The 123,637-nt window shown below is 38.7% G+C and overlaps 2 protein-coding genes and 1 pseudogene across 3 annotated transcripts; 1 reads left to right on the forward strand and 2 right to left on the reverse strand.

Moving 5' to 3' along the window:
* Positions 1-7,766: 7,766 nt before the first annotated feature.
* On the reverse strand, positions 7,767-43,677 carry Svip (small VCP interacting protein). Of its 2 annotated transcripts, none has more exons than XM_067143221.2 (3): positions 43,462-43,677; positions 43,066-43,233; positions 7,767-8,258 (listed from the first exon to the last, which is right to left on the reverse strand). In XM_067143221.2, exons 1-3 carry the CDS (start codon positions 43,516-43,518, stop codon positions 8,244-8,246), a joined length of 240 nt encoding a protein of 79 aa, XP_066999322.1. In that variant the 5' UTR covers positions 43,519-43,677; the 3' UTR covers positions 7,767-8,243. The 2 variants fall into 2 exon arrangements, with proteins under 2 accessions (XP_066999322.1, XP_068082813.1); XM_068226712.1 differs by having other exon boundaries at positions 43,643-43,676.
* Positions 43,678-43,854: 177 nt separating this feature from the next.
* LOC136866350 (ATP synthase subunit b, mitochondrial) lies at positions 43,855-77,417 on the forward strand. Its single transcript, XM_067143220.2, has 5 exons — positions 43,855-44,010; positions 44,323-44,547; positions 62,898-63,061; positions 63,192-63,380; positions 77,067-77,417. The coding sequence occupies exons 1-5, from the start codon at positions 43,983-43,985 to the stop codon at positions 77,238-77,240; spliced, it is 780 nt and encodes a 259-aa protein (XP_066999321.1). The 5' UTR covers positions 43,855-43,982; the 3' UTR covers positions 77,241-77,417.
* Positions 77,418-85,328: 7,911 nt separating this feature from the next.
* LOC136867567 (5S ribosomal RNA) lies at positions 85,329-85,446 on the reverse strand (annotated as a pseudogene).
* Positions 85,447-123,637: the final 38,191 nt, after the last annotated feature.

Here is a 123,637-nt window from a genome sequence, read left to right on the forward strand (position 1 = left end):
AAGGGGAGAAATTTTAAAATGAGAATTTTTACAGTATATCTAAAATAACTTAGCATGTTACAGAAGAGAAAAATGGTATTTTTATCTCTATTAAACATAAGGAAACGTGTATTTTTAGTTTTCGGAAATGCCACTTGGGTGGAGGGGGGGGGTAAATGTGACTGAAAATGGTGTTGAGTTCTTTTAATTACGCTACTGATATCTCAAAAATGAAGGAATTACAGACGTGAAATTTGATATTTGCAATCTGCTTTAAAAGTAAAGAAACACGTATTCTCGGAAAATCCAATGAGGGTGTGTGTGTGTGTGTGAAATAATTGAAACTTTAATTGACTTAATTGTATGAGAATACATACATCTAATAAAAACTAAAGCTGTTACAGACGTGAAAATTCGTATTTGGATCTCCTTTAAAAACAAAGAAAAACGCATTTTTGGGAGGAAACCATCTTGGAGGGCGGGAGTGTAAAGGAGTTGAATTCCTTTCATGAGGACACATAAATTGAAAACTGAAGAAGTTAGAGTCGTGATAATTGGTATTTAGAAGATCCTTTACTATTAAAGAAACACGTATTTTTTGCGGGAATATTCACTTAGTGGGGGTGGGGGGGGGGTGAGTAGTGTGAAATGAAGTGAAAAAATAAATTATTTTTATGGGGATACTTATATCTCAAAACTGAAGGTAATAGACGTGAACATTGGTGTTTGGAATCTCCTTTAAACATAAAGAAACAAGCCTTCTTTTAATTTTTTTTGGGAGGGGAGTGGGTGGCGGTAAATAAACTTAACGGTGGTGGGGTGTAGAAGGAGGTGAAACCTATTGATTTTACTGTTCTTAATGTACTTATAAGGATCCTCCGTTGCTCAGGCGGCAGCGCGCCGGCCTCTCACAGCTGGGTTCCGTGGTTCAAATCCTGGTCACTACATGTGTCATTCGTGCTGGACAAAACGGAGGCGGGTCAGGTTTTTCTCCGGATACTCCGGTTTTCCCTGTCATCAGCCATTACAGCAACACATAATAATAATAATAATAATAATAATAATAATGTTCCGGACCGTCGTCTGTTGTGCGGACTGCGCTGGAAACGGCTCCTGGACTGGTAATGACTAAGAATGCAGTCCGGCCGCGGGTTTAGTGCTGCCAAGGCACCAATATGACACCACGCCGGTTCTCCTGAAGGATTTTATCCATATTAAAAATGATTATAGGAAAATATGGCAAAGATTTAGGGACCCAACTGACCGGGAGGAATACCTGAGCCTAGCCCGGGAAGTACGAAATCGATTGCTGGAAAGGAAGATTGAAAAATGGGAGGAAACATGCCGAAATCTAATAGAAAACGAGTCAGATCGGGTATTTTGGTGGATTCTCGCCGAAAACGAGTCAGATCGCGAATTTCGGCGGATTATATATCTAAAACAATAAGCATTCAATTATAAATTTCAGTATAATACCGTAGCGAAGCACGGGTATCTTGCTAGTATATATATATGTATCTGTTGAGAGGCTAAAAAAATGTAGGATTCAGTTATTTATTCTGCCCATATAATATCATTTTCTACTTTCAAGAACGACTGCAACATGATGAGAGCCGCCTAAACTGACGGGGAGAAGATTGCCCAGGCCACCATAACGAGATCCAGTACTGCCATGCCGTGAGACCAGACGTGTCGTCTCTAGAGGTGGAATCCAGCTAAATGGAGATGGTATAGCAAGCAAGCAGAAACCAGCAGTTGCCAGAGACGAGACAATTTTCCTGTATAAAAATATTAGTATTATTTGTTGAAAATAATCTGTGCCTGTGAAATATTTGCTATAAATGAATCCTATGTGCCAAATTATGAATGTTAGTGGTAGGTCCTGAGCATATAACCGCGAATGATTGCTAATTTAAGTAACAGATATACTCAAATATGTAGTGATAGGGTTATGTTAACATATGTTATGTGTGTATATCGATTTAACGTACCAATCTACATGGAAAGTTTAGTCAGCTATGAACTGGGAGATATTGAGAAGAATACATGTATTGCAGAGCATAGTCGAGTTTAGAGGAAACCAGCTCGACAGACATGACCGTATGTACTTAAATAATAGGAAGAAATGGATCCTACTTGGAATATGTGTTTATTATGAAGAATATATCGTCGAGGGAATCTTGTATCGTAACAAAGATGATATGTAAGGGAAGAGAAGCGAGATTATGTATGAAGAAGGAATAATAAGAAGAGATGGATCTGAATTATGTAGTAATAGGAATGTTGAAATGTAATGTTTGTTGCGTCGTGAGGTTATGTGGAAGAAGTTGTTACGGATTCGTATGATAGATGTTGGTAGAGAATAATAATTGAAATGAAGGTTGCATGGTTAAATCATGTTGAGATAAATGTGAGAGCAAGAGTCCAGCTGATTTAATGTTGATTTGTGACATAATGTAATAGATCATAAGTAGTTATTGAACTTCATATGCTTATTGGTGTAGATGTAGGGAAATATATTAAGAATTGTCATCCTACAGAGAATTAATATCTCCCAAGCAAACAGTAGATTGATGAATTAGATTATATTGAATTATTGGCACAGTGATATATGAAATAAGATTATTTATGACTGATGGTAGGACATATATAAAGAATTGGCACAATTTCTCAGTTAATATATTAATGGATTATTTTATGTAAGGTTTTGATTCACCTGTATTTGATTGCCACTGTCGTGAACGAGTTGATATAGCAATGTTTAATCAATGTTTTTAATTATCATGATATTTTAGGCTGTGGCAACAATTATTAGCCAACATAAGGAAACTCATTGAATATCTCGCATCTCATAAGTCACATATGATGACCCAAATATAAAATATGCCCCATAGCCAAACAAATGAAGATAAAGACCTTGTATAAGGATAACCCCATGATCAATTATGAATTTTACTTGGATATTAATCAATTTAGAACATTAAATTTTCAATGTGCATGTTGATGACATGGTTAAACTTGAACTTTTCATTAGTTGAGCTGAATCACAAGTCATGTGATGGTTTTAATTAATTGAGTGAAGCGATTATTGGCAACTAATGTATGTATAAGCAGGGAAGACCCCATTTCAGCTATGTTCTATACAAAGCAATATAAATATGTGTTAATTGATTATCAAATACCCATTTTCTTTTCTCTACGAACTATAATTCAGTTTTATTCCCTTTTTACCAGGATTAGCATGCTAATAAATTAGTGTAAGAATTATTTTGAAAAGTAGGTTTAGATACGTAGCAGTAAGGTATTATAATCATTGATGTTAGAATTTATTCCCGTCATATGTTGAATGGAGACGTCCACTGGCAGAGTTTGGGAATTGAATGATATTTAGTGGACATGCCTTCACTCTTAATGGAACCTGCGATATTCTAATATTTTAACGACAAGATTATATGTCTTAACCTGAGAAGCTACTGGGGCTTTATCCAAATGTCTACTTGGATGCAGAAGGATGGAGTACCTAACTTAAGGCCATGGCTGCTTCCTTCCCTCTTCCTTGTCTGTACCTTCTAATCTTCCTATCCCCCACAACGCTTCTGCTCAGCATAGCAGGTAAGGCCGCCTGGGTGAGGTACTTGCCTGTATCCCCAGACCCAAAGTCTCACGCTCCAGGACATTGCCCTTGAGGCAATAGAGGTGGGATTCCTCGCTGAGTCCGAGGGAAAACCAACCCTGGAGGGTAAACAGATTAAGAAAGAAAAGAAAGATTATTATTATTATTACTAATGCCCACGAAACCTTTGAGCATAAGTAAAGTCTTCATTTACGATCAAAAAATTAACATACTTCTACAATTTAAATATCCTGGAGAAATCATCATACACAACTTAAATGAGAAATATGGATAAATAGAACTAACAAAATGAAAAAAGCCCAAATTCTAACCTGGTCATCATATAATAGGAAATGTCTGTCAATAGACAAATTAAAACTGAAAGAACAACTGAATCAGCTCCTCAAAACTTAAAGAAGAATCATTAGAACTTGCATAAATAAAAAATACCAGGTCAAAAGAGTCTGGAGAATCCTTCCAAATGAAACTGTCTATCGAGAGACTGGCCCATTCAACAGCACAATGAAGAAGAAAAGTATGTTCTATTTCTTTCACATTTTGCGACTGTCAGGAAACTGGATTTTACAACAACTAGTGATGAAAAATCTTGAAAAGAATACAGGAGTGCAATGGATCCACAAAATTCAGCAATATCTCGAAGCAGTTGGACTTGAGATAGCAGATGTAGATAACAAAAATAAAATTAGTACCCTTTATAAGACTCTGTATAAATGACACATAGCAGTGTTAAAGTGATTTCAGGCAACCTGAGAAAATTATGATTTGAATGAAAGAAAAAGTACTGGGCAAATACATGAACCAAGCAGTGCAACCTTCAAAGAGAAAGTGAATGTGAAATTATAATTATTTGGGGATATTAGGTCGTGTAGTAATAAATAAACACCAGCTGACGCGTTTCAATCCTGCGACCAGGGGCCTACTCCACGAACGAACTTTGCAACTTTGCACTTTTCAGTTCAGATTTTGTTCCACCATCACTTTTCAGATTTCGCTTGCAAAGTGAAAAGTGAAAAGTTAGGAATCTTTTCACTTTACAAGCCTGTTATGTTCCACCATTGGTACAGAAATGCAAAGTGCAAAGAAATAAAGTGAAAAGTTTTCATAAATCTTGCAAAGAGATGATTCCCTTTTCATATGTTAATTAACAAGTATCTACATTAGTTTCTCGGCGGAGAATTCGGTTTAGTGATATAAACACGTTACGACGTGAGCTTTTGTTAGCATCAAGTGAGGAACAGTGATGAAGAATCCAATAATAGAACGTACAAAAAAATGATTAATTTTCATAACCTCACTTCGACGTAATAACGCGAGTGATTTCGTATTACCCCAACACAGGCTAACTATATTATTGAAATGATCGGACATTTATTGAAACATGCAACAAAAATAAGTCAATTCCTTTCCGAAAAAGAACAAATTCGTATATGCTTACATTGGTTAGTAAATGATGCCCAGCTGCACGGTCTCTTCTTAAAGCTAGCTCAATTCCGAATGATGTTTCTCGTGGTTTGCGACAGCAGGCTTCCACAATTCCCCGACTTTATGGTCTTCCTAAGATCCATAAAGACGGAGTTCCCCTTAGACCTATTGTTAACAGTATAGGTTCCCCTACATACAACCTGGCCAAATACCTTGGAGAACTTCTCAAGCCGTACATAGGTAATGAGGCATCCATCAGGAATTCATTGCATTTTATTGGCATTTTATCCAATCTGTATGTTTCTCCTGGTGATATTCTAGTCAGTTTTGATGTTGTGTCTCTGTTCACTAGGGTTCCAATCATCATCGCCTTTGGCACCAGTCATCTCTAATTTCTATATGCAAGATTTTGAAGAGCGTTGCCTTCAATCTTGCACGCTCAAGCCGTCCATCTGGTTGAGATATGTCGATGACACATTTGTTATCTGGCCCCATGGTGAACACGAATTATCCATATTTTTGGATCACTTGAACAGCATACATCCAAACATTAAATTTACCATGGAGACTGAACGTGGAGGTTGTTGGCCGTTCTTGGATGTTTTGGTTTCTAAGAAATCAGATGGAACTTTAGGTCATTCGGTTTACCGTAAACCTACCCATACTAATAGATACCTTCATGGGTCCTCTCATCACCATCCTTGCCAAAAGCGTGCTATGCTTAACACTCTTATCAGCCGAGCAAGGAAGGTTTGTGAGGAGGATAAATTAAACGGTGAACTTGAGTTCCTAACCGGAACATTTCTGAGCAATGGCTATTCAGGGAGACAGATTGACGAAGTGCTACATCCTAAGCCAAAAGACAGATTGTCGCGTGATTTTCGTCCTTTGAGTCTGACCTTCTTGCCATACGTGCAATCTGTCACGGATAGGATTGGCAATATTCTCAGAAAGCACAATATCAAGACCATTTTTAAGCCTAATATCACCATAGGCAATTGTTTGCGATCTGTCAAAGATCCTATTGGTTTAAACTGCGCTGGAATATATATGATTCCTTGCTCCTGTGGATCGGTTTATGTAGGCCAAACATGTAGGAAAGTAGCAACAAGGGTTAAAGAACATCGCAGGCACTTACGTCTTTCCCAGCCAGAGAAGTCTGCTGTGGCAGAACATGCCATACATAATGACCATCAAATACATTTTGATGCAACTTCTGTCATTTGTAAAGAGAAACATTTTATTCCCAGAATCATTCGTGAGGCGATAAATTGCTAAACGCCCGAATAATTTCAACAAAGGAGACGGCTATATACTGAGTAGATCATGGCTACCCTCCATAGTTAACTCGTCAACATCTTTCTCCGTGACTCTGGAGGCCCTGGAATGAACTACATTTCTAACAGGGTTTCTCTATCTTGAGTCTGGTTACTGTGGAGTGACCGTAGCCATTTTGCTTTGTTGTTGCTCTGAAGATGATCCTGGTCGCAGGATTGAAACGCGTCAGCTGGTGTTTATTTATTATTACACGACCTAATATCCCCAAATAATTATCATAATGTCTACGTATGATGTATGTGAAATGATTCAAGTGGTCCACTGTGGCCAATAAAGTTAATAATAATAAGTTAAGAACAAGACCTATAAAAACTAAGACAGTAAATTTAACATAAATGTTTCTACACTTGTTCCATAATATTCATAGATTCTTCAAGAACAGTAACAATACTACAAATGCATAATTTGATAAAACCTATGTTCTTTGAAGAATGAAATATGTCATTCTGTTATTAAATTAAATGTTATCTTTTTTGGTTATATCCTGTTATTGTTTTATTTTTCAGTCATTTTCTAGTTTTATTAATCTTGCATTAGGTTTGACAGAATGGTAAACTTTAAATTTCTACAACATAGAATTAAACATGTTCAACCCCAGTGATAGACTGTCCATCATTTTAGGACATTATCATAGAAAATATTCTACCATGAAACGTGCATCCAGATGGACTGCATTCGATGGGTGGGGGAGAATGAGGCTGCATCTGACAGAGCATGTGGTTCTGGCATTAAGACTCTACATTCCTGCAACATTCTTGCTCATGTAGTTCAACATCCATAGAGGTGGTTTGACACCAAGGCAAGCGATCGTTGGCAAATGTGTCCCAGGTTTGAGGGGTTGAGGGGTGATATTTGTGACCTTCATGGTTTGTTTAAGGAACAAACAAGTAAAAAATCAAGTCAAATAGAGAAAGACAAAAATGAATAGGAATACATAATAGCATACACATGATGCAACAACACAATGAAGATCTCTCAAAATGACTCTTCAATGAGTGTTGAAGTCTGCCCTCCTGATGAAACCGGGAAGCAGAAACAAGCATGTCTGAGACTGAGAAGAAATGGATATAAAAGAATTGGAATCAATTGAAGATGTGGAGATTTTCCTCCTTTTGTGTTTTCATGTTTGTCCTCATCTCCTTTCCTGTTGCTCCCTCATTGTGGTTATCCCATTATTAAGTATTCCAATTTGTTTTCCTATTTTCTATATATGACTTGATTTGTCATTCATTTGTTCATTACTTTTCGGAAGGTTATTCTTACAAAAGTCAGTAATAACTTTCATGCTCAGAATGATGCTAGAAAGTAAATAATAATACGCTTGCCCAGATTATTTTACATCAATAGCTACTGGGATATCCTGCAAGAGAATAAATGTACAATATAAAAGATGTTCGAACAAAACTACATTTTATTGTGAAAACATAATTAACACCATAGATATTAACATAATTACAAATATATATACCAGGCAATATTAAAAGATATTTTAGTGCCTCTTTGATTACAGTTTCTTTGAAATGTACTTTTATAGTTAAGATTCACGTTTTTAATATTTAAACTGCATGGTAGAGGATAAGAAGTACATTATAGAGCCATTTCTTGACATTGTGTACTTTATTCTCTATCAATGGTTTAAGGAACATCTGGAGAAATAATATTAATATGAAAAGTGTGTTTATAACATCCCAATATTCTGTGCTATGTGATTTAAATAGTAAAGGCATTTGACACAAAAATAGACTTTATGACTGATGATCCCATGACAGTCTTCCTTTGAATATGAATGATGATATAAACTGGACAGGATGCTATAGCTGTACCCAAGGCACAGTATTATGTACATATCTTCAAGGCAAATCACCCGCATTTAGTTCACCTGCCACTGAAAGAAATAAAAATACACCATCATATAAACATTATCTTAAGTATATATTTTTGGGGAGTTGTTAGGCTATGCCACCTCTTCAGTAACCTCTGATGTTACCAGTAATCACAGCTAGTATTTTCAGACATTTTCAATCTCTATTCTTTGCATTTTAGTTGAGATGACAGACATCTGAAGCACATAAGTATCTGATCGAAAGTACCTGGACATTTATTTGAAACTGGCCTCCAAGTGGTCCTCGGATACACTGCCCAATATAGGACTTCAATATGGGGTGGGCACCCTTAACCTTTACAACAGCTCGAACACTATAGGAGGGACTCACTGCCAGGTGTCAGAATGTCTCAGGAGGAATGGCAGCACTGTAGCAAGCATAGTTATGTAGTCCCCATTCTAGTCCATCCTAGATGAGTTTGATTTTATTGAGGTAGAGGCTCTGAGCTGGCCAGTCCATATCCAGAACATTATTTAATACAAACCACACACTAATACACCCTGCTTTATGGTGCTGATCATGATCATGCTGAAACACACAATGATCATCGTTGAACTGGTCTTCTGCCATACACAACATGCACCTGGTTAAAATATCCTTATATCCTCCCATCCTTAACATGCTCTGTAGTAATATGAGAGGATCAAATACCTTTCAGCAAAAACACCCTCATGCTGTTCAATGTGGGCAGTGTACAGGCTGGCATGTATCGTTCGCCTGGCATTTTCCACATACCTTCCTGTCTGACTGCCACATGGTACAGCATGATTCATCATTCGAAATCACATATCTCCAGTCATCTTTGGATCAGTGCTTTACACCACAGAACTGTGTGCATACTGCTCACTAGACAAATGTGCAGCTCATGAGCCTTGAAACCCAGTCTCATATTACCTGGTGCACAGACATGGTGATATCTGCACAATTAGGTGTAAAGCCACTGTGGAATTCACAGGTGATGGTATCACAGAATGTCACGTGATTTTTCCTGTACCACCTTCTTCAAACTTCGTTAGTCCCTGCTGATGAAAACGCATGTGCTACGCAGCCAAGGTTGCATCTTCCCATTTCCACTTCAAAATCACATGTCCAAAGTTGATTCGGACAACTTTAGAAGGATGGAAATAGCCCTGACTGACTGCTTACTGAATGGGCACCCAATAAACACTCTGCATTCAAAGTCACTTTAGTTCTATCCATTCTGCAGTAACAATAACAAGCCCTCAGTCGCCTTTTACAGCAAGAGCAGCAGAGATAGGGACATATTATATGTAGGGAGGAATGTCCAGGCACTTTTGATCAGATTGCATATGCTGTAGACAATACTGTACAGTGGCTTAGAAAAGTATAAGGACACCTCCTTATAAATGACAATGGTCATCTGCCCTTATACTTTTCTAATGTCAAATCATGTGATAACATGGGGTTATTTGAATTAAAACTGAATTGTATTGGTGAAAACTAGAACTCTATGGGTCTTAAAGATGAAAAAAATTTGATTATTTTGTGTGTTAGTGCATGCATAACATTAACAAATTTTTTACTATTAAAAGTAAATAACTTGACAACCAATTGGGCTACAATTTTCATTTTTGGTAAAAATGCAACTCTACCTGAAAGATTTCAACATTAGAAGTCAAGTTTATTCTAAAACTAGTTCTGCTTGACCCAGCTGGTTTAGAACGTCTAATTTTTGAAAGGTCGGATTAAGCAAAAATCATTCATTTATCCACGGTCCAAAAATAATTAAAATTTCCCACCTCTTTGATTTGCGATTGCTCAGCCCTATTCATAATGTTCCTTCCCGCCTATCCAACAGTTGGAGACAACAATGAACTTTCAATAGTCCGTCAGTGAGTCACTGTTGCATATTTCAGTTTTATCACTTCTTCTTAGATTGTGTTAGTTTATGTTTTGCATTATGCCCCGTGCCAGTGAAAGTGTGAAGTGGGTGATTATTAGCATGCATAAGGCTGGTCACTCTCTTCGGAGCATGGGAAAGGGGTTAAAAGGGAGCAAAACTTGTGTGGAACAAACCGTAAATGTGTTGTTTTTTTTTGCTATTTGTTTTATATCACAACGACATAGATAGGTCTTATGGTGACGATGGGATAGGAAAGGCCTAGGAATGGGAAGGAAACGGTCATGGCCTTAATTAAGGTACAGCCCCAGCATTTGCCTGGTGTGAAAATGAGAAACCACAAAAAACCATCTTCAGGGCTGCCGACAGTGGGGTTCAAACCCACTATCTCCCGGATGCAAGCTCACAGCTGCGCACCCCTAAACACATGGCCAACTAGCCCGATAAAAAAGGAATTTAAAACGATCGACAGTGTAGCTAATGGTCACAGATCTGGATGACCTAACAAAACTTCACCATGACAGGACAGATCAAGCTGGCTGATGGAACCATGAATTCCACTCAATATTGTGATAGTATGGAAGAGGTTATGTTACCATCAGTTAATGGACTAACAAGATAATGCACCATGTCACAACTCCAAGTCTATGTTGGCATGGTTCCAGAAACATGATGTCGAGGTCCTACCCTTGCCTGCTAGGTCCCGCAAACTCCATAATACTTATGGGCAATTTCTTAAATCTGTAGTACCTGATTCATAAAGTTCCCTTTAGGAATGATGTTTTCCCCCCTTTACAACAACAACCACCACTACCACAAAACATGCCACTCTTTCCTTTGAAGAGGAGGCAGGACAAAGAATTCTAAATCTTTTAATGCCCAGCAGTCTATTTATAGACTACAGCATTATTGTTTATTAAGTTGCATGCATTTTCAATATAACTTTCTCATATAAAGGAATTTCATCAACAATAACTAATTATGTAAAATAATTATCTTTCAAATGGATGACATCACAAAGTGAGAAGTGCTTTAGCCTCATCCCTAAAATTGTTAGGATGGGAAACCCATGAAAAAGTACACTGCGAGTCCTCTACAGGATCTTTTAGATGAGCTGATATTATCACAGTAAACCGGCACATCAGAGAAGCTGTTGTATTCAATCTAACAATTCGCTCTGAAAGGGAACAACATCAGGCATCTGAAGTCAACCATGAGAAGTAGTCTACCTGCAAACCATGCCTACCATACACCTCTGATCACCATTATGTTCTATTGAAAAACTGGTGTGTTATAGGACTACTATTTTGCAGTAGGGGTGTTGTGCCATGGTTGACATGGAAACATATGTAAACCCTCAGATTGTCTTTAACTTGCCTAAGCAACATTGTGTTAAACATTATTAAGGATTCTCTAAAAATTCTCCATCACCATTCGTATTTTACATGATAGGCAAGAAATTGCATTCTTATTTCAGGACCCCCAGGGTCACTATTTGCAAGCTGACATCACTCTTATAAACAAACAAACAAACAAACAAACAAACAAACAAATAAAGTTTATTAATTCACAATATTCTTCTTTTCTGAAGAAAAAAAAAAAAAAAAAAAGCTTACTTAAATAAGTGACCAATCCCTCAAGACAACAAAAGACATCATCACATGACAGAAAACTTTGAAATACACAATGGAAATGTCAAGAGCCTTAACTTCACAATGTTAATTTCTTAATACATGACTTTCACAATGTAAATGTTCTTAATTCATGTTCCTTCTTCTCAAAAGGCATTATATAACAACAATGTGGCCAAAAGTCACTGGACAACCCATCCTGTTCATTCAAAAGACCCCACCCATGCAACCAATAGCATACAGGACCTACTTTTGCTACTGTTACAGCATTTCATCTTTGCAGAAGGCTTTCCACTATTCTGATACTATCAAGGTGGAATCTGTTCTCTCTCTTTCTGAAGCATGGTGAATAATTGTTGCCAGGTTGTTGGGCGAATTGATTGGCACACAGCCGACACTCTAGTTCACCTCAAAGCTGTTTGGCAACCACGGGGCCCTTAGCTGAGTCCGAGCATTGCTCCCACGTGCCTCCTGTTCTGAAGGTGTCAGAAAGTAGAGCACTGGCCTTCTGAGCTCAAGTTGGCAGGTTCCATCCCAGCTCAATCTAGTGATATTTGAAGGTGCTCAAATACGTCAGCCTCATGTCGGTAGGTTTAGTGCCATGTAAATTAATTCCTGCAGGAATAATTCCGGCACCTCAGCATCTCCAAAAACTGTAAAAGTAGTAAGTGGGATGTAAAAAAAACCACTTGCGTTCATTGTACGATCGACCAGAACTAATGGCCTGAGCCCAGACCAGAAAAAACTGCCTCAGACCATCACATTTCCTCCACACTATTGCCACAACACACTCGGGTAACAGTTTGCCAGGCTTCCGCCAAGTCCACACACACGCCCGCGCGTCACAGCATATACCATGACTCGTCACTACCTAAAACCTTTTTCCACTGCTCCACAGATCAATGACAGCATTGTTCGCAGCACCCTAAGCAATATCACGCATTCATTCGTATTAGTCGCTTCCAGGCAGCAGCACAACCTTTATAAGTGAGTCCTACCACTTCTCGACAGATCATTCTGTCACTGACCTGCATCAGAAATCCTCCGCAATAGCTGACAAGGATGTACTGTATGTTAAGAAAGAAGCCACACTTTCCAGTGTCAACTCAGTTTAGTGTAACTTATAAGCTTTTCCAGTATGCTGAACACACAAGTTCAATATAAATATTACAGCTGGGCTGAGTGGCTCATATGGTTGAAGCGCTGGCCTTCTGACCCCACATTGGCAGGTTCGATCCTGGCTCAGTTTGGTGCTACTTGAAAGTGCTCAAATATGTCAGCCTTGTGTCAGTAGGTTTACTGACACTTAAAAGAACTGCTGCGGGACTAAAGTTCGGCAAAAGTAGTTAGTGAAACGTAAAAACATATAACATTATTATTATAAATATTATATTATAACATACCTGTAAAAATCACACTATTGAACTGTAAGCTCATAGCTCTGCTCACTCAATGGCAGTTCTGTCTTAATTTCTAGGAATACTTTTATGAGCATATATGCCTGCTATCTTCAGAAAAGGTGAAGAATTAGAGAGTAGTAACTAACCCAACAACCCATACAAACACCTGCAGCTCACACTCCAGGTAAGTGGAATAACCTCATTTCTTTAATAGTGTGTTTAATTGACAAGGATGTCTGACAATTGATTTGTACAGTACACTTGAGAATTCAGCAGTCCCTATCAGTCCCTACCACAGAAAACCATCTTTAGAACAGCCAGTGATGGAGGTCATACCCACCACCTCATAACTATAAGCACATAGCTACACTACTTGCTCAAAAGCAGCTTTGTGTTAATTTCTAGGAATGCTTTTATGAGCATCTAAAACATAATTAAAATAAATTATACAAATCTGACCTGGCCAATCTCCACAAATTATTAGGTAATATTAATGTGAGTTCACTGCATAAATGAGCATCATTAGACTGTTAAAATATTCATAAATAGCATGCAGAAGAATGAAAGAGATTTTCCATTACCATGTTATCAGGGAGTCTCTCATTTATTGCCCTTAGTAACCTAAACAATGGGGTTAGTGTAGTTAACCCAACAAGATGTACAAATACCTGCAGCTCACACTCCAGGTAAATGGGGTAACCTTCACGGTACATGTATGAGAGAGATTAAAATTATAAAATTATTTTATTTACAACCACCTATTCAATACATTACAATACACTCATAGAATTTTTGGTCCACTCTGAAGGATACCTTCCTTACCTATCAGCAAATTTCATGAGATCTGTCTCTTGGGTCGTTTCGGGTTCTTTGTCACTTGCTGAGGTAAAAGGTAGGGTTCAGTAATCCTAATCTATCTACTCAAATGAAAGATCTATTAAAAAAATATTCCTATTTATTCATGTAATTTCTGAAGGATTAATAATTTATAATCAATATAATTTGGACTCAAATCTTGTCCACTTGATACCACAATCATTTTTAGCAGAACGCTGGTTTGAGCCTTTGACTGCCTGATGGGCATCCTTACTAGAAACCATTGTCTCAATTATTAAATAAAGAAAGGAAAGTCTGGAAATCCTTAAATTCGGCTTCCATGTGAGACTACATATACTATCATGATTCTTGATGGTCCAGCCCTCGTAACATGAACTCTGGACTCTGAGTATAATTAAGGCAGTCCAATCAGTATGTGCCACACAGTGGTTATACGGCATGGACCCTTAATTGAATTGATGTGACCTGCGACTATGTCATGGACTGACCTCTAAACTTCTAAAGTCATTGTGGATGATGACCGCAAAGAAAATGATGCTACAGTGGCATATGACCCTAATCTAAGTCCCTGGGGTTGATGACCCCATGACCATCCAAGTTTCTAAGCTGAAGGCTAAACACAATTAAGTTACATCGGTTGATGACCAAAGTTTCCACTTTACTAACCCCAGCACATTTACTGCTCAATCAATCAAAGTCAAATAATGCAACAACAACAACAATGCTCACAATACTTTGTGGCAGTGAGTTTAATAGATTTAAACTATTTCCTAAAGTATCAAAAACTTTCGTGCTTCAAAATATGGTTTCCACTGAATTTAATAATTAAATCAATTTAAATGATTTAATGAATAACAAATTCTATCTCCACGGTCGAATGGTTTCTTTCACAAGTCCCTACTCAAATTCTGATGGAATCAAATTTTAATTCACTCATGTTTACAGTCTGTTGCTATCGTGCAGCTGGAAAAAATTTACATCATTTACTTCCAGTATTATATCTTGTTTCATAACATCACACTTTAATCTAACCATTATTCATACTTGGATAACCCTAATAATTAAGTACAAAACCCTAAGTAACTTGCCGCACAATGTAAGCCGATTACGATGTCATATCTTGTCATAACATTCCATAAAGCTTTGTGCACCCCTCACAACAAACAATCATCATTACCATCACTATATTTTGGACAACCCTGAAATTGGCTAACCTCGCTCATTATACTCTAACTTTGTGGTTTCAAATATACATTACGATCTCAATTAAACAAATTCACAGTATCTAATAACCTACACGTTGTTCCCGGATGATATTTTCAACTAGTTCTCGCAAATAATGATCTCCCTTGCCAAGAAATGCTATCTCACTTCAATATGTAACACACTACACAACTTCTGTTATTCTAAACTGTCCCCTATCGATCACCTGGCGGCATTGAAACAAACAACCCTCCTGCCGTCAGTTTCAACATGAAACACATGTATTTCGTCATACATGACTGGCCTCTAAGCATGAAACCTTTGACTTTGCAAATAGAACCAAATACGCTATTCTGACCAAACAAATATGCACACTGATTTTACTTTTAAATGCCCTACAATAATTGTATATGTCGCAAATGAATACCAGCCTGGATTCTCTCACTCTACTTTCCATCCCAAACATTATACAAATCTTCCTCGGGCTCACACAAATTCCGGCACCATTAACAGGCTTCCAATCACCTGATTCACAAATCCTATCTCAACTCATACAGCAAATCTAACCTCTTGCCTTCAACTCGACGACTCTCACTGACAAAAGAACTGGAATAAAAATACTTAGAATCCACGACACATAATTACGCACAAATACTTTAATAATGAACAACTTCGCATAAAATGATCTCATTTTAAAACTGGATTTTCACAAAAATGACAGACAAATTTTACTGCTATTTATTGTCACATAGACCCAGTTTAAACAGACATAGAATAACGTTGCACTTCATGACAAAATTCACTGATCTGCATTACTCAACACTACATACAGCACTTCCATCCGATTGAAAATGGGTAACCAAGGATCCTTTTGCACCAATTCCATCAAAATTCCAACCGAAAATTTTACGTCGAATAAACATCTTAATTTGACATCACAAAATATAGGCAATAAATTCATGGAAATGACGATCTACTTTGGACGTGATATCACTTCGAAACCCTCATTAATAACTTTTTACAACATTACACACCACTCGCAATACTTTAAGAATTTATCCAAGCAGAAAATAAAACAAATGACCTTTTGTCATATTTCTAACATTCACAAAAAGATATGGGTGACCAACTGCGTCATAAATACCCATTTCAAACACACATAAGTTTGACATCATAAAACAAGATATAGTAGGCGGTAAGATGGTATGTCACCTACCTTATGTTACGTCAGCGTCCATCTTTGGGCTCACCTCTGACCCTCTGTCATTTATTTAGCCATTTTTACATTTCTGGCTGTACATAGAATTTTCTTCATGTTTCCTGGAAATAAAGCATTAAAAAAAAAGAAATGCTCTTTCACTCGGCGTCTTCGTTGATCACACTCGACTGATTGTATTTATTACCCGCACATGAATTACTTTCTTTACAACTCAAAACAACTTTATAAATACTTCTTCAGTATCTTGACTGTCCTTTTTATAAAATTACTTCTGCTCAAACAAAACTATCTCCACATGGATTCAAGATCCCAGCCACATCGGCCAAAAATCTGTTTGTTGGACTTAGTCTATTTCTTGTCGATCGATTTACAGAACAGTTCAACCCTCTCTCTGAAGCCTCAATGATGCAAATACAGGGGTTTCAACATGGTGTCCCTTCTTATTTATAGACGTTACCCCCTCTCTCCAGGCATTTTCCCTTTGCCGCCAAGAAAATTTGCGTAACTTTTCCGACTTAAATGAACTGTATTTAAAAGAGCTTTTGATGTAACCACATACTTGTTCCCTCGTTGGCGGTAGTGTTCCTGAACATTTAAAATTTATTCTCATTAAATTAACCGGTTAAATGACCTCATTTGACAGGCACTATTTTCTGTCGACTTAGCATGGGTAAACTAGACGTGCGTCCTTCTGAAATAATCCACAGAAATGGCTTAGCAGTCTCAAATCCGTCTTACTAAAGAGCAAATGTCTTATAGATAACTACAGGACCCTCATTATACTGCGTTCACCACTAACTCTTTCATTTAAATATATTTAATCAACCTTAACTTTCTTCTGTATCCATCCACGTTCGACACGTGCGGATGACGTCATGTATCATCGCGTGGGAATGAAGGTAGCCACCTCCTTGCCACGTGTCACTTCCGTGATATCAAGAAATGTTCAAGCTCCTCATCACAATTGACACGGGGCATCATGTAGTAACTTTCATACTTAAATTCTTAGGGCACAAAGGTCATGGGTTCAATATAATGGGACATGTTTCGTTCGGCATAGCGAATATCATCACCCGTTAATGTACAAGGACTAGGTCCAGGCCCTGATCTTAAAAATGATTAAAATAGTATCCGCTTATCAAAAGAGTAACCATGTTGTAATAAAAAAGTGAATAACATTAGACTTAAACTGTAACAAAATATATGCAAGATAAAAACGAGTATGTCGTGGAATGCATTAAAAATGGCAATCTGTGAAATTAAAAACAATTGTGGGGTTGTTAAAGTATGACAATAGATATTGTGGACATTAACATGCGTGAAGCATGGATTAATTATTGTGAGGATGGAGTTCCTTCGAATTACGTAAAAACAAGAATTAAAATAGAGTTCAATGAATTATCGCGAGTCCAAGTTGAACCAGTCAAAAGGCACATAACAACGAACAAACTAAGATTGATGTGTAACATGAACTCCAATAGTTGCAAATTCTACAGGAGAGACAATGTCGATGCCAGAAATGAAGTATTTTTTTTTGCTACGGGCTTTACGTCGCACCGACACAGATAGGTCTTATGGCGACGACGGGATAGGAAAGGCCTAGGAGTTGGAAGGAAGCGGCCGTGGCCTTAATTAAGGTACAGCCCCAGCATTTGCCTGGTGTGAAAATGGGAAACCACGGAAAACCATTTTCAGGGCTGCCGATAGTGGGATTCGAACCTACTATCTCCCGGATAGAAATGAAGTACAAGTTAAACTAGTCAATATTCATGCGCTACCTAGTCTTTGTACATTAACGGCTGATGATGTTCACTATGCCGAACGAAACATGTCCCATTACATAAGACACTTCATGATTATACCATAATTCCATAAGTGTATTGTAATGTATTGAATACGTGGTTGAAAATAAAAGAAATTTATAATTTTAATATATCATCTTCAATACGGTTCCATTATGAGATTAATTACATGTATGGGAGAGAATCATAGCACTATTATAGCCCTCAACAACATCAAGCACCTACCACTCCCGGTACTAGACACAGCCGTGAAACTGTTCAATGAAAAAGTGCTATCTATAACAATACAGGGTTATTCAGCTAAGTTGTCAACCTAAAATACACTAGTGTCCAAAAGTTAAGCATAAGTTACGAGTAAGCAGGGAAACAGGAAATAGACTACAAATCGCACGACATATGCACCTACCAACTTATGTGTTCGCTCTGTATAGGAAAGGAATGTTCCCTGCTTTGACTAGTGGCGTAACCACAAGGTAAACACAGCCAGTGCCAGTACCCCATATTCCCTCAGTCATGTTTGCCCTGTTATAGTGTGCGAAGTGTGTAACCTCGTGGTGAACATGACAACATAATGGCACAACAACGCCATTTGCCCATTTTGCAGGGTAGAATACTCGGCCGCCTGGAAGTAGGCCAGACACAGATCGAAGTCGCCGTATCCTTGAATGTGCCACAAAGTGTCATTTCCAGGCTTTGGAGACGATTTTGAGACACAGGAGATGTTAGTCATAGGCCAGTACCAGTGTCGTGACCTACCTGTCTAGTGAGACGATCTCGTAGGTTGGTCACCAGGCCGTTGGATGTTGAGGTATTACCTGTCCTGCCGAGCGGAATGTAGGGAGGTAATTTGTAGGTATGACTCGTCCCGCAACTCCCGAAATAAAAGATTAAATTATTTCCCTGTCCTTTATTACTGAGGACAACTAAAACTACTATGTACAGTATATTTACAAGTCTGAATGTGATGATCTGTAGAGAGAGCGAGCTTGTTCCACGCGACTACTTTTCTACTACGCGTGTCTCTGAATCTTGCCCTGCGGCACTTGGGCTATGCTCGAAAAGAATCTCGTTCTGACAAGTACGAACTACTCGCTGGGAGAAGGCCCCGCGCCATCTTGGCCAGGGGTTATATCTCCGCTCCTGAACTCAAAGTTCACTCCCCACCCACTACCAAGTGGTTTTGGGTCTTACGGGCATTACCAAACTATTCATCCAGTCCGTGGCGCCCTCAAGTAACTATTCTCAATAGTTGTCACAGTAAGTACTGCCACCTAGGCACTACTGTCTTCTGTCTTACTTTGTCCTCATCTTTCCTTGTTTTCCTAACGTGCATCTGTACTGGCCCTGTACTCTGCTTTGTTCCTTTGTCGGGCACCAGGCGGGCCGCCTGGCCCGCATACCAACTTTGTTTGTTGATACACAGTAAATATCTTGTTGTGATCAACAAGTCTCCGCTCTTGGTCAACAACTTTTGTAAGCGCACTTCGCAAGCTCTCTCCACTACATGTAACTTCTTGAAATATTTCCCTTTTCTTACAGTAACTAAATCTGACTATAATTATTATTCAATTACCTTAATACTACAAGATGTCTCCTGTCATTGATAATCATTCTAACACTAATTAATCTCCTCTGACACCTTGAGCTTGAGACTCGGCTGCGAACCCCGGCTGCCTTCCACCTGGCAGTCCGCCGGTTTGAGCCCCTGGGAGGTAGGTACACGACATCTCCCCCCTTAGGGAAGAAATGGATGCAACCATACGTTGCGTCCATTTCTGTCCTACACTATTTACACTCTGATGTTGCCGGTATGTAAGTATCGGCGACCCTGTGGTGAAGGGGAAGGTTGTTCTCTACTCTGATTAACATTTGTATCTATTTCTACTGCTTCTATCGATCTCACAGGCGTACTAGGGCGTTCCCCAGCAGGCCTGGAGTGTAATTCCATGATCTCTTCAGACATCTCCGGGCGTCCCCGGATCCGCCTGGGACGTTGGAGTATAGTTAAATCCTCATCTGAAGTCTTAACCTTATCTCCCTGATCGTGATTACTGTTTGTTTTATACCGTGCGTCTTCAAACCATCTTTTTGTTGGAAACCCTAGTTTCGGACAACAACAATTACAACAATAACAAATTAAAATTAAACTTATGATACCAACAACTATCCACACAATATATTTGTACACATTAATATGCTGATAGACCATTTGTCTTTGCAGTACTTCTTCTTTTTGTCTCACCATATCTTCCACTTCTTGTGTCTTATGGGTAGCCCATTGTAAATCGTTAATGTGATTTAGCAAATTATTTAATGACAACTTATTCATTTCGGGTATCTGTTCTAACTTGATTTCACTACCTATCTGTTCACAACAGTTATAATCAAGTGTAACTTCTGGTACAAAGTCTTTACTTTGTGTAGTGTTCACTTCACCTACACCTTGTATTTTACTATGTGGCCCATATACTGTGCAACCTGCACTTAAAACAAGAATACCAGTGCCTGTTAACCTGATATCACTGGTGGTATCCTTACACATGCATGTTACCTTAACTTCTTCTGGGGATAGTTCTGATAGGTATCCACATGAGCTGTTGAACGGGAAGTACTCTTTTATCACAATTATCTGGAATTTGACTAACTCCAATAATTAACTGGATCGCGCAACTCTTTTGAGTGTACACTGTATTAATGGGGAATTTAACATGACATAGTTTCCAACTGGGTGTTACTACCTTACATTGATTTACCTGATCTTTGTCTAATTGAACATAAGTTTGTTTCTCTTTGTCCATAAGGATATAGTCCTTGGTCTCTTGAAGATAAACAAAATGGTGTGGATTACTTTTCATATACGTGGGGAATGGAATCATGTGATACATTGTATAAGGGGTGTCTTGATAACGTACACTAGATAATTTTTGTTGGCGAACACTTCCACTGTGGCTACCTTGTAAATCAAGTAGCCGTAAGCTGATTTTAAATCAAATGGCAAGGACAATCCTTTAGGGAAATCTCCCTGAGCTTTCTTATAACCTTTAATAATATCATCTGGTGAAATTATTTGCACCTGAATGACTCCTACCTGAGCATTCATTATACCTGATAATACAACACTGTAATGCTCATACAGTTGTATGAGAAGGCCTTCAATCTCAATTAAGTGTCTATTTACTGAATTTTCTAACTCTACTTGCTTAATTGCTTCTGCAATCTGAAGTGTGCTATTGGCAAGATAAGATCTAATTTCTGCTATATTCTGAGTTAATCTCTGCTCATTTGCTGTGACTTCGTAAATGGTGCTGTTCATAGATTGCAATGTTGATTTTACTACTATCATCTGGTCTTTTGCAATTTTCATAATTGAAAGCTGTTCCTGCTCTAACTCGCTAATTTTTGACTCATATTTTTCGGCATCATCTTCACTTAATGTTCCAAATAACGCCTTTGCGATGGAACCTACTGCATTAATTAGGCCTCGTTTTTGCCTAATGTTTTCCGTTTCCCCTATTGGTTTAGTAATCCTCGCAATTAATTCCTTCGATTCCTTAATTCTCTCTAATTGTGCACTTAGCATTTTAACATCCTGTTGACATGTTAGATTAGTACTTCTTTCTAACTGTGTACATATTAATTGAGTCCAGTGTATGTGTCTCTTGACATTTGAAAATACATCACTTAATTTATTCAGGTTTACATAGGTAACTAGTGTCCATTCTGATGATATAATTGTATCTCACCCTGATTGTCGAAGTATGCCCCTGGAGTACTTTCGTATGGTGTCACCTTGACATACAGTACTTCTCCGGCTATTCTGTAGCGGTGTGACGTCACGACTATTACTGTTACTACGATGGAGAACAATCCTAGCATTCGCGTCATATCTGCTGTCTACCTGCAAGGTAAAGACAGGATATGTGTTACCCTTCTATCTGTGAATACTTTTACTTCCCAGTTCTCACTTCACTCATCTACAAATACAATTTCAAACGGTTCTTATGTGCTTTAACCCGTTTTCCTTTCTTGTTCATCTGTAGGGTGCAGTTCACCCCTGAAACATCTACTATCTCGTACGGACGTTCGAATGGTGGGCTTAGCTTTCTGGATTTTCCTCTTCGCAATGCGTCATTGCACAAGAGAACCTTATCACCTACCTGAAAGGTGACCTCATTTTGCTTTTTGTCGTTGTGTTCTTTTTCTAATTCTTTTTGCTCTATTAAAGTCTTTCTGGCGGCCTCATGATTTCGCCTAAGCTGTGGCGTCAGTTCCTCCACCACGTTCTGGTGTTCGTTGTAATTAATCTCAGGTGGCTTTTGCAGCACACCTGGGATATTTGCCTTCCTTCCAAAAATTAATTCGTAGGGTGTGAACCCTGTACTTGTGCTCTTCGTTGTGTTATACACAAAACTAGCTGTAGGCAAATACTTATCCCAGTCATTTTGCTCTCCTGAGCAGATATAATGCCTTAGGTACTCCGTAAGCACCTTATGGGATCTTTCTATACTACCGTTCGACTGTGGCCTAAAGGCCGTAGTGTGTGTTTTCCGAATGCGCAGCGTTTTACACAGCGCCTTAAACACATCACTCATAAAATTACTGCCCTGGTCAGTGAGAATCTGCTCTGGTATCCCGTAGATACTTATCACATTGTTGATTAGCGTCCGTGCCACAGTTTCTGCCTCCTGATTAGGCATGGCAGTCGCTACTAGGTACTTTGACGGCTGGTCTTGGCATGTCAGAATGTACCTGTTTCCTGCCTCTGTCAACGGAAGAGGTCCAACTACGTCTAGGGTTATTTTCTCAAAGACTGTGTTCGGGGTATCCGTAATTTTCATGGGAGCCCTGACGTCTGGTCTGGTCCCTTTATTCTTTTGGCAAGAGGGACATGTGCGTACATAGCGCTCAATGTCCCCTTTCATGCCTTCCACTGAATTCGTTCACGTACCCTGGCGTACGTGCGCGCTATTCCTTGGTGGCCTCCCACCAAAGAATCATGACATTCTTTCAAAATGGCTAGCTTTTCAGCTTCGCCTAATTCGTTCTCTTCCTCAGATAAGCTACCTTCGGGCGAAATCTCCTCTGCGTTAGCGTCCTCGGAAACTTCACTACCGTCCGCTTCAATTCCCTCTGCCGTAGCGTCCTCGGGTTTTGAAGACAGTACCTCCTCTCCATTCTCGTCTGAGGCCTGAGTTTCTACTGTTATCTCTGAGTGAGACCTGTGCTGAGCCGAGTTAACCACTCGCGCTTGGCACTTGGGTTCGGTGGGATTCCTCTCAGGGCATCTGCATTGCAGTTCTGTTTGGCCTGCTTATATACGACATCGAAGTCGTATTCCGCCAGTTTCAGCCTGAACTTTAGCAGGTGTGAAGACGGAACTTGCACGTTGAAGACCCACTTCAACGGCTTATGGTCTGTCACAACAGTAAATTTTCTACCAAACAAATATGGTCTGAAATACTTTACTGCCCACACTATTGCCAACAATCCTTTCTCAGTTACGCTATAATTCATTTCTGCTTTATTAAGCGTTCTACTTGCATAGGCAATTGGAAGATCTTTCCCGATAGGTCCTTGTGACAATACTGCCCCAACCGCTTCGTTGCTCGCGTTAGTGGGAACAACGAATGGTTTTTTGAAGTCCGGATACTGCAGTATAGGTTCCTCAATTAGTTTTTGCTTTAATGTTTGGAACGCTTGTTCCTGATCATCTCCCCATACAAAGGGAACGTCCTTCTTCACTAACTGATACAGCGGTTTCGCAATTTTGCTGTAGTTAGGTATGAACTTCCTATAGTACCCACTCAGTCCGCAGAACTGCTTGATCTGGCGGCTAGTGGTCGGTCTCGGAAAGTCCTTAACGGCCTGTACTTTACGTGGGTCTGGTAAGACACCTTCGTCAGTAATTACATGTCCTAGGAACGCTACTTCGGTTCTTAGGAATTCACACTTATCTGGCTGGAGTTTCAGCGTGTTCTCTCTCAGCCTTTGAAATACGTCCCTTAGCTTCGCGTTGTGCTCCTGGATTGAACTCCCGTACACAATTACGTCATCCAGGTAACACAGACATTTTATACCTGTTAACCCTGTGAGCACATTGTTCATCAGCCTCGTAAACGTGGCTGGCGCGTCTTTCAACCCCGTGGGCATTTTCCTGAATTCGTACTTGTGCCCTAGCGCAGAGAATGCCGTCTTTGGCCTGTCTTCAGGCTTCAACAACACCTGGTGATAGCCACTCGCGAGATCTAAGGTCGAAAAATATCTCGCTTTGCCAAGGGCATCTAACAGTTCTGAAATTAATGGCAGGGGATAACTGGTTCCTATCGTTATCTCGTTCAATTTTCTAAAATCGATCACGACCCACCATTTTTGTTTCCCTGAGGCATCTAATTTCTTGGGAATTAAAAGTAATGGTGCGTTCCAACTTGATGTGCTAGGTGTGATAATTTCATCACTTAGCATCTTGTCTATCTGAGCTTGTATTTCCCCTTTCTGTGCTTCGGGAAGTCTATTCGGTCGTACATTGTTTGGAGGTTGATCTTGGGGTGTAGGGATCTCATGCTGTAGTACATCAGTGTGAGTTAGTTTATCTCCCTCAAGATGGAAGATATCATTGTACTCAGCGCAGATGGCGTATATCCCTTCCTTATCTACCTGTGTAAGGTGATCAAGTCGCAGTCAGTCTATTACCCGCTGTGATCGGGGCTTCTGGGTGGCTGGTTCTCCGTTCGCCACTCTACTGGTCTGCTCTACCTTTCGCACTTGTGCTGGGCAGGTCTTATCTACCTCCTGTATGTGCACTCGTGGACTGTATAAAGTCACTGCCTTTTCAGTGGTATTCATCATGCTAACCACTGCTTCATGGTGCTCTGATTTGGTTAGGCACCCTGCGAGGTACACTCCTGGTATCACCTCTTACTTCTCAATAATTCCTAAGGGTAGGTTTCGATCTACTTCTATGACAACGACCTTCTGGGTCCTTGGTTCGAGACGGATCACCTTCGTCTATCGCGCACCCATAGGGTATTGTTGCCCTCTTATGGTGACATGACCTTCCTTATAGTCGATCACGCTATCTGTCAGCAGGTCTCGCCCAACTATACCATCCTGTGTTAATTGGAAATCACTCCCTACCACATGAAATGTGCGACTTGTTTTTCCTATGGCAAAACGTACAGTACCCTGGGTGTAAATTATTCCCTTACTTACACCCGCTAATTCAATTGATTTGCTCCCGTCAATCAGGCATTCCTTGGGTACCGATTGCATCTTTACTAGGCTGACATCAGACCCAGTATCTATCAAAAATCTCAACGGTCTTCCTTGGTTCGCAACCTGGATCAGCACCGTGCTTTCTACGTCAGAATTCTTGGGACCTTCTGATCTGCGGGCCTCCGTAACTGTCCCCTTGCTACGGGCTCGTTCTAGTTTGCCGCCTGAGCCACGGAGGCTTTCGTGGCGTGCGTACTGCCGCCCTTCTTTTTGAACCAACAGTCTTGGGTTCGATGTGACCACCTATCACAATGTTCGCATTGGGCTCAGTATCTTACTGCCTTGCCCCCTATGCGATCACCCTGAGTTTGGCCTTTCATGGCCCTGTTGCCCGTGGACTTGCCTTGGGCTTTTCAACAATTTCTTTGAATGTGGCCCTGTTGGCCACACGAATAGCAACTACGGCTATCCGTTCGCATCACCGAAGTGTGTGCACCTTGTCGACAATTCACCTGTATGTGCCCTTTTCGGCCGCAACGATAACAAGTTCTGTTTTCCTTTGTCACTGGGTTTGGTTGTGTACGTACTATGCGCACTGTTTCTCGTACCTCTGTTTCTTTCTACATTCACGTTCAATGTGCCCTGTCTTCCCACAATAGCGACATTTTAATTTACTGAATGTGCTCCCTGTAGCTGTATTGGAACTAGCGGTCTGTGTGGTGTGAGCCCCCTGCGTTCCTGTGTTCTTACAGTTCCTTGCTATGTGGCCTTCCTTGTTACAATTATAGCAGACCACCCTAACACCAGCGTGTGTTGGCTTAGTATACCACTTTGGTGCTGCACTGCGCTCCTGTTCTGGTTTGCGCTTGCTAAACCCTGAGCTACGTTTGTGTTGTAGGCCCTCTCGTGCCTTCTTTGACAATATTACGGTTTCTTCTTGTTGTGCAAGTGCAACTGCCCTCTCAAAAGTAATGCCCTTTTCTGACTGTACCCTAGCTTGTATTCTAGGGTTGGCTAACCCTTGTATGAAACTAGCAACACATATTTTTCTCGTTATTTTCAACTGTGCATCACGATCTTCTTCTAATTCGTCCTCAAGTATTGCCTCTCTAAAAGAAGCTGACAATGTTTCTATCTTGTGCGCCCAAAGTGCGACTGTTTCTCGCGGGTCCTGCGCTGTTTGGAACATTTGACAAATGTACAAATCTAACGTGCCTTGCTGGCCATAATATTCTATCAATGCCCGCTTGGATTTCTCCCAATTATGTATATCACGTCTGTACAATAATTTATCTCGGGCTCTGCCCGTAACCTTTGTTAAAATATACTTGAAAAACAACTCTTGATCTTCATCCTTAATCATACGAACAGCAGCATCTACGTTTGCTATGAACTCATGCAATCTATCTGGTTGACTGCCATCAAACTCTCGTCCAATGAGGCGATGTCCTTCTACTACTGTCACAAAAGGCCCACTCATACTTACTGATTCCACCTCGTCAAGCATCTCAGTGCCTTGGTCTGCTGGTACTGAACTTTCCTGTCGTGCCATTTGAAATAAATATTCAGCTTACCTTAATCTGCAATGCTGCTTCACTGCTGGGCTGGATGAGTAGTCCGCTGTATTGCTGCGTCTCCACCGGATGGCGTTGTCTGCTACTGGACTGCTACCCCTCTGCTGGTCTGCCTTAGTAGGCTGCGGTAGTGATGCTCCTCTTCTGCGGTTCGGACAATCTTCTGCGAAGTCGCGATTTTCTCACACGGAAATCTTCTGCGAAGTCGCGGTTCTCTTACGGACAATCTTCTACGAAGTCGCGGTTCTCTCACGTTATTTCGGTGAGTTGACACTGTTCGAGGATCAAACTCGGGACCCTGCACTACCTGACACCAATTTTTTATACGTGCCTGTCGTGACCTACCTGTCTAGTGAGACGATCTCATAGGTTGGTCACCAGGCCGTTGGATGTCGAGGTATTACCTGTCCTGCCGAGCGGAATGTAGGGAGGTAATTTGTAGGTATGACTCGTCCCGCAACTCCCGAAATAAAAGATTAAATTATTTCCCTGTCCTTTATTACTGAGGACAACTAAAACTACTATGTACAGTATATTTACAAGTCTGAATGTGATGATCTGTAGAGAGAGCGAGCTTGTTCCACGCGCCTACTTTTCTACTACGCGTGTCTCAGAATCTTGCCCTGCGGCACTTGGGCTATGCTCGAAAAGAATCTCGTTCTGACAAGTACGAACTACTCACTGGGAGAAGGCCCTGCGCCATCTTGGTCAGGGATTATATCTCCGCTCCTGAACTCAAAGTTCGCTCCCCACCCACTACCAAGTGGTTGGGTCTTACGGGCATTACCAAACTGTTCATCCAGTCCGTGGCGCCCTCAAGTAACTATTCTCAATAGTTGCCACAGTAAGTGCTGCCACCTAGGCACTACTGTCTTCTGTCTTACTTTGTCCTCATCTTTCCTTGTTTTCCTAAAGTGCATCTGTACTGGCCCTGACTGGCCTTGTACTCTGCTTTGTTCCTTTGTCGTGCACCAGGCGGGCCGCCTGGCCCACATACCAACTTTGTTTGTTGATACACAGTAAATATCCTGTTGTGATCAACAAGTCTCCGCTCTTGGTCAACAACTTTTGTAAGCGCACTTCGCAAGCTCTCTCCACTACATGTAACTTCTTGAAATATTTCCCTTTTCTTACAGTAACTAAATCTGACTATAATTATTATTCAATTACCTTAATACTACAAGGTGTCTCCTGTCATTGATAATAATTCTAACACTAATAAATCTCCTCTGACACCTTGAGCTCGAGACTCGGCTGCGAACCCCGGCTGCCTTCCACCGGGCAGTCCGCCGGTTTGAGCCCCTGGGAGGTCGGTACACGACACCAGGTCGACCAAAGGTAACCACCCCACATCAGGACCGATATCTGGCCTTAACCGCCTGACGAAATCGGAGTGTACCCGCAAGACAATTGTCGGCGGAGCTTGCAGCCGTCTCAGGGGATGCCATTTCTCGGCAAACTGTGTACTGGAGGCTCAGAACAGCAGGGCTGTTTGCCCGACGTCCAGCGGTGTGCGTCTAACTCACTCCAGCACAGAGACGGGCCCGTTTACTGTGGAGCTATCAACATCGAAACTGGACCAAGAATGAATGGAGGCATGTGCTCTTCACAGATGAATCCTGCTTCAGTTTGCAGAACGATTCCCATCGCACATTAACCTGGAGAGAACCAGGTAGCCGATACAACCACAGGAACATCGTGGAACGGGACCAGTATGGTGGTGGTGGTGGCATCATGGTGTGGTGTGGCATCATGTTGAATGTTAGGTTTTGGTCCACCCAATCAATACACATCACTTTACAAGTGAACTATTATTAAAAAATATTTTAAATATATTTGGGGACATGTTTCATCTCCATTTGAGCCTTAATCAGCCACGTGATTACGTGGTAGATTACAAAACTCAAAATTCAGAAAATGAAAAAAATGGAAGAACCCAATGCCTTTTTAAGGACTATTCGAGAAACGCAAAAGATATAAATATATATTGTTCCCATATAGCCACCAAAATCTGGTGATGCGCCAACTAGCCAGCCACTCAGGTGTGTCCGGTCCTAACCCTCTATGAAAAATTTGAACTTTCACCGCTATTTCAGATTTTGGGAACATATATTTCGATAAACAGACATTGTATAATGGGTGAAGCTATCTACTGAATAATGGGCAACAGTTGATTTAAAACAGATCCTAATTTATTCACAATAAGCATACAAATAGTAAGTCAAATTAAACCAAAAACAACTTAAACATCCCTGGATTCAATAACTGTAAAACTCATTGCGTATATGAACGTCCATTATATAATTAACATGAATATTCCCATTTACACTCCTAGATTTAAATTCTTTAATGTTGAAGCAAAACCAAAACTGTGCTTGTATTTTATTTTTCGTTGAATGGCGTGAGTAGCTAAATTTCATGTCCACAAAACATTGTGATGAAATCCTATCCAACCTCTACGTAAATATTTAAGGGATGACTAACACTAACTCTAAAGCTTGGTAAAATGAATCGCAATAATCAATTACTTGTGCACAAACAATATTATCAAATCACTTATATCATCCCTCACGTGGATTTCAATTTACCATGGACGCACATTATTTACAACATAAATTAAACACATGACGCACTCACAACACCTGTAAACATAATGTCAGTCTCACACACAAACCAAAATACATAATATTAACATTCAGCCATGAACACTGTTTGCCTGTCATTCATACCAACAATGACTATCCCTGAAATGAATCTAGCATATGCCCTTTCCAGGTCACTTACCGAAAGCACTGTCTAACACATTACGTAAAACTGTGGGTGATGAAAGCGCATGGACCTTCGTTTATTACAATCCTTGGGATATTAACTATTCCCTTCGCCTGACCACACTAGCCCTGGCGGCATTTACACACTGGGAGATCACACACGCTCCCTAATCTCTCTAACTTGAGGAATTACACTTCTCAATCTTACTATTACCTTCGCAAGGCCTGTCTGTACACTACAATCTGATTCCATATGACTATCGTGGCATTACAATGAAGACTCAATCCACGTTTAGTTAGACCATTCTATTAATACAAAGACCTGTAAATATGAATTCTTCCTATGACAACAGGAATTATTCCCTGAAATTTACATCTGACTACTTGGTTCATTCCTAGATGTTGAATGTTAACTCTTCTCAACACACCTTTGACGGCCGAACATCTCACCGATTTAATTTAACACTTTGAATTCTCTCACTGATTCTCCTCTCGAATAGGATCGAAGAACTTAAAACATGCATGTAACAATCACTTTCATTCTCTAGCATACGTAGAAAATCACACATATCAGTGCATGTCCTCATTCATTTCACAGCATGCGTACTACTAAATTACACTAGGCCTGACATTATATTTGAGGCTTGTCTGCACGTTTATTAAGAAAGGAAAACTATCACTGAGTAAACTGTAATTATCCACATTGATTTGACCCTTATTTACAGTTTATTTCCAAATGACATGCATTCTTACGTTAAGCTCCCACAAAAAACAAGATGAAATGAGATGAAATGGATCGATTCATTTACCAATTCTAGCTTTTACTCTTACATTACTGGTGATTGCTTCTTTAGAAATACAGAATTCCACAAATTAAAACTACTATTTACAAATCCCTCTAAATATCTACGTAAAGTGCTACATAATTTAAATGGTTTGCTACTCAGCCTTCAGGTCACTCCTTGCTCCGGATCGGACGGCCCCATTCTGTTTAAGCCATCATTGTCGTGGGCGTAGGATGTCCGGATATCAGTTCCATCTTCCCTGCGACACCGTTTTCTTTGACAAGTTGTGTGACATATGGTGCATGATTCAGCTTCCGTTTGTTCAGCAAAACCGCCTGACATTTCTCTCAGGCGGTATGGCCTCGTTTAGTGATTATGCTTAACTTTTGGACACTAGTGTATCTTCTGATTCGTTAATGGTATAGACATTTTGTTTTAACGTTCTTCAATTGTATTAAGGGGCTCATAAAACACTCCAATTTCATTTTTTAGATGTTTTTCTTTTTTTTTTTTTACAAGATGTTTTACGTTGCACTGACACAGATAGGTCTTATGGCGACAATTCTTAGACTCAGGAGGTCAAATGGACTGTATTGCTATTGACCTATCCAAGACATTTGATAGGGAACAGTTAAACTAGCAGGCAGTTTGAGTGTGTACATCTGGAGTGAAATCTCTAAAACAGCATAACAGTACAATTCTGCTCACAGATGCAATGTTAGTCTGGAAAGTCATTCATTACTGTTAGCTGCACATTATTAACCTCTTCTTAGTCATAGTTTTCATTATCTCTTGCAGGCCACTCCACGATTTCTTTGTAGAAGTGGTTATGTTCTGCGCCATTATACTCTATAAGTTTCAGTATATTAGCCAGCTTTTTTTAATGTATGGGATTTTTAGCATTTCCAGTAAATGCCTTTTCAGTTGGAAGATTTGGGTCATGCTTTTGATTTGCCACCAGCAATATGAATGATTGTTTCAGAAGACCACGTATGTAAACGTAACGTTCCTGGGTCCTGTCTGGTGTATTCTATCACAGAATACTGAAAAATGGTACCGACTTCATGCATTTACGTTTTAATTCCAATATGTTACGCTCACTGTCACTGGACGACAACATTTTGTTGTAATAAACCTGACCCGTGACTAATCTATTAGTTGCTCAAGAAGATGAGAATATAGTCCACTGCATTTCTTGTGTCTTTGACTGTGCTTCTTCCTTGCAGTTCATCACAGAAACGTCATGTGTCCAGGACTCAAGGCTGGTATCAGTGGCGGCTCGTGCTGAATTATGTTGATGGTTCTGCTCTGTGATGCCCAGTCCATTGTAACAGACAAATCTAAATTCGCATTGCATACAGAAAGTGCCAACTGAGCTCATGTGCATAAAGTCCTCCAACCCTGCAGAAACAGATCAGCCTTGATGTTGCCAAAAATGTACAGAAAAAATACATGTAAACATAAATCAATTTGTAAGACCCCGATTTCGAGGGACATCAACGTAAATAACTGACTTGTACAAAAAACAATAGTTAAAGATTACTAAAAAAAAAAAAGAAGCCTTTCCGCTTATCAAAAAAACTCTGATCTAGCATCGACACACTCATATTTACAGAGGTTGCGAGACCTGCATACATCTTTGAGAACCGGCTTTCTTAATGGAGGGCGAACATCGTCTAATGGTATTAAACGTCCCAATTTTCGTTTTCATTACTACCTAAATCCAAATTCACTACAATTATGGAGAAACATATTCATGATTACTTGTAGGATCTTCATTCAGTTACTGATGCAATTCATTTTATGGCTTGTCTCATCTAGCCAGCTGTATTGTGAACAGCGAAAGACTATGCATTAAATCTTTTGTCGAAAAGAGGTCAGTTTAAATCCTTGAAATAATTCTCGGCCACAGTGTTATCTAATAACAAGGTGCCAACCCGGCGTGGTAGGTAATATTTCAATACAAATCGCCAAGCCAGATCTTTCCTTTCACACCTAGCAACATAAGGTCATCCCGAAGAGGGTGATAATTCAAGAGAGGTGTGATTTACAACCGCGTTTGCGAAGGACGTGTCAATGATTCCAAGAATTGGGACGTCTCAGCCATAGAGTTAGTAATATGTTTAAAAAATATATTGGTAGAGCAACCGACGCGAAATCAGGAGGTTGTGGGTTCGGATCCCACTGGTGTCCGGTTGGCCATTTTCGTTCTGTACTTAACATCTCTTCAACACGTACTAAATGTACGTAACACGACCTAATAGGTTGAAAGTCTGTTTCCATTACAATGCGGTCGTGAAAATTCAATATTCATTCACTTGGCCCTCGACGGGCGCCTTAAACGCACTTTACAGTGTGATAGCAGCAGTGCCAGACCTGTAGCTTAGATCCTTTCCAACAGAACAAAAATGGCCTAGGCCACCATAGCTCAATTGGTAGAGCAACCGACACGAAACCAGGAGGTTGTGGGTTCGGATCCCACTGGTGTCCGGTTGGCCATTTTTGTCCTGTACTTAACATCTCTTCAACACGTACTAAATGTACGTAACACAACCTTTATTGGTTGAAAGTCGGTTTCGATTAAAAAATATGTGTTTGAAAAACAGCGATGACAATAATTTGTCTACTTAGCCCCATAAACTTGTCAAGGCTTTTAGGCCTAAAATCTCGGCTCATTTGCTTTGCACGGGAGAGAATGTATTCGGCCATTGGACAGAATTATGTCTAAAGTCCCGGTCATTTACACAAAAGGTAGAGGAATATACAGTACATACCTCTAATCTTTAAAGTACATTGTTTGAAGACTTAACATGAACAGAAAATAGATTTTGTGTGATTTAATCACAAATGAACACTGTCCTTTTTATCATGCATTTCTCGTATATAAGCTATTTGGGCTTTCTTTCTTTTTTTCTTTCTTTTTTTTTTTTTTTTTGCTTTACGTCGTACCGACACAGATAGGTCTTATGGCGACGATGGGACAGGAAAGGCCTAGGAATGGGAAGGAAGCAGCTGTGGCCTTAATTAAGGTACAGCCCCAGCATTTGCCTGGTGTGAAAATGGGAAACCACAGAAAACCATCTTCAGGGTTGCCGACAGTGGGGTTCGAACCCACTATTTCCTGGATGCGAGCTCACAGCTGCGCGCTCCCAACCGCACGGCAAACTCGCCCGGTGGCTTTCTTTCTACTGGACTGTAGCACAAGTATACTGTAGTATCTGAGAATGTTGACACGTAAGAATTTTAAACCATATCAATATCCACGCACTTCTCTATTTCCATTGATGAATAAAGCGGAGCTAGCTTTTCACCAAACAGCTAAGGTTTCAACATGCTCTGCTCACTGCAGTGATTCTCTCGCAGACGGTGGCGCTGATGCTACCTCTAGTGTATTATTTACTAACTCTGTGGTCTCAGCGAAATGCTCCTCTAATACATGCGAAAAGGCCAATTGTGCTGCAAGGCGTGCAGTTCATACAGAACCTTATGGGCGACTCTTAGCCACATAATACCAACATAAATGGTCCGTCATTGGACATTATAAACTTTCCAGCTAACTCATTCTTGGTTGCCAGCGTTTCGCCCTCGTGTGCTAGGGTGGGCTCATCAGTTGGTACCTAGCACACCTACCAATACGCTGGCTAGTGCATACCGTGGAGGCCACTGCGTAGGCTAACTTGAGCCACTGGCAGTGCCAATGCACTAAGAGACTTTGTCTCATTATCAAAAATTGATGCCTGCTTGGCCATCAGATGACATAGATGTTGATTCCCACAGGGAATCTGAAATATTTGTCCTGAATGAGTAAATTTATAATACCAATATAAATGGTCCATCATGAGTTAGCTGGAAAGTTTATAATGTCCAATGACGGACCATTTATATTGGTATTATAAATTTACTCATTCAGGACAAATATTTCAGATTCCCTGTGGGAATCAACATCTATGTCATCTTAGCCACATGTCGAAAAAAAAAGCTGTAGTTAAGTGTGCTCTCCCAGGGAGCTAGCTAGAGCAATGCATCAAGTCGGCCGTGGCTCTCCTAATGTTCTGTCGTTCACAGATCTAAACAGGGTTGCCAGATCACCAGTATCGGAATGGGTATGAATGGGTACTCAGTATGAATGATGGGATCGCTCGTCACTGTATATTATATCTTTCATTCTGGTGGTTCGGCAGCTCTCCAGATCGTATTATGAAGCCGCGCCTGACTGGTACCAATAACTCATTTTTTTAGAAATGTGGATTCATGACCTTTCTCAAATGACCAATTAAATTTTATAGAAAAGAAAGACCATGTAATATTCTACAGCTGACACATGAAGGAGCACATACTTCAAACTGGTTTTGCTGATAAAAGGAAAAGGAAAAAAAACTCATATTGGATTTTCAATTATAGCCTCCTGTGTACACTATCCAACTGAAGACAAAAGTGATGAGGAGAAAGACTTCTGTCATGATTTGAATAAGCTATATTGCGAGTGTCCAAGAGGTGAGTGCAAAAATAATTTATAGGGATATGAATGCCAAAATAGGACAGGAAGCCTTGTATAGGCCTGTTATTGGAAGACACAGCCTGCATAGCAAGTCAAATTGACCACTTTCTGATAGATGCAAGGCACGTGCCCAACCTGAAGGACATACAAATTTAGAAGGGATCAAATACTGTCTCTTACCATTACCTTGTTATATGAAGGTAATCCCAAAAATAAGGTCTCCTATTTTTTATAAATACATAGACCTGTTTATTTCTACAATGGTTTACATAATTTTACAGCTTGAACATTTAGCTATTTTTCTACATAATCACCATTTCAGTCAATGAATTTTAGTAGACGTGACAGTTTTTGTATGCCCATGTCACACCAGCTTGCCGCCATGCTGTTCAGGAAGTTGTGAACTTTCACCTTGTCGTCGGTGCTGAATCGCTTTTCAGACAAATGTTTTTTCAACTTAAGGAACAAGAGATAGGCACTGGGCGCCAAGTCAGGACTATAGGGTGGGTGGCTGATGATGTTCCACTGAAACTGTTGCAGGAGAGTTTGCCGGGCGACGTGCGGGCGAGCGTTGTCATGGAGAATGTTTACGCCCTTGGTCAACATTCCTCTTCTCTGGTTCTGAATTGCCCGCCTGAGTTTTTTCAGGGTCTCACAGAACTGTCAGCGTTAATTGTCATCCCAGCGAACATTAAGTTGACCAACAATACCCCTTTTCGATCCGAAACACAGTTGTCATGACTTTACCAGCAGACTGTGTTTGCTTCAATTTCCGCAGCTTTGGCGAAGAGGGATGCCACCACTGGCGTGATTGTTGCTTGGTCTCAGGTGTAAAGTGGAACGCCCAGGTTTCATCACCCATGACAATTGAGTCTAAAAAGTTGTCCCGTTTGGCTGAAAAGCATTGAAGAAATACGTGGGAAGAATCAACTTGTTGCTGCATGTGGTCTTCAGTCATCATGCGTGGCACCCATCTTGTGCACACCATCTGGTATTTCAACTTTTCCGTTAAAATTCTGTGAGCGGCGCTTCAGGAAACCTCAGGACCTAAGTGCAGAGGTCATCCAGGGTGATCCGCCGATCTTCACGCATGATTTGCTCAACCGTCACGACTGTCTCGACTGAAATTGACGGTCTCCCGCTCCTTTGTTCGTCATGAATTTCAGTCCGACCGGCTGCAAACTATCTACACCACTTACGAACATTTTTGACATCCATGCACAACTCGCCATACACTTCCATCAATTGGCGATGGATTTCAATCAGTTCAGTACCTTTTGCGTTCAAAAACTAAATAACTGCACGCACTTCACACCTGGCAGTAACATTCAACGGGAGCTGCATTCTCAACGGCTGCCAAGCCAAGACTGAGTGCCTCAGCGCGGCATGCGCATGTTTATATGCGAGCACGGGAAACACTCTTCACAATATTGTGACCAACAGCCACACGAACAGAGTTCTGTATTTATAAAAAAAATAGGAGACCTTATTTTTGGGATTACCCTCATAGCAAAACTTAGAAGCAGAATATCAAATGAAAAGAAAGTACACAGATCCCAGACAAGGAAATTTAACAACTGCTGGATGGAAAGAACCAGAAGTTGCTCTCAGATACACTGATTTAATCAATGAGGCACTGAGAACCCTCCTTGCTAGTGAGAGTATTGATGAGATCAAGAGGAACATCAAGGATATCCTTGTCACAGCTGCAGATAATGCCTCAGAAAGAGCAGATGGGCAAATATACAATGACTAGTGTGATGAGTGTAGATATGGGACAGCTTTAAAAAAATGAGGCAAACAAGAGGATGCAGCAGAACCATACCAGAAAAGCTGTGGGAAAATAAAGAGTGCCTAGAAGTGAAGAGAAGAGGAGAGAATAAATAAAAAATGAGAAAGAGAGAATATGAAAAAAGAGTTCAGGAGTTGGAATACCGAAAAGGCTCAATGAAACAAGAGATTTTTATTATCAGAAGTTAAATGAGAGTCAGAAGGACTTCTAACCGAGAGCAAATGTGTAGACAAAGATGGCACAATCCTGAGCAGTGATGAAGTGATACTTGACAGGTGGGCTCAGAATTTTAATGAACTACTGAATGGCAATATATCTGATAAATAAAGGAAGGATGGTCATCGCAGAAAAAGCAGACAGCCTGGGAACTGACATGCAAGTGCTAGTGAGAACCATTAATGAAATACATCTTATTACAAACTTGAAGAACAACAAAAGCTCAAGGAATGGACCCCATCCAGTTAGAACTTGTAAAACATGCATGACCAGAGAACACTAAACACTTTCATAAACTAATGACAAAGATATGGATTGCTGAAGAAGTTCCTGATGAATGGAACTTGAGCATTGCATTAGAATCACGATTATCTGATTATTTCAATTTTTAGAAATTCCTGGTAAAATTATATGTGCCTGTGAGAATATAATGAAGCATTGAGTTTCTTATAGGAGTAAGGTATAAAGCATTCAAGGAAAGATCCTGTGTGAGGCTACAACATGTGGTATTCCCACGTCAACTTTCGGGTAGCCTTTTCGTCTGATGTGGAGATCAGTCTACTGAACATGACCGATAACCCATGGAAGTGTCAACTATAGTCAGATTAGCTTCAGATCTCACTTTGAGCATAAAAGTTTTGTACGACATGAAGTCTTCAAAACAAATTAGTAGGTATAGGGAACTGTGTATAAAATGTTTTTCACCGATCTGCTTAATTCCTTTTGTTGAAGATGTCATTGGAGACTACCAATGTTGAATTCGACAAGCAAGATCAACTGTCGAACAAAAACCTGAGAAGTTCATCAAATCTGGTACTGACACTCACCATTTGTTAATTGTCTTCCAACTGCCATGTGACAGTGTTGATAGTGATTGTCAGTAGGCTTAAATGACAATGAAGAAGTTGCACATTTCTCAAAAACTAAATTTAATTATTAAACGCTACCATGGAAAATACTTTGTCTCAAATCAATACTTAAAAATATGTTGTTAAAACCTGTAACAACTTTAACTGGAGTTAGACAAGAAAGTTCACTACAGTATGCTGTCTTCTGTTTAATACTGTGTTGGACAAGGTGGTTCAAGAATCTGACATTATTTTGAGGGCACTATAAATCAGTCCAGATATATGGATATTATAGCAAGAAAACCAAGAGCTCAATTACTGAAGAAGAAAACAAAAATAATGATCTAGGCAAAGTCTTAGTGAGATCAAACCAAACCAAAGCCCATGGCACTACAACCCTTGAAGGGCCTTGGCCCACCAAGCGACCACTACTCAGCCCGAAGGCCTGCAGATTACGAGGTGTCGTGTGGTCAGCACGATGAATCATCTTGGCCGTTATTCTTGGCTTTCTAGACCGGGGCCACTATCTCACCATCAGATAGCTTCTCAATTCTAATCACGTAGGCTGAGTGAACCTCGAACCAGCCCTCAGGTCCAGGTAAAAATCCCCGGTGTGGCATCAAACCCGGGGCCTCCGGGTAAGAGGCAGGCACGCTACCCATACACCACGGGTCTTAGCGAGATCAGTACTAACAAATGCTCCCAAAACATGACCTCTGTCAAAAACCGATGAAAAACATCTTGGTATCTTTGAGAGAAGAATTCTAACATGTATTTTTGAACCAGTAGAAAAAGAAATGCAGTACCGGTATGTAGAAGATAAAACCATGAGCTTAACAAGCAATTTAATGAACCCAGCACTGTCAAAGTCATTAAGATCAAGAGGCTAAAGTGGGCTGGACATGTGCTACATGCTAACAATAACAGTATGATTAAAATATTTAATATATTGCCAGAAGGATCCCAAGAAGTTGGCTGACCAAAGCTGATGTGGAAAGATATTATTAATACTGTCTTGGAGAAAGGACTTAAGAATCTGACATTAATATGAGGGCACTATCGTCTATAAATCAGTCCAGATATATGGATATTACATGTCACAAGTGAAGATATTAAGATCCTAGGAATTAACAACTGGAGTAGCATGGCGCTGGACAGGAAAGACTGGTAGAAACTTCTGACGGCTATAATGCCAATGATGATGATTATTATTATTATTACTATTATTACTATTGTAGAGTATACAATAATATTTTTCTTTATTCCAGTAAATTAATAATACTCCTACCTACAAAACAGGGGTGGGCAGGTCCGAAGTGATCTTAGCAAGATCAATGCTAACAAGATCAAGTGTGAATGCGAGGAAGACCATACTCTAAAGCATGTGCTTCAATGTTTGCTGTACCCATTCTCCCATACAGATGATCTCTTTCAAGTCACACAGAATTCACTCGATGCAGAAAAGTTTGGTCGAAATATGACAGAGGTTCATTTTAACTGTATATTCTAGATGTTTCTCACATGAGAATAATGTTTCTCTTTACTTATTTATCCATGCACTTTTTGCGCTGTTTGCTCTTCATACTTTATTACTAATTACTAAATTTGGCCTCAGGGGTAAACTGGGAAAATTTACTACTATATGCATATTAATACTAACATGATGTTATAAATAATGGATACCTATCTCAGTATTTAAAAACCACATATTGATGGTTAACAAATATAGGCCTTATTTTCATGCAGTTATATTTTCCCCTTAAATTCATCTTTCACTTTAAGAAACACTTTAACCCCAGAACTCCTAACAGGAGTCTCTCAGACTCACCTCGACATATTTTGTACTGATAGAAATATAGTTGGTCCATTATTGGACATTATAAACTTTCCACCTAACTCATTCCTGGTTGCCAGCGTTATGCCCCAGTGTGCTAAGTTGGGTTCATCAGTTGGTAAATAGCACACTTACCAAGACACATGGCTAGTGCATACCGTGGAGGCTGCCGCTTGTGGTTATTTCATTCTCCCAATTGGGGAGCGGGCCACCAGTCCAACTAGGGACACTCTGACCATGGATTTCAATAGTTTTGTATGAGTTTGCTTTAGTTGTCTATCTCTTGGTGTGCTATGACACATGTATTGTTAATTTTGTTGGTGTAGATATAGATACTGGAGTGTGGATTGTCACAACAAGACGTCACCCAGTGTGAGTCCCGCACCGCACCCACCCGGCTTTTACCCTGCTATCCCATGTTTATTGAAAAAAAAATTAATTTACAATTTTTACAATACGGTATTTACATTTTATATTATTTTCATTTCTTCTTCTTTCAGAGTTTTTGCTCATCATTCGTTGATCATTATTCAATATTACAATTTTCACAGAATTAATTTCACATTTCACTTAATTTCACTGCACTTTTCACTGTAAGTTCTTTCTTGATGTTGTTATTAACATTTTTCAATATTGTGTTTTGTGTAATTATTACATTTTGAAGAGGTGTAGTGTGTTATACTGTGTGTAAAATGTATATTATAACCACATTCACTGTAATATTATCACTTCATTTCTTCAGTTTTTGAGTTCTTTTGCTTGCGGTTTTGATAATTTACAAATATTATTATTGTATTTTGTGTTCTTTTTACATCTGATATTTGTGTTGTGTGTTGTTTTGTGTGAAAGGGATATAATATAAACACTTTTGTGTGTTGTATGTTTGTGTGTTTAAAATTATTGGTGTATTTGTACTTTAATTGATGGCAGTGTTATCGCCTTAAAGTCAGTATTGTGTGGTGTCAATGGTTAAATTATTTATGGGGCCTTTGCCTTACTTTTGCGCTATCTGCAGTGATTCAATGTAATTTTCTGATCGTTGTTATTTTCGGGCAATGGCTGGGGTTGGGAATAGGTGGGGGGTAGTGGGTGTTGGCTGCTGGTTTAGGATAGATTGAGCTAGCGGGGATAGGTTGATGGCTTCGCTAGGTTGTGGGAGGTTGCGAGAATTAGCATTTTTAGGGTATTGCAATTTAATAGAGTGAAGGTAGGAACGGATTGTAGAGAATATGTAGAAGTCATTAATTGTCTCTATTCTAGTGTTAAGTCCGAGTGTGTAGGCAAGTCGAATGGCATGTCGATCTAATTTTAAGATGTCTAAATAGTGGATGGAATGGGCTGAATCCAGGATATTATATGTATTAATTATTTGATAGGCTTTTAGTCCCCAGGTTTGACCTTTTAACCAGCGTAGGAGGTTAAACCTGTTGTATGCCTTTTTATAAATGTTATTAATGTGTACATTCCATTTTAAATTGTTTTGAAACGTGATACCAAGGTAGGTAAGGGTTGAGGTTTCTGTAAGCGGTTGATTATTAAGTGTGAGGTGGATTTTGTTAGTGGGTCGGTATCTATGGTTGCCATTTCTAAAAACTATAAACTGAGTTTTGTTTACGTTAATTTTAATTTGCCAAATATTAAGCCATTGTTGGAGTTGATGGAGGTAGGGTTGAATGCGTGATTGAAGGGAGTGGTTGTTAGTTCCGAGGGCGAGGATTGCCTTGTCATCTGCAAACTGATACAATTTGAGTGGGGGTGAGTGTTGGGGAATATCTATACAATATAGGACGTATAATAGGGGGCTCAGGTGGCTGCCTTGTGGTACTCCAGCTAGTATGGGAAATTTATATGATAGGATGTTGTGGATGGTTATTTGAGCGCTGTGTCGACTGAGGAAGTTAGCTAGGAAACGGGTGATTGTGATAGGGAGTGGTAAATGTTGCAGTTTAAAAATGAGTCCTGAGATCCATACTTTGTTGAATGCTTTTTCTATGTCTAAACTGATTAGAGCGGCTTGTTTCTTAGGTGGGAGATATATGATGTAAGAGATGCTGAGATATGAAAGAGGTGATCTTGAGTGGAGTGGTGTGGGCAGAAAACTGCTTGTGATTGTGGAATAAGTTGGAGGGAGTTCAAGTAGGAATATATTCGACGGCTAGGATGGTTTCTAATATTTTAATTAGTTCTGGTAACAGGCTTATTGGACGGTATGAGGTTATCTAGGAAGGTAGTTTGTTAAGCTTTCGAAATAGGAGGATTTTTTAATGTCCCCAGTGGAGTGGAAAGGAACCTGTCTGAATTATAATATTGTATATATTGCTTAGTATTTGAAGGAAAAGGAGCGGTGCTTCTTTGACGTGTCTATACGTAATTTAATCAAAGCAAGGAGCTGTGTTCTTTTTGTATTTTAAAATCTTGTGTATTTCTTGTACTGTAATTGGGGTGTTTGAGGGTATTATTGTTCTATAGCTGGGAAATGTTCGAAAGTAGTGTGTAGTGGTGCTTCTGTGATGTCTGTATATTTGGTTATTATTTCATGGTCTGGATGGTAGAAGTTAGGGTCTGTAGATGGTGAAGAGACTTGTCTGTAGTACTCTGCGATGATATCAGCTCTTTTTTTTTTTTTTTTTTTTTAATTGTTTGGTGCGGTATTGTTGTGTATTATTGGGTAGTGAGGAAATGATTTTCGGTTTGTGTAAGTTGTTTCAATTTAGTCCAGTATTTACATGTATCGTTTGTGTTAGATAGTTTGGTGCAAGTGTTGTTCCAGGTTTTTCGTTTTATGGCTTTAATAAAGGAGCGGGCATGTCGGAGGGTTGTTCTGTGTTCCCGAAAAGCGTTGGGGTCTCGTGTTCGAAGGTAGGCTTTCTACAGGTCGTGTGAGTATTGTAGTAGTTGAAGAGCTCTAGGTGGGAGTAGTGGTTGTGAAAGGTGTGAGGTAGCCACTGCATAGGCTACTTGGAGCCACCAGCAGTGCCAATGCACTATGAGAGACTTTGTCTTATTTTCAAAAATTGATGCCTGCCTGGCCATCAGATGATGATGTTGATTCCCATAGGGAACCTGAATATTTGTTCCAAATGAGTAAATTTATAATAACAATATAGTTGGTCCGTTACTGGACATTATACATTTTCCAGCGAACTCATTCCTAGTTGCCAGCGTTTCGCCCTATAACATCCACATGAATGTCCAAAATATAGTGCTCTCACAATATGAAACTGTATGAATAAGAAAGTGACATACTGTAGCTTAGGAGTTCTATGGTTAAGCTGCTGGGCCTATAGAAACATTCCCTCCACACTTGGGAAATAAGTTTCAAAACTTACCCTAAGACCAGATTCTGTATTTTGTCCTTGAGCCTCTGCCTGCCTTCTTTCAAGTTCCTCCATTCTCTGCTGCTGTCGTCTTAAACGTTCTGGATCCTTAATCCCTCTGCTTTCTTGTTCCCTTTGCCTCCGTTCAGCTGCTTCAACTTGTTGTCTCCTCCTGGTTTCCTGTCAGTTTTAAGCGAAAATGATTAAACTTATAATTTCTTAAAATACGTAATGAAGTCATAACATTATGAATGTTAACAAGTGATAAAAAGTATATGCAAGATTGTCAATCTAAAAATTTTATAGTAACGCATTTCGATTATTATTTTTTATTTTTATCACTGACAGAAGGTAGCCTAATGCAAAGGTGGGAGGAGAGGTCAGAAAGTCATACGTTGAAATAATTACAATATCAGGAGTGAAGTCTGTAGACGTATTTTTGAAACAGGGAAAGCATAAGCCCATTCTAACGTTCTTGCAATAAGCAAGATCAGAGCAAATCGGCACAAACTTCTTCGGTCTATTTTTTCAGTAAAATCGAATTTGATATACACATGCAAACCATGCTATTACTATGCATACACCACACCTGACATGTACTGTGTATGTGTGTCATACATCTACAAAATACCTACCAGCTGATTTGCACGGAAGTTTTATAAAAGGAATCAGTTGAATCAAAGATATTTAATGTTAATCAGAGAAGACTATTTGGCGTGTACGGCAATTGTTTCTTTGTTCAATTACTTCTTACATTATTGAGTACTGTTTACACTCACAATCAATTTGAAAAGTATTGGCTATAATATATTCAATGAGATATTATACTTTCAAAAGTTTTCATATTTCACTGATGATCCATATCCCAATCTGAGTAACGTAGTACTTTCCTTCCTCCATCTTTTGGGAAAGAGGTCCTCTTTACAGAGATGTTGTCCAGAGTCGCATTATCTTCTGGTAAATTTCTGGAATTCATTTTAGTGTAAGACTTAAGTGACGTCGAAATTGCCTGTATTACGTAGCATGAAGGAACTGAGAATTTTTATTTATCGATCATGTTTGATGTCCTCTCTTAGCCTTGTTCCAGTAGCATTCATGCAACTTAATTGGATGGAAAATTGAGTTATAATGTAATATAATGCACATTGTGCGATATTCTGTTAATAATAATATAATATTTTCTGATTTTACTAATAAAGTGAGAAGTGTTCACTTAGGGCCTATATTCTTTATCAATGTAATTTGTTGTACTTGAGTATTTCTTTGCAGCTTTAACCAAGCAGGGGTTGGGAAAACCTCTGCTTGGTGCTCGATGGGTGCAAACCGGTGCAGCATCCCCGGCTTCAAGTTCGGTTCCTACCACTCAAGAATCTCCCGAGCGAGATCTTGTTAATTTCCCAAGACCAGTGAGGCTCGAGTACCCAGCTAAAGTTCGTTATGGATTCATCCCAGAGACCTGGTTTGAATTCTTCTACAAGAAAACTGGAGTTACAGGTTAAGTACCTTCTCAGTTATATATGCTGAATTTGTTTGTCATGAGCCGTAGTAACCAAGAAGGTAGTGAAGAGTATTTCTCTGCCCCAGGAGCATGTGTGTGGCACAATTTTAGGCTATCTTCCAACAAATTTGATAAAGTTTATGGAGCCTCAAGAGCAATTAGGCTATGTATTATTATTACTCCAGTCGTGTTCACAACATTAGTACTATGGCTACCACTTGCATCGCCAATATCTACGCGCGGTATGGCTGTCTTATGTTTATTTCTCGCAGATGACCCGCCAACGACATGATCGAGTGAAGCACGATACTGCCAACCACTGTACTTAGGAACTAGATCATCAGTGAGCAAACGGGGTCTGGGGGCATAAGCCCCCAGTTTAGAGCTGCGGACCAGTAATATGACGACAAATAAAGGGGGTCTGGGGGCGTAAGCCCCAAAGTTAGAGCCGTGAAGCGGCCTTAGGCCTCTAGTTACCTGAGGAAACACTATTGGTCTGCACGGGGTAGGATAAGGCCTGGACAATACCATTGGTCTGGATTGGTTAAGGTAGGAGCTGGACAAGACCATTAGTCTGGATTGGTTAGGATAGTGAGCTGTGGACCAAAATGACCTTGTTTCTCACTTTACTACACCAGCGCATTCGTCATTTACAAACATTCTTCTTCTGTGTTATACATTGCTTCACTTTCAGGTTATACTTGTGCTTTTTTACTTCGTGGGTTGGCAACGCTATGTGCTTCTAATCACTAATGGCAATGACATAACAATTCTTTTTATGACAGCCAATAGCAATGCGCGTAGCCATTCTAGCAATGGAAATTGGCGTGTGCTACTCTTCCTTAGGTTATAAAAGTAAATGTTCTTTGGGTCTGTTGGTGGGCCCCTGGCCACGGCAGTGGACACATCTCTTCTCTAAAAGGAATTCCACGTAAGTTTTGCATGCTTTGTTCTATATCACCTTCTTATAAAACTTGCTTGAATACATATATGCAGTTGATATGGTCCTAGGGTAAACAAAGAAGGAAGAGCTCCAACACGCCTTCTCAGCGTTGGCTGAATGGGCAGGAAACAAGTCTGAAAATAAGCTCGACAAAAACTCAACAGGTGGTCTTTCGGAAAGGTGGACAAAATGCAGCAAACGACAATGTAGAATACGAAGACTGAAAAGTGGAAAGAGTAAACTCATTCAAATACCTGGGAATAACCTTACAAACTACTGGGACGTTCAGACTACACATAAAAGACAAAGCAGTTGTAGCCATGAAAACCATGTACGATATCAACAATTTACTGCAGTTATCCTTAAAAACAGCTATGCGCTTATTCGACAAAAGATCCTACCAGTACTCGCGTATGGAATCCATTTGATATGGGAAAGACTAACAAAGACAAACCTGGCCACCATTGAAGGTGTCAAAGCAAAATTCCTAAAAACTGAAGAAGTGAAAAGAAATTCCGCTGAGAGTTCTACAGCGCAGATGCCATGTTGGATCAAAATTGATCATTAGTCCAGCCCGTGGACCGCTATTCACACAGATGTGTAACGACTGTCGTTTGTTTTCTCGCTCGCGGCCTTCCTGGAAAGGATGTTCTGCAGCAGTGCTCAGTGCTGCTAACCTCTATACTTGGGAACTATGCTTCGAATTGTTCCCCGTTCTTGCCGTCCGCAAGGTGGACTTAGGCCACTATTTTCATATACGGTTAGTACAGGATCTAGGCAAGACCACTGGGATCAAAATTGAACTTCGATTAATTGATCTTAGATCAGTGTTATACAACACGACACTTTTCTGAACTTAGATTAAAACTGATCTCCAGTTAGTGATGTTTATACAATCGACCCTTAGTAACTTTTGTGCGGGGAATGCCGGAGGCCTTTGGCCGCCTTGCGATATAGTTGCTACCACTATCCTTGTCAGATATTATTAATGAGGAAACCATGTGATTTTCCCACTTCCGAGGCCTGTTGGCCACTTTGTGGTATAAAGACACTACCACTTTTCTTATAGCCAGTGATTACTAATGAGAAAACCACATGATGTGCAGCTATGGAGTGACCACATTCGGTGAAAAGTAGTAAATGAGACATTTAACCCCCTTTGCTTTCCCCAGCCCAGTGGTTTTGTAAGCTTCTTGTTTAATTTGTGGTTGTGACCCTTATCAAAGAAGCTCCTGGGTCAGACAGTGGATCATTGGGGGGTATTAATAAAGTTGAGCATCTGCTTTTTGCTCAAGTTTTTGGAGCAGGTGCTTTAAATGGAATGAATAAAACTGAGTAATACATGCTCAAACGGGAATCATTTCCTATGGTAAAACTTCAGCCTGTGACTTCCAGCCTTAATAACATTAATATGAATTAGAATTTATGGAAATCTCACTAGGAAATCCTTGTAGAAGAGAGATATGTTAATTGCAATGTTCTGGAACCCACCATCCTGCCCCCAGAAGTACATTTACTTTTATAACCAAATAAAGAGCAACAGTTGCCATTGTGTATTGCTGAAGTACAAACTTGCATTCCTATTTGCCAGTGTAAAGTCTCATGTATCGTCATTGTCATCAATCGTAATAACTTAATTGTATTACCAACCCGTGCAGAATAAAAGCCCAAACAAACACAACATATAAAGTAAACAATGCTGGTTACAGTATAGGAATACTTTTATATTAAACTTACCGTACTGCAGAGGAGGATGCAGAGCAGCGGCGATAAAGAATTAGTTTATCTGGCAAAAGTTCAGATAATGCAGCAGTTTTTCAGCGCAGACATCTAGGCGCGATTGCAGTGTCATATGTTTCTTTCTCGTGATCGTCATGATCGTGTGGTGCAGAGGGCTGCCAACTCTTGACTTTAACTAGTCATACATTGTTAGGTGTGGCGGCATTGGTTTTGAACTTACAAACTAGCGGATTGGTTTGGACTGTGACCGAGCAGAGGAGGTCTGGCGGCATGAGCCCCCAGGTTAAGGCCGCGAAGCAGCTGTCAGGCCTTAAGCATTCCATACGGTAATATCAGCGCATTCAAAAGGCTGAAGTAGAGTATCATGCTGGCTAGTGGCAAAGCTATTGGTCTGGATCGGTCAGGTCCGGCTGGTGACAAAACCATTGGTCTGGATTGGTTAGGTCCGACTAGTGACAAAACGAAATAATGTACAATACAGAGCAACAATAATTTTCTATTGAACTTACCTTAACCTGTCGAGCGGTACATTTCTTTCGAGGAGCTACTACAAGGTGGTACATTTTCCATAAGGTACTGGGAAGTAACATATAGTGCGGTACTCTTGTGTAGTATAGTATTTTTATCAGGTTCAACAGTACAGAATATGTATCAAGCTGTCAAAATGATCATAGTACAAAGGGCAAGGCGTCTGGCTCACTGAGGAAAGCAACGGAAACCTACGGTGAGATACTTTTAATTGGTCAGGTTTTTTCATCAGGTTTAACCACTTGACGTACTTTGACGGATCTCTCCGTCCTGGCTCTCGACTGCCCTCCGGTACAAAGACGGATCTCTCCGTCCGCGCATAGTGTTTATTTCCGGACCCACTCCAAGCCGGTTTCCTTTGTGAAAGGATTTGATATTAGTAAGGTAACCTCTTGATAGATGGAATCGCTGTTTTATTCCATTGGTGTAGCCTATTCGATAAACACGTCTGTGCAGTTATTTCGCGGAAAGAATAACCAGTATCTTAGCAACCTCATCGTAAGCGAAATCATGTTGAGTGACGAAGCGATTATATGGGAATTTTTAGAAGAAAATGACATTGATATAGAAATAAGCGACGAAGAATTTAATGGATATGGAAAGTAGTGAAAGTAGTTCGTGTGATAGAAACTTTAGCGCTGGTAGTGCTGATTTGCCGTCAAATATGTCGCGGAATTTTAGGCCTACAACTGATGCCGCACCAGCGGCTTCTAATCATGTTTTACACGATAGGGGATGGAACTGGGAGCACGTAAGTAATACTCCAGAGTATCATTCATGCATTGCAAGTGGTGAAATAGTGTTTTCCAAAGGCACCTAGGACAATGCCTGAACGAACTACAAGTTGTGAACGAATTTCTAACAGCAGACTTTTTGGAAACATCTAACCAATGAGGTAAATGTTTATGCAAGTATGTCTTGTATCGGCTGCCGAGGATATAAATAGGGTAATTTCATTTGGAAAGGAACACTGGTTTCCTGTATCTGTGGATGAAATGAAGGCCAGATTACCTTGAAGTGGTAATGTATGATGGAAAAAAGACGTTCAGACCCTATCTTGTTGTTGACTACAACTGTGGAAAGGGTGGTGTTGATTCCCATGACCTGAGACTCACATCATTCCCCTTGATGAGGAAGTATGTAAAAGGATACAAAAATTATACTTCTACATGCTAGACATGACACTTCTGAATTCCATCATCATTCATCCCCTTCTCAACCCTGAAAAGAAGCGAGTAAGCTTTACCACCTTCCGGATCAATTTGGCCGAACAGCTGTTGGCAAGTGTGACCTTGCCTGACTATCCAAAATAAGGCACCCAAGCCTGGGGATACAGCACTGAGATTCACGAGAGGCACTGGGACATTTTCCGACCAAAATACCCCCAACAATGAAGAAGGTTATCCCATCACGGAGATGCAAAGTCTGTGTGAACCGGGGTCTGAGGAAGGAATCTTTATTTGAATGCCACCGGTGCAAGGTGGCGATGCACGAATATGACTGTTTAATGACCTACCATATTCATAAAGACTTCACAAAATACATCTGACAGTATTTTGGATATTTCCTCCCATTACGTTGCTGTAAAGCATGCTTTTCCAGTGTCGGTGATAATATCATGTAAAGTAATGAAAATAAATGGTACACTAAGGCATAAATAAGTTCAGTTAAATGGTACGTGAGTGGGTTAAAAAACAGTCTCACTTTCAAGCTGTTAACATGATTACAGTGCCAAGGGCAAGGAAAGAGAATCTGGCTCAGTGAGGAAAGCAACAGGAGACCTGCAATAACATTCTCTTGTGTAGTCAAGTATTTTATCAGATTTTAAGAATACACACTTATTATTAACTTACCAAAAATTATTACATTTCCAAGGAAGCCTCTGTATTAAAGTTCAGTCAGGGCATTGATTCTTGTTGGGGGAGGCGTCTTCGAAGGTCTGCCTGGCTGTGGTCTTTCATCTTTATTGTACTTGAATATGATATTCTCAATAAGTCTCATCTGGAATTCTAATCGGGTATCCTGACTTCTCGTACAACAAGTAGGCATTTAGGCAGCATATGTCCAGCATATGGCAGAAGTCCTTCTGGCAGTACTTCTTCAGTTTTTTACTAGTACTTCGATAGCTCACGTGATACAAATCACCCAGGTCAACTCCGCCTATCTGACGTAGTCAATAGCTAACTTTAGTTTCGTTGTTTCTTTCCCTCTCTCCCTACATGACACCATGGTATCATCATGCATAGTGCTTATGAGGCACACATCCTTTTTATCCTTCCACTTCATTATCATGAGTTTCCTGTTATAAACTGCCACTTTTTCTCCCTTTCTGAGTGTGCTGTTTTTTATTTCCGACGGAATGCCCTGTCAATTTTGACACAACATACCCGTTGCGTCTGTCTCCTTATCACACAGCTTGTTGTACAAATCTGGGCTCGAGAACCAGTTATCCATTGTTACGCGATACCCTTTGTTTAGAAGTGGTGCCATGAGTTGCAAAACAACTTTCGAACCATATGATTCATTTTTCAGAGACTCGTCAAACTGGGTGACTTTTCCTATATACACCAAGAAATTCCACACATAACCAGACTTAGCTTCACACAGTTCAAATGATTTGATACCGAATCTGGAGCGCTTAGACGGTATGAAAACTTTCCACAACAAACGTCCCTTCCACAACATGAGACTCATCTATGGACTCGTCGCTTTCAGGTGTGTACACACTTCAGAATCTGCTATTCAAGTGGTCCAGAATAGGTTTCAATTTGTAGAGTTTCTTCGGACCAAATGTGGCTTCATCATATGCTTTGTTATTGACAAAGTGTAAGAATTTGAGAAGGAGATGAAATCTTCTTTCAGAGAACAGCTCCAAAAATATTGGGGTCTCTAATATCTGTCTACGAGAAAAGTAGCTCTTGTTGTCAGATAGCTGATGAATGCCTTGCAAGAGGAAGAATGCAAATAAAGTCATAATTTCATCTTTATTTGTGTCAGTCCACTGATTCACTCTCGAATATAGTTCGTGTGCTTTCTAAGAACTGGTGAGCATACCGGTTGGTTTCCCTACTTATTAGTTCCGCTAATTGAGGCGTGATAAACAATTGAAAATATTCTAGCGGATTATTTAAGTCTTCAATTTGTACATTCAGTCCAGTCCAGGTTGCACCTAAATGTAAATCTCGGCCGTTCAGATCCTATCTGTGTCCATGAGCATAATATCACCGCTAGTGCTTCCGTAACGTTCACTTGAGTCGCTTTCACCATTGCACTCACTATCTCCTGACATTTCAACATCAGTCTCACTATCAGATGACGCATCACTCTCCGAATTGTCACAGTGTAATAAATCAAACAGTTCTTCTTTTCGCAGACGTTTACGAGCTCCGCTTGTACTTGCCATAATGCACTATCTACCACTCTCAGCAGCCTGGCGGCCGGTACTGACTGGCTGCGCGTGCAGAACGAAAGCATTTTGCCCGGTCACGTTGTTTTAGGAGAGTGCTGCTGCTGCAGACAAAGCTCGAAACTAACATACACGCATAAAGGAAAGCGATCTCTGATCATACGACAGAATAAGTCGTCATACCCATCGCCGAAAGACATTTACAATGTGATGACGAAATATTCCGTCATGGCCACTTAGGAAGCCATGCGGCTATGAATTCAGTCATTACCACTTGAGAGGTTAATGTAGGGTAGGGTAGAGAATGCCTGCAGCCTTAAAAATTTCGTGTACCCTCGTATCAGCGGGAAAGTTGGTATTGAAAAGGAATTCCGCCAAGTAGCCAGCAGAGTGAGCTTTCTTTCTCCCAAAACCGGGAATGGATTGGGACCCGTGCTTTCGATGCCTCCACCTGTTCTCTGTATGTTGTATGTGTACTGGCGGCCTGTTCCTTGGCCCTCATGCTGCTATCGATGAATTCAATGGAGTGATTGACACAAAGCCGCACGAATCCTTCGTGTTCCAAGCAGTCGTACGCCTTCCAGTTTCATTAAATGAAACTTTGCATGACACAAACTATAATCAAATATAGTTCAGATTGTATCGGTTGTGACTGGTGGTGATGATTATTGTTTTAAGTGGAAGTATAGCTGGGCAAATATCCAGTCTTAACACTACTCAGAGGAAAAGTTCAAAAGGTCCAACCCTTTGAAGACGCTATTCTGCTGAACGAAACAAACCCGTCTGGCTCTCTACAGCAACCGAGTGATCATGAACGAGCAGTACAAGACAAGAAGTGGAAGAAATACCAGACTCATCTAGGACCCTGTGACTGCTAACCCACACTCCCAAGTGATTAATGGCAAAATCAACAAAATATGCATTACCATTGACGCTTTCACGGCCCGTACTTATAGACGCACAGCAAAGTTCTCTGCAAAATGTTTAAATTTTCAGTGTTTTCTTGACAAGGCATAAGGCAAAAACCTGTATATCGCGACGCGTATTTAGATTGTCAATCTCTTGTTCTCGCTTGCTATGTTTGTGTTCGTTCACATCATTTTAGTCAATTCTAGAGACTAGTCACCGGGCGAGTTGGCCGTGCGCGTAGAGGCGCGTAGCTGTGAGCTTGCATCCGGGAGATCGTGGGTTCAAGCCCCACTGTCGGCAGCCCTGAAGATGGTTTTCCGTGGTTTCCCATTTTCACACCAGGCAAATGCTGGGGCTGTACCTTAAGGTCACGGCTGCTTCCTTCCAACTCCTAGGCCTTTCCTATCCCATCGTCGCCATAAGACCTATCTATGTCGGTGCGACGTAAAGCAACTAGCAAAAAAAAAAAAAAGACTAGTCGCTAGATTTGGAGTTTTCGAAACTAATTTAGTGACAGAATCTACAAAAATAGTGGCTAGTTACATTTCTAGAGATTTTAGGAGCCATTTGGAGACAATTCTGGCAAATTTTAATTTATTACTTGATAAAAATAACACTGCTCTTCACATAATCACGCAGATGCGTGAGGCAATATATTAATCCATGCATTTGCTAAAAAATGGCATCTAAGTGCGTTACTGATTCATACGCGTGGAGCATGAGTTCATACTATTTTCGGAAGGCTTATCAGAGACCGATCATCTCACTCATATATAGTACTTCCTGTGAGGGAATGCATTTTTTTTTTTCGGGAATACGATCTTTGATTGAAATAATAACAATAAGTTATTTTATTAACCCAATGTGCAGTACTGCTGTTTATTTACGGCAGTGTTGCACGTGGCCCATGAGACTACTGCCGTCTATTTACATTCTTGAAGCTTGCGCCTGAACAGTACCACCGTTCTATTCACGTTTCATGTTGAATGTTTGAAATTGCTTCCTGACATCATACTGGCGGGTTTTTAGAACAAAGTTGGGGGATATTTGACATGTTCAGCGAACTTTATTCCGTGTTTTATTACATCTCGTATGTTCTTTGATGAAGTTCTGTCCCAGCATCCATAGTTACATAATCTAACTTCTTGCGCGATAGTGCTTCAAATTACAACACCCGGGAACTGCTTTCTATTGTTGTTGTCTGTGAGTGCATTGCATGACTATTCCATGACAACACACATTATCTTTCCCCTCATCTCTGGTTTCCGTAGAAACACACACACTCCCTGATAGTAAACAAATACACGTGGTAATGGCAGGATCGAATCGAGAATGCGAGCTTGCTCTGGAAGATATAAGTAATATTTTGACTTACGAGGAGTCTGACGATGAAATTGATATTTATAATAGTGATTGTATTGTGTCTGATGAGAGTGAAATTGGTTATTCCTCGAAGGACGACAACACGGAAATTGAGGATGAAGTGCAGAGCTCCGCTGTCGCAAAGAAGGCTAAGCTGTCGGCTGTTCAAACTGAAGGAAGAAGGTGGAGTTGTGTAGGCAGTTTTCTTCCTATGCTTTCTGCTCATTTTGATCCGTCAAATTCAAGGGTTAGTGATAATCTTTATTTGAATGATAATGACAACAATTCAAGACTTGGAAGTGTTGATTTCCAAAGAAGTTGTTGATCTTAATATTATGAACTTGATAGTGTCAGAAATGAACAAGCACTACTGATTTGTTACGGAAAATACGGACCTAAAGGAAAAATTGAAATTACATAAGTGGCAAGGCATAACCTAGAGACTCTTGTATCTTTTCCTGGCAACTGTTTTGTTTATGGGCCATGCGAAAAAAAAAAAGAAAAAAAAAGAAGAGAAACTATTGTTCAACAAATAAATTGTTCAAAACTGCAATGTTCGGTAAAGTGACCTCTCTTGACAATTTCTCCCTTCTTCTAAGGCTGCTTCACTTTTTCTGACAACAATCTACAAACCCTAGATAACAGACTTCATAAAATTACGCCTATAATAAACTATTTCAGAGAGTAATTCCGATCTGTATCCTATCCCTTCCAAAATATCTGTATTGATGAGAGCCTAGTTGCTTGGAAAGGTCGCCTAAAATAGAAACGGTACATTCCATCAAAGCGACACAGGTTTGGTATAAAGATGTTTATACTTTGCGACCGTGAAACTGGGTTTATCCTTGATTTTATTGTTTACACTGGAAAGGATACGGTCATTGTTCAGGATGAAAAACTCGAGTGTCTGGGTCAGTACCATACTGTTGTAAAACCAAGTCAGTGTGTTGTAAAGGTTACAAACTTGATCACATATAGACAGCAGGCCTAATTATATTTTTGTCAATTCTACTATTCCTTTCATTATTTTGAGAAAAATATTGTCTATGCCACTGATTTCAATTAAATTGAAGGTATCAGTTATGTACGTAAGTGTAAATTTATTTACAGAGAAAAGTTAGAATTTAAAAAAACGTAAAATTAACACGTTGGGTGCCACGTGCCGCCATATGGCGTCACGGTGGTCTTCAAATTTGAGATGGCGTGACGCCATATGGCGGCACACCGTTCTTGAAATCAGAGTTGGCGTGGCGCCATATGGCGGCACAGTTGAGTTTCAGTATTCCAGCTATGTATTTTTACTGTATGCCACCATATGGCGCCACAGTATTCTTCCGAAGCCACTGAGTGGCCTGTGGTCGTTGTCACAGGTGAAAGCGCGCCAGGCATTGTTTATTCCTCATTTACGTAGGTATTATCACTCGGTTTATATAGTTGTGCACAAATATAAAAAATGGAAGATATTGGTAATGATCTTACGAGGGAACACATACATGTGTTACACTCGCATTCGGTTGAAATTTGGTAGGAATATTCGTGGGAGACAGTAGAATGTTAAGGTGAAAACTGCATGTACCCAGCGCAAGTTTAAACGCAAAAATTGAACAAATAAATAGTCATAAAATTAGAAGTGCCGCGGGAGTATCGGGTGTGGCGGAGAGGTAGGGAGGAGCCAAGCAGCGGACGTGAACCAACCAGGCTGCGTCGAGCTGCGCCAGGAGCCAGGTAGCGTATAGTTAGCGCGTTCCCTTAACTTCCCGATCAGATGTGCAAAACGTAAATATGAAAACAGCACATGAAACAAGTGTACAAAGGACGATGTTTGAACAACGATGCCAATAAGGTTTGAAAAATTACGAGTAACAAGAACTCGGGCGTGCCGAGACGCATATTTTCATTGTTTAGAGTTATCAGAAAACTGTTCACAACAATATGTAATGTAATATAAGTACTTGTTTCGCATTTTACTAGGTTTTCATAAATATTGCGTTAATTTGTATTAGCAAATAAATATCCCGTATTTGAAATTCGTATTGCACATTCCATGTCAAAAAATTCTGTGACACCCTATGGCGTCATGCTATATTTTATCTTTCCTAAAAATTGGTGTGACACCATATGGCGTCACACATGACCATGGTATGATGAGATAAAATTTACTTAGTACATCATATAAATATATCCCAAGATTATATAAACAGACAACCCGTACAATTGCTTTGGCACCAGCGGAATGCAATTCAAAAACATGCCTAGCACCAGTGGAATAGTGTGCTACAATAGGCTCGGCACTCAACTTGTTAAGAATTCAAAATTTTCAAGGAAAAACTCACTCCTGGTGGCCTGGCAATGTCACCAAAACTCACTGATCAAAAGGTTAATTTGGTCACCTAATCAATACAATAAATCTTGTCTTTGTTGAGTTACAATGGCATGTTAATTAAAATTATACATGTTTCGCCTTACATATAGGCATCAGCCATTGGTTTAACCTTGAAATAAAATCAGGCACCTGATTTATACATAAATAAAACTAATTTATAAAAAGCCATGAAGAGACTTGAAAGAAAATTAACATATGGTAAGAGACTAGTACAATGTTGGTTTTAAAGACTATACTATGAGTGAGAAGTTTATATTTGGTGAAAATATTTGCAATAGTGACTTTGAAAGACTATATAAGTAAAATGAATGAAGCACCAGTTTGTTATAAACAGGTGGTAAAATTGCTATAAAATGATGTTGACCGACTAGCGGTTAGAACTAGAAAATAATGAGAAATGACGATCAAAATTGTATTTTTAAGAACATAATGTTGAATAAAATAATGTTGAAAGATGGTCAAGTGACCTGTAATTATTTGTTTACGTAAGATAAAAGTCAAAAATCAATAGCATACGGTGATGTGTACTTTGGTGAAGAAGTACGAGGTTGTAGTTGAAGTTTAATATACAATGTTGATACTGGGCCTCTGTGGACCATCTCATTTGATATGATGCAATAATGTTGTTATGACGTGTAGGTTTGTTGACATGCTGGTCAGAAAGGCAATGTGACAGTTGAATGTAGCTAATGTGTTGAATCTTGGATCAAAAGTAGAATCTGTAAAAGGAAACTAGATGCGTGGTGTTAATTTTATGAGAAAAAATCGTAATAAATTTTAAGTGGAAATCGTTTACACTTACCATTTGACGATGGTGAGGGTAACTTGTTATCTTATGAGCTAAAAGTTGTTGACGACTTGCTACGTGTGTTATAGCTGTAGGTTTGTATTGGAGAGGGATCTGTTTGCGAAGGCGTGATTATGGGCTTGTTTGTAATACTTGGAGGGGAGCTACTAGCAGTGGGGAAGAAAGAGGAAAGTGTATTGCTGCGTGTATGTCAGTCAGTCAATCAGTACTGATCTGCATTTAGGGCAGTCGCCCAGGTGGCAGATTCCCTATTTGTTGTTTTCCTAGCCTTTTCCTAAATGATTTCAAAGAAATTGGAAATTTATTGAACATCCCTCTTGGTAAGTTATTCCAATCCCTAACTCCCCTTCCTATAAATGAATATCTGCCCCATACTGGTAGTGTATTGTAGCAGTGGGATGCCGTTGGAGGGAGCTGTATCAGAGTGGGTGTGGGTATGGGTTTATTGGTTGTACTTGAATGGGAGGTACTAGCAGTGGGGGGAAGGGAGGGGAGTGTATTAGTGATAGAAGAGGTGGGAGTGCTGAGCCACACCCACCCTCGATCTCACATAAATACATAGACAACGAGGAGGATAGAAGAGGAAACTACACGTGAATCGCGACCAAGAAGGGCGTATAACTCTGCCCTGAACTGGAAATGTTATTCACCTAAATCAGTACCAGCTTAAACTAACACTACTAAGAGTCGAAATCCAAATAAGTGATAAGTGAATGTTTATTGAAAAGCAACGTTAATTAAATAATTAATTGAGAAAGAAAATGTAAGATCATAATAGGGTAATACATACGTATATGGGTTAGCCCGAATGACAACCAATCATGATATCCTGAACTCATCAATACATACATGCACAGTTGCATAATTACGCAAGGGATCTTAGCATTTTTACTCCTGAAGATTTCGCATACAACAATTGCGAAGAGAATCGCTTTAGGCTAGGCCTTAAATCGATTGCTCCCATTTATTGAGGGTCAACACATGATTACAAGTCGGGAGTACCTTATTCATTTCACCCTTACTTTACTTCTTATCCGTTATTATTTTTAATATCCTTCCTTTTTTTTTTAAACAATACCACGATCTCTTTTCATTAGGATCCCACACACCAAGGAGCACACAAAAAGGCTCGACCCAAGAAAAAGATAACCCAAGCAGGCAAAGTGAAAAAGATACATTGGGGAAAAGAACGGAAAATAAATCAATCAGATTAACACAGGCCAGCGTGCGGCCAAGAAGGAAATAAATCAAAATGGCAGCGTCCAGATCGAAAACGATCGGGATGCGCACCGAGAGAAAAGGGGCGATAATGAACAGATAAAAATAATTTCAATAGACCGATACTTCATCTTAATACTCGGCTCATTCCATTATTCATTCATTCAACCACACGAACAAAACGCCTCAAAGGCAAATGACAGTGGCCACCGATGGAAACAGGCAAATCCGGCCAACTCGCAGAGTGCAACACAACCAAAAGTTAATAAGGACAAACGTCATTAGCGGCCAAATAGTTCCATTCACCGCGAACGTCAGCGGCACATGTCGTGGCTTCATTGCCACACGTAGATCACCCTCAAATATCGCTGTGTACGGCCAGAATAAATCTTCCGATCGACACACGAACCATACTTCCAACCGAGGGCAAAGACATTTCATTGAGAAGCCCATTATAATAGACAGAGGCTCAGATTTAGTTGCACTACATTTATATCAACAACGCACACAAACACATACAATCCAATCCCCGAGTATCAAGACGAGTTTTCGGCCACCCAAAATAAAAAGAAAAGTAAAGGAAGAATGATCATACACAAGAGATGCAAATTCAAACGGGTACATTACCCTCAATATCAATCTTCAGAACAAGTTAATCGTGCAGTGATTTAGCACGGTTTTAAATCTAAAATACATCCATTTGAAAGGTAACAACATTGCTTCTGTGTGTGAGGGCTCCATATTATTATTCTTCTCCATCAGCAGAACAAAATAAATATCAAGGAGAAGATAATTAAAAGACCTAGTCGAAACAAGATCATCAATGCTCTTGACAGAGGGGGCTGCCCTCTATCAATAAAAGCTGGAAACACATATAGTAACAGTTTGATACCTATTCAGTGAAACATTGGTAAGACATTTTCGAAACCATGCTAGACCAGCATGTTTCATCATCACACCCGTGCATGTTTAAAATGTGTCTGATCTTGACGAAGGGTCAAAGGGACACATTTTAAAGTGAGGTGTAAAGCTTATTATAAGAATACATACACGAAGAAATATATATATATATATATATATATATATATTGCGCACTATATAACTAAAATTAACTAACCTAATTACTAACCTAATTAATCAGAGTAACAACAAATAACACTGATCATCACCAACAGCCACAAGGGAGCATAGATTGGCGGATTACACATTGCTTTAAAGTTCAGTACATTAAAAAGAAGGAAAGGCACTGAATTTAATCAGTCTTTTTCCTATCATTAATACGACACTTTCACGAATCGGGTGCAGGCAGGTAAAGGATAACAGTAGTCATGCAATGTTCATGTCCTATCAATAGGTCTGTTGTTTATATTATCCTTGTCCTTCGATACTGAAATATCCTTTGACTCTTCTTTTCTTTCCCTTTCCTTTTTTCTTTTTTCCTGAAAAGAAAAAGACTTTAGAACAACGAGTCTAAGAGTGATAAATTAATCAAATCATGTTACCACCAGATACTAATAGCTACTAGATCAATTATTTCTGGCCCCGTGAATGGTAGGGCTTCAACAGACTCACGTGAGCTCTGGATACCCTCTTATTTATTTCATCCTCCCAACAACACGGTAACAGGTCCCAAGAATTTCACAATACGGTTGGGACCAGACCATTTTAGGCAGAGTTTTGCTCCAATTTGGTCTGCTGCCGAGCTTGTCGGGAACCTTTTAATCATTACTAAGTCTCCAACCTTTAGGGTGACTTCTTTCCTTCCCTTGTTGAACCTTTTGGCTACACGATCTCTGGCTTTGATCAGTTGCTCGACCGCTTCCTTCCATTTTTCTTCGACGCTCTTGGTCCTTAACAGTTCGGACAAATATCCAAAATTCCATTTTAATTGTAATGGGTCAGCAACATTCCTGCCCAAGAACAACTCCGCCGGTGTGTGCCGATGCGACTCGTGTTGAAAAACTGCAGCCAGTTTGGCCAACATAAGAAAAATTACATGTAAAGCATTTTAATCTGTATATACCTGAACCAGAGTGAAGATTATCTGCGACATTAATAGAGTTATGATTAAAGAGTAAGTTACGATTAGTGTTTTTTGTTGTATAGGCTATTTTTACATCGTGCTTCATTAAGGAAATACTGTGGTTAGTGAACGAGAATTTAGCGTATTTTGGTTTGACGGGTTTTAATGGAGTTTAATTTGTAGCTAAGTTTTAATTTGGTTTTATTGATGATTTTATTAATTATATCCATATTAAATCCGTTGAATTTAGCTATTTCTTTAATGAATTGTAATTCTTATTTTAAATTACTAAAGACATAGGGATTTTTAATGCCCTATATATTAGACTGTGATAAGTGGCTTTTTTCATATGAGTTGGGATGTAATGAATCATTTTTGATGGTTGTTGGAGAAAAGGTGGGCTTTCTGTATATTTGGAAGTCGAACTTGTTTGATACTCGTGTGATTTTAATGTCTAGGAAATTTAAAGAGCTATTGATCTCATCTTCTTTAGTGAATTTAATGTTATTATCCAAATTGTTAAGGAATAATGTTATCACTGTTGTTGATTTGTTTTTCTATGATTGCTATGGTATAGTCGACGTAGCGATGCCAAAGACAGAGTCCGTTGATTTTATTAATTATCTTATTGTGTTCAAGATTATCTATGTACAGTGGAACCCCGTTTATCCAAATTACCACTTGTTTATAACAAACTGTTGCTTTATTCATTTTACTTATAATAGTAGTCTTTCAAAGTCACTATTGCAAATATTTTCACCGAATATCAACTTCTCACTCATAGTATAGTCTTTAAAACCAACATAGTGCTAGTCTCCTACCATATGTTAATTTTCTTTCAAGTCTTTTTTATAAATTAGTTTTATTTTCTTCATGTGTAAATCGGGTGCCTGATTTTATTTCAAGGTTAAACCCATGGCTGATGATGACTATATGTAAAGCGAAACATGTACCATTTTAATTAACATGTAATTGTAAGTCAACAAAGACAAGATTTATTGTATTGATTAGGTGGCCAAATTAATAAAATAACTTATTGTTGTTATTTCAATCAAATATCATCAATACGGATCAAAAATGATATTTATCACATGTAATACAATCTTTTGCACACAAATCCCCACGTATATCACGCACCAAAAATGTTCACACTCATTTTTTTTGTCAAAAAAGTGAGAGTTATATGCGAGCAAGTACGGTATTACGTTCATGTTCTTTGATACAACTACCTGTGGCCTGGCATGTTTGGCCAATGTATATCTTGCCATAAGTACAGGGAATTTTCTATACCCCAGGATGTAAAAGTGGGGACAATTTGTCCTTGGTTTTACCTAGACTGTGAGCAGTTTTAGTGGCCGTGTCAAACACTGTTTTTCTATTGTGTTTGCGGAGGACCTTGGCAATTTGATCTGTGATGATGTGAATGTAAGGCAGGTAGGCAGTTCCCATCACTTCTTCCTTCTGTGAGCTTTGTTTGGTCGTTTCTCTGGGATGCAGGGCTCTAATGAATCTGCACATTTCTGTAACCATTACCCTTGAACGTGACTTCGAGTGTGTCCATCTCCACCTGAATAATTGATGGCTCACAAATTCGTATCGCCCTCTTGGTTGGAGTTATTTGTTTGTTTTAATGTTGTCAATCTTATGTTAATTTTAAGGACACTTCCTCTAAAGCATTACTTTGTCAATTTATATATTTTTCATCTAAACAGTGTTATGTGGCTGAAGATGTTGATAATATACGAAACATGTACCACTTTTAACCATTAAATTGCCTTAAGCAATCATTGTATCGACTAGGTGGAAAATAAATAAATACTTCATTGTGAATCTCTTGGTTAGTGTCGTGAGAATGCATTTTTTGTTCTGGATGGTGGTGGGAATCTGCACGAGGATAGCGATTTGTGTGGGTAGGCTTGCGATAGACGGTATGTCCTAAGTAACCGTCTAGTTTCTTTCTTACTAAAACATCCGAGAAAGGAAGGCATCTGTCCGACTCCCATCTCCATAGTGAATTTAATTGAAGGATGTTGCTGATTTAGGTGGTTTAGAAATAGGTCCTATCCACACAAATCGATATCGTCGGGTCATGATGTCATGTTCCAAAATGCTCTAGCTCTTACCCATATTGAACACAACAGGTCCAGGATTATATGGGAAACTGTGGAAATACGTAGAAATCCTAACAATTTCAACAGACACTGGATATCATTTCAGTAATATGTGGTTGCCAGCCATTAAGGATTTATGTAGGTAGTTCCCTTCCCTGTCCCTTCTCTATAATTGTTTTGTTTTGGTGTTTTCCACATTTGTATGTTCATCACCAGACGTTTCATTCCAGGCTTGTGTCAGTGTTATGCATTCATATGTGTGTACACCTGTTACATGACTCCCTCACAGACTGATTCTGATGGTTCCGTCAGCTTCCGCTCTGAATGCTAGCCATCTGGCGACGAATGAACGTTCCACTTCTCTTATTAACATCTAAATTCAACCTTCATTCTTGGAGAAGTCTTCCTCGTGAACAGTCCAGATTTTCTTCTAAAGACGCAGAGCAGAGTTCTCTGCCAAACTTAGAAATTTTCACTTTATATTCTTGATAGGGCATAAGCTCAAAAGCCGTATCATGTCTAAAATATACATTTTTTAAAGGCACTTATGTGCCACTATATGGATCTAAACTTGACAATTATGAATATGAAATACTGCATTTGGGAGATGGTGGGTCTGAATCTGATCATCAATAGCCCTAATGTGGTTTTCCATGATTTCCCATTTTCATACAAGGTCATTAAGGCGATGGCCATTACCTTCCCAATCGTGGTCCTTTCCAATCCGTGCATCACCAAAAACCTATGATGCATTAGTACGATGTTAAATCACTAACAAAAGAAATATGAATTATTATTATTATTATTATTATTATTATTATTATTGTTGTTGTTGTTGTTGTTGTTGTTACTCCTTTACTCTTGTACATATTGGGGCAAATAAATAACTGTTTTGTGTCTCTTTTTTTTTTTCAGGACCATATGCATTTGGAGTGGGACTGCTGACATTTCTCTGCAGCAAAGAAATCTATGTCATGGAACATGAGTACTACACTGGAATATCTCTCGCCATCATGTCAGTTGTTGCTGTAAAAAAGTTGGGGCCAGTGCTTGCTAAGTTTGCTGACAAACAGATTGATGTAAGAAAGCTCCAGCTAGCTACTATTTCAATTCCTTGTTACTTCTTTCAGAGAGGATGATAATGGGTGCAGTAAGTTTTGTTTCCTTATCCATGTTTCACAATGATGTTAGCAATGAATTTTCTTTTAGGATATTGAGCATCAGTGGAAAGAGAATCGTGAAAGCACGGTTCGGATGTATGAAGAAGGTATTGAAAATGAGAAGCAAGAGCAGTGGCGGGCCGAAGGCCAGAACTTACTCTTTCAAGCGAAGAAGGATAATATCGGTCTTCAGCTGGAGGCAGTATACCGAGAACGTCTTATGGAAGTTTTTGGAGAGGTACGTATTAGATGATCACTTTTTTCTTTTATTTCTTTTCTTTTCTATTCAATCTGTATGAAAACTCTCTTATCATGTTGATAACTTTCGCTGTTACTTGTTTAGTATGATCGCATTTTTTCTAGCCCTGAAAATGTTCGTCATCCCTTTTGAAAGGAATGTGATTTTCAACACAGGTAAGAGCTCTTGCCACAGGAGACAGGTCGGGGAAAGTTGTGCGCTAACAAAAAAGGGCCTTGAATTCCTGAACTTCACAGGGTAAATTGCACCTCAGGAAAGTTCAGTTTTTCTTGCCAGTTATGAGTGAGATTGATGATAAACTGAGTGAGCCTGCTTGTGCTTGTATTTCTCATTCCAGTCAGAAGTTAAATTTATTCTGTACAGCCTACCTACAAAAGGAAGATAACCATGTGAAGTTGACTTGCCTGGTGCATATTTGTATTGTGGTAGCCCAGTTATGGATACGGAGTTGGCCATGCGGTTAGGATCACGCACCTGTGAGCTTGCATTTGGGAGATGCTGGGTTCAAATCCTATCGCTGGCAGCCATGAAGATGGTTGTCCATGGTTTCCCATTTTCACATCAGGCTGTACCTCAGCTAAGTCCACAGCTGCTACCCTCCCAATTCTAGCCCTCTCTCATCCCTTTTCAGTTTAAACTTTTTAATTTATAACTGTCGGGCTCTTCAGTCTGTTGAAAGTAATTTATTGTATTAGGTATTATTTTGTTTCGGCCAGCTGTGGACCATGCCATTTCAACAGTTTTCTGTCTTGAACTTTAACACGGCCAGTTCTCCCACATCCTTCTTCGGTGAGCTCCCTTCCATTCTTCAGTCCACGTCATGCCTGTCTTTATTTTAGGTTTTGTTTGAAAACTTTATAGACCTTCAAGTTTCTTTTTTAAAGGTTCACATTGCAAGGTGTCGTCACGTAAGATCCCCAATTCTTGTAAATCCTTATCCACCTCTTGAGAACCAGGCCCCTTAGTTTTCTTATTCAGAAAGTAGGCAAAGATTTGAGTGGACAATCTTTCTGGTCTGATTCGTGTTAAGTGACCATAGAAAGAAATCCTTCTTTTCCTAACAGTGTCTGTTATTTTCTCTGTGTGCTGATATAGTTCATGATTGTGTCCTCTCCGATATTTTCCATTTTCCTCTACTGGGCACAAGATCTTCCTTAGAATCTTTCTTTCTTCAGTTTCTAGTTGTTCTCCCAGACCTTTCTTAATCATTGAGAGGCATATAGAGCTTCAGGTCAAATTACTGTACAGTAAAGTCTAAGCCTGGATTTGAAAGATATTGACCATTTGTTATAGATATCTTTGGTGAGGTGGTAGGTTATTTCCATCTTGTTGATTCTTGATTTGAGTGTCTCTTTCTCAGAAATATTAGGTTCTCTATCCACTCGCCTATATATTTGAATTTCTCTGCCCGTTTTATTTTGCCCTGATTGACCTGTATATTTCTGGGAGTTATCTTGATGTTTGTTATGAAATCTGGAGGCTTGTCTTAGCCCCTTGCATCTGAAGTTGGTTTATTTGTTTTTTGACTGTTCAAGTGAACAATGATAAAGGTGTTTTAATTTATTCCACCTATTCAATACTTATATTTTCACGTATAGTTGTTACATAATTAAATTCTTAGTTACATGGGACATGTTTCACCCTCAATTAAGGGCATCTTCAGCCTAAATACAATAATCAAAAATACAACTAAATTAAAAGTGGAAGTTAAATACAATCATCAAAAATACAACTAAAATAAAAAGTGGAAGTTAAAAGTTTAGTCTGTTATTAAAATTAGGAACAATAAAATTGTGAAAAATGATAAAATAAAAAGATGCTAATGGAAAACTGTCTTATGATTAAACTATAATCTTGTCGGAGACTAAAACTTCTATTAAAATTCTAATTAAAACAGTTCATATAAAATATTGGAAAATCAAAGTGGTAGTAATAAAAAGCCAACGACATGAGGGCGTGTACACAAGCATAAACTTGATTGTCATGAATACAATCTTTTCAAGGCCGTTGATGAAATTCGTAGTAAGTAAGGCAGAAGCGTCTATTGAAAAATTGTAAGAGGCCGTTAGCACCGGTAGGTAATAAAATGGCTGAATCCTTGCCAGAAAATGTCAACAGATGCAGAAATAAGTTTTCTGTAAGAGAAGGAAAAGAAGAAATAAGAAATTGAACGTAAGGAGAGAATTCAGTCTTACATAATTTTGAAACAGAAGAGGACTTACATGTAAGTGGAAGTTGTTATTTGTTAACTACTGTTGAGTTGGTTGCTGCCCGTCTGTTGGCTCTAAGTCTGGTGTTATAACTGTGCTGCAGAGGCGGTAGCGAACTCGGAGGGGAAGGAATAGGGGAGTGCGGAAGGGAGGAGAGGATGGGTGGAGTCAAATGTGACGAGGCTGACAAAGGGGCGGAGTCAACTGCATTGCTGGAAGTAGGCCTAATATCTGTAGGTATGGGAGGAGTATTAGGGTTTGAAGAATTAAATATATTAGGTATCCTAAATTTATTTGAACTAACTGACTTTAATAATTTCGGCATTAATTCATGTAACATACTTTTATTGTCCATGGTTTCATTGAGATTCTTTTGCTTATTGTACGTCTGATCTAAATAGATGTATAAACTTTCTAATTCATTCAGCATTCTTCCTTTTTGTATGTTTCTAATTATCGTTAAGTCTTTCTCAATGGATTCAAATCGGTGGCCAGTCTCCCTCATATGCAAACTCATCGCTGAGTATTTCCTATGTTTTTCCGCGTTAACATGTTCCATGTATCTTGTCATAAAATTTCTCCCAGTCTGTCCAACATATGAAAAATTACACTGAGTACATTTAAGTCTGTATACTCCCGATCCTAAATAACGATTCTTATCATAATTAACTTTTTTATGATTAAAGAATATGGACTGGTTAGTATTAGTAGTTTTAAAAGCTATATTAAAATTATGTTTCTTGAATACGCTAGTAATCTGGTGTATAGCTGGATTATTAAAAGTGAATGTAGCATACTCAGTTTTTTTGGTCTTTTCTGGTATCAGATTCATAGATAATTTGTTCTTAATTTTATTGATTAATTTGTTGATCATTTCTATTTTGAAACCATTTTGTTTAGCGAGGTATCTAATATAATTTAATTCTTTCTTCAAATTCATGGGAGATAGAGGGATTCTAAATGCTCTATAAATTAGACTGTGAAAAGATGCTTGTTTATGTGAACTCGGGTGTAAAGAGGAATTGTTTATAGTTGTAGATGATTGTGTCGGTTTTCTAAATATTTGGAAATCAAAAGTGTTAACCTTACGCGTAACTGTTATATCTAGAAAATTCAATGAGTTATCGATTTCGTCCTCTTTCGTGAATTTCAAATTAGGTTCGATTTCATTTAATTTATTTAAGATTTCTTGACTATTAGTGACATCTTTGTTTATGATTACAAATGTATCATCTACATATCTCAACCATAAATCTATTCCTTTAATTTTTGCTATTATTTCATTGTGTTCGATTGAATCCATAAATATGTCGGCAAGGATGCCCGATATTGGGTCACCCATTGCTAATCCATTCTGTTTATAAATATTATTGTTAAATGTGAAGTAGTTATTGTCTAATACGAACTTTAACAAACTAGTGAATTCTTCTACTTCCATTTTACTAAGATTACTGTGTTTACAAATATTATCATGAATGATATTAACAGTTTTATCTGTCGGAATATTCGGGAACATATTCACTACGTCATACGAACACATCATCTGGTTTGGAAGTACGCCAAATCCAAGCAAAATGTCACACAAGTCAATGGAATTTCTTAATGGTTGTTTATTATTAAAAGTGTAATGTCTTTTCAAAAAATTGTGAATGTATTTGGAGACTTTATACGTGGGAGAATTACGGCAATTGATAATCGGACGAATCGGAATATCTTTTTTATGTATTTTGGGCATAGCTCTAGTTTCCGGGAGCTTAGGATTCATATTGACAAGTTTTAATTGTTCTTGTTCAGTAAAGAGAGATGTGGATCTTTTAAGTAAGGCTTTTAAGTTGCGTTGAATTTTAGTTAGCGGATTTTTTGTTACTAATGTGTATTTGTTATTATCAAAAAAATCTTCAGTTTTCTTGATATATGTATCTTTATCCATCAAAACGATCGCACCCCCCTTGTCAGCCTTGGTTACTATAATATTGTTATCTTCAATTTTCGATTTCATGTTTTTTATTGTTTTCTGTTGTTTGGGATCAAAATTGGAATAAATCTCTTTAGCCAGTCTGGGTAATTTCTTCTTTAACTCCAATCTTACTTCATCTTGTACATCGCGTGGGAGTTTTGATATGTTCGCCTCCGCTTCTGCAACTGTGTTAATGATATCTATTTCTCTATCTTTATTAGGCCAATTGTATTTTGTACCCCTTTTAAGTAGGTCATTCTCTCCTTCCGTAAATTTTACCTTGGTCAAGTTAACTACCGTGGGAGTAACATTGTCCGATGGGCCCTTAATTTGTTCTTGTTTCGTTTGTTTACTACGACGTATTTGTGTGTCTATTAAATGATTCAATTTCTTATTCAATGTATCCTGTTTCTTACTAAGTGCGTATGTTAATTTGTGTTCCATGTGTTGATAAAAAGACTGCCATTCTAATGGGGCTAAATCCTGAGTCACCGCTAAGTGAACGTTATATAATTGCAAATTCAATTTGGACTTCTTCCTGTAATATGCCTTGATTTCATTTTTAAGCCATAATTCATTTACCTTATTTTGGGTTACATTATGGCTTGGATTGCTTATGTTCTTACGTTGTGTTGATTTAAGAAAAGTAGGTACAAGTTTTAGTCTCAGACATTGTTTAAGAAAAGCTAAATCTTTTCCTAACTTACAAATCTTCATTTTCAGATTGAGAAACTTACTTAATCTACATTTTGCCTACAAGGGGGGTGCGATCGTTTTGATGGATAAAGATACATATATCAAGAAAACTGAAGATTTTTTTGATAATAACAAATACACATTAGTAACAAAAAATCCGCTAACTAAAATTCAACGCAACTTAAAAGCCTTACTTAAAAGATCCACATCTCTCTTTACTGAACAAGAACAATTAAAACTTGTCAATATGAATCCTAAGCTCCCGGAAACTAGAGCTATGCCCAAAATACATAAAAAAGATATTCCGATTCGTCCGATTATCAATTGCCGTAATTCTCCCACGTATAAAGTCTCCAAATACATTCACAATTTTTTGAAAAGACATTACACTTTTAATAATAAACAACCATTAAGAAATTCCATTGACTTGTGTGACATTTTGCTTGGATTTGGCGTACTTCCAAACCAGATGATGTGTTCGTATGACGTAGTGAATATGTTCCCGAATATTCCGACAGATAAAACTGTTAATATCATTCATGATAATATTTGTAAACACAGTAATCTTAGTAAAATGGAAGTAGAAGAATTCACTAGTTTGTTAAAGTTCGTATTAGACAATAACTACTTCACATTTAACAATAATATTTATAAACAGAATGGATTAGCAATGGGTGACCCAATATCGGGCATCCTTGCCGACATATTTATGGATTCAATCGAACACAATGAAATAATAGCAAAAATTAAAGGAATAGATTTATGGTTGAGATATGTAGATGATACATTTGTAATCATAAACAAAGATGTCACTAATAGTCAAGAAATCTTAAATAAATTAAATGAAATCGAACCTAATTTGAAATTCACGAAAGAGGACGAAATCGATAACTCATTGAATTTTCTAGATATAACAGTTACGCGTAAGGTTAACACTTTTGATTTCCAAATATTTAGAAAACAGACACAATCATCTACAACTATAAACAATTCCTCTTTACACCCGAGTTCACATAAACAAGCATCTTTTCACAGTCTAATTTATAGAGCATTTAGAATCCCTCTATCTCCCATGAATTTGAAGAAAGAATTAAATTATATTAGATACCTCGCTAAACAAAATGGTTTCAAAATAGAAATGATCAACAAATTAATCAATAAAATTAAGAACAAATTATCTACGAATCTGATACCAGAAAAGACCAAAAAAACTGAGTATGCTACATTCACTTTTAATAATCCAGCTATACACCAGATTACTAGCGTATTCAAGAAACATAATTTTAATATAGCTTTTAAAACTACTAATACTAACCAGTCCATATTCTTTAATCATAAAAAAGTTAATTATGATAAGAATCGTTATTTAGGATCGGGAGTATACAGACTTAAATGTACTCAGTGTAATTTTTCATATGTTGGACAGACTGGGAGAAATTTTATGACAAGATACATGGAACATGTTAACGCGGAAAAACATAGGAAATACTCAGCGATGAGTTTGCATATGAGGGAGACTGGCCACCGATTTGAATCCATTGAGAAAGACTTAACGATAATTAGAAACATACAAAAAGGAAGAATGCTGAATGAATTAGAAAGTTTATACATCTATTTAGATCAGACGTACAATAAGCAAAAGAATCTCAATGAAACCATGGACAGGTGCGACGTAAAGCCCCTAGCAAAAAAAAAAAAAGAAACCATGGACAATAAAAGTATGTTACATGAATTAATGCCGAAATTATTAAAGTCAGTTAGTTCGAATAAATTTAGGATACCTAATATATTCAATTCTTCAAACCCTAATACTCCTCCCATACCTACAGATATTAGGCCTACTTCCAGCAATGCAGTTGACTCCGCCCCTTTGTCAGCCTCGTCACATTTGACTCCACCCATCCTCTCCTCCCTTCCGCACTCCCCTATTCCTTCCCCTCCGAGTTCGCTACCGCCTCTGCAGCACAGTTATAACACCAGACTTAGAGCCAACAGACGGGCAGCAACCAACTCAACAGTAGTTAACAAATAACAACTTCCACTTACATGTAAGTCCTCTTCTGTTTCAAAATTATGTAAGACTGAATTCTCTCCTTACGTTCAATTTCTTATTTCTTCTTTTCCTTCTCTTACAGAAAACTTATTTCTGCATCTGTTGACATTTTCTGGCAAGGATTCAGCCATTTTATTACCTACCGGTGCTAACGGCCTCTTACAATTTTTCAATAGACGCTTCTGCCTTACTTACTACGAATTTCATCAGCGGCCTTGAAAAGATTGTATTCATGACAATCAAGTTTATGCTTGTGTACACGCCCTCATGTCGTTGGCTTTTTATTACTACCACTTTGATTTTCCAATATTTTATATGAACTGTTTTAATTAGAATTTTAATAGAAGTTTTAGTCTCCGACAAGATTATAGTTTAATCATAAGACAGTTTTCCATTAGCATCTTTTTATTTTATCATTTTTCACAATTTTATTGTTCCTAATTTTAATAACAGACTAAACTTTTAACTTCCACTTTTTATTTTAGTTGTATTTTTGATGATTGTATTTAACTTCCACTTTTAATTTAGTTGTATTTTTGATTATTGTATTTAGGCTGAAGATGCCCTTAATTGAGGGTGAAACATGTCCCATGTAACTAAGAATTTAATTATGTAACAACTATACGTGAAAATATAAGTATTGAATAGGTGGAATAAATTAAAACACCTTTATCATTGTTGAACTGTTAAATTTTCAATACGGACCTAAAATGAGGTTTATAACATGTAATGTTCAAGTGAATCCGAAAAAATCGCCAGATCATCCACAAAGGCTAAACAATCAATTGTTATGTTCTTGTTCTTACATTCTAGTCTGACCCCATTTTCAATGCCTTCATTACTCAGATTTTTCTGCCATTCGAACGCATACTAGCCGATGACGTGACTACCGCCGTTCTCGTCATTTGCTTTATGTGTAACAGTGGATTAATCAAGGGTATGTAAATTTTAAGTGTTCTTTTACTCAGGGAACTTACATTCCCTTTTGATTTGTTAGTAACCTTTCCAGCTTAATATTAAATTTTTTTTATTTATTTGTAATTCATTTCAAAATTCCTTTGTTGAAAAAATAATTTTATTTTATTTTACTTTTCCCCCACTTAATTTGTTCAGCTAGGATGATTATACTCCGTACGGCTCTACTTCTAAATTGACGTTTTAGCAGATTTTGGCTCTGTCTGGTGGTTATGCGCTGAAGCATAGACATCCAACCAATCCCAAGCTGCCATTCATATCGATTTATATCGGCAGAGCACGATCTCGAAACCCAGTTGCCAACTCTAATATTTACATTCGCCACGTGGTTAACCTCTCCCGCTCAGCGTGTGTGGTATTCGGTACGGTTCGCGATCTCTTGCATTTTCCTTCAATATTTAGTGTGTTTGTCATATTGTTGGAGGGTTCCCTTGACTGACATGAGTAGAGTGTTCCTTTTGTAGGCCATAACCTCCTTTCTGTGCCAGCCATTAGCGGTTAGTGATGTATTATTTCCTCATTCTCCTTTATTGTTAATAATATATTCTCTTTTAGTGCCAGATATTGTTAGAAAGTGTAGTTCTTGTGAATTTGTTTTCAATCCATATTCATTCGTTTTACGGAGTATGTATTACAATTTAAAAGGGCTGTTTACCGCGGTCATATTGCATCAGCTGTTCTCACAGGCGTAGCGCACTGGCAACAGAGGGAAGGCGATGCTCATTTGTTTTGCGAAACTTCAATTTAGAAGTAAGGCCGTGCGGAGTATACCTAGTTGTACTTCCTCTTAAAACAAAAATCACCAGCACCACTTTACTGTTCGTTAGGTCCTTGGTAAGTTTTCAAAGTTTGTATCTCATGTAAGATTGACACATGCGGTACAGTGTGTCCCACAAGTTCTGATGATCACACTTTAATGGAATTTTTTAACAATCTGTAATTTACTTGGCCTACTTCAAACAGACGCTGCCCGTCACTATTATTATTATTATTATTATTATTATTATTATTATTATTATTATTATTATTATTATTATTTGTTGTTGTTGTTATTATTATTATATTATTTATTGTTATTATTATTATTATTATTATTATTATTATTATTATTATTGTTGTTGTTGTTTTCGAATGGGTCTACTATGGACCACGTTAAGCATCATTCATTTACGGTTCTTCCTCTTTCGATCGGCCCAGTACTTCTTCATCCTTTCGGCGTGGGCTTCTTTACGTTCTCGTGACCAGTTGTTGCCGGTCCGTTTTTTGCTACTTTGATCTTGGAATCCCTTAATTTTGTTGATGACTTTTCTGTATTCCTGTCTGTTGTATACTACCTGCTGTGATATATTATTTTCCTCCATATCCTCCTTGACCCTTTAAGCCAGCTAGTTTGTGTCTTCCTGTTCTCCATGTATTCCAGAATTCGCTTGACTGTTCTCTCTGGTGGCATTCTTTTAATGTGTCCGTAGAAGCAGAGTCTTCTCTTCTTGAAGTATGTTGTGATTTTTTCGGTCCTTTTGTATAGTTCCTCATTTGGTCGCAGTTTAAATTCTTGACCCACTTTCCTGGGCTGTAGTATGTTCCTCAAGATCTTCCTTTCTGTCTTTTCAATGTTTTCTAGTAAGCCCTTCCTGTTCAGTGGAATACATTCGATCGCATATAGACTTTCTGGTTTGATGACAGTGTTGTAATGTCTGATTTTTGCAATGAATGAAACTGATTTTTTATTGTAGACATTTTGACATAACTGGTATGCTGCTTCCATCTTTCTTGCCCTTTCCTGTAATGCTATTCCTGGTAGTCCTGTTGGGGTTATCCATTCCCCTAGATATTTAAACTTCTGTACTCTTTTAATTGTTCCATATTTGGTGACAATATTTTGTGTCGGATCCTTTTTGTCCTGAATCATTAGTTCCGTCTTTTCGAAGGATATCTGAAGTCCCGTCTTTACAACAGTCTCTTGAAGTGTTTCAATTTGTACCTTGGCTGTTTCAGTGTCTTCTGCCAGTATTGCCATATCATCTGCGAATGCTAGACAGTCAATTTTGACTCCAGATCTTCCCAGTGATATTCCATTTTCCACCCCTAATTCCGTCAGTCTCTTCCTCCACTCTCTGACCATTTTTTCAAGTATAACATTAAACAGGAGTAGTGACATCCCGTCCCCTTGTCGGACATCTGTTTTGATCTTGAATGGTTTCGACAACATACCCATAAACTTAACCTGTGATGTAGTGTCAGTGACGAATGCTAGACAGTCAATTTTGACTCCAGATCTTCCCAGTGATATTCCATTTTCCACCCCTAATTCCGTCAGTCTCTTCCTCCACTCTCTGACCACTTTTTCAAGTATAACATTAAACAGGAGTAGTGACATCCCGTCCCCTTGTCGGACATCTGTTTTGATCTTGAATGGTTTCGACAACATACCCATAAACTTAACCTGTGATGTAGTGTCAGTGATGGTTTCTTTGATTAAATTTCTAGTTTTTTAATCTATCCCAAACTCTTCTAACGTGCTTATCAAGGTTGCTCTGTCGACTGAATCATAGGCTTTCTTAAAATCCACAAATACAATCACTAGATTTTTGGCTGTGAGTGCACGTAGTTGTATTATGGAGATTAGGTTGAAAATTTGCTCGCTGCATGATCTCCCTTTCCGGAATCCTGCCTGGTATTCACAAAGTTCTTTTTCTATTATCCCTTCAGTCCTGTTTTGTAGTGTCTTGGATAGAATTTTAGAGGCAACTGGTGGCAATGATATTCCTCTGTAATTGTTAACGTTTGTTCTGTCTCCTTTTTTGTGCAGCGGGTGTATTAATGATGTCTTCCATTCCTTTGGGATGCTCTCTGTCTGCCAAATCTCCTCAAACAGTGCTTCTAGCTGAGTCACTAGGTGTTCTCCGGCATATTTCAATAACTCTGCAACTATTGAATCTTCACCTGACGTCTTATTGTTCTTCAGTCCTGTTATTATTCTCCTGATTTCTTCTTTATTAGGTGGTTCTGAGTCCGGTGTCTGGTTCTCGGGTTTCTCAAACATTAGTTTCCTCAGGTTTTTTACAGTTCAGTAGTTTCTGGAAATAATTTGCAAGGTGTTGGCAATTCTGTTCATTTCCAGTGATTAGATTTCCTTCATCATCTTTGAAGCATAGGGTTGGCGGTTTGTATCTTAAGTTCCTCCTGAATGTCTGGTAGAAATTACGTGTATTGTTTTTCACGAAATCTTCTTCTAGTTTCTTTAGTTGCTGTATGTCATAATGTTTCCGTTCACCTCTTATGGTTTTAGCTGTTGTTTTCCTTTATGCTTTGAATGCCTCCCAGTCTTCTGGTTTCTTAGTTGAGTTCCATTTCTTCCATGTCTGAGCCCTTCTTTGTAGTGTTTCTTCGCAAACTTCATTCCACCACGGATGTTTCTTCTTTTTACTTCTTAGGATTGTTTGTTCCACTGCTTGTTGTATTGATGTTGCCATCTCAGTCCAACTGTGACTTTGAATCTTATTTATCCTGTTCTGGTATTCATTCACAGTCTGCTGATTGAACTTCATATCTTCTATTCTGTATCTTGTAATTTTTGTACCACTACTTTTTCTCCTTTCTGGTGTTAATTTCATCTTAATTTTTGTCAGATAGTGGTCAGAGTCGAAGTTTGCTCCTCTAGCTACATGTACATCTTGAATTTCTCTGGAGTTTTCATAACTGATTGCAACATGGTCATCTGAAATTTGCCCAATAATTTGTTAGGTGATATCCATGTAGTTTGTTTCTTTGGCTTCTTCTGGAACTTGGTGGTCATGATGTTCAAATTGAATTTTTCACACAACTCTATCAACCTCTTACCATTCATGTTTGTCTTGCTGTGAGCCGTGAATTTTCCTGTGGTTCTTGATGGTTCATTCCTTCCAATTTGTGCATTGAAGTCTCCTAGCAGAATTACAACATTTTTCTCTGGAGTATTTCCTAGGATTTCTTCCAGACCTTCCCAAAATTTTTCTACTTTCTGTGGATTTTGTTGGTTGTCCTTATTTATTGGTGCATGTGCATTTATTATTGTGTATTTCTTGTTCTTGTTTTTGAAAGTTAGTGTTGACATCCTTGGTGAGGTGAATTTGAATTCCGTTATCTTGTCTGCCAGTGAATTGTGTACTACAAATGCTGTTCCAAACATCCAAAGACCTTTAGTGTTTTGTATTTTCTCTGCTGGTTTACCTTTATAAATTATTATTATTATTATTATTATTATTATTATTATTAATGTTCAAAATTTTCTGCTAATGTAAACTCTTACCAGCAATTCGTAACTAGGGCTAATAGCTTAACTCTCGTATGTGATGTGGATTGCCATAACGGGGTATATATACGATTTTTCAAGATTTCAGGCCAAGCTTTTAACATTCAAAGACCTAAAATTACTGCCTACTGGCCATGGGTACGTACTGCAAGGTGCAAGTACAGCTTGCACGACCATAGGTCGGTAATGTCTTTGAGGTTGAGCCAGAGGTATTCCTGAAGCCTGTGGTAATGTGATGGGGAGGGGCCACGTAAAATAAACGTTGGTTGGTACGCGTGGATGTTGATGGGGTGGAAGGAGTAACCTTTGGTTGTAGGGCTGTTTTGTCTTATGTAAAAAAAAAAAGAGGGCTTCTTCGAATTAGGTGAGTTTTTGAATTATCAAGGTTCTGCTGTACTATTATTTCTTAACTGTTTTTTTACAACATTATTGAAACTGTTAAGAGGCTGTATGGATATTAAACATTGTTATTGATTAGGTTATTTATGTCCATTATATAGGTTTCATATTGCAGTTTCATTTATCTCTTAAACGGGCCTAATAAAATAGTAAAACAGGTTATACTAATAAATGCTATTTCTTCAAATAAAAATACTGTAATTTTGACTCCTCTACCTATGCGTTTCAAATACCACATAATACATTTTTATCAGTAATCATTGATTAACAGCTTTGAAAGAAAATGTACAAAACTTTTCCCTCTATTAATGACCCATATTGAATAACATGTCAATACACTATCCACATCGGATCATTCAGATTTGAATGTACCAGGCAAGTTGGCCGTGTGGTTAGGGGCGTGCAGCTGTGAGCTTGCGTCTGGGAGACAGTAGGTTCTAACCCCACTGTCGGCAGCACTGAAGATGGTTTTTCTGTGGTTTCCCCATTTTCACACCAGGCAAATGGTGGGGCTGTACCCTAATTAAGGCCACAGCCGCTTCCTTCCCACTCCTAGGCCTTTTCCATCCCTTCACCACCATAAGACCTATCTGTGTTGGTGTGACATAAAACAAATTATTATAAAAATATATATATTTGAATGTCTCCAATGTTGAAGTAACTTTTTCTGTGCATTGTAAATAAAGAAAATTTCCAGGAAATAATAGTGTGATATTTGTAGTATTCCAACTTGAAAAATGGTACATCACATTGCTTTAAAACAAAGGTGTCTTCAGTACTATAGTTCTAGACTAGGGTTAAAAAGAAAACTTTGTACTTGACATTTCAGAAAAAGTCCAAAATCTGTCTCTTAGGCCTAATCTCTTCATTCCATTGACAAGAAGGAAACCATTTTGTATTTTAATACGTACAGCCTCTCAGAGTAATCTTGTTCTTTGTATTGGACTAACATGAAGAGTTACATTTTTATATTTCTCTTGGTTTTCTTTCTGTAAATATCAGAAGAGTGAAGTATTTTTTAGACCTTAAATTTTATTTTTATTTTGAGACATTTCTTGAACTAAAATGGTATTTCCTTCTCCAGGTCAAACGTCGTCTGGATTACCAAGTAGAGCGACAGAACATTGAGCGACGCATCGCCCAGAAACACATGGTCGCGTGGGTTCTTCAGAATGTTTTGAAATCTATCACTCCCCAACAGGAGAAGGAATCGCTTCAGAAGTGTATATTAGACTTGAAAAACCTTGCTAAGGCTTAAAGACTCGAGTTGGTGTGTAGTGCAATGTAAATAATACTGCGATCTTAATTACGTGTGTTTCAGCATCTACCAACTTGAAAAATGGTACTTTGGTATGATTGTATGATTGTCGATATAAATAGACGTTATGTCCCTATGTAACTAAGTCACAGAAATAAAATTTCCCTTGTTAATCCATTTTGAAATTTCTTAACTCTCCTGATGCTAGGAGGAAATTTAATGATATATAGTCCCTACTTCGGGTAAAAGTTAATTCCAAAACAAATTCATTGAGATTACAGATAGAAAATTATATTGATCAAATTTTTTTATAAATAAGACATTTGTTCTGATTATATCAGATGTAAGGCTTTTCAGGCGTTTGCTCTGTCAACCAGCGTTTCGTCTTAGGTCTGACACTAGACTCGTCAGAGTGGGATGTGTCAGACCCTACCCACTGACGCTGGGTGTATGCAGGTGAACTTCCCCAGAAGCCTATATATGAGGCACAGTCTGATAACTGCATACGGGAGATAAATCTTCACAATGGAATTATTGCCCGCCTAGCAATTCCGAATGGAAAATTCTAAATTCCCATGGAGGGAATTAGATATTTTTCACCAATAGAGCATGTCAAAAACATATCAGATGTAAGGCTTTTCAGGCGTTTGCTCTATTAACCAGCGTTTGAGTTATGAGTTTAATGAGTTATCAGACTGTGCCTCATATATAGGCTTCTGATAAGCTCACCTACATACACCCAGCGTCAGTGGGTCCGACTCGTTGGCTGAACGGTCAGCGTACTGGCCTTCGGTTCAGAGGGTCCCGGGTTTTATTCCCGGCCGGGTCGGGAATTTTAACCTTAATTGGTTAATTCCTACGGCACGGGGACTGGGTGTATGTGTTGTTTTCATCATCATTTCATCCTCATCACGACGCACAGGTCGCCTACGGGAGTCAAGTAGAAAGACCTGCACCTGGGGAGCCAAACCCGTCCTGGGATATCCCGGCACTAAAAGCCATACGACATTTCATTTCAGTGGGTAGGGTCTCACACATCCCACTCTGACGAGTCTAGTGTCAGACCTAAGACAAAACGCTGGTTAATAGAGCAAACGCCTGAAAAGCCTTACATCTGATGTTTTTGACATGCTCTATTGGTGAAAAATATCTAATTCCCTCCATGGGAATTTAGAATTTTCCATTTGTTCTGATGTTTATTGCTGTTTCAGTGGGCAGAACAATGGGATGTCAGTCTTCATTTATGTTAGAAATGACTTGTAAACACAAATGAGTGGAAGAAGAAAGAGATTGGTTTATAGATTGAAGACCAAATAGGCCTAAAGGTGGATAATCAATTCAAGACTGCCACTTCTCAAACTGCTGAATTCAGGAATCTGCAATCGTTGCCGAGTACACAGCTTTTTTCATATTTGTTTGAAGTTCTGTACTACTTCAAGATCTTGGGTTTTTTTTTTAATATAGCACTATTTCCTTCTTGCTTTTCTACAGACTGATTGTCATTTCCCATTGTACGGTCTTCCCTTTAACTCCACCAAATACTGTATTTTCTTACATAATTAACACATTTTTTTTTGACAGAAAATACGGACAGTAAATTTGGATGCATAAATTATTCACAAAATTCAGATAATACTAAAATTTTATTTACAACTAGCATTTGTACCCGTCGTTCGCACGGGAATTTGCAGTGGATTACATGTTTCCTTCAGGAATTTATGTGAAGTAACGTGGCTCTATATACACGTTTAATGCGATATGATAGAATATTTTCCTATGACAGCGCGGGTCAGTACCAAAAATATGATGAAGCTGAACAAATTCGAGAGAGGAGGAGGATTATTTCCTAATTTATTGTACAGTACAGTTCCTGGTCCGAAATTGTGCGAAATTCTCTGTGGTTTTCAGATTTCATATTGCATCTCTGACCACTTGCATGGTGCTCTGACAATGATACCTCCCTTAATATCTGCCCTACAGCTGTTTAGTTTTTCTCATTACCCACCTTGAAATGACATGCCCCACGGGCCTTGGACTAAAAATCCAATTTTTCATAATAATCTGCATTATTATCTGTTGTAGGATAAATACATACATGGCATAAAGGAATGGAAATAACATATTCTTAAATGTTTGTTATATACTGTCTTTGGATAGACCTAATAAAAATATTTGGGAATAATCTTCCTATAAATAACAGCTCCATGTGATTACCATGAGATCATATTCACCTGATAACACAATCCGGAGTGAGTAGATTCCAGTAAATTGTTTGAAATAAGTCCACCAGTTTTCCACTTTTAAGAATATACTAACAGGCAGACACCAAAAGGAAAAGTTCTACCTCATGTTTCCTCGGTGTTCAGTTACATTAAGTAGGGTTAATTTTCAAGCTGAGAGAAATATTATGCATCCTCTGATTTTCTCCTGTTACGGATACTTCAAATAACTGTTGGTGTGCGAGGTTGTCTGTCACTGGTTGCAGAGCATGAAGCCCTTAAAAAATAGTATTTTTCTCCGTCATTTGAAGGGTATTACATGTAATGAAATTCATTTTTTTGTCCGTATTGAAAGTATTTAATTTGAAGGGTAAGCAAAATTATGTACATAACGAAAGTTATTTAAAATGAAGGTTCGTTTCACACACAGTCTACAAATTTACATATAATCAATAGTGCAAGAGGATATCAAAAAGGAAACCTCTTCTGGACTTCATATAAACCCCCAATCTATTTAGTGATTTTTTTAATGATATGCATATCAATACGTGCTCCTGGATGATTAGACTCTAAATATGAAGTTTGGTTGAAATATATTCAGCCATTTACCTGTGATGGTGGAACAGACAGACAGCCAGACATGAAAGCTAAAAACTACTGATGATCTCAGGTTGACCTAAAATGGATAAATATATCCAAATTTGGTTAAATAAATGGCATTACAGACAGCAGACCCACTAGAATTTTATATATAAGATTTGTTTACATTTTAAAGATACATCAACCACACTACGCAAAATTGGTTCATCTTATTTGGTGTAAAATTATGGCTTTAATGTAGGCTCTGCATCAGGCAAGTTGAACACGTGGGTTTGACCTAAAGACACTGGAAAATATTCTTCCCGTTACGAGCTGACAATGATATCAATTTCCCTATGGGAATCAAAATCTATATCTTATGGCCTAGCAGGCTTTTTTTTCTTTTGTAAAAGAGACCAAGTTCTCTCATAGTGTATGGGCACTGCTTATGGCTCCGAGTAGCCTGTAGAGTGACCTCCACTACATGCACTAGTCATGTGTCTTGGTAGGTGTGCTAGTTACCAACTGATGAGCCCAAATTGGCACACGGCAAAACACTGACAACTAAGAATGAGTAAGCTAGAAAATTTCTTATTTCCAATAATGGAACAATTATATTGGAATTACAAGCTGATAATTTCATCACAAAGGTAATAATTACATACTGGGAAAAGGGAAAATAATCTTACTTTTTAGTAAGATTATTTACTAGCACTGCTCACATCTCTGCATAAGTCACCTTCAGTCCTGTCAAACATATTTGAGATTTCAGTTTTCTTGACTCTCTTTTCAGTCATCTTCAAAGAAACCATATCCCAAGTGCACAACAAAATCCACTTGCAGAGGAGTTCCACCAGTGGTTTCCAAATCTTGTCTGTTGGAGTAAATTCACACGTCTTTGAATCGTTTATGAAAACGTCCAAAGATTGAAGTACCAATGTTAATCCTCCAAGAATCGCTGCCAAATAAATTTTCATGGTTTCTAATAATTCCTTAGTACCTTCCGTCAGGTTGCCACAAAAACTGCTCAACACGAGCAGGACTGGGCATCGAGGGAGAGACCCCACTCAATTTCCCCAAACCGTCCATATCCAGTCTTGTCTGTGCACCTTTTTTTTTCTTTTTTTAAGGGTGCGAACATGGATTCCTCATTGAAATTCTACTTTTAGCATTGTTTTTAGTTTCAGAACAACGTAAGGTGTAAGCTTTCTGCCATCAGTGGATACGACAAGCAATACAGTACATCATTTATCATTTCCAGTAGTGCATACGATAACTCACTTTCCAATCACGAAGCAGTAAAAATCAGTGACTTTTTGATCGAAATAATTCTGCATTCCTTGGCATGATGATGTTCTTTGTCAAAGAAAAAATCCATTTCTATGCCCATAATTAATTGTCCTGCCACTGCTAACCTTAAAAAAATCTATCCTGTCCGACCTCCCGTGGTCAACTCTTGTTCTTTTCTGACCCTGGCAGTATGAGGTTTACGAGGCCTAGGAAGTCTTTCATTTCACGCCCTTCGTGGCCCTTGTCCTTTTTTGGCCCGTACCTCCCTTTTTCAAAGTGTCGGACCTCTTCCATTTTTCCCTCTGATTAATGTTAATAGAGAACGGTTGCCTAGTTATGCTTCCTATTAAAACAATTATCACCACCACATCTGAACCACAACAAGCGATAGAAATTTTCTGTTTTATGTTTGTGAGCATGAAAGATGCGAGGAGATACCTGAATAAAAAGATTTACCACTGAGCAAGTTGGCCATGCGGTTAGAGGTGTGCCGTTGTGATCTTGTATTTGGGAGATAGTGGGGTTGAACCCCATTGTCGGCAGCCCTGAAACTGATTTTCCGTGGTTTCCCATTTTCACAACAGGCACATGCTGGGGTTGTACCTTAAGGCCATGGCTGCTTCCTTCCCTCTCCTAAGCCTTTCTTATCCCATCGTCACCATAAGAGCTATGCGTCGTACGTCAAAGTCAATTGTGTAAAAAAAAAAAAAAAAAAAAAATTACCATAGAGAGGGCACTCTTGCTTGGGAGTATAATCACTTAATGTACTCATGGCATGCATTATAGCATCCTCTGTGGGCCATTGGTAGAGCGTCCCGAGGTAGCGGGTTCAAACCCAGCAGAGGTAGTCAGATTTTTTTAAAGGCAGAAAACAGTCCATTCGACACTCCAGGGAATATGATGTCTGCATGTAAAAGATCTCTGGTAACACATTTGGTGTTTATGCAACAAGATTTGTTAAGTCTCACACTCCCATGAGAAATTTGATTTACTCTTTATCTAGAACTTCTTAAAAATTGTACAAAATTGTGTTAATTATCCTCCTAGTCAATGCATCCAGTTAAGATGAAATTTTAGATGGACATGTTTCGACCCAACATAGGGTCATCCTCAAAATATATAATAAACTAAAAACAATAGGGACACAATATGAAGAGTGCTTGTTAACATATTTGTCCTTTTCCTTAAAAAACAAAATAAAAGTTAAAATTATGGGCTGGTGGTCCTTAAAACAGTTCCTACCCATCACTAGTCGAGAGCTGGACTCCGTAGTCAGAGAACACGGGTAGTATAAGCAGGCCATCTGACACTAGAAAGAAAGACGGTTCTAATTCAATAACAACTTACATAATGTCAGCCTATGGCTGATGACAAAATCTTAACAAGCACTTCATAATGTGTGTGTAATGTTTTGAGTTTATTATACAGCATATATTTTACTGAGAATGACACTATGTTCGGCCAAAACATGTCTATCTAAAATTTCATCTTAATTTGGATGTAATGTTAATGACTATGAAGATAATGAACACAATTTTGTACAATTTGCAAGAAGTTCAACTGTCAATACAGATCTAACAAGAGATTTCTAGGCTTTATCTAGTAGACATAGAGTACAATGGAACATTGATGCGCAAGCAGGCAGATGGGGTCAAATTGAAATGCTTGCACCGAGCTCAATAGCTCTAGTCGCTTAAGTGCGGCCAGTAATCAGGAGATAGTGGGTTCGAGCCCCACTGTCGACAGCCCTGAAGATAGTTTTCCGTGGTTTCCCATTTTCACACCAGGCAAATGCCGGGGCTGTACCTTAATTAAGGCCACGGCCGCTTCCTTCCAGTTTCTAGACCTTTCCTATCCCATTGTCGCCGTAAGACATATCTGTGTCAGTGCAACGTAAAGCAAATAGCAAAAAAGAAAAAAGAAATGCTTGCACACAGTAGCTGAGGCCATACAATTTTTATTTATGCATCTGGTAAGTACGTATTTACTCCAAAACTTGTTTAGTGCAATACATACATTTTGATCTCATAACTAACAAATATGTCATCATCATCATCAATGTCCCACCCCAGTCGCTTGGGTGTGGTTAACAAGCCTCCACTCCTTTTTGTCCTTCCACTTTTCCTGCTCCATTACTTCTACCACGTCCAATCCAGCTTCTCTAATGTCCTTCCAAATCTGATCTATCCACCTTCTTCTCTGTCTTCCTACTGGTCTCTTTCCCTTAACTTCTCTTTCCAATTCCCTTCTTGCTACCCGTTCCTTTCCCATTCTTTTTACATGTCCGAACCATCTCAGTCTTGCTTTCTGTATCTTCTGCACTAACGGTTCTATGTTTAACTCTTCTCTGATTTTAATATTTTGAATTCTATCTCCTCTTGTCTTTTTAACTGATGGTTTTAAAAATTTCATTTCTACTGCTTGGATCTTACTATCTTGTCTCTTATTAGTTACCAGCATTTCTACTCCTTATGTTACAATTGGTATGAAATATTGTTTATATAATGTTAATTTCATTTTCTTGGGTACTTTGTCATCCCATAAAAACTCTAACTTGATGATAAATTGTTGTACCTTTACTTATTCTGTTATTAATTTCAGGGTTGATTTCATTACTTCCATTAATAATGCTACCCAGATATGTAAACTGTTCTACATTCTGTAACTGTTGTCCATCTATGTTCACTTGGCTTCTCTTTTTCTCTTTTCCACAGTGCATGACAACAGTTTTCTTTTTGCTAATTACCATTCCAAACTCCAGATTTTCATTTCAAACGTCCAGTGTTTTTTGTACTTCCTTTTCTCCCTTTCCCCAAATTACCACATCATCTGCAAATACCAAAGCATTCACTTCATCACTACTAATACTCTGTTTTACACGTTTTATGATTTCATCCATCAATATAATAAAAAATACCTCGTAATGACAACAGTGCACTTCCTTGCTTGAGGCCTTTTTTTTTTTTGGTATAAAATGTTTCAGAGTCACCACTCCCCACTTGTACACTGCTTTTACTCTCATGATACAACATTTTTATCTTGTTAATTAATGATTTTGGTACATTCCTTTTCAGTTGGCATTCCCATACATGTTTTCTCTTAACTGTATCATAAGCTTTTTCCAAATCGAAAAATATGAAGATGATTTCCTTGTTCCTTTCCAGATATTTTTCCATTATCGTTCACGCTGTAAATGTCAAGTCTATTGTTGATCTATTTGGTCTAAAGCCATATTGTTCTTCCTCTAACTGTGTTTCTATATCCCTCAGTCTTTTGTCTATGACTTTTTCCATTATTTTTAGCCCATGTGATAATAGGGTTATACCTCTATAATTTCCACATTTCTTCCTATTTCCTTTTTTGAACAATGGTACTGTGCCATTTCACTGTAAGGAATGAACATCTTGGAACAAAAATGGACGCTATGCTGCAAGAAAATTAAACACGACACACAAAGTTAATCATCATTGTCAAGAAGATGGTATTCATATCAGGAATAAGCCAAGAAATAGTATCAAGAAGGCGATGAAAAAGAATGAAGGATACAGGATTGTTACAAATTTATTATTACAAAAGAAAAATTCGAGAAGAAATCATCTCAAGCTGCACGGTACAATATATTGCTAAGTAAAGTAGACGGTATTGACAACAAAAAGCTCAAATAGAAAAGAATTTGGAATAACATCAAGAGAGAATAGCAAGGCTACAGGAGTATTGCGTAGAATAGCTTGTTAATAAACTGAGAAATTAAAACGACTTGTTGGGAATCGTTACGTAACTGGCTATGTCACAAGACACCATGCAGAAGTAGCAGATATCATTCAAAATCTCTGTCAAGAAAATAATAACTACAGCAATTGAAAACAAGATATGGAAAGCTAAATCGAATTATAATTGAGAATTTCGTAGACGTGTTAGTAGTCTATAAGACATTAGCAGAATTTAATTGAAAGAAGCATTCTTTTCAATACGTTTATGAATGTTAGAAGGCTTTGAATTGAGCCAACGGCATGTGATGTTCCCAAGTGGTCACCCATCCAAGTACTGACCACGCCCAATGTTGCTTAACTGCGGTGATCGGACGAGAACCGGTGGATTCAACATGGTATGAAACTGACCATGTTTATCTGTATTTTTGTCCTAACTGCGCAAGAGGTGGCCAGCATCCTGCACTAAGAAGACCAAGGCTGGCTGACTGGAGATGGTGACCTGAAGTCGACGGAGCTATCCCGAGATGACGGAGAAGGAGGGATGGCCTGCCCATATGTTCCCAGAGACCGACACAATGTAACAGACGTATCTGACTAGATGTCCCAAAGCATCTTGACACACCATCGAGGGAATACAGGGAAAAAAAGATAAGTCAGTTGATATATTATTACAGTAGGTAACTTAAAAAGCTTGTTTTGAAAGGTGTCATTTTCTAATTGTGTGTAATATATAATTGCGCAGTGCTGTCATTGATTTAATTCAAGAAAAGCGAATTCATGTGTGAAATAGCATTGATATAACGAAGTAGGAGGATAATAGGTAGTCATCTAACTAAAAATGACAATCCTCTGGTTAGGATGTATTTGATCAGTGATAATCGAGTTATGCATTCGTAATGCTGTCTATTTTAAGTAAGAGGTTAATTTACTTTGGTTGTGAATATTATACCGACATTGTGGTTAATGTTATAATTGAGTTAGGGTGTTATACCACGAAATGGAGATGATGCGGTGTGATATACAAGTTATATTTGGATCATAGGAAGACATATGAGCAATATGAAAGGAATCTGGAGTAAAACTGAGAAGGAAATGGAATATATAGGTGGATAAATGATAGTTATGAATTCATATGCTTCAAGTTAAAATATATATAAGGGTTATTGAAATGGAGGAAGAGATATGATGCAAAGAATATGAAACAGATGTTATATATTTGAAGAATGGTTGCATAATAAGAAGAGTAATGATGTTGATGATTACTATTTCATTGAGAGAAAAGAGATGGATGTATTTTAATGGTGTTATTAAGTTAATTGACGTGATTTAAGGTTAGAAATACCTACATGTATTAATTCCATAACGTATATTAATCCTTCTGTATTCCACATCCAGCATTAAATGTGATCCATGTAGTTTACATATGTCGGATATGTACCGGTAGATCATCAAAATGAATCCATATAGGGAAGAGCGAGTGGAATTAGCTCACATTATCCAGAATTCTTAACCACAATCACGTTTATTTTAATAAATAGAGTTAGAATGCTTAATTGCTCATTTCAGTGATATCACTGAAGAGGTTCTCCATAATTAGATGATGCAGATACTGGTTATTAAAGTCTTCTTAGATGACAGATCACAGAATTTCCAGAAATGATGTTGAATAAGATGTTATAAGTTATTGGTGACACACTAATAGGTTGCACATTATATAAGTAATTGGCACTTAACTTGATTTGGGAAATTTATTTTAATTTTATGTGAATAATCTACATGAATGATTAGTAATGGTAATTTTTGATTATTTAAAAAATGAAACAATGTTAAATGACTTATCTTTTATCTTTTCTTCCTTAAAAAGTTTGAAGATAAAAGCCACTGAATCTGAAATACTCAAGAAATGAACAAGAAGACTAATGTTTTCCTTGTACTAACGATTCGTGATGGTGATATAAAGCATGATAAAATATTGACAGCAACATGCAGGCAAATAGACTGATAACTTCTGAATAGATCTGCAATATATGGGGGGCTTAGAATCATAGTGGTGTAAGTCAGTAAAATGGCTATTTTGAGTTAAGCATGTAAGAAGTTAGGAAAATGGTATATTAATTTAGTTTCAGAGTGAAGTAACCCATAACTGCAATTTCTGCCGAGAGATGGTACCACTTACTGGGAGGGGTTAAGGAATATCTCAAACCATTTAGAATCAGTGAAGTAAGTCTGATTTACACCAGTATGTCACTAAACAGCTGTTTGTTTTAATGGTGATGAGGTTATAGTATAGAGTGGAATGGCAAACAAGGAATTATTGATGAATTTCATACTTAATAGTGACGGCAGTGATAAAGACAAGGATTATATTCCTTCTGAAGATAGTGGTGATGTCTCAGGTAAGTCAATTTAGTTGATTTTCAATAATAATTGTCTTTTCGTGCATTATAAAAGATTGTTTAGCGGTCGAAGTGTTTTAGGTTAGGTGACAAAACCAACTGTATTTACGGCAGTTCCTCATTATTTAGTGATTTAAAATTAGATATTATTTATTTACATGGATTATTTTCATATATTTCCATTAAAATTAAAGCACTGAGGCAAAAAGCGGCCTTAACCTTTTTGTAAATACTGATCTTTTTTTATGTTCATACTAATTATAGTAAGTTTATAGGCCTATTAAATATTTTAAGAATATGATGTGTCCTATATTAACAACAACTCTTAATATTGTGAGTGTAATTAGGCCTATGTGTAATTGTGTGTAGAGGTGTAGGATTATTTACTTTTGCCTTGGTAGATTTCTAACAGTGTATGCATTTTTCAGATGCAAGCTGTTCAAAAGGCAACACTCCAAAACGACCGAGGACAATAAATCCAGAGGAACGAAAGGAAGGAGGCGAAGAAGAAATAATAGTTCAGGGTTGTGATCCAAAACCTGTTAAGACTAAAAAAAGACCAGAAACATGAATCAAGAAGAGCTATAGCAAAGAGGTTACGTAATTTAGGAAAACCGTATATTAATGCCAAGGGAAATATAGTAAAAGGTAAGGTTTTCAGAAATATTGACTGTGGATGCTCAAAAAAGTGTTTGTCGTTAGTTACTGAAGATGAAAGACGTGGACAGTTTGTAAGTTTTAGAAAAATTGGAGATTTTGGAAAGCAAAATGCATATTTATATGGACTTAAACATCAGGCTGCTATCAAGCAAAGACGTCCTGTGGATGGAAGTAAAGGGAACAGGCATAGTACAAACTTGTATCACATAAACAAAGGCAGTGGAACAGTTCGAGTATGCAAACATTTTTTCTTGAATACTTTTGTAAGTGATGGAAGACTTACAAGAGCCATTCAGAAAATAAGAAATGGCCAGTCCCCTGGAGAAGACAGAAGAGGCAAACATGTAGCAGCACAGAAAATTACTCCAGAACAGAAACAAGCAGTGAAAGATCATATCAGCATGTTCCCTTCCTTCGAAAGTCATTACTCAAGGAAGGATAATCCAAATCGGAAATACCTAAGTCCTGAGCTTAACATAACAAAAATGTACAACCTTTATGAAGATTGGTGTAAAGAAAATAAAACAGAACCTGTGAAAGAGAATTACTATAGACATGTTTTCAACAATGAATTCAATCTACACTTTCATCTGCCCAGAAAAGATACCTGCAAATCCTGTGATAAATACAAACAGGCAATTAATGTAGAAGAGAACCTGGAGAAAAGAGCTGAACTGGACAGAGATCATCATCTGCATTTGCGAAAGGCCGACAAAGCCCGCGAGAGTTTGGCAGCTGATGGAGAAAATGCTAAGGAATGTCCCGATCTATATACTATCATTATAGATTTAAAAAAGCTCTCCCATTTCCCAAATTAAGTGTTTCTGAAGCATATTACAGAAGGAACATGTATTGCTACAATTTAGGAATACATGACATGGCTAAAAATTTAGGATATATGTATGTGTGGGATGAGACCATTGGATCCAGGGGATCACAAGAGATTGCATCATGTGTTGTAAAACACATTAAACTCAACCCCCATAAACGAGTAATTATATAAAGTGATACGTGTACTGGACAGAACAGGAACCTGAAGGTTGCCTTGTCTCTGATGAAAATTACACAAGAGAGCAGTGTTGAAGTTATAGACCAAAAGTTCATGGTTTCTGGCCATTCTTACCTACCAAACGATTCAGATTTTGGTCTTATAGAACGGGCAGCTCGCAATAAAATTATGTACATTCCTGATGACTGGTACAGGGAGATACAGACTGCAAGAAAGCACAATAAGTTTATGCTGATTAAAATGCAAGAGGATGACTTCTTAAAAACTGATGTTCTGGAAAAATGTAAACTGGTTAAAGGTTCAGTGGTTTAGTAATACAAAGGAAAACCCATTTTCCATCTTCTTTAAGTATACATTGAATGAAGACGTACCCTTTTATGAACTAAACTTCAAACCAAATAAAAAGGGCAGACCAGCTAGTTTAGGTGGCATCTTTCAAGAAAAGCTTTACAATGGGCCACGTGTTATAAACCACTTACAAAAAAGGGATATGTTATACCTCCTCAAATACGTTCCGCCCGTATATCACGCATTCTTTATAGGCATCAAAGGTTCGCAGGATGTAGAAGACCTAGGTTCACTATCTTCTGAGGACGAGGAGGAAGGCATGGAATAGACTTGATTGATGATGATGATGATGATGATGATGATGAATAACAGTACCATGATTTTAGAATTATAAAGTGTATGCACCCATACTGTACTATATTTTACCACAATAAACATAAAATGGTTTATAAGAAAGTTACTCTTTTGTATACACTTAGAAACATAATGGTGTAAGTCAGATGATATTATTTAAATGCCCCTCCAAAATATTTCTTTGTGAGTATTCTTTATAATAATCCTTTATTCATCATCATCTAAAGGCTTCGCCTTGTCGCTGCAACCATTGATCTCTTCTCTCTGCGATCCTTTTCATCTCTCCATAACCTTGGCATCCCATCATCTCAACTACCTCTTCAATGATCTTCTTCCGTGGTTTCCCTCTGCCTTTCTTTCCCATCACCTTGCCTTCGAACAAGTTCTTTATGAAGTTATTATGCCGGAGAATGTGACCGAAAACTGATGCTTTTCTCCTTTTTATCGCTGTTATTGTCAAGCTTTAATCTTTTATCAACCCCATAACTACTGTACAATATTTGTTTAAAGCACACAGATTTTTTAATAACGTCAAACGCAAAACATTATTTATTGAAGAACATAAGTAACCTGAGTTACACCACTATGTTTCCAAGCCCTTCATATTATATAAAATTTTTGAAAGAGAATTTAGGGAATTATTTTGTGTTCAAGCAGAAAAATGAATACCGGTAACCTAAAACGTGATTTTAATATTTAAAAATGTCATAATAATGAGCATCTCTAGATTATTTCCTACTTTTCAATAGAAGCAATGTTCATAGTCAAGATTTATTTTTTTTAATATCAAAGATCTTTTAATATTTTTATATATTAATCAGCTTAGTTAGGTGAGGAAATAGTCAGATTTTAACAAAATATTCAACTTCTATTCTATTTCAAGATTATTCAGTTTAATAAAGTGTTATTAGATGAATTTATTCATTCTTTTAATGTGTCTTAGGTTAAATAAGTACTTATTAAACATCCGTAGATTAAGTATGATAGATATTTATGAAGCGTTATGGATTAATTCGCGAGATGGAGACGTCCAACGAACTGATTATGCGAATTTAGCTGTTTAGCTCACCCAGTGACTTTACTCTCGGAACCTACGACCCGAGATAGATACTTGATTGATAGATAATGATGAATTGAGCTAGTCAGGATTTCTTTGCGGCCCGACCTGGACACGGGAACGGCGCAGTACAGTGCTTCCTTGTTGCCAATCTTCAGGTATCCTTTCATCCTTCCATATGGCATTGAGGGCTCAGTATAGCCACTGTAGTCCAATGCTTCCTGTTGCCTTAGCTTATCAGCATTGAATTCGTCTTTTCCACTTGCTTTTTACCTTTAGTCATTGCTTTCACCCCCCTTTCAAGTTCCAATCATGTTATTGGGTTCTCTTCTTTTTCTCCATCTATTATTTTCATTTTCTTATTTCCTTCTTCCTCCTAGAAGTCATCCTCATTATGAAGTTTATCAAAACACTTTGCCATCACCTTCTGAAGACCCTTTTCGTCATGTACTATGGACAAAGACTTACAATAATAAAAATCTTCCACCTTATATTTAAATAGTTTTTAGAGGAACAAGGTACCTGATAATAATGTACTTAAAAACTTAGTAATTCACCTAAGCTATGTAACAGCTGAAGATGTTCTTAAATAAGAACGAAACATGTACTGTTTCTAATTAGTTAATTTGCTAAAAAGCAGACAAAAGTATCAAAAAGGTGGAAGATTTTTATTATTGTATGTCTCTGTGAATAGAATTTGATATGGAAAATGAAGCTGATTTCTTGCAATGTACTATGGATCCATCTTCTCTCTCTAATGCCTTGATTTTTTCTTGATTCTTTTCAATTTTATTACTCTGTATAATAATTACTGATTTCCTCAACTATCTTGCTCAATTTTGTTGGTAAACTCTCCCCAACATTTCTCCTTTTCTTCCTTGATACTCCTCTTTACTTGTAGTTTCAATTTTTTGTATTCCACATGTAACCATTCTATCTTATTCTCATCCCTCTGATACATTTCTTGCCTTTCCTTATCCATTTCTTTCTTCACCTTGTTCCTTCCTGTTATTTCTTTTTCTGTTTTGTCTGTCCACCACCATGTCTCCTTTCCCTTATCCTTTGCTTTTTTTTTTCTGCAATCCTCAATTGCTGCTTCAACAAATGTCTGTGTAAAATTGTGCCACTCTCCTTCTCCACTTTGTATTTCCATGTTAGGCAACTTCCTTTTTATACAATCTTGGAATGCCATTCTTTTATCCTCCTCCTCCAATTCCCAAATCCTGACCTTTAGTTTCTTCTTCAATACAATTTTAGGGATTTTTACTTGTTTTAATTCCACAATTAATAATCTATGATCCCCCTCCATACTTTCAATGGGGATTATCTTCGTATTCATGACTTATCTTCCCCATTCTCGGTCTGTTATTATAAAATCAATGAGTGTTCCATACTGTCCATCCCAACTATATCGGCTGATCTTATGGCTATTCCTCTTCATAAACCATATGTTCTTTATTATCAAGTTATTTCTGATACAAAAGTCCAACAGTTTCTCTCCATCTTCATTTCTATTGCCATACCCATGTGGACCCAGAACATTCTCATATCCCATTCTATCAGTTCCCACATGAACATTCAGATCTCCCATTAATCATGATCGAATCTCCAACGATGTGTGTTTCTAGTTCTTTGAGGAACTCTTCCTTTTCTTCCATGCTACATCCTGTCAGTTGAGCATACATCTGTACTATCTTCAGTAGTTCCTTGTTTACATGTTTGTGCAATATTATAACTCTTTCATTTACATATTCAACTTCAGCTATTGGTTCAACATTCTGATTCACTACAAATCTCAGTCCATTTCTTTTCTCTTTACTGTTACCCATCCAGTACAAAGTGTACCCCTTTCTTAGTTTCTTCATTCCTTTCCCTTTCCATTTCAGGGATAATGTTACATGAACATGCTGAATGATTACATCATGACCATAGCATATGGAAAGAGGAAGTGAGTGCTCTTTCGTAGTTAATAGGCGGTGGCAGCAGACTGCACTAGTGTAGCTTTGGATGAACCGCGTTGCTCACGTTAATACAATAAGCAGGCGCGGCTGTATACAAAACGTACACGAAATAAATTCTCTAAGACTTCCCGTTGCCAGAATGACCTTTGAATTATTCCCTTTCATGTGCCATGTGTGTGCAGTCCAAGAATATTTGAATAGAGGAAACTGGTAAACACACTAATTTAATGGCTTAATGTTATCCTCTGAAAAGATTTGAACATCAGTAATTCTGAAATGATTTTCAAAGTATTGAGATATAGTTGAAACTGTTATGCATTTTACACTATGTAAGACATATATAAAAGGTTTTAACTCACCCTCGAAAGAGCTAGTTGTCCGAAACCTTGGAGAACTTCCAGGACGATTTTGCTGATTTGGACAATAACAGCTCTTTCTTTATTTCCTTCATACGGAAGAAGAATCGGCACTCAATGTAATGAAACACTACAAGGTCATGTCTCTGATCACTGCTGCATCTAAAGTCTGTGTGTCGGACAACTACAGAGTCTATGCTGTCCAAACGTGCAAAAAAATATATCACCCCATAAATTTTGTTCTGATTGCAAATTTTCTGAGAGTACCTCTTCTGCTTGTAATAGCAATCTAAACACACATGGTGAAGGATATGTCAAGTATCGCAAGCCTTTCTTCGTGCCATAATCTTTAATGAGGGAAAAATGTTTCCAGTGGAAGCTCAGGTGGCTGATCGCTACGAAGGGTGCAAGCACAATCTAAGCAGTCAACATTTTTGTCACTTTGTATTACTGTGTAGCCTGCCAAGTGAAACACTAAATTCTGTTTTGTGAGATTTCCCTCGTAAGGAAAAGTTCTTTCATTTTCCCAGTCTGTGTGTACTATTTCTTCTTTAATTTTGACCTCTGCGGAATCATTAATTAACTTATTCTGACGTACACTTTCTTTAGACATTGCATGGATGTGGCTTACAAATGAAGTGAGGGGGGAATCTATCACTGACTCGCAATTTGTGGTCGAATTTAAGGCGAATTTGGTAGGTATATACACAGACTGCACCATGTGTAAATATAAAAAGTCCACAGTGGAAGGGTGATCGTCACAACTAAGGGAGCGCAAAATACCGAAATGGCGTACCAAAGGATCTTGATTAAATTTTGCCTTCAGGACATACACAAATCCTCTGCTCCACAAGTAGTCCGGCATTTCCAGAGGACTTTTTAAGGTTACTCTTAATTATTCTAAAGTTCTTGAAGATGCAGATGTGTTTTTCTGAGATGTGATGTTTTCTAAAAATTCAAGCAATATTTTGTGTGACAGAGCATCTTTATAAAGCCCTTTTACGGGCAACGTGGAGTTAAGGGCATCTGCAAGATTACTGATTTCTTGTATGAAAATATCTATGTGCTTACTATTGCTGAATTCATTAGGCTTAATTTCTCTAAACCTCTTAATTGTGTTGGCTACAATATTACTGAATAACTGAAAAGCTAACCTGGCATTCATCCTTTGAAATGAGGTTGGGTCTATGTGAGAAGATGTTATCTTCGGACAACTTCGAAGACCAGCAAACTCAGGAGAAGTGTCAATTTGATATAACTGTCTATGAAAGTTGTAATTCACCTCTTTGACTTTGTACAACAAAACATTTTATTTTATCATTCTTCCCTGAAATTCCCAAATTCATCCACGCCCTTTTATTACACTGACTTCCATCACACGTAAAACCAATTACTTTCACCCAAGCTTGTTCTAATTGAATTATTACATGAATGTCCGATTCGTTGGCTGAATTGCCAGCATACTGGCCTTCGGTTCAGAGGGTCCGGGGTTCGATTCTCTGCCAGGCCGGGGATTTTAACCTTAATTGGTTAATTCCCATGGCTCGGGGGCTGGGTGTGTGTGGCGTATTCAACATTAGAAATCATCCTAGGTAGGGCCCTCATCTTCACAGACATGCAGGTCGCCTAATAGGCCGTCTACTAGAAAAAGACCTGCATCAGGCCTCTCCAGAGGCCGTACGCCATTATTATTATTATTACATGAACTATTATTTTTGACAATAGCTTTCCAGGAGTTGCACTCTTTCTCGCATACACTGCTACAGGCTGGATCCAGCTGTGCAACAAAGGGACAAACAAATACAAGCGTGTGATTGGCAAGGACGTTCTTTTTGTCGTAGGGAGTTTCATCTCCTAAAACAACAAACCCAATAACTGTCAGTGTCATCATCATCATCATCGGTTTGCCCTTCCAGCTAGCCGGGTAGGGTGTTTGAAAACGAGCGTCTTCCAAAGTTGCCTATTCAAAAACATTTCGTTGTCCAAGACAGATTCCCAATTCCATCCTCTTCTCTCCACGTCTTCCCTCAGTTGGTCCATCCATCTTCTTCTTGGTCTTCCAGCTGGTCTTCTACCTGTTATTCTCTTTTCCAAATAAGCACATGGTAACCTTGTGCTATTCATTCGTTTAACATGCCCAAACCATTTAAGTCTAGATGACCTAAGTCTTTCCTCCATCGATTCATTTAGACCTAGGTTAGATCGGATCTCATCATTTTTCACATGATCAAGTCGGGTCTTTTGGAGGGCAGTTCTAAGAAATTTCATTTCACAGGCTTGAATCCTACTATAATCCTTTGATGTTAGTGTGCAGGTTTCCAGAGAATATGTAAGGATAGGAATGAAATATGACTTGTACAGGGTCATTTTTGTTCTTTGTGGGACTTTCTGATCCCATAGTAGGTGTCTAACGATGCTGTAAAAGTTAGAGCCTTTGTTTACTCTGTTTGTTATTTCTCTCTCAGCTCTGTTATTACTAGCGATTACGCTTCCTAAATAACTGAATTGGTGTACTACTTCAACTTGGTGGTCCTGTATTTTTATGTTGCATTCTGTATAATGTCTGCTGATTTTTAATGCTACTGTTTTTGATGGGTTCAATTTCATTCCATAGTCATCAAACTTCTTACACCATGCATTCAGATTATTTTGCACTCCCTCCTCTGTTTCATCCCATATTGCCACATCGTCTGCAAACACCAGAGCCTGAAGATCTTTATTACCTTTTCCTTTTAGTTCCTTTAAAATGGTATCTATAACTGCTATGAATAGAAGTGGTGACAAGGCACTTCCCTGTTGTACTCCTTTGGTTGTATTGAACCATTCAGAGTGACCATCTCCAATTCTGACACAACTTTTACAATTACTATATAGCATTTGGATCTTCCTAATAAGGTACTCTGGTACACCAAGTTTTCTAAGACTTTTCCAAATAGTTGATCTAGGAACATTATCATACGCCTTTTCAAGGTCCATAAACACAATAATTAGGTCTTTTCCTCTTTCCCAGTGTTTCTCTGCCAACATCCTCAAAGCAAATATCAGATCTGTTGTGCTTCTTCCAGTCCTAAAACCATGTTGTTCCTCTTCTAAGATAGGCTCTAGTGTTTCCCTTACTCTGGCTTCAATGATCTTCTCCATAATTTTAAGGCCGTGTGATAAGAGGGTAATGCCTCTGTAATTTTCACTTTTCCTTCTACTCCCTTTCTTAAAGATAGGAACTATCACCCCTTTTGTCCAATCTTCAGGTATTTCATTATCCTTCCATATTGTTCTGAGAACTCTATACAGCCACTGTATTCCGGGTGGACCAGCAGCTTTAATCATGTCAGCTGTAATTTCATCAGCTCCTGCTGACTTACCACTTCTCATCCTGTGGAGAGCTTGCTCTACTTCTGTCCATGTAATTGGGATATCTTCCTCTATTGTTTTCTGTCCTACATCCTCAACAGAGATCTCTTTAGGGCCATTTAGGAGCTTGTCAAAATACTGCCCCATTGTATCCGTGATATCTTTCATATTGCGAACTATATTCCCATCTGCTGTCTCCAGGGCTGTAATTGCTTCTTTATCTGATCTTTTACTTTTAACTATTCCATATATCATTTTCATATTCCCTTTACTGTCTTCTTCCAGTTTAGTTGTAAATTCTTTCCAACTTTTCTCTTTTTCTTCCCGTACAATTCTCTTGACTTCCAACTGTCAGTGTAGTTGTATTTAAATCTAATGTCTTCTCTCAGTTTCACTTCATCAAACCAGGCAAGTTGGCCGTGCGGTTAGGAGCGCGCAGCTGTGAGCTCACATCCGGGAGATAATGGGTTCGAACCTCACTGTCAGCAGCCCTGAAGATGGTTTTCCGTGGTTTCCCATTTTCACATCAGGCAAATGCTGGGGCTGTACCTGTCCCATTCCTAGGCCTTTCCTGTCCCATCGTCGCCGTAAGACCTATCTGTGTCGGTGCGACGTAAAGCAAATAGCACTTCATCAGAAATCACTGTTCTTGCTTGTTTAAATAAAAATCTTTAATTGTATTCAGGGCATTTCCATTAACACCATAATTACATTTGAACCCTTTGGATAGTCATCTCAAATGAGCTTCAGTAGGGAGACGAAGTAACTCCTGCTTCAAACAATGTCTGTAACATTTAGGGGATTTGATTTTCAAAAGCAAACTATCTAATTTAAATTCATTAGAATAGCGCATACCTTTGGGGCTGGTGTTAAGTTTTTGAGCATTTTGTCCACAATTATTTTTTGTTTCTCACTAAGGAACACAAGACTGTCTTCATCCTCACTTGACACATTGACTTTATTTGCAATTTGCTTTAATTTAGCTCTGCATGCAAGTAATTTCTTTTGGTTCTAATTACATTCCTACCAAGGTTTTAAACTTGTCTCCTCAAATTTAGAATAGTTCTAGAACCATCGTCACTATCAGCTACTTTACAGGGCAAACTGAGACCAGGTTACTTTATTTTTACATTATCGTCACTATTAAGTATTTTAGATGTAGATGTAGAGGCCTCCCCTGCGAAACATGTGACCTTGCCATGGTGGGGAGGCTTGCGTTTCCCAATGAATCAGATAGCCGAACCGCAGGTGTAACCATATTGGGTGGGTATCTGTTGAGAGACCAGACTAAGGAATGGTTCATCGAAAGGGGGGTAGCAGCCATTCGGAAGTTGCAAGGGCAGCAGTCTAGATGATTGGCTGATGTGGTCTTGTAATAATACTCAACATGGCTGAGCTGTGTTGATACTGCTACACAGTTGAAAGCAACGGGAAACTACAGCCGTAACTAACTCCCGAGGACATGCAGCTCTCTCTGTATGAATGATGTACTGATGATGGCTTCCTCCCGGGTAAAATATTCCGGAGGTAAACTAGTCCCCCATTCAGATCTCCGGGTGGGGACTACACGAGAGGGGGCGATCATCAGGAAGATGGATACTGACATTCTGCGAGTCTGAGCGTGGAATGTTAGAAGTTTGAATCGTTGTGGTAGATTAAAGAATCTGAAAAGGTAGATGGATAGACTAAAGTTAGATGTAGTTGGTATAAGTGAAGTATGTTGGCAGGAAGAACAGGATTTTTGGTCAGGCGACTACCGAATTATCAACACAAAATAAAATAGGGGAAATGCAGGAGTTTGTTTAATAATAAATAAGAAAATAGTGCAGCGAGTAAGCTACTTCGACCAGCATAGTGAAAGAATTATTGTCGTCAAGATAGACACCAAACCAATGCCCACCACAATAGTGCAGGTCTATATGCCTACTAGCTCAGTGGATGATGAGGAAGTCGAAAGAATATATGAATAGATAGAAGATTTAATAAAATATGTAAAAGGTGACGAGAATCTAATTGTAATGGGAGACTGGAATGCAGTGGTAGGCCAAGGAAGAGAAGGTAATACAGTAGGAGAATTCAGATTGGGACAAAGGAACGAAAGAGGAAGTCGGCTGGTTGAATTCTGCACTGATCATAATTTAGTCCTTGCCAATACTTGGTTCAAACACCACAAATGATGGCTGTATACGTGGACGAGACCTGGAGACACTGGAAGGTATCAAATAGACTTCATTATGATTAGGCAGAGATTCAGAAACCAGGTGTTGGATTGCAAAACTTTCCCAGGAGCAGACGTGGACTCTGACCACAACTTGTTGGTCATGAAATGCCATCTGAAGCTGAAGAAATTGAAGAAAGGAAAAAATGCAAATAGATGGCATCTAGACAAGTTGAAAGAAAAGAGGGTGAGGGATTGTTTGAAGGAACATGTTACACAAGGACTAAATGAAAAGGCTGAAGGAAACGACAGAGAAAGAGTGGATGTTCATGAAATATGAAGTCAGTAGGGCTGCTGAAGAAATGTTAGGAAGGAAGAAAAGATCAACTAAGAATCAGTGGATAACTCAGGAGATACTAGACCTGATTGTTGAACGACGAAAATACAAGAATGCTAGAAATGAAGAGGGCAGAAAAGAATACAGGCGATTAAAGAATCAAGTGGATAGAAAGTGCAAGGTAGCTAAGGAAGAATGGCTGAAGGAAAAGTGCAAGGATGTCGAAGGTTGTATGGTTCTAGGAAAGGTAGATGCTGCACACAGGAAAATCAAGAAAACCTTTGGAGAAAGGAAATCTAGGTGTACGAATATTAAGAGCTCAGATGGAAAGCCACTTCTAGGGAAAGAAGACAAAGCAGAAAGATGGCAGGTATATATCCAACAGTTGTATCAAGTTAAAGAAGTAGAAAATTTGGTTCTGGAACAAAAAGAGGCTGTTGATGGGAGACCCAATTTTGAGGTCAGAGTTTGACAGAGCTGTGAGCGACCTAAATTGGAACAAGGCACCTGGAATTGATGACATTCCCTCTGAATTACTGATTGTCTTAGGAGAAACCAGCATGGCAAGGTTATTCCATTTAGTGTGTAAGATGTATGAGACAGGAGAAGTCCCATCCGATTTTCGTCAGAATGTTGTTATACCTATTCCCAAGAAAGCCGGTGCTGACAGGTGTGAAAGCTACTGCACCATTAGTTTAGTATCTCATGCCTGCAAAATTTTAAAATGTATTATTTACAGAAGAATGGAAAAACAAGTTGAAGCTGAGTTGGGAGAAGATCAATTTGGCTTCAGAAGAAATGTAGGAACACATGAAGCAATCCTGACTTTACGTCTGATCTTAGATGATCGAATCAAGAAGGACAAGCCCACGTACATGGCATTCGTAGATCTAGAAAAGGCATTCGATAATGTTGATTGGACTAAGCTATTTAAGATTCTGAAGGTGATTGGGATCAGATACCAAGAACGAAGAATTATCTACAATCTGTATAAAAATCACTCTGCAGTAATAAGAATCAAGGGCTTTGAAAAAGAAGCGGCAATCCGGAAAGGAGTGAGGCAAGGCTGCAGTTTGTCCCCCCTCCTTTTAAATATTTACATACTGTAGAACAGGCAGTAAAGGAAATCAAAGAGGAATTGGGAAAGGGAATCACAATCCAAGGAGAGGAAATCAAATCCTTGAGATTTGCCGATGATATTGTTATTTTGTCTGAGACTGCAGAAGATCTTGAGAAGCTGCTGAATGGTATGGACAAAGTCTTGGGTAATGAGTACAAGATGAAAATAAATAAGTCCAAAACAAAAGTAATGGAGTGCAGTCGAACGAAGGCAGGTGATGCAGGAAATATTAAATTAGGAAATTAAGTCTTAAAGGAAGTAAATGAATATTGTTACTTGGGTGGTAAAATAACTAACGATGGCAGAAATAAGGAGGACATAAAATGCAAATTAGCACAAGCAAGGAAGGAAGAGCTTTCTTAAGAAAAGAAATTTGGTCACTTCAAACATTGATATAGGAGTTAGAAAGATGGTTTTGAAGACTTTCGTGTGGAGCGTGGCATTGTATGGAAGTGAAACATGGACGATAACTAGCTCAGAAAGAAAGAGAATAGAAGCTTTTGAAATGTGGTGTTGCAGAAGAATGCTGAAGGTGAGATGGATAGATCGGATCACGAATGAAGAGATACTAAATTGTATTGGCGAGAGGAGATTGATTTGGCTAAATTTGACGAGAAGAAGAGATAGAATGATAGGACACATCTTAAGACAACCAGGACTTGTTCAGTTGGTTTTTGAAGGAAGTGTAGGTTGTAAGAATGGTAGGGGTAGACCAAGGTATTAATATGACAGGCAAATTAGAGCAGATGTAAGATACAATATTTACGTGGAAATGAAAAGGTTAGCACATGATACGGTGGCATAGAGAGCTGCATCAAACCAGTCTATGGACTGATGTCTCAAACAACACAGATGTAGAGGGAAAATTTAAACGAGTCTACCTTCATAATAAGGTCTTCCGAAAAAAAGACACTCACAAATCCTAGACTTACGCGTAAGCTGCATATCTTTTCTTGGGATCGCTGTAGTCCACTCGGAGAAATGCTCCTCATTTTCAGGTGGTGAGAAGAAATATTTACCTTCACCTGACCTGTAACCAGATTGACACCCCTGAACAAAGCACGACAGCATTTCCACACTCACTATATTTATTCCAAAATATAGTTATTATAGTAAAAAAATCACTCCCGCAAGTAAAAACGTGCACATATAAACAATGCCATCTGTTTATCCAAAGCGATCGTTGTGCTGCAATGGCAAATCTCCGCACTGTAGCCACTAGTCTCTCCATTGCTGTAATGGGGAAGCGAGTCGAAGTGCTCTCACTTCATCTTTCTATTCGCTATGTCATGACTGTAAAAGGTCTATAGGAAGGAAGCAAGCAAATAGTGATGAAACATGAACAAGATTTTGCCCTTCTACGGTGTATATATATATATATATATATATATATATATATATATTATATTGCTCAGAGTTTTAAAAGAATGGTATGTCTGAATTGGTTGTGTCCATAGTAACAAGGAAATACACTTTTAAATTTTCAGTCATCTCTGTATGTATGTATGTATGTATACGCATCATGAGAAAATGGCTGAAGAGAACTTGATGATAATCAGTATCTAATGTCTGGAAATGAGGTACTACAATCTAGGCTACAAATAATTTTATTATAATTAAAATAAGGCTTATTAATTTGTGTAAATCCTTCCAACTGAAGTTAATGTCGACCTTCTTCAAGAAACTCCCAAGAAAAGCTAAAACCTGGAGATCTCCAAATCTGATGTGAGGCGAATTCCAGTTAGAACATGTAGCAATCTCTCAAAAGAATATTAAAGAAGTCATGAATGTTAATGTAAACTAAAACACAAAAGAAACCAAAAAGACTAATTAAATATAATACAGATAAACTAAACTGTCCCAAGAAGCAATGAAGAATTTTCAGAAAGAAATTAAAATACTCATCATGGTAAATGGCAAGAAGTGTCAAAACAAATTAACAATGCAGTAAGAAAGATATTTGGGTCAGCTAAAACAAAAAAGAAGGTCTGGTGAAATAACATTTGCGAAGAAGCGCTAACGAAAAGAACGAAAACATGGAGAATCTGGAAATATTCTAGAAAGAATGAACATTATGAGTTATTTAAACTAAAAGGAAGGAAACAACAAGAATCATAAGGAGTGTCAAAAGATCCTATGAAAAATCACAGCTACTGGACATACAGGATAATTTCATACAAAATATTTCACAAAACTTCTATCAAACCTTCAAGAATAACTTGAAGGGCTATCAAGTTCCAAGTATTTGTTTCAGAGATGAAAATGGTAAAACTGGCCTTAACAATGCAGAAAACTGTGAAATACTGGCAAAACACTTTGAAAACATTCTGAACTGTTCGGAACCAAACCACAAATTAAAATTTCCAGAGATTCATGAAAAGCTAAAATCTGATTTGCCACCAACTGTTGAAGAAATTAAAGATGCAATTAAATCTCTAAAATATAATAAAGCTAATGGGGAAGATTCCATTACAGCTAAACTTTTGAAATGGTCAGAACCAAAAATCATTGAAGATGTATAAATAATTTTTGAAGAAATTTGGAAAACATAAAAGATACCAGAAGTATGGAAAGTGGCTGTAATACATCCATTACATAAGAAGGGTAACAAGCAAGATGTTGACAACTATAGAGGTATTTCTCTTCTACCAATAGCTTATAAAGTTTTCACAACAATATTACTCAACAGAGTACAACCTACACTTGACAGTCAACTGGGTGAATATCAAGCTGGATTTAGAAAGGGCAGGTCTTGCTTTGAACAGATATTCAACTTGAATCAATAATTCGTCACAGACAACTTGAATCAATAATTCGTCACAGACAACTTGAAAAATATAGTCTTTACATTCATCAATTTTAAAAAAGCTTTTGACTCTCTTGATAGAAAAATCTTAGATAAAACCATACGTGAGTTTGGAGTTAAAACCAAATTGGCAAACCTGATCCGTGAAACCCTTACAGACACAGTCTCAAAAGTTAAATTTATGGGTGAGATATCGTGACCTTTTAAAATAAAAACAGGTGTCAGACAAGGTGATGGCTTATCGCCACTCCTTTTCCACTGTATCTTGGAAAAAGTTGTGAGAACTTGGAACGAAAAACTGAAGCACCATAATATATTACGACTTATGCTGGGGAGAAAGAACAAAGGTGTTGCAATAAATTGCCTAGCATTTGCAGATGATTTTGCCATACTCTCTGAAAGCCTGACTAATGCTGCAATACAAGTAAATCCTCTGGAAGAGACAGCCAACATGGCAGGCATAAGAATTTCAGCAGAGAAAACAAAATTCGTGACAAATATGAAAAATGCTCCAAAATTGCTAGGAACAGATGTTGGTTCAATCGAAAGGGTAAAGCAATTCAAATATTAGGGGGAAACAATCCAAGAAAATGGTTTGGAAAAATCTGCTATAGAGGCAAGGATACACAAAATGGAAAGAGCATATGGTATAACAAAAATACATACAACAAAAATGTTTATCTAAAAATCTTAAAATAAAGCACTACCACACAGTTGTGAAACCAGAATGCTTATATGCCACTGAATGCTTAGTACTCAATTATAAACTTGAAAGATTGGAAGTACTAGGAAGAAGAATAATAAGAAAAATATTAGGCCCTCTAAAAACTCCAGAATTTGGAAATTAAAAAGTAATAACGAAAATTATCAGACCATAGAAAACATATCTATAACAGTACAGAAGAGGAGACTGCTATGTTTTGGACATATTTACAAAATGGACAACAATAGACTACCAAAAAGATCTTCACATATTCTTGGAAGAAAAAGTCAACAACCACCTGGATTCAAGAGATAAAATAAAAAAGACTTGGAAAGAAACAACATCAGAGAAGAAGAAGTAATGGAAAGAGAAATTTTCAGGAAGAAAATTTTAAAGATGGAAGGATTCCAAGGGAGGGAGGAAAAGAAAACCGACACAAAGTGGTCTGAAGAAAGAAACATAGTGAAACAATAAAGGAATATTGAGAAAAAGGAAGGAACAACAACAAAGGATGAAGAATTGAAATTGGAACATGGTCCCTAGTAGGCCCTAATGCAAGAAGGAGAAGAAGAATGTGGTGTGGCTATTTCTAGCCAAGTGTAGGCCTTGTAAGGCAGATCCTCCGATGAGGGTGGGCAGCATCTGCCACGTGTAGGTAACTGAGTGTTATTGTGGTGGAGGATAGTGTTATGTTTGTTGTGTGAGTTGCAGGGATGTAGGGGACAGCACAAACACCCAGCCCCGATTCAAGGAAATTAACCATTTAAGGTTAAAAACTCCAACCCGGCCAGGAATCGAAACCGGGACCCTATGGACCAAATTCCAGCACACTAACCATTTAGCCATCGAGCTGGACAATAATTTTATTCATGCTGAGTGAAATGTCAGTTTAGGAGAAAGCCTACAATGTAATTTTCAAATATCTATGTTATTAGTGGTCCTATTGATAAATATTGCATTATAAGTCAATATTTATAGAATTAAATTTCCAATCATTTATGCCTTATATATTTTTACCATACCTGCTATGATAACAGAGATATTAAAGAATTTTGATATTTGTTGCCAAGTCCATATGAATCCTGAACCACGAAAAAATGGATGACCAGAATTTAATGAAAATCGGTGTGTAAAGTCGGGGAACAAGGCACTACAGTCTAGGCTAAAAGTAACTTTATTAGCTCTAGATGAAATGGTAGTTTAGGGGAAGGTGCCTAAAATTTAATTTTTAAATAGGTATCTATGTTATTGGTCCTATTGAAAAGTACCACATAACAAAAGTTATAGAAAATACAATTTCCAGTCATTTGTCTTATACAGTTTTACCATACATTCGCCTCACATGACCCCCACCATCGAAGCCAGTTTATGCGTACAGCTTCATCCATGGAATTCATTCTTAACCTAGCCTTTATCTCCTCGTTCTGAGTACCCTCCTGCCATTGTTCCCACCTGTTTGTACCAGCAATCATTCTCGCTACTTTCACGGCTGTTACTTCTAACTTATGAATAAGATCTCCTGAGTCCACCCAGCTTTCACTCCCGTAAAGCAAAGTTGGTCTGAAAACAGACCGATGTAAAGATAGTTTCGCCCGGGAGCTGACTTTTGTTGTTCAGTCCATAATCCATATCAACGCAGAACAGTGCTAACATGAAAATATTGTTCAATCATGTTAAATGGTTTTTGTCATTATTGTCTTAAGATATAAAACAGCTTAGTCATCGGTCCATATACATACATACATACATACATACATACATACATTATCATTATAGACCATTATGCCTTTCAGCATTCAGTCTACAAGGCTCTGTGAATTTACTAAACGTCGTCACAATCCTGTATTTGCAACTAGTGCTGTGGTCTCATTTAGTTTTATACATCTTATCTTTAAATTGTTACAAACTGAGTCTAACCATCATCGTCTTGGTCTCCCTCTACTTCTCTTAAGCTCCATAACCGAGTCCATTATTCTCCTAGGTAAACTATCCTCTTACCTTTGCCTCACATGACCCCACCATCGAAGCCAGTTTATGCGTACAGCTTCATCCATGGAGTTCATTACTAACTTCGCCTTTATCTCCTCATTCTGAGTACCCTCCTGCCATTGTTTCCACCTGATTGTATGAGCAATCATTCTCGCTACTTTCATGTCTGTTACTTCTAACTTATGAATAAGATATTCAAGTCCACCTAGCTTTCACTCCTGTAAAGCAAAGTTGGTCTGAAAGCAGACCGATGTTAAGATAGTTTCGTCCGGGAGCTGACTTCCTTCTAACAGAATACTGTTGATCGCAACTGCAAGCTCACTGCATTAGCTTTACTACACCTTGATTCAATCTCACTTAGTACTGTATATTACCATCCTGGGAGAACACACTACCTAAATACTTGAAATTATCTACCTGTTCCAGCTTTGTATCACCAATCTGACATTAAATTCTGTTGAATTTCTTACTTACTGACATCAATTTAGTCTTCAACAGGCTAATTTTCATACCATACTCATTGCACCTATTTTCAAGTTCCAAGATATTAGACTGCAGGCTTTCAGCACCATCTGCCATTAAGACCAAGTCGTCAGCATAGGCCAGACTGCTTACTACATTTCCACCTAACTGAATCCCTCCTAGTGGCATATACTGAGGGCTACCAAGGCTATCAGTGAAGCTCAAACCTAAATTGAGATTGATGGAAGAATAAAGCACATTATAATGCAAGCATCTGACACATTGTTCCATTTACAAAACTTGAAAGCGGTGACAAAAACATCACATGTATTTCTGTGAGCAAGGCAATGGGGACTGATATTGCAGCCCAGACTCTCATCCCTCTTCCCTCGACTCGCTCCACGCGGCTTGCTGCTGTATATTGGTCAGGAGCGGGGACCGGTGGTGTTGGGAGTGCTAGGCTTCGGTCCATCAGATCGCCACTGCTAACTATCAATCATGTGTTACTCAGCGTATCACTTCATACTTCTCACTTAATTATATAGATAACAGCGTGCTGATATTTAACTCCTGTTTACTTCTACATCCTTGTAGGAAGACACTGCAGGGCTGTTATAGGGGCAATATAGATTTCTTTTTATTGGTAGATCTGCTAAAATGAAATGCAATCTTTCAGGTTTAGTGTTTTCTTTTGTTGGTTGGAATCAAACCCGTGATCATGGATCGGACACCACCACTGATCTTCCGTGGAAGCTAATTAACCAGTGAACGATGGGTACGACCACTGTAAAATTCAACATTTTTATTTAATAATAATAACAATAATAGTGCATGGCATCTGTGTAGGCTTGGTGGTGTCCTAATGAGGTCAAAATGAATAGCAAAGACATCATAAACACCTAGTCCCCAAGACAGGGGAATCAACAGTATGATGGGGTTGATTCGGAAAATTGAACCGGGGCCATCGGACCAAAGGCACGCGTTATATTCATTCAGCCACAAAGCCATACGTTAATTTGCTAAACCTTAGGCTACCATCTCCATTGATCAGGGGTTGAGCATTGGAAGTAACAGAGGCCAGGGCAGTAGCTTGTGAAGCAGCACTGACAACACAGCAGGCTTCTCTGTTGGCTACTGGCTGTAGCTCAAAACGCTGAAGGCTTAACGTTCACTAAACCAACCATCGAAATGGGGTAAACTAAGTCTAGTGGTAGCCCACGTCTTGATCCTAGCATACGCCACTGATCCCTCCCTGCCACTTTGTACCTTTCAGCAGATGATCCATGTAAAGTACGAACAGCAATGGTGAAAGATTACAGCCTTGTCTAACCCCTGTAAGTACCCTGAACCAAGAACTCATTCTACCATCAATTCTCACTGAAGGATGGTTGCCCAGTTGTACTTCCTCTTAAAACAATAATCAACACCACCACCATCTCACTGAAGCCCAACTGTCAACATAAATGCCTTTGATTGATTTTAATAATCTACTTTTAATTCCATAGTCCCCCAGTATGGCAAACATCTTTTCCCTTGGTACCCTGTCATATGATTTCTCTAGATCTACGAAACATAAACACACCTGTCAATTCCTCTCGTAGCAATTTTCATTTACCAGGTACATACTGAAAATCTGATCCTGACAACCGCTATGTTGTCTGAAACCACACTGGTTTTCATCCAACTTCCTCTCAACCACTGATCGCACCCTCCCTTCCAAGATGCCAGTAAATACTTTGCCTGCTATACTAATCAATGAGATACCTCGCGATAGTTGTTGCAATCCTTCCTGTTCCCTTGCTTATAGATAGGTGCAGTTACTGCTCTTGTCCAATCTAAAGGTACCTTACCAACACTCCATGCTAATCTTACTACCACCGGGCAAGTTGGCCGTGCGCGTAGAGGCGCGCGGCTGTGAGCTTGCATCCAGGAGATAGTAGGTTCAAATCCCACTATCGGCAGCCCTGAAGATGGTTTTCCGTGGTTTCCCATTTTCACACCAGGCAAATGCTGGGGCTGTACCTTAATTAAGGCCACGGCCGTTTCCTTCCAACTCCTAGGCCTTTCCTATCCCATCGTCGCCATAAGACCTATCTGTGTTGGTGCGACGTAAAGCCCCTAGCAAAAAAAAAAAGTCTTACTACTCTGTAAAGCCACCCATTATACCTCACCATTTCGGGTCTAATTTCATCTATTCCTGCTGCTTACTACTTTTCAACCGTAATTTCACCTACATAATTTTCCTCCTCCCCATGAGCTTGGTTGTTCGCAACACCACCAGGAAGATTTCCTTTTACGTTGAGAAGGTGTTCAAAATATTCCCTCAACCTCTCCAGTGATTCCCTGGGATGTATTATGAGTTCACATGAATTACTCAGAACACTGTCCATTTCCTTTTTCACTCCCTTTCTAAGATTCTTTATTACTGTTCAGAAAGGATTCCCTGCTGCTTGACCTAGCCTTTCGAGGTTATTACAAAAATCTTCCCATGACTTCTTTCTGTATTCAACAACTGTTTGTTTCGCTCTGTTTCTTTCATCTATGTACAATTCCCTGTCTGCATCAGCCCTTGTTTGGAGCCATTTCTGATAAGCCTTCTTTTTTACATTTACAAGCTGCTCTCACCTCATCATTCCACCAAGATGTTCGCTTTTTCCTATCTTTACACACAGTTGTTCCTAGACATTCCCTTGCTGTTTCTACTACAGCATCCATGTATGCCACCCATTCTCTTTCTATATCCTGAACCTACTTACTGTCTACTGTTCGAAACATCTCACTAATCATATCCATGTACTTCTGTCTAATTTCCTCGTCCTGGAGATTTTCTACCCTTATTCGTTTGCAGACAGATTTCACTTTCTCTACCTTAGGCCTAGAGATACTTAGTTCACTACAGATCAGATAGTGGTCTGTATCATCGAAAAATCCCTGGAAAACTCATACATTCCTAACAGATTTCCTGAATTCAAAGTCTGTTAAGATGTAGTCTATTATGGATCTGGTACTCCTAGCCTCCCATGTGTAGCAGTGAACAGCCTTATGCTTGAAGAATGTATTCGTAACTACTAAACCCATACTAGCACAGAAGTCCAGCAAACGAATTTATGGATGGAAAACTCCCTAACCTCGGTCCACCTCGCTTCCCCTGTGGGTATGTTCCTTTTTCCTCAGCCCTAATGTTAACACTTTCTCAGGTAGTAGCATTATTGCGTGGTTTCCATCTGTAAATTCAGTCTTGTCCATTATTCTTTCTTATTTAAAGGGGCAAATATGACTGATCCTAGTAAAGATGCACTAGGGTCAATTGGACCTGTTAATGAAGATGATGTGCAAATATTCAGTCTCAAATTGCTACGAACCAAGGAGCTGGGATATGAACTGAATATTTATAATACTATTATCTAACATCTAACAGTAAATCAATTTTGTAAAGTGACTATACTACACGTACACTGCGGCTTGTGAAGATTTTGCAGGATTTCTGTCACTGTTTCTGGAATCTTAGAGACCACTTTCGATGGGACAGATTGAGATGAGTTGACACAGCTAATAATATGTTGATTTCACCATTTCAAACTAATTCCTATCTTCAAAATTCTGTTGAGGACAAGTGTCTTTGTGGTACATTACTTAATGTGGATGTGATTGATTTTCGTGTGTTCTAAGTGTAAAGTCAACTTATAATATTTATTTCGCTAGTTATTTTTCCCGGTTCTGTAAATTTTGAAATGTGGTTTCACGTGTTTTGGTGGTATTATATACTATCCCTTGCGAAGGCTCGCCGTCCAGTAAGAGTTATCTTGTGGTGAATTTTACTACAACCTAGGCCTAACATTTCTAGATTTTAAGTTTAACAATTTTAGAGTAGGTGACCGGTCGAGTAGATAAGCTTTAATTCTTGTGTTTCATTAGTTTTCTTATCGAGGTCAGCGTTCTATTTCCATTTAAAAACTTATTTATTGAATTTATATTTTGTTGTCCTTTTAAATTAATGTCATTTCAAAAACTATTAATTTTATTTAATTAAGTTAATTGGTTTTCCATTTGTTGGTTTGAGCATTCCACTACTGAAAGACTTTTCATTGTTTATTAGAGTTATCCAGAGAGTTTAAATAATATTTCAAGACCTTTAATTTCAAGTTAAATTCCATTTTCTCCTTTAATTTTGCAATATATTTAATTTTTGAAATAGGTGAATTAAAGTCATTTATTTTCTTACTAATGGTGAATTTTCATTTCACTAAGTCAATGAAGTACTGTCACTGTTTCTTATTTAATTTCTGACCGCGGCCTCTATCTGCTTCCCTCCTACCTCCAAGGTAAGTGTTCTTTTCCTCTTGTTTGGTGATTTTTGTGTGTTGCTTTGCTTGACTGTTCTGCCTGCTCTATGGTGTTCGCTTTATCTTCCCTTTTGGGGGCGGACACACTACTAACCTTCTCACCTGAGGGACACTCTCTCAGGGATGTGAGGTTATAAACCCATCATCCGTTGGTTGTTTCTGGACCTTGTGGATGGTGTCGGTTTGAGTGGTAGCAGAGCGTGGTTATTTTGTTTCACTGTTGTTCTGCACCTGATTTTAGCTGTTTCTGCTGTGTGCAGCATAATTCCCCCCCCCCCCCCCATTTTCCCTGTGTGGTACAGTGCAGTGCTGTGTTGATCTGTCGCTGAATGAAAATCAGAAACTAAGAGAGTCAAACTTATTGTCAACAATCATTGTGAAAGGAGTGCAAGAATCTCGTGGAATTCTGTCATTGATTTTGTTGCATGTCTACTACTATGGCGCACGCTATTATGCACCCCTCCTTCTTGTGGCGGGCTGAATTGGAGTATGAGTTATCAATTAGAAACCTTGAACCTGCCTGTACTGTTGTTGAATGTGCTGCCTTGCTATCAGCTAACTCCCAGGTCCCCATTAACCTATCGGTAATTAACAGGAACAGAGTTGGTAAGTACATGAATTTTATCTGTAATGCCTTGAGTGAGATAAATGTAATAAGGGAGGAATTTATTGAGCTGCCTCCATCGAAAACCCAAGTAAACCAGCTGAGGGCCAGAGCGAGCCACTACTCGGGTCGTATCCATGACTTGTTGTCCATCAAGCCCGATGCTGAATTTATATCTGAATGTGCAAGGTTGTTAACGGTTGTTTCAGGTATTACTGCTGATCTGGATTTGTTGTTAGTCAGTAGGGATATGGAGAATTGCTCTATCTCAGCTGGTCATAATCCTGTTGTACCTACCTCAAATATTCCTTCTAACCAATTTGTGTCCTCTTCCCAGAGTCAAGGTTCATGCTGTGTGACAGCTCCTTTCCTGGAAAGTTTAGTGTCCAGGTTAAATTCTGTTTCTTCTCCAAACTGCTTAAAGGAGGTTTTCCGTGGAGTGAGGAACTTTTAGGTGAATTCAATTGACGAGAGTATTAGATTTCTACGATTCCTTGTAGAGTTAACAGACACTGGAAATGTCCATTCCGTTGATGACTTAGGGATTTTCTGCCCCCTTTTCCCTCATTGTGAAGGGATCCTGAAAAGGGAAATTTCAGAAGCTACTTTGAGAAATTTAACTATTAATGCATTTCACGAGCTTGTCTTGTCTAAATTCATTCCCTCCCTCGCTCTTCAGAGTCTAGTGCCACAGTACTGTTTCAGGACGCAGTTTCTTAATGAAAACTTGCTTGCTTACGTTCTCGACTTAAGGTTTTATTGCAAAGTTTTTAAAATTTCTGTTCCCGAAGTGGAAATGGCTAGGATCCTAAAAGGTATCTCTTCTTCATACCGCTCCTACCTCTCATTATCCAAGTGTCCTACCAATTTCCAAGAGTTGGAAGAAGCATGCTCGTTTACAGAGGACGTGAAAAAACGGGGATGCTTCGAGACCTACTAATGTTCCCCCTCCTACCGTGCCCTCCTATCCAGTTGTTCCTCAGACTTCTAATGAGGAAAATAATCAAAAATGTTTCAATTGTGGTTCCAAAAATCACTTGAAAAACCATTGCCCGACTTTGAGATGTAATTCCGGTGGTTGTTATACCTGTGGCTCAAAACAGCATATCAAAAGGAACTGCCCCGTGTCATTTAGTGGCGTTGGTCAATGACTACAGGGCAAGAGGGCAGTGCCTGCCCATCCTAAAATTGTAGATTCTGAATCTTTTGAAAAGCCTGCGTATCCCCCCCATGTGTAATCGAATCTCCGCTCATGTTCCCTCCTCTGGTACTTGCACGTTTGTTGAGGTTAATAATGAACCAGTTGATGATCTCCTTGATAGGTTAGTGTAGTATGTTTAATGAATTCTGCATGGTACTGTCAAATGAAGACATCATGTAAGGTACCTGAATTGGAACCTACTAACCTAAAATGTGTTTCTGCCAATTGTCAGTTTTTTAAATCTTGAGTTCGGTGAAGGTCAAATTAAGAATTGGTAATTTTACTTGGAAAATCAAGTGCTTGGTAACACCTAACCTCTCCTGTAACGTAATTCTTAGGGCCAATTTTCTGTCTAGGGCTGGACTTGTGTTGGATCTACAGTGTCGAAATTTCTTTTTCAAATTTTCACCTGATTTAAAGTTTGACTTGATTAATGTTCCGTTGAAAATACCTATTGTTTCTTGCGTGGGTTAGCCTCAGTCCGATGATCCTAGCAACATTGATCCCCTTGACCTGAACCATTTAGGGGATGCCGAAGCCTGTCAACTCCGCACGCTATGTAAGGACTTTCCGGAAGTGTTCACTAGTAAGTTAGGCTTGACCGATGTTCTCGAGTATGATATCGAGTTGTCTGACCATCAGCCTGTTCAATCTCCTCCTTACCGTCTTTCCCCACCCCGTATGTTGGAACTGAAGAAAATTGTTGAGCAAATGGAGAGAGATGGAGTAATTAGGCCTTCCACTTCCCCGTACGCGTCCCCAGTGTTCTTGGTACCCAAGCCTTCTGGTGGCTTTCATGCAGTTATAGATTATAGGGCTTTGAACACCAAGATTGTGCTTCAATCTATCCCGTTGCCCGATCTTCATACTTGTTTTGGATGGTTCTCAGGAGCAAAATTTTTCACGGTGCAAGATTTGAACCAAGCATACTACCAAGTGCCTTTATCCAAGAGATCCATTCCCCTTACTGCTTTTATAACCGATTGGAACCTGTATGAGTTTCTGAGGCTCCCATTTGGCTTAAGTTGTGGAGCTGCTGTGTTGACGAGGCTGCTAAATTCCATTCTCTCGGATATAAAATTCAAATTTGTCTTTAATTATTTAGATGACTTGGTGATTGTTTCAAATACCTTTGAGGAACATATGGTACACATCAGGGAAGTCTTGCAATGGCTAAAGAAAGCCGGACTGACAGTGAAGTTATCAAAGGTCACATTCGCCAGACCCAGCATCTCCTTGCTACGACATGTAGTTTCCTCTGAAGTGTTTTAATTCATCATTCTAGATCTCAGGCCATCAGGGATTTCCCACCTCCCAAAGATGTTAAAGGTGTCGCCCGATTCATCGGTATGGTGAACTTTTTCAGAAAATTTATCCCCAACTTCGCAGAGTAGCAGCTCCGTTGAAATACCTTAGGAAGAGAAATGTTAAATTTACTTGGGATAGTGCACAACAGGAAGCATTCAATTCTTTGAAAGTCATATTGACTAATGCCCCTGTGTTAGCCATTCCAGATTTTGAGAAGCGTTTCATTGTTGAAACTGATGCCTCCGGGTCTGCTATTGCTGGTGTCCTATTACAGGAACATGAAGACGGATGTAGGCCGGTGGCTTATGTATCCAGGGTCCTCAACGATCTGGAGACTAAATACTCCATCTATGAACTGGAGTGTCTAGCTGTACTGTTTGCACTAGAAAAGTTTGGATCCTTTATTGAGCATATAAATTTTGATCTTGAGACCGATAACCAGGCTCTTTCTTGGGTGTTAAATCAACCTAAAAGGACCGGTAGGATAACTAGATGGGCACTACGAATCTCATCTTTTAATTTCAATGTTCGGCATATACGTGGTTCTGAGAATGTCATTGCCGATGGTTTGAGCAGGATGTTTGATGGTAATTATTGTACTGAAGTGAACCCGAAAGTCGATGAGCTTCCAGTCAATGCTGTTGGTGTTAGTACCATCCTTACCGATCTTCCTTTGTTGTACCATGAATTTGGGGATCATCATATATTTGATCCGGATTTGAAAAGCATCATTGACACAATCAATAGTGGGACCGAAGTAAAACCTTACTCCTCATCTAAGGGCGTTCTCTGTTGTAAGGGTTGCAAGGACCATAACTTCAAAATTGTCGTTCCAAAGGTTCTGGTACATGTCATCTTCAAATATTACCACTGCTCTCCCATTGGTTGTCATTTAGGTAACTTCAAAACCTGTCAGAAAATTAGGGAGTTCTTCGTTTGGAAGAAAATGGATAGTGACATCCGAAACATGATCAAATCCTGTAAATCTTGTGCCGTCAGCAAACGTAATTTGAATAACCGTGTGGGGTTGTTGTCATCATCACAAGCTTCATGCTCAATGCAGCGGCTGTTCATCGATTTCGTAGGTCCCCTCCCTCGGTCTTCTCTAGGAAACACCCACATCTTTGTCTGTATAGATGCCTTCTCCTGGTTTTGTTCGAACTTCCCCACCAGGTCCACCAATTCCCGTACTTCTATCTCCTGTCTAAATTCTATTTTTGCATCCTTTGGCCCACCCAAGTTCTTAGTATCTGACAGTGCTAGTTCTTTCACCAGTAACTCCTTCAAAAGGTATCTGTTTGAATTGTGCATCTCCCATGTCACCACTACCCCGTACTACCCAAATCTTTCTTATGCCGAGAGGTTGAATCAGAACCTAAAGTCCGCGTTGATAGCGTATCATCATGACAATCAGTCCAAATGGGACTCCCGTCTGCATTGGTTAGCCCATGCTTTTAATTCCGCTATTCATGAGTCAAATGGTAAGACACCTATGTCTCTAATGTTCAGCTATACCCCGTACTCCCCCATGTCTAACATCCTATGTATTGAAGATCTTCTGCCAGAACTGTCAAAGCCTAATGACATTCAAAAGATCTGGAACGAAGCCAAAAAGAATTTATCTGTGTCATGTGAGAAGGTCAAAAGGAAGTACAATAAAGGTAGAAAGCCATCGAAATTAAATGTTGATGATCTGGTATATGTTAAATGTTACCCCATAAGTAAGGCCGTGAATAAGTTTTTGGCAAAGCTTGCCCCCAGATACCAAGGCCCGTGTACTGTGTTGGAGTTCTTGTCTTCGGTTTTAATTTTGGTAAGTGATCCTGTAGCGAAACGGATTAGGCGCGTTCATGTTTCCCAAATTAAACCTGGTTAAATGGGCAATATTGTATTGTACCCTCTGCTGGTTAGATGTGCCTTTGGTAACTGATTCGTACCTTTAGTTGAACCTGGCACGCATACTGCGGGTTGGTGAGTGAGTCAATTTGGTCCTTACTGTATCTAGTGTTGGTGACTCTAATTTAGTGCCCCTGGTGTATTACTGTTACACTGTTTGGTTTCTTCTAGCCTGAAATCTGTTTAACCTTGCCTGTCTTGTGGTGATGGTATTATTCGTTAAATATGTTATATTTGTGTAATCGAACCTTGTGCTTTTGTGGTGTGCAACTAAATTGCCACAGTGGAAATCTAATTTCATCTAACTCTAAATTTGTGCTCCTGAAACTGATTTCTTGTTTACTCAAGGTTTTAAGAAAAGGTAAATTAATGGACTTATTTCTTTTGTAGCTCCGCATGGAATTTCTTGTGCTGGATCCGTCTATCATTGAGCGACTTAATCATTGCTGGGCTATAGTGAGTTTGGGATGGAATGAGTGGGAGTGTGTTTGGTACCCGAATGTTTACCATTTTGTCATCCTTTCATTGTATGTGTGTGAGGGTGAGGAGCTTGGTAATGATTAGGGTTGCAATCTGTACCATTTGGGTATTGTGCAATTATTGGTTATGGTGTATTACAATTGGTTGGTGTTGGAAAGGTTGCCTGCTTGCCTTGTGCATGGACTGTATGTCTTAAAGGTGTTTCATTTTCAGGTTACTGATGTTTGGTGTTCATCTATGACTAAGTGATCTAACACTTCTTTTTGGGTACATTTGGCAGCTGTTTCTAGTGCTGTATTCTATGTGTGAACCATTGATAATCTTATTTTGCCTGTAACTGTTTTGGTGTGGTATTTATCATCCTAACCTTTCGATTTTGAATTGATTTGAAATTATGTAGAAAATCTGTCTCCCCGTTCCTTATCTGCTGGTATTTGGTTTGTGCACTTCTGTGAGCATTGTGGTTTTATCCCCTGTCTTGTAACTTGGTAATGTATTTGTGGTTTTGTTTTCATCCTTAGAGTTATGGATTGTTGGTGATGAAGTGTAATTTACCTTATCTACTAGTTGGTGTATGGGTTGTTCAGTGGTACTATATTGGACTTCTTTCCTGAGGGGGGTATCTCCTTTGTGCCTATATGGTATGGTCCTAGTCCTTAGCTTGTATCTGGTTCGATGATGTAATTTCTGCTTCGTATTGGGCTGAATTTGTGTAATGGCTGGTAAGCACACGTTGAGGATGGATATCCTTTGACCTCTTAATGAGTTGACCCGTGTTTCTAGCTTGTCATTAATGTAATTGTGGTTGAGCTTCAGATGTTTGGTTGTCAAGACACTTTGGTTGGGATGTGATTTGTCCTTTAATTTACCTCTGTGTTGCAGTAGATTTGGCCATTTGTTAGTGAATCCACAACTCTGATGAAGTAAACTTTCTTGTTGAAAATATCTTGATTTCAGTAGGCTATGGGTTCTTCGACTTGTTCTTTCCCTCTTAATCTCGGTCCGTCGTCACCATTCTATATTTTGTAACTCTAGGCTCTTCTTAAGTACGAGGTTTGTCCGGAAAATACGTATAAAAGTTGAATAATAACTTTATTTGACAATTATTCAGGTATTACAATATGGTCTTCTTCAAAGTACTCTCCCTGAGACAAGATGCACTTCTGCCAATGCTGTTTCCACTGTTGATAACATTGTTGAAAGTCTTCAGTTGTGATGCTGTTCAGTTTCCGTGTCGTTTCTCCCTTGATGGCTTCCACATCACCCAAGTACCGCCCACGAAGCACCATTTTGCATTTCGGGAACAGGAAGAAGTCACAAGGGGCTAAATCGGGTGAATAAGGCGGGTGGTCTGTCACGGTGATTGAGCTTCGGGCCAAAAACTCACACACAACGAGCGACGTGTGAGCGGGCGCATTGTCGTGATGAAGGATTGTCTCCGTAAACTTGTTGCAAACACTCAAAAATCTCACGGCCATTCTTACCTAGGTTGGCAAGAAACTTGATGTTGATGCGCTGTTCCTCAATCAGAGAGAGCTCCATACCGACGGCAGGTGAAAACGGGTAACTTTCAACAAGCAGCCGCACACTGCTACTGACATGCAGAGCTCTCCCGACTCGAACTGAGCGTTGAGAAGATTGGCGACAACAGCAGTGCCACCTGGCGGCGCCTCCATGATACGTGATACGTCACCCCGACGGATTTATACGTATTTTCCGGACAAACCTCGTACCCTGCTTGCTTATGACCTTTTCCCTAGTGAAAGGATTATGGAATCTCTACTTTGTGTTCTTTCCTTCATCTTTCTTTAACCGAGCGTTTTCTCTGAAACGGGTTCATTATCTACCTTCTATACCTTTATGGATCTTTCTTCTGGTCATTCTCCTTCTAACCATGCGCGCCCTGTGTCTCTCATGGTGTTTAAGATAAGAAGTTCATGAGTTAGTTTACTTGTATCTGGGCATCATTTCTTGTGGTGGTACCTTTGATGTGGCTGTTACGGATGACCTAGTGATCGCGAACCCTCCATCTTGTGAACTATAGGAGTCTCCTACGTGCCCATTGACTCTACTGTCGCCCATTTAAGCCTCCCCTTTAACTTCAGTTATTTTCAACGTCCTTAGTTGTTTCTGTTGGTATTCCTTTGGTCTGTTGAGAGTATCAGTTATCTCTCCTTGATTCTTCCCCCAAGATTTAGTAGGTAACTATGGATAAGTTGGTGATCCTAGTCTAGCGAGTATATTTTTCTGCTGCTGATTTCTGATCCTGGGCAAGTTGACAAGTTCATCACTCTGTAGTTGTGTGTGTGTTACCCATGTATCTATATATGTAATTTGACGTTTTTGCCCTCCTGATTTTGCTCCAATTATACCATGCCATATGTTCCCAGTGCGTCTATGCTATTGTGTGTTCCTGTATCTTTAATTGCGTGATTATCATTTGGAGATCGGAGCTCATGTAATATTTCTGCTTCTCCTTCTGTTTTTATGAACCATTTGTGGTATCAGTCCCAGTCCTCTAGTATAGGACTAAGTGTTGGTGTGTACCTTATGCCCTAGCATGTTCTTATTTAATTGTTTCTGTGTATACATTTAGTGTGTACTGTTCGTGGTGGAGTAACCTAGTGTATTTCATGTGATCCCCTGTTCTTGTTTCTTGATTGTTGTTGTAGTGACTCTTCCTTTTCCTTCCGTGCCTAATCAGCCATGTGGAGCGCTCTGGGCCTCGGTTAGGTTGTTGGTAATTAATGACACGTAAAGTTAATTGATGGATCTATTGATCCTTGTAACTATATACTCACTTGCTTAATTTTTTTATTTCTTGTTTCTCTTATCTTGCCCTCCTCTGGGCCTTGTCGTAAGCTTGATTACCCGGTTATTGCTGATTTGCAACACTAGATTATGCGCATCCTTAAAACCTGAAGAGATTTGTAAACATATTATAGTGATAGAATTTTGGTTACCACCGTGCTTTGGGAATTACCTGAACGCATAAACTAGTAAAGAAAAGGATTTAGTATTGGTTCTCCGCTACAATATTTGAAACTTATGTGAGATTTTTGAAACCACAAGCGAACTTTATTTTATACTTGAAAACTATATTATCATGTGACTTCTTGGTAAAAGTATACCGTGTGCAATCAGCAATTATGGAATCCCGGATGTATATACTCTCTATTTGGTGTGAAATTTTACTACTGCTATCTCCTGAGTGAACAATTCATGTGTTTGGTAACTAACGTTGATTGCGTCCCGACTATCAATTTAAAGGGCAACTTTATGTCGAACAATTACTGATATTATAAGTTTGGTCATGTGGACCTTTAATAGGAAATGAACTTTATACCGGTGGTCATTTTCATTGGACTGCTTCAGCTAAATATAGTTTACTTCCTGACCACCGCATCATTATTGAAGCAAGCTTTAGGATATGTCGTGCTTCGGAGAGGGGGGACTGGAATCTTAGGGACCACTTTCGATGGGACAGATTGAGATGAGTTGACACAGCTAATATGATGTTGATTTCACCGTTTCAAACGAATTCCTATCTTCAAAATTCTGTTGAGGACAAGTACTACAGCCCTTGAATCCAGCATGTAATTGGTGCCTTAAGTTCTCCTCAAAATACTAAAGAACATTTCTAGGGAATCGCTGATATACTCTAGTTAGCACAAAATGAAAGCCCAATGACAATAAATATCAGACACAGAGTACTGTAGAACACGTAAACAGCCGAATAGCCTTGTAAGTTTCATTGCTGAGAAAACTCACTCCTTACTCCTGGCATGCTTCCTTAACATCCTCAAGATATAGATACCAGGAACTCACCAGCCAGTGAAGCCTGTTATCATCTGTGTTGAAAAAATGGAAATTGTCAGGGCAAAATTTAGCATTTTTGTAACTGCTAATATCTTGGATATTGAACCATTTCTGAATCATTTTAATGAAGTAGATGATCACTTTGTAGTCTTGGAACAAGTGGGCTTTTGGATATCCAGAATGTTTTTGGAGATGTTCCAGAGCACTTATTACAGGTATAGAAAATGTGTCCTTTGCTCATTTTGCATTCAGTTTTTCTAAGCTGTTTGGGCTTCCATGTTTTCGAGTCAGAAAGCGAACATGTTTTATCACTTAATTTGCTTGCAGTTCATATAAATTCTTCACGTGAGAGAGCTACTTATTGTGTCCTCTCCGTCAACCATGGCCTTCTCTAAAAATGTGTTTCTTACGTTCTTTAAAATGTGACATTGGTCAAATGCAAGAAATAAGGGTCGGTTCGGGTCATTCAGGTGAGTAGTTTGCGGCTTCAAATCTTGCTATTGGAAAGTCGTCTCATCATATTGTTACGAATAAAACTCCATCTGTTTCATTACTCTAATTTATTTCAGGATGACCTAATAAATGCACACATATATTTAAAACACAAACAATTTTAACCAGTTATGAATGACCACTCTAATTATCAGTCAATTTCCATATCTCTGTACCTTATGGCACAGCTAGGGTCCAACCCGTTCCTTTACCTGGGACACTAATCCTTACTTTCACTTTCCCCCCAAGTCCAGTCACCTCCTACAGCCACTGTGTGTAGACAGCTGGATTTGAACACAGTGCCCCTGGCTATACAACACACGACAACTGTTCGTCGGTTTGACTCCAATGATAGTCCAGTACTTCGCACAGTCCCATGCAGTGAACAATTGAACAGCTCAACAGTATTCAACAGCAGGATGATACAACAGTGAACATTAACACAGTTCCATTTATCCTCGCACTCACGATAGCGCGTCTCCTCGCTGGCTCACGGCGATTCTCAGTCCACAAAATTACACGAACACACAGTACAGCCTTCCGTTGTCGCCTCCAGTTACACACCCACTGGTCTCTCCTATACTACAACAGCTCCTCGTTCAGACCTCGGTGGGATACTGGCAACAGCCAACATCTCTGTCGCCCTCAGCCCAGCCACCGAACCCCAACTCACTGAATCTCACAATGACTCCCCCACGGAGTCCAACTCTGACAGACTGTCCATGGCTGGGCTCCCTTTTTATAGCTCGAGTGATTTGATCCAGAAATTTCATGATGTCACTACAGACAGAACATTCCCGTTGAATCTCTAAGGAACTCAAAGGTAAGCCGGCCGCCGAGAACAATACACGGAAAGGCCGGCCCCACCCCACAGGCCAGCTGGAAGATTCCAGGTCATCTGAGTCACCAGCCTCTTCCTGGAAGTACCGAAAGGAGCTAACACAGGGCTGTCATGTAACAATATTAACATTAGTCTTACGATTATCAGAAACTAGACGTAGGTACTACAAGAAATCCACAAGCCTCAATCTCTCTGATTACAGACAGTCAAATTATACAGTTCCTTGCCTGAGATTCGACTGGTAAAGAAGTATTCAGCTGGCAGTCAATACTTAGTGCAACTCCGCTATCATAAAACAAAGCAAATTATTGGCGAGAATTTCAGATTCACTCACATTCCTGATGTTCTTAATATCAGATATAGTTTTATCTGGAACAGATGTGGTTTTGTGACTAAGAAACTATCTAGGTTTTTTGTCATATTGCAGTTGTTTTTTAATTGCCATTTCATACACTATCAAAGAACGAATTCTTTCAGCCTCATTCAAACGTTCAGATTCCAGGGTTAATCTATCTTTCATAAGGTTCGTAATGCCTGTATCGTATGTAGTATCACCCAAATACCTGGACAGTGTGCTCTTAGAAGGCAACTTCAGTATATTCTTCCTGGCATACCTGTGACCTTTGGGTGATATGCTTTCCCATACTACCCGGATATACTGTGTTTAAAGTGGATTCTGTCCATCTGGGAGAGCATTTCTCAAAATTCGCTATTTGTTCAATAAGGAATGAAGACTTGGTATTTAAGGGACCTTGCTCATCTGTTTTAATTGTTTGTGATGAGACTTTGTGATATTGTTCCAAGTCTCGAACTCCTGAATAGTTTTATTGAATTCATTTTCAAGACTTGAAAGTTTAACCTGCGCTCTCCACAATTTCAGTCGCAATTTCATTTTTTCTATTTTGAGCAGCTTCTTGTTTAAAATGCCACACGGGATATCAACGGAACAATGACAGTCGTCATTTCTGGGATACATAAAATCAGCTTCATGGTCCGTATCGCACTTCAATAGATTCACAATTAAGTATTTATTTTCCACCTAGTCGATACAATGATTGCTTAAGGCAATTTTTAATGGTCAAAAGTGGTACATATTTCGTATATTATCAACATCTTCAGCCACATAACACTGTTTAGATGAAAAATGTATAAAATTGACAAAGTAATTTTAAGGACACTTCCTCTAAAGCATTACTTTGTCAATTTTATACATTTTTCATCTAAACAGTGTTATGTGGCTGAAGATGTTGATAATATACGAAACATGTACCACTTTTGACCATTAAAAATTGCCTTAAGCAATCATTGTATCGACTAGGTGGAAAATAAATACTTAATTGTGAATTTCTGGGATACTCGTGCAGAAGACACCTGAGGTATTGCTTTCTTCACAGCTTGGCTCAGTTGATTCGTATTTCTGATTTTTACCAGTGGCAATGGCTGAATGTTTTGTAATAGGTCTAAGCTCTCGTTTGATCCAACATACTGCAGTTCCTTAATTTTCAATCCAGGTTGATAGTCGGACTCACAAAAATGAAGGCTACATACCACAGAAGATCTTTAATTCAAATTGGGTCTGAAGTCTGCTCTTGATATTGCTTCAAGCTATAGTTCTCTGAGATCAGTTTGGATGGGAAATTCATGAAATGATACTCCTCTCACTTTACTTCTCTGAACTGTGCAGCAGGGCACACAGTAATATACTATTGAGAGATTGAAATCTGTAATAAGACTGTGTGCTTTCTGTGAAGTTGGAAATTAGATGAAACGGGTATGTGAAACCTGAACGGTGCGCGAGATTTAAGCATGTCTTTTAATTACTTCTTTTAATAAACTACTGCCATTATGTACCTTCTTATGATGAAATAAATCTTCCATCATCATCATCGGTTTGCCCTTCCAGCGAGCCGGGTAGGGTGTTTGAAAACGAGCGTCTTCCAAAGTTGCCTATTCAAAAACATTTCGTTGTCCAAGACAGATTCCCAATTCCATCCTCTTCTCTCCACGTCTTCCCTCAGTTGGTCCATCCATCTTCTTCTTGGTCTTCTACCTGTTATTTTCTTTTCCAAATAAGCACATGGTAACCTTGTGCTATTCATTCGTTTAACATGCCCAAACCATTTAAGTCTAGATGACCTAAGTCTTTCCTCCATCGATTCATTTAGACTAGGTTAGATCGGATCTCATCATTTTTCACATGATCAAGTCGGGTCTTTTGGAGGGCAGTTCTAAGAAATTTCATTTCACAGGCTTGAATCCTACTATAATCCTTTGATGTTAGTGTGCAGGTTTCCAGAGAATATGTAAGGATAGGAATGAAATATGACTTGTACATGGTCATTTTTGTTCTTTGTGGGACTTTCTGATCCCATAGTAGGTGTCTAACGATGCTGTAAAAGTTAGAGTCTTTGGTTACTCTGTTTGTTATTTCTCTCTCAGCTCTGTTATTACTAGTGATTACGCTTCCTAAATAACTGAATTGGTGTACTACTTCAACTTGGTGGTCCAGTATTTTTATGTTGCATTCTGTATAATGTCTGCTGATTTTTAATGCTACTGTTTTTGATGGGTTCAATTTCATTCCATAGTCATCAAACTTCTTACACCA

This window comes from Anabrus simplex, chromosome 3 (genome assembly GCF_040414725.1).
Source record: "Anabrus simplex isolate iqAnaSimp1 chromosome 3, ASM4041472v1, whole genome shotgun sequence".
NCBI lineage: Eukaryota > Metazoa > Arthropoda > Insecta > Orthoptera > Tettigoniidae > Anabrus > Anabrus simplex.

Bases quoted from the DNA above. Each gene is read 5' to 3' on its own strand.
- Svip (XM_067143221.2), bottom strand. From the start codon at position 43,518: ATGGGCTTATGCTTTCCCTGTTTCAAAAATACGTCTACAGACTTCACT. The intron at 43,234-43,461 runs GTAATTATTTCA...TAAAACTGACAG, and splicing joins CAGACTTCACTCCTGATATT to GAAACCAGGAGGAGACAACA.
- LOC136866350 (XM_067143220.2), top strand. From the start codon at position 43,983: ATGTTGTCCAGAGTCGCATTATCTTCTG. The intron at 63,062-63,191 runs GTAAGAAAGCTC...ATTTTCTTTTAG, and splicing joins TTGCTGACAAACAGATTGAT to GATATTGAGCATCAGTGGAA. The intron at 63,381-77,066 runs GTACGTATTAGA...TTCCTTCTCCAG, and splicing joins TTATGGAAGTTTTTGGAGAG to GTCAAACGTCGTCTGGATTA.